General features: G+C 37.5%; 1 protein-coding gene across 1 annotated transcript; it reads left to right on the top strand.

Annotated features, from left to right (window-relative positions):
* Positions 1-45,190: 45,190 nt before the first annotated feature.
* FGF10 (fibroblast growth factor 10) lies at positions 45,191-143,464 on the top strand. The gene is made up of 3 exons (XM_005894857.3): positions 45,191-46,391; positions 135,512-135,615; positions 140,532-143,464. Exons 1-3 carry the CDS (start codon positions 46,052-46,054, stop codon positions 140,727-140,729), a joined length of 642 nt encoding a protein of 213 aa, XP_005894919.1. The 5' UTR covers positions 45,191-46,051; the 3' UTR covers positions 140,730-143,464.
* Positions 143,465-144,179: the final 715 nt, after the last annotated feature.

Below are 144,179 nucleotides of genomic sequence, written 5' to 3'. Positions count from 1 at the left end.
ATATTGAAATAAAAGCAAAAATAAACAAATGGGACCTAAAAACTTAAAAGCTTCTGCACATCAAAGGAAACTATTAAAGGTGAAAAGACAGCCTTCAGAATGGGAGAAAATAATAGCAAATGAATCTTTCTAAATATTAAGGAAACCCCTGATTTCCTAGGCTGGTAAAATTGCAAATCTTCCTAATAATATAAATTCTGGGAGTTTTAGGAACCGTATCTGAAATGTCTATCTTTTGTGTGACTGGATTCTAGCATAAATAGCTACTCAGTTATTCACTGAATGAATCAAATTTTAGGACAAAATGAAATGTAAATAGGAGTGTCACCATCTTTTCTTTTTTAGTTGAATTCTCATCAGAAAGTTTTTCTGTTCCTTCAAACATTCTTAATATTCATTGAACAAATAAAATATTGAAATAATGTCTCAGTTTCTTTCATGACAGATGAATGGATAAAGAAATGGTGGTATATATATACAATGGAATATTATTCAGCCATAAAAAGGAACACATTTGAGTCAGTTCTAGTGAAGTAGATGAACCTAGAGCCTGTTATAGAGCATGAAGTAAGTCAGAAAAACACATTTTACCTATTAATGCAGATATATGAAATCTATAAAAATGGTACTGAAGAACTTATTTGCAGGGCAGGAACAGAAACACAGGCAAAGAAAGCAGACTTTGGACATAGGGCACTGAGACAGTGGAATGAATTGAAAGAGTAGCATTGAAATATATATATACTACCATGTGTAAAATTTTACTAGATAGCAAGTGGGAAGCTGCTGCATGGGCAACAGGGAATTCAACCTGGTGCTCTGTGACAACCTAGAGGGCTGGGATGGGGTGGGGCATGGAGTAGAGGTTCAGGACAGAAGGCATGTATGTGTACTTATAGCTGATTCATGTTGTTGTATGGCAGAAGCTGATACTATATTGTAAAGCAATCATCCTCCTATTAAAAATAATGTAAATAAAACAAGAATAATAATATACCTGTGCCATAGCGCTGTTATGAAGACTGAATGAATTAATATAAGTAAAGAGCTTGGAATAGTGCCTGCTGCTGCTGCTGCTGGTAAGTTGCTTCAGTCATGTCCGACTCTGTGTGACCCCATAGACGGCAGCCCACTAGGCTCCTCTGTCTCTGGGATTCTCCAGGCAAGAACACTGGAGTGGGTTGCCATTTCCTTCTCCAATGCATGAAAGTGAAAAGTGAAAGTGAAAGCGCTCAGTTGTGCCTGACTCTTAGAGACCCCATGGACTGCAGCCTACCAGGCTCCTCTGTCCATGGGATTTTCCAGGCAAGAACACTGGAGTGGGTTGCCATTGCCTTCTCTGGGAATAGTGCCTAACACATAGTAAATGCACTCCATCACCATCATTATCATCATCACCGTCGTCATTAGCAGCAGCATTATTAATAGCTGGGTCATTTTCTAGTAAGGATTTCAGATTCTGAAGTTTTTGTCCTTCTAGTCACTCCTCTTGTTAGAAGCCTGGTCTTTTCCTGGATAGGCTACTTTGGTTCTAAAGAAACATAATTCCTTCTGGAAACCGCAGCCTAAGAAGTTTCCTTGAAAAGCAATGTCTTCTCTCTGTTTGATTGTTTTTCCCCCCCACTCAAACTGCTTCTTCAGAATCCTCTTCAGTATGTTGATTGTAATAGTTTAACTTTCCTTAACTGTGCTGCCTGACCCCTCCAAGTTTTCCATTTTATTTTTTTTTCTTTTTTTCGATTCCCTTTTATTTTAAAAGATTATTGTGATATCATAGTCTCAGCTGTTTTTAATCAGACTACATCAGTTGAAAATGGAGAATGGTCCTACAAATTGTCTTTTACAGTCCAGATCTGTTTAACACAGAGTAACATGTTTCATACTGCATTGGCTATTTAACAGTTGTAACAGAACTACCTATCATCTACCACTTGAACAGACCCAGATTAAATGTTTAGTATATGTTATGACTCAAAATATCTACTGTACTGAGCTAGTTAATGTTCTTTCTGTAAATACAATATTTCACAAGTTCTCTTAGAACAGAATTATATTAATAAACATAATTAAAACTCTGCTTAGCAACATTCATCTGTGGTTGTCATATAAAGTTGCTGAAATCTTTTTCCCAACATATTGCCAAAATCACCCTCCTGAATGATCTTGCATAATGCTTAAAGATGTAAGAGCTGGACCATAAAGAAGGCTAAGTGCTGAAGAATTGATGATTTTGAACTGTGGTGTTGGAGAAGACTCCTGAGAGTCCCTTGGACTGCAAGGAGATCAAACCTAAAGGAAATCAATCCTGCATATTCATTAGAACAACTGACGCTGAAGCTGAAGCTCCAAAACTTTGGCCAACTGATGTGAAAAGCTGACTCTTTAGAAAAGACCCTCATGCTGAGGAAGACTGAAGCCAGGAGGAGAAGGGGACGACAGAGGATGAGATGGTTGGATGGCATCACCAACTCAATCAACGGACATGAGTTTGAGCAAGCTCTGGGAGCTGGTGAATGACAGGGAAGCCTGGTTTGCTGCAGTCCATGGGGTTGCAAAAAATTGGATAAAACTGAGCGACTGAACAATAACAATATTTAAAGATATCAGACTATTTTATTGGGCTTTTTTGCTATATAAAAACACACATTTCACATCTCTAATGAGATTATGTTCCAAATCTGCCAGAAACCAATGTTCAATTCCCTCCTCCTTGCTGCCTCCTGAGATCTAGAGATGGTGAATAAACTTCAACTGGCCAATTTCACTCACTTCACTTACCCTTTAATTTGTTTCACATAGTATTATCTCTTGAATATGTAAACATATGTAATTAACTTTCAAAAATATTTTTCAGTGCTAATTAAATTTTCATCTTTTATGTAACAGGATCTCTTCCCTTTTTAAAATTCTCCATACTAGATAATCTAATTCAGTGGTCCTCAAACTTGTCTGTGTAGAATTTTAACAATACAGCTCTATCAGACTCCCAGAAAACTAAGTGTTGGATACAGGCATTAAGTTTTTTTATACAAGCTTTATAAAACATTTTGATGATCAGCCATGAGATTCTTCCCATTTCATCCTAATTTAGAAATAATTAAACAAATGACTGGTATTATTATTGTTTTATTACAGATGTAAACAATAGAACATAATAAAAAGATAATGAAAAATAGAGCCAAAATCTAGAAATGAGAAAGAGGCATACCTCAGTCTTATTCCTTTACATCTTAGCATATCACCTTATAATTGGGAACACCTTATTCTTAGAAAGTCTTGGTCTCTGGCAAAGAATGGAGACACCGGAAAATTGTCATACCTTTTAAATATCCTCTATATGAATGATGTCAGAGTTCTTTATTGTTCAAATGTCTTTTTTTTTTTTTTGGCTTAAGTACTCTGCTTGATGAAAAAGAATAACCAATGTATAGTCACATTATGCAAATAAAGTTCTTTGAGTTAATGATTAATAATAATTTGCAATGTGATGAAAATATGTATTCATTTGAATTTTAATGATCAGTTTTTATTTATATACTTTTAAAATAATCTGCAACTTAAAGGAAAGTAAGATATATAACTATACTTTAGAATCTTTTTCTTAATCCCAAGCATATTGCATACATTTTAAATAATGCTAGACAGAAGATACCATATCATGATGCTTCAATTATTCATTTGAATCTTAATAAAAATTCAGAGAATTTGTTAATCAATATGCATTTTGATTAAACAGATAAATCCCCAATTCGTTTTAGAGCCAAGCTCAGAAGAATCTTAGTAACGGGGAAATAGCCTTTCTTGGAAAGCTTGTACTTCTAAGTTTAAACAACTGTGTCTTGGTCTCTGAGTCATGTAATGTGCATTAAAATCTATATACCATAATGAGACTTTAAAATAGTCTGTTGATTCCTAATGTCTATTAACTCAATTATCCAGGGGCCTATTTTCTAGTTTATGAATTATTTATTTCCTTTGTTTTGAAAATATTTTTATAGCTATCAGGGCCAAGAAATATTAAAACTCCAGAACTTGATGATAATGCTCATGAGACATTTAAGCATGGAAGGGAGGCACTGATTACTAAAGCAAATAACTTTTAACTGAATGACGAGCCTAAGAAAAATACTTCAGAATTTCATTCTACATGGACAATTGAGCAACCACATAAAATGAACTGTCCAAGAATCCCCCACATGCTTTTAGTTTGAAATGAAATACAACAGATAGGATTTTGCCAACATTAAGTCTAGGAAAAGGACTGATATCAAGAACCATAGCCTCAATTTTTAGTTGGTATCATTAGAAAATCAAACCATAGTTCTTGTGATTGATTGGGCTTGGCTACACTGAGCCTACCAAATTCCAGGATGATTTAAGTTTTTCCAAACAAAGAACATTGTATTTGGCCATTGCCCATGAAATAAAATGTAGCATGACAGGATTTAACCCATTAAACAATAGATAATTTTGAACTTGGTATTAAAACAGATTTCTAAAATTTGAGAAACTCTTCTCATATTGTCACAAATAACTAACTATAGCCATAAATAACTATAATATACTACCATTATAATATAATTGGTTGCTTTATAGACATAAAGCAGTGCTATAGGTAAATGTTGTTAATGACAGTACCAACCTGATTTAGGGAAATGCTATACAATCAAAACTTCTGTGAACAATGTTCAGCTAAAAGCTATTATTAATTCAGCTTCTAATTTTGTAAGGTATTCGGATAGATTCTATTGGCAAAATGGCTGCAAATAGTCAAAAGAGAAAGCTATTTAAGATTTGTAACTGTGGTAGATTTTACACCTTTTTTTGTTAAGCCATTTTATCAACATCACCTTTGACTCTTTTTAAACATGAAAAGAGAGATTTATAGCCACATATTGCAACAAAATGTATGTTCTATTAGACAATAGAACTGACATACTTTTTATTACAACTCCATCAGTTATAACACATAACATATAGGGAGTAAATCAAATAGCATACAAACCTGTTTTAGAACATTCATTGCCTTCTCCTGCATCATTATCAGAAAACCAAGATCTTTAGGATATTCATGTAAATATGCTAAACAGTTAATTTATACTATCTTTAAATTATCTTGGAATCCCTTATATTTTAGAAAATTTCAATGAGACATTTATTTGTGAATGATATAATCCTATTCTGCCTCATACAAAGAATTATATAATGGCAATAGATTTCTCAAAAGATGGAAGGAAGAACTCAAAAATAAATGACTTGTTGGTAGCTTGATAGGGATTGCATTGAATCTATAAATTGCTTTGGGTAGTATACTCATTTTCACTATATTGATTCTTCCAATCTATGAACATGGTATATTTCTCCATCTATTAGTGTCCTCTTTGATTTCTTTCACCAGTGTTTTATAGTTTTCTACATACAGGTCTTTAGTTTCTTTAGGTAGATATATTCCTAAGTATTTTATTCTTTCCGTTGCAATGGTGAATGGAATTGTTTCCTTAATTTCTCTCTCTGTTTTCTCATTATTAGTGTATAGGAATGCAAGGGATTTCTGTGTGTTGATTTTATATCCTGCAACTTTACTATAATCATTGATTAGTTCTAGTAATTTTCTGGTGGAGTCTTTAGGGTTTTCTATGTAGAGGATCATGTCATCTGCAAATAGTGAGAGTTTTACTTCTTCTTTTCCAATTTGGATTCCTTTTATTTCTTTTTCTGCTCTGATTGCTGTGGCCAAAACTTCCAAGACTATGTTGAATAGTAATGGTGAAAGTGGGCACCCTTGTCTTGTTCCTGACTTTAGAGGAAATGCTTTCAATTTTTCACCATTGAGGATAATGTTTGCTGTGGGTTTGTCATATATAGCTTGTATTATGTTGAGGTATGTTCCTTCTATTCCTGCTTTCTGGAGAGTTTTATCATAAATGGGGGTTGAATTTTTGTCAAAGGCTTTCTCTGCATCTATTGAGATAATCATATGGTTTTTATTTTTCAATTTGTTAATGTGGTGTATTACATTGATTGATTTGTGGATATTGAAGAATCCTGGCATCCCTGGGATAAAGCCCACTTGGTCATGGTTTATGATCTCTTTAATGTGTTGTTGGATTCTGATTGCTAGAATTTTGTTAAGGATTTTTGCATCTATGTTCATCAGTGATATTGGCCTGTAGTTTTCTTTTTTTGTGGGATCTTTGTCAGGTTTTGGTATTAGGGTGATGAGCTAGAACAAATAATTTCACAATTTGTATGGAAATACAAAAAACCTCAAATAGCCAAAGCGATCTTGAGAAAGAAGAATGGAACTGGAGGAATCAACCTACCTGACTTCAGGCTCTACTACAAAGCCACAGTTATCAAGACGGTATGGTACTGGCACAAAGACAGAAATATAGATCAATGGAACAAAATAAAAAGCCCAGAGATAAATCCACGCACATATGGACACCTCATCTTTGACAAAGGAGGCAAGAATATACAATGGATTAAAGACAATCTCTTTAACAAGTGGTGCTGGGAAATCTGGTCAACCACTTGTAAAAGAATGAAACTAGAACACTTTCTAACACCATACACAAAAATAAACTCAAAATGGATTAAAGATCTCAACGTAAGACCAGAAACTATAAAACTCCTAGAGGGGAACATAGGCAAAACACTCTCCGACATACATCACAGCAGGATCCTCTATGACCCACCTCCCAGAATATTAGAAATAAAAGCAAAAATAAACAAATGGGACCTAATTAGCCTTAAAAGCTTCTGCACATCAAAGGAAACTATTAGCAAGGTGAAAAGACAGCCTTCAGAATGGGAGAAAATAATAGCAAATGAAGCAACTGACAAACAACTAACCTCAAAAATATACAAGCAACTCCTACAGCTCAACTCCAGAAAAATAAATGACCCAATCAAAAAATGGGCCAAAGAACTAAATAGACATTTCTCCAAAGAAGACATACAGAGGGCTAACAAACACATGAAAAGATGCTCAACATCACTCATTATCAGAGAAATGCAAATCAAAACCACTATGAGGTACCATTTCACACCAGTCAGAATGGCTGCAATCCAAAAGTCTACAAATAATAAATGCTGGAGAGGGTGTGGAGAAAAGGGAACCCTCTTACACTGTTGGTGGGAATGCAAACTAGTACAGCCACTATGGAGAACAGTGTGGAGATTCCTTAAAAAACTGGAAATAGAACTGCCTTATGATCCAGCAATCCCACTGCTGGGCATACACACTGAGGAAACCAGAAGGGAAAGAGACACGTGTACCCCAATGTTCATCGCAACACTGTTTATAATAGCCAGGACATGGAAGAAGCCTAGATGTCCATCAGCAGATGAATGGACAATAAAGCAGCGGTACATATACACAATGGAGTATTACTCAGCCATTAAAAAGAAAACATTTGAATCAGTTCTAATGAGGTGGATGAAACTGGAGCCTATTATACAGAGCGAAGTAAGCCAGAAGGAAAAACACCAATACAGTATAATGATGCATATATATGGAATTTAGAAAGATGGTAACAATAACCCTGTGTACGAGACAGCAAAAGAGACACTGATGTATAGAACAGTCTTATGGACTCTATGGGAGAGGGAGAGGGTGGGAAGATTTGGGAGAATGGCATTGAAACATGTAAAATATCATGTATGAAACGAGATGCCAGTCCAGGTTCGATGCACGATACTGGATGCTTGGGACTAGTGCACTGGGACGACCCAGAGGGATGGTATGGGGAGGGAGGAGGGAGGAGGGTTCAGGATGGGGAACATGTGTATACCTGTGGCGGATTCATTTTGATAATTGGCAAAACTAATACAATTATGTAAAGTTTAAAAATAAAATAAAATTTTAAAAAAATAAATGACTTGCCAGCCATTTATAATAAATTTTGTTGTTAAACCAACTTAAACCTATATGACAATTGTCCAATACAGTCTGGTTTACTAATAAAGTGCTTGCTTTTTCAAAATCCCTATTCAGGCAATACTTCTTCTAAAGTTCATGGATTGGAACTAGAGATAGATTTTACTCCTTCTATAGTTCTATTATCTCAACCAAAGTAGATACAAAGTGTCAAGAGGTAGCTATTATTTTTTTCTAATTTAGCAATAAGACAATAATGACATCATTGCCCACATGAATTAACAAACTTTGCTAAACACTGTTACTAGAGCATTTAAGTAAAATATACCATGACTATAAAGCTAAATGCATTTTCTCTCACAAATTTTAAAAACAATGAATGTAGACAATATTGAGGGGGGATTATAGATCCTTATAACTTAGGATCATATCCATATGATACAAGTTACCAATATGATAACTTGTATGATCAAATAAAAAATTAAGACACTCCCTAAACTAATTAATATATTTAAGCATTAAGAAGAATCTACTAGCTGGCTTCACTCATAGCTCAATTGGTAAAGAATCCCCCTGCAATGCAGGAGACCCTGGTTCGATTCCTGGGTAGGGAAGATCTGCTGGAGAAGGGATAGACTACCCACTCCAGTACTCTTGGGCTTCCCTTGTGATTCAGCTGATAAAGAATCTGTCAGCAATGCAGGAGACCTCAGTTCAATCCCTGGGTTGGGAAGATCCCCTGGAGAAAGGAAAGGCTATCCACTCCAGTATTCTGGCCTGGAGAATTCCATGGACTGTATAGTCCATGGGGTTGCAAAGAGTCAGATACAACTGAGCAACTTTCACTTTTGCTAGCATATATAAAGATTTTCTGAAGATGGAGATGCTCTACACAGCCAGTTAAAATAAGACCTGGAGCTGACTGTGACTCAAATCATGAACTCCTTATTGAAAAATTCAAGCTTAAACTGAAAAATAGAGAAAATCACTAGGCCATTCAGATATGCCCTAAATCAAATAACTTTATGATTATACAGTGGAGATAATGGATTAGATCTGGTAGACAGAATGCCTGAAGGAATATGGACAGAGGTTCGTCACACTGTACAGAAGACAGTGGCCAAAACCATTCCCAGGGAAAAGAAATGCAAAAAGGCAAAGTGATTGTCAAAGGAGGCTTTACAAATAGCTGAGGAAAAGAAATGAAAGGCAAGGGTTCAGTTCAGTTGTTCAGTCATGTCCAAGTCTTTGCGACCCCATGGATTGCAGAACGCCAGGCTTCACTGTCCATCACCAACTCTCAAAGCCTACTCAAACTCATGTCCATCGAGTCAGTGATGCCATCCAACCACCTCATTCTCTGTTGTCCCCTTCTCCTCCCACCTTCAATCTTTCCTAGCATCAAGGTCTTTTCCAGTGAGATGGTTCTTCATATCAGGTGGCCAAAGTATTAGAGTTTCAGCTTTAGCATCAGTCCTTGCAATGAATATTCAGGGCAGGTTTCCTTTAGGATGGACTGGTTGGATCTCCTTGCAGTCTAAGGGACTCCCAAGAGTCTTCTCCAACACCGCAGTTCAAAAGCATCAATTCTTTGGTGCTCAGCTTTCTTTATAATCCAACTCTCACATCCATACATGACTACTGGAAAAACCATAGCTTTGACTAGACAGACCTCTGTTGGTAAAGTAATGTCTCTGGTTTTTAATATGCTGCCTAGTTTGGTCATCACTTTTCTTCCAAGGAGCAAGAGTCTTAACTTCATGGCTGCAGTCACCATCTGGAGTGATTTTGGAGCCCCCAAAAATAAAGTCTCTCACTGTTTTCACTGTTTCACCATCTATTTGTCGTGAAGTGATGGGACCAGATGCCATATCTTAGTTTTCTGAATGTTGAGCTTTAGGTCAACTTTTTCCCTCTCTTCTTTCACCTTCATCAAGAGGCTCTTTAGTTTCTCTTGGCTTTCTGCCATAAGGGTGGTGTCATCTGCATATTTGAGGTTCTTGATATTTCTCCCAGAAAACTTGATTCCAGCTTGTGCTTCACCCAGTCTGGCATTTTGAATGATGTAATATGCATATAAGTTAAATAAGGAGGGTGACAATACACAGCCTTGAAGTATTCCTTTCCAGATTTGGAACTAGTCTGTTGTTTCATGTCCAGTTCTAACTGTTGCTTCTTGATCTGCATACAGATTTCTCAAGAGGCAAGTCAGGTGGTCTGGTAGTCCCATCTCTTTTAGAATTTTCCAGTTTGTTGTGATCCACACAGTCAAAGGATTTGACGTAGTCAATAAAGAAGTAGATGTTTTTCTGGAACTCTTGCTTTTTTGATGGTCCAGCAAATGTTGGCAATTTGATCTCTGGTTCCTCTGCCTTTTCTAAATCCTGCTTGACATCTGGAAGTTCACAGTTCATGTACTATTGAAGCCTGGCTTAGAAATTTTGAGCATTACTTTGCTAGCATGTGAGATGAGTGCAATGGTGTGGTAGTTTGAGCATTCTTTGGCATTGTCTTTCTTTGGGATTGGAATGAAAACGGACCTTTTCCAGTCCTGTGGCCACTGCTGAGTTTTCCAGATTTGCTGGCATATTGAGTGCAGCACTTTCACAGCATCCTTATTGCCAAATTCAGACTTAAATTAGAGAAAGTAGGGAAAACCATTAGACCATTCAGGTATGATCTAAATCAAATCCCTTGCTATTATACAGTGGAAGTGACAAACAGATTCAAGGGATTAGATGTGACAGACAGAGTGCCTGAAGAACTATGGATGAAGGTTCGTGACATTGTACAGGAGGCAGTGATCAAGATCATCCTCTTGAAAGATGAAAGAAAAAGAAATGTAAAAAGGCAAAATGGTTTTCTGATGAGGCCTTACAAATAGCTGAGAAAAGAAGAGAAGCTAAAGGCAAAGGAGAAAAGGAAAGATATACCCATTTGAATGCAGAGTTTCAAAGAATAGCAAGGAAAGATAAGAAAGCCTTCCTCAGAGATCAATGCAAAGAAATAGAGGAAAACAATAGAATGGGAAAGACTAAAGATCTCTCCAAGAAAATTAGAGATACCAAGGGAACATTTTATGCAAAGATGAGCACAAAAAAGGACAGAAACAGTATGGACCTAACGAAGCAGAAGATATTAAGAAGAGATGGCAAGAATACACAGAAGATCTACACACAAAAAATCTTCATGACCCAGATAGCCACGGTGGTGTGATCACTCACCTAGAGCTAGATATCCTGGAATGTGAATTCAAGTGGGCCTTAGGAAGCATCACTACAAACAAAGCTAGTGGGGGTGATGGAATTCCAGCTGAGCTACTTAAAAGGCTAAAAGTTGATGCTGTTAAAGTGCTGCACTCAATATGCCAACAAATTTGGAAAACTCAGGAATGGTCACAGGACTAGAAAAGGTCAGTCTTCATTCCAACCACAAAGAAAGGGAATGCCAAAGCATGTTCAAATTACCATACAATTGCACTCATTTCACATGTTAGCCAGGTAATGCTCGAAATCCTTCAAGCTAGCAGTATGAGAACCAAGAACTTCCAGATGTACAAGCTGGGCTTTGAAGAGGCAGAGAAACCAGACATCAAATTGCCAGCATTCACTGGTCATGGATAAAGCAGGGGAGAGCCAGACAAACATCTACTTCTGCTTCATATGCTAAATACTTTGACTGTGTGGATCACAACAAAACATGGGAAATTCTTAAAGAGATGGGAATACCAGACCACCTCCTTAACTGTCTCCTAAGAAACCTGTAGGCAGATTCAGAAGTAAAAGCTAGAACTGGACATGGAACAATGGACTAGTTCAAAATTGGGAAAAGAGTATTGTGAAGCCATATATTATCATCTGTCTCATTTAACTTCTGTAGAGATGAATCACAAGCTGGAATCAAGTTTGCCAGGAGAAATATCAACAACCTCAGATATGCAGACGATACCATTCTAATGACAGAAAGTGAAGAGAACTAAGAGCATCTTGATGAAGGTGAAAGAGGAGAGTGGAAAAGCTGACTTGAATCTCAACATTCAAAACATTTGCATCATGGCATCCAGTCCCATTACTTCATGGCAAATTGAAGGGGAAAAGTGGAAACAGAGACAGATTTTATTTTCTTGGGCTGCAAACTCACTGTGGGCAGTGAGTGCAGACATGAAATTAAAAGACTCCTTGGAGGAAGGAAATTACTCCTTGGAAGGAAAGCTATGACAAACCTAGTTGTTATTGTTCACTCATTCATGTCTGACTTTCTGAGAGGCCATGGACTGTAGCATACCAGGTTTCCTTGTCTTTCACTGTCTCCTGGAATTTGCTCAAACTCATGTCCATTTAGTCAATTATATCATCCAACTATCTCATCCTCTGTCATCCCCTTCTCCTTATGCCATCAATCTTTCCCAGCATCAGAGGTTTATCTAATGAGTGAGCTCTTCACAACAGGTAGCCAAGTAATAGAGCTTTAGCTTCAGCTTCAGCATCAGTCCTTCCAATGAATATTTAGGGTTGGTTTCCTTTAGGATTTGCTCTCCTTGCTTCCAAGGGGCTTTCAAGAGTCTTCTGCAGGACCACAGTTCAAAAGCATCAATTCTTCAGTGCCTAGTATTGTTTATGGTCCAACTCTCACATCCATACATGACTACTGGAAAAACCATAGCTTTGACTATATAGACTTTTGTTGACAAAGTGATGTCTTTGCTCTTTAATATGCTGTCTAGGTTTGTCATAGCTTTTCTTTGAAGCAGCAAGTTTCTTTTAATTTCAGGGCTCAGTCTCCATCCTCAGTGAATTTGGAGCCCAAGAAAATGAGGTCTGTCATTGTTTCTATTTTTCACTGGATCATAGCGAAAGCAAGGGAATTCCAGAGAAACATCTGCCTCTGTTTCTTTAGCAAAACTAAAGCCTTTGACTGTGTTTATCATAGCAAACTGTGGAAACCTCTTAAAGAGATGGGATACCAAACGATCTCACCTGTCTCCTGAGAAACCTGTCTGTGGGTCAAAAAGCAACAGTTAGAACCTTGTATGGAACAAATGATTGTTGTCCGATTGAGAACGGAGTAAAACAGGGCTCTCTGCTGTCATCCTGTTTGTTTAACCTATACACTGAGCACATCATGAGAAACACCAGACAGGATGAATTACAAGCTGGAATTAAGATAGGTGGGAGAAACAGCAACAACCTCAGATATGTGGATGATACCATTCTAATGGCAAAAAGTAAAGAGGAACTAAAGAGCCTCTTGATGAGGGTGAAGCAAGAGACCAAAAAAAGCCAACTTAAAACTAAGTATTCAAAAAAACTAAGATTGTGACATCTGGCCCCATTACTTCATGGCAAACAGAAGGGGAAAAGGTGAAAGTAGTGACAGATTTCCTCTTCTTGGGCCCTAAAATCACTGCGGATGCTGACTGCAGCCATGAAATCAGAAGACAATTGCTTCTTGGCAGGAAAGCTATGACAAATCTAGACAGTGTGTTGAAACCAGAGACATTACTCTGCCATCAAAGGTCCATATAGGCTAGGCTATGGTCTTACCAGTGGTCACATATGGTTGTGAATGCTGGACTGTAAAATTTTGGAGTGCCAAAGAATTGATGCCTTCCAACTGGGGTGCTGAAGAAGACCCCTGAGAGTCTCTTGGACAGCAAGGACATCAAAACAGTCAATCTTAAGGAAATCAGCCCTGAATACACAGAAAGACTGATGCTGAAGCTGAGCCTCCAGTATTTTGGTCTTCTGATGTGAACAGTCTACCTATTGGAAAAGTCCCTGATGCTGGGAAAGACTGATGGCAGGAGAAGAAGGTGTCAGAGGATGAGATGACTGGATGGCATCACTGATGCAATGGACATGAACTTGGGAAAACTTCATGAGATGGTGAGGGACAGGAAGGCCAGGTGTGCTGCAGTCCATGAGGCTGCAAAGAGTCGGACACAACTGTGCAACTGAACAACAAATTGCCATGAAGTGATGGGACTGGGCTCCATGATCTTAGTTTTTTGAATGTTGAGTTTTAAGCCAGATTTTTCACTCTCATCTTTTGCCTTCATCAAGAGGCTTTTTAGTCCCTCTTCACTTTTTGCCATTAGGGTGGTGCCATCTGCATAGCTGAGGTTATTGACATTTTTCCTGCAATCTTGATTAATCAAGATTGATTAATCAAGCCAGGCATTTTGCATGATGTCCTCTGAATATAAGTTAAATAAGCAGGGTGACAACATACAGCCTTGACATACTCCTTTTTCCAGTCCATTCTATTTTCAGTTCTAACTGTTGCTTCTTGACCTGCATACAGCTTTCTCAGGGGGCAGGTAAAATGGTTGGTATTCTCATCTCTGTAAGAATTTTCCACAGTTTGTTGTGATCCACACAGTCAAAGGCTTTAGCATAGTCAATGAAACAGAAGATTTTTCTGGAATTCTCTTGCTTTTTCTATGGTCCAATGGATGTTGGCAATTTGATCTCTGGTTCCTCTGCCTTTTCTAAAACCAGCTTGTACATCTGAAAGTTCTCAATACACATAACATTGAAGCCTAGTTTGAAGGATTTTGAGCATTACCTTGCTAGCTTGTGAAATGAGTGCAATTGAGTTGTAGTTTGAACATTTTTTGGCGTTGCCTTTCTTTGGAATTGGAATGAAAACTGACCTTTTCCTGTCCTGTGGCCACTGCTTAATTTTCCAAATTTGCTAGCATATTGATTTCAGCACTTTAACAGCCTTATCTTTCAAGATTTTAAGTAGCTCAGCTCAAATTCCATCACCTCCACTAGTTTTGTTCCTAGTAATTCTTCCTAAGGCCCACTTGACTTCATACTCCAGGATGTCTGGCTATAAGTGAGTGACCACACCATCATGGTTATCTGGGTCATTAAGATGTTTTTTGTATAGTTCTGTGTATTCTTGCCATCTCTTCTTAATCTCTTCTGCTTCTGCTAGGTCCTTGCTGTTTCTGTCCTCTATTGTCCCCATCTTTGCTTGAAATATTCCCATGGTATATCTAATTTTCTTGAAGAGGTCTTTAGTCTTTCACATTCTATTGTTGTCTTCTATTTCTTTGCATTGTTCACTTAAGAGGTCTTTCTTATCTGTCCTTGCTGTGCTTTAAAATTATGCATTCAGTTGGTATATCTTTTCCTTTTTCCCTTGCCTTTCACTTCTTTTCTTTTCTCAACTATTTGTAAGACCTCCTCAGACAACCATTTTGTCTTCTTGCATTTCTTCTTCTTTGGGATGATATTAGTCATCACCTCCTGTACAATGCTATGTACCTCCATCTATAGTTCTTTAGGCATTCTGTCTATCGGACCTAATCCCTTGAATCTATTTGTCGCTTCCACTGTATAGGCATAAGGGATTTGATTTAGGTCATATCTAAATGGCCTAGTGGTTTTCCCTATTTCTTCAATTTAAATCTGAATTTTGCAGTAAGGGGCTCATGATCTGAGCCTCAGTCAGCTTCTGGTCTTGTTTTTGCTGACTGTATAGTGCTTCTCCATCTTCTGCTGCAAATAATATAATTGATCTGGTTTTGGTATTGACTATCTGGTGATGTCCATATGTAGTCGTCTCTTGTGTTGTTAACAGAAGACAGTTGATACGTGACAAACTTAGACAACATATTAAAAAACAGAAACATCACTTTGCCACCAAAGGTCTGCATAATAGGAGGTATGTTTTTTCCACTAGTCATGTATAGAAGTGAGATTTTGACCATAAAGAAGGCTGAATGCCAAAGAATTAATGCTTTCAAATTGTGGTGCTAGAGTAGATGTTTAAAATCCCTTTAACTACAGAAAGATCAAACCATGAAATCAACTCTGAATATCCATTGGAAGGACTGATGCTGAAGCAGAAACTTCAATACTTAGGCCACCTGATATGAAGAGCCGACTCATTGAAGAAGCCTCTGATACTGGGAAAGATTGAAGGCATGAAGAGAAGGGGACAACGAAGGATGAGATGGTTGGATTATATAGTCGACTCAATGGACATGAGTTTGAGCAAACTCTGGGAGAGAGTGAAGGACAGTAAAGCCTGGCATGCTGCAGTCCATGGGGTCACAAACAGTCGGACATAACTGAGCAATTGAACAACATATGTATATTTCAAAACAGCTGAACTATGGCAGTATCATCTCTGATGTTCTAACTCTGAAAGAAAAAAATTATTTTCATCTTTCACATTCTTCTTGAAATTTTGCCTTTTGGAATGATCAGAATTAATGTTTTCCTAAGTGCCTCCCTGCCTGGATTTGAACATTTTCCTCATCAACTGTTGCTGCCAAGTATTTTCCCAGTCTCAACGTCCTGATTCATAGTCCTTCTATCTAGAGTCTTATATATTTAATGATAGTGCTTTTAGTGTTGAGTTTAGGGATTGTGAATTCAAAAGCTATCAGAGACCGAAATAATGTTAATTTGTAAAGCACCCAGGTGCAAGGTACAGAGAGGAGCAGAACCTATGGTGACCTGCAAAACAGATACATATTGCAAAGTAGTCAATTGATTGTTTTTTTTAAACACAGAGCTAGCTCAGCAAAACTGATTAACAGGCCTGCTTAAGCCTAATGACTCCCATGTCATAACTTCAATCTAAATCAGAGGTTCTAAAGACTGGCTGCACATTAGAGCCAATGCATGAGTAAAAGTGAAACAGATCTATATCTGCTTAGGCCCCTTCTCCAGAAAGTGAAAGTGAAAGTCTCTCAGTTATATCCAACTCTTTGTGACCTCATGGACTATACAGTCAGTGGAATTCTCCAGACCAGAATACTATAGTGGGTAGCCGTTCCCTTCTGCAGGGGATCTTCCCAATCCAGGGATGGAACCAGGTCTCCTGCATTGCAGGCAGATTCTTTACTAGCTGAGCCACCAGGGAAGCCCATTTTGAATCAGTTCCTTGGGGTGGGGCTCAGAATATGATGTCTTCTAAGAAGTTTGCTAGCTGATACTAATATCTGCAAAAGTTGAGGACTTTCAGTCTAAGTAATAGATCAGATCTAATATAGATTTTATTGTATCGCATGAAAAATATTTATGTTTTTCTCTTGAGATCTTAATTCCTACAGGAATGGGCTGGTAATTATAATACATATTTGCAATAAAGTCAGTTCACTGTGCTGCTTTACAAATGCCGGTGGGCATTTTCCCTGCATCATGTTCAGTTGCATATTCATTTGTTAGATAATTAGCTGATGCTGGAGTTACAGACAGCCACCTCACCTGTACTATGTATAGTAGTAAAGGTTCTCCAGGGAAACAGAATCAATAGTGTGTGTATGTGTGTGTGTGTGTGTGTGTGTGTGTGTGTGTGTGTGTGAGAGAGAGAGAGAGAGAGAGACATCTATCTTTTCTCTTCAGTTAAATGCATGAGCAAACTTAAATGGAGCTGTGTAACACTTACAGTACAGGTTGTCATAAGGCTAAACCTTCTCTGTAAAAGCCAGCACACACACAATGACAGCATCATTGTGGAAAACATATGTTGAAAACAATTTGGCTTTCTGTCCTACACCTGATCCATCCTCAATCATCCATCTACCCAGCTAAAATTCAAAGGAATTCACAGGAAATGCAAAGGAATCCTAGACTGCCCCTACACAGTAAATCCTACTAAGTCTACCTCTGAAACAGTCCTCAAGTTCATCCACTTCTCTGCATCTCTGCTGTTGCCACTTCAGGTTGCCATCTTTTCTTGTTTTGTTTATGGCAATCGACTCCTAACTGTTTTGTTTACTCCCAGATCATTTCACTGCTGTGCTTACATTTTTTATTTTCTTTAGAATAAAACTCAATATTGTCACCATGTCTTATAGGCTCGACTGACCTGGTCCCAGCAACATTTATGATTTCATATTGGCCAGCCCCACTGTTTGTATTTGGTGCTCCACCCACACCAGCTTTCTCCAAGGTCTTTGGACTTTGCAGACTTTCCCCTGTCACAGGGTTTTGTGCTTGCTATTGTCTTTAACATTCTTCTCATGTCTGGTTCTTTCTCCTTTTCACATTTCCCGACATTCTCTATTGAAGAGTCCTTTTTATTTCCCACATAATATCAATTTCAACATTTATCATCTCATTTATAAATTTTACAGTATTTTCCCTACTAGCAAATAAGCTCCAGGTAACGACAGAGATTTTGACGACCCCAGTCTTCCATGTATCACCAGTGCCTGGCACTATGTCATACACAGAGCAGATGTTCAATGAATATTTTTAAACACCTGAGTGAATGAATGAGTAGTTAGGTTCTGACATATTACTACCTTTACAAATTTAGAGTGATCTGAATTGCCTAGGTTTTGCTAAGAGCATACCAAATTGCAGAGTGCAGATCTACTTAGCAGATCTAATTAACCAGAAAACTCTAAATATATGTCTTCAGTTGTCATTAACACAGCTCTCATTCATCTTTTGATTCAAACACTTGTTGAATGCCTGATTTATGCCTGTTTATAGGATAGCATAATACAAAGCGTACATGCCTAACCAATCTATGACATATCCTAGGTCACATTAATATTAGCACTTGGATATTGCTGTTTCTAATTTCCCATCTGCTCATTCAGGAACTCAAATGCTTTGACCCTTAGAGCTCAAGAAAATAAAATCTGTCACTGCTTCCACAGGTCATAGTGTTTCAGAACATGGTGGAATAGCTGTTCCAGTCAACACAGGCAGCCTTTCACGTCCCCAGGCTCTGCACACGCTTCCAGGGTAATTAGATTGAGACTCGTTTTAGGGCTGAGCACCACGCCGTACTGAGACCTGCCACTCTATTCTACTCTTCAGTCCATGTTGCTGAATCTGAAAACTTCTGCAAGGGATCAAAGTTCTCCTTGTACCTTGGCTTTTGGAGACTTCTACTGAACCATTATTTGCACTTATGCATTTAACACTATGGATAAAGTACAGTATTCCACCCTCAAGGAAACTCATTAATCCTCAAAAACACGTATGTTCTGGTAATCGTGTTGCTAAAGACTACCTGTCAGTTGTACCTTATACGTTAACTCTGATTCTTCTGGAATCTTTGCTAGAGATTTGAGATGAAACTGAATATTAATTGGAATGTAGTAGGAATAGGTGCTAAAGAAAGAATCCTATGTGAGAGGTAAAATTTGAGCAAAGACTCAGAAAATTTTGTTTGTTTATCAAAAACGCATAGCTCTGAGGCTCAGAGAAAGAGAGTGACTTGTCACTTTATAAACCAGACACAATATTCTTTATATAGACTGCAAACTACCTTATGGTAGATGCTAACTGTTAGAATTTCACTGACATAGAAGTGAAGTCGTTCAGTCGTGTCCGACTCTTTGTGACCCCATGGACTGTAGTCTACCAGGCTTCTCCGTCTATGGGATTTTCTAAGCAAGAGTACTGGAGTGGGTTGTCATTTCCTTCTCGAGGGGATCCTCCCAACCCAGGGATCGGACCCAGGTCTCCCACATTGCAGGCAGACGTTTTACCCTCTGAGCCACCAGGAAAGCCCCTCACTGACATAGATCTTCTCTTAAAATCAAGTCAGAAGTTAAGATTAGAACAAATATAAATAGATTATATGTATTTTCAAGATTAGGGAAACAACTAAAAATAAGGTTGAAAAATAAGGATAATATATTTTAAAATAATAACCATAGGCAACAGTCCAAGATTCATGAAATATTACTCAGGCTTCAGAGCACTGGTTAAGCAATGATATTTGGGAAAGTCAATAAGCGGCAAGTGTCCAAGCCTCCTCTCTGAAGGAAAGCCTGAACGGACCTGGCCCAGCTGGCTGGAGTTTGAGGGGCCACCTCAGAAGGTAGAACGGTCTTTGCTTGTATCTGTGGTGCCTGGCGCCAGAATCAAAACACCACTTGTGTTCCAAGAAGAGATGCCAAGGTCAATTGGCAGAAATGTGTCCAAATGTGCTGTCAAACCCCAAAAACCTGATCATCAAAGTGAAGATAGCCAAGAATCCAGGCAAGGCCACACCAAGAAATAATGGGACAGAATTAAGAACTGGGAGGTAATGACCAAGATCTAAGACCTTTGGCTATTCTTGTTCTAGATGGGGTATAATATGGACAAACCAGTATATTTAAAGGACCTTGACAGAATAGACGGCAACAAATTGGCTTTAAAAATTATCTAGTATAGAAATTAATTTTACCCGAGAAGATGCCTAGGGATGTAAAATAAGTGCTAACAAATGTAACATCATTTGAAAAAAAGCTGATAGATTTTGGCTCTTCCTAAACATATTCTTTATTGCCTCAATTTTCAAATAGAGTTTTGAATTTTAAACACTGAAGTCATTGCTGGACAATGAGCAAGTATTAACAGCAAATCTATATAAAATCTAAGAATATTAACAAAACTCAAAGTCATCAAGCCCCTTTTGGAACAGTTTAATTTGTTGTTGGATATAAAGACAGAAGCCTAAAAAGTGAAGGTTTAATTATGACAGGTTGAGAATTTAAAAGCAGTATTTTTTGAGTATACCTTTTTTAGATCAGATTTCCTTGAAATAGATTCAGTGACAAGAATACATGTGCAAGTGATTTATGAAGAAAATACTCCCAGGAAAGACCAGTAAGGGAGTGGGAAAGCAGGATAGGGAGGGGAGAAGCCAAGCAAGAATCCAGTTTCAGCAAAGACTTTGCCCCTAGAGGACAGATGCAACTTGACTCCACAAGGGATCTCTGGAAGAGAGTCTATACGTCAGAGTTATCCTGTTCCAGGGCAAGAAACCTGCTTTTCATAACCCTTGCATTGTACCAGACTAAGAGAAAATGTTCATAACATGGATAATTACTGTCCTATGAATGATTAACATTAAAGATGTTTCTATAAATAATACTACATTAAAATCTTTTGTACCTGTATCCTTATATGAAAGTATTTTGTTTCTATTGGGCTTCCTTGGTGGTTCAGGGGCAAAGAATCTGCCTACAATGCAGAAGATACACCTGGGTCAGGGAGATCCCCTATAGAAGGAAATAACAACCCACTCCAGTGCTATTGTTGGGAAAATCCCATGGACAGAGGAGCTTGGTAGTCTACAGTACACAGGGTTGCAAAAGAGTCTGACACAACTGAGCAACTGAACAACAATGGCTATTTCTATAACACTGCATGCAAGCTGTTGCCTCTGCCTCTTTGCGATCCCATGGACTATAGCTCCTCTGTCCCCCAGGCTCCTCTGTTCATGGGATTTTCCAGGCAAGAATACTAGAGTGGGCTGCCATTTCCTCCTCAAAGGGATCTTCCTGACCCAGGTACCAAACCCATGTCTCCTGCATTGGCTGGCAGATTAGTACTGAGCCACCAGGGAATCCCACAGATACCTAAAAGTGGGATTCCTGGGTCAAAGAGTATGTTGACTTCTAGCATTCAAAGTTAAAAAGAAATTCAGTTGATAACCTTTCATCCCATTTTCCTGAGAAAATATTCACCAGAAGCACCTAGAGGTGAACCTTCACAAACTGCTTCAAAGAGATTTAAGATTTACAATTGTCCAGGATCTGTATCATATATCATATCCTCCTTCTCAATATAAATGATGTCTTCATTCTCTTTCTAAATCCACTGTATTCATGCACTGAATCTCACGTCTTACTCAAGGACATTTTTACCTCAACAACACTCCCCTCTTTCTCCCTGTCCTTAATTTTTCTATTTGCCCAACACAAAAAATTTAGTGCTGCCCTTGACTATGCTCTTTCTTTCATGCTACACATACAGCAAATCAGGATAATCATAGTTTAATATGTATCCAGGATATATTCACTTCTCACTCACTACTTTTAGTATTACAACTTTTAGTCCAAGCTATTATTTATTTTTCCAGACCATGCCAAAATGGTCTGTTTTACCTTTGTTACCTTACAATCTAGAGTAATTCTTTTTAAGACAGATCAGGAATTCAGAATGTACTTTATTACAATCTTATTTAAAATTGTTAATCATCCCTCACATCCTAATCCTTATATTCCTTCCTACTTTATTCTCTTATAGCATTTATTACATTTAAATAAAGTGTATAATTTACATATTCTAGATCATTTTGGATATCTTATAATTTAATGCAAATCATTTTTGTGTTAAATTCTTATCATTGCATTTTTGTCCTTACATTTTCCAAGATTTCATTATGAAAAATTTTAGCATACAACAAAGCAAAAAGAATTTTGCAGTAAAAACTGAGTACTCATCACCTACATTTGACCATTAATATTTTACTCTACTTGCTTTATCACATATGCTTCCATCTCTTTTCTCATCCCATCCAGCCATTCAGCTATCCTGTATTTGATATATTTCACAATTTCAGAAATCAGGTTTGAATTTTATCTCATTGATGCCTGATGATGTTGAACATCTTTTAATGTGCTTATTGTTCTTTCATATATTTTTAAATAAATTGTCTCAGAATATTTTGCTGACTTTAAATTGCATGTGTTTATCCAGCTGTACCAGCACCATTTGTTAAAAAAGACCATCTTTATTCCATTTGACTGACTTGGCTTATTTGTCAAAGATTAGTTGACTATATTTATCTTATTTCTGTCTATTTCTGGACTCTCTGTTCTGCTCCATTGATATATTGTCTTTTCTTTCACCAATATCACACTGATTGATTACCGTTAGCTTTATAAAAAGTCTTGAAGTCAGGTAGAGTCGGTCCTCCAACTTTGTTTTGTTCTTCAATATTGTGTTGCCTCTTCTGGATCTTTTGCCTCTTTATATAAACCTTACAACTCCTTCTTGGTATCTACAAAATAGTGTGCTCAGATTTTGATTGAAATTGCATGTAATCTATAGATCAAGCAGGGGAAACTGACATCTTGACAGTGCTGAGTCTTTCCATCCATGAACATGGAAGATGTCTCCATTTATTAAGTTCTTCTTTGATTTCATTCATGATCATTTTGTAGATTTCCTCTTATAGATGTTCCCTATATTTTGCTAGATTTATAGCTAAGTTATTTTATTTGGGAGATGCTCTATGTGCTTTTAATTCCAAATTTCACTTTTTCATTCCTGGTATATAGAAAGGCAATTGACTTTTGTATATTAATCTTTTATCCTGCAACTTTGTTTTAAATGCTTATAATCTCCATGAGCTGGTTTTTTTCTGTTGTTGATTTTTCAGATTTTCTACATAGCCAATCATGTTATCAACAAAGACAGTTTTATTTCTTTCTAATCTGTATCCATTTTATTTATTTATTTTTTTATTTATTTTTGTCTTATTACACTAGCTAGAACTGATGGTACAATGCTGAAAAGCAGTAGTAGGGGACATTGTTGCCTTGTTCCTGATCTTAATGGAAAAGCTTCAAGTTTCTCATCATTAAGAATGATGTTCACAAATAGCTGGGAAAATAAGAGAACCAAAAAGCAAAGGAGAAAAGGAAGGATATAAGCATCTGAATGCAGAGTTCCAAAGAATAGCAAGAAGAGATAAGAAAGCCTTCCTCAGTGATCAATGCAATGAAATAGAGGAAGACAACAGAATGGGAAAGAATAGAGATGTCTTCAAGAAAATTAGAGATAACAAGGGAACATTTCACGCAAAGATGGGCTCAATAAAGGACAAAAATTGTATGGACCTAACAGAAGCAGAAGATATTAAGAAGAGGTGGCAAGAATACACAGAAGAACTATACAAAAAAGATCTTCACGATCAAGATAATCACGATGGTATGATCAGTCACCTAAAGCCAGACATCCTGGTATGTGAAGTCAAGTGGGCCTTAGAAAGCATCACTATGAACAAAGCTAGTGGAGGTGATGGAATTCCAGTGGAGCTATTTCAAATCCTGAAAGATGATGCTGTGAAAGTGCTGCACTCAATATGCCAGCAAATTTGGAAAACTCAGCAGTGGCCACAGGATTGGAAAAGGTCAGTTTTCATTCCAATCCCAAACAAAGCCAATGCCAAAGAATGCTCAAACTACCGCACAATTGCACTCATCTCACACGCTAGTAAAGTAATGCTCAAAATTCTCCAAGCCAGGCTTCAGCAATACGTGAACCATGAACTTCCAGATGTTCAAGCTGGTTTTAGAAAAGGCAGAGGAACCAGAGATCAAATAGCCAACATCTTGTGGATCATGGAAAAAGCAAGAGAGTTCCAGAAAAACATCTATTTCTGCTTTATTGACTATGCCAAAGCCTTTGACTGTGTGGATCACAATCAACTGTGGAAAATTCTTCGAGAAATGGGAATACCAGACCACCTGACCTGCCTCTTGAGAAACCTATATGCAGGTCAGGAAGCAACAGTTAGAACTGGACATGGAACAACAGACTGGTTCCAAATAGGAAAAGGAGTACATCAAGGCTGTATATTGTCACCCTGCTTATTTAGCTTATATGCAGAGTACATCCTGAGAAATGCTGGGCTGGAAGAAGCACAAGCTGGAATCAAGATTGCCGGGAGAAATATCAATAACCTCAGATATGCAGATGACACCACCCTTATGGCAGAAAACGAAGAAAAACTAAAGAGCCTCTTGATGAAAGTGAAAGAGGAGAGTGAAAAAGTTCGCTTAAAGCTCAACATTCAGAAAACAAAGATCATGGCATCTGGTCCCATCACTTTATGGGAAATAGATGGGGAAATCGTGGAAACAGTGTCAGACTTTATCTTTTTGGGGCTCCAAAATCACTGCAGATGGTGACTGTAGCCATGAAATTAAAAGATGCTTACTCCTTGGAAAGAAAGTTATGACCAACTTAGATAGCATATTCAAAAGCAGAGACATTACTTTGCCAACAACGGTCCGTCTAGTCAAGGCTATGGTTTTTCCAGTGGTCATGTATGGATGTGAGAGTTGGACTGTGAAGAAAGCTGAGCGCCGAAGAATTGATGCTTTTGAACTGTGGTGTTGGAGAAGACTCTTGGGAGTCCCTTGGACTGCAAGGAGATCCAATCAGTCCATTCTAAAGGAGATCAGCCCTGGGTATTCTTTGGAAGGACTGATGCTAAAGCTGAAACTCCAGTACTTTGGCCACCTCATGCGAAGAGTTGACTCATTGGAAAAGACTCTGATGCTGGGAGGGATTGGGGGCAGGAGGAAAGGGGGACGACAGAGGATGAGATGGCTGGACGGCATCACAGACTCGATGGACATGAGTTTGAGTGAACTCTGGGAGTTGGTAATGGACAGGGAGGCCTGGCGTGCTGTGATTCCTGGAGTTGCAAAGAGTCGGACATGACTGAGTGACTGAACTGAACTGAATTGGAGAATGATGTTTGCTATAAGTTTTTGGTAGATGTTCTTTATCAACATTTGGGAGTTCCCTCTGTGTGTGGAGGCAAGAAGCATTCTATAGTTCTATGATTTCTTTTGGTGAGTCTACGCCACCACACTGTGAACTTTCTCATTACTTCTAACTTCCACAGACCCCTGCTCTTGGAATGGACAGAACAGATAGAGGAAAACTGATTTGGGTGTTTCCCTTCTACCTGGAAGGCTAGAGCTAGCTAGAGTTAGATATTTCCTTTTCCCTGGGTAGATTAGATTATGATAAAACCCAGAACATTGGGCTCTGATAAAATATTAATGATTTTCCTCAATGAGAAGTCCACATTAATAAGACCAGAATGCTCTGGCTTCTTTCAAAATGGTTCTTTTTTCTTCCATCTGCAGAAGCATATGGTTTCTCTCCAAAATTTACTCTGAGGACCTGGTAGAACTCCTGAAAGTAAAACCTCTTCCAGAAATGTGGGAGGACTCCTATAGCTGGGTCCCCATGGAGTTTTTAACTCTCATAGTTATCCACACGGAGCATCCAGCAATTTGTCAATTACAGTTTATATTTTTCTACCCAGGCACTTATTCCTGTAGAGATTTCTGATAATGGATTTCTGCTTCCATAAATTGTGACTGTGTATCTGCCTGTCTCTTCTTTATTTGGGGTAGTGGTTTGGACTGTGACCTCATAATCTCTAACAAATCTAAGAAAAATTGCTGATTTTTCAGTTTCTTCAGCTTTTTACTTGTTGTTAGGACTGAGTGGTGACTTCTAAATTGCTTACATGCTGGACTGAAAACTCTCAATCTCAACTAAGTTTCTTTTTATTTTTAATCTGGATACCTAGTTATTACATCATTTGTTGAAAATATTTTACTTTACCACTGGATTGCTTACATAACTTTGTTGAAAATCAAATTACCATACAAATATGGATCTATTTCTGAGATTTCTATTGTTTCACTTTTAATCTTTTTGTCTGTCCCACGCTGTCTTGATTATCCAAAATTATAGTAAGTCTTTAAATCATCCAATTTGTTCTTCTTGAAGAGTGTCTTAGATGTTTTAAATGTTTTTGCACTGCTATGTGTATTTCAGAATCATTTACAGATATTTACAAATAAATCTGCTAAGATTATGATTGTGATTGCATTGAATCTAAACATCAATTTTAGGAGAATTAGTACCTTAAAAATACTGAATCTTCCAATTCATAAACATGGTGTCTCTTTATATAGGTCTTCTTAATTTCTCTCAATAATGTTTTGTCATTTTAAGTGCAGATATCTCTTGTAGATATGTAGATAAACATTTACTGTTTAATTCATCCTCAAGTATTATGTGTATTGTGACATGATTGCAAATGCAATTTTTAAATACTTTATTTTTCAACTTTTTATAGCTAGTATGTAAAATACAATAGGTCTTTTCTCTTTTTAAATCGTTTGTATCTTGCATCACTGTCAAATGTAGTTATTGTTTCTCATATTTTTGTATATTCTTTAGATATCCTATATAATCATCACACCCATGAATTAAAGGCAATTTTATTTCTTCCTATCAGATCTTTATATCTTGAAATTTTTATTTATTGTTTTACTCCAATGACTAAGACTTTTAAACAACATTTAATTCAAATGGTGACTGTGGGTGTATTTGCCTTGTGTCTAATATTTGGGACAAAATATTAAATATTTTACCAATGTGTATAATATTAGTTGCATACTTTTATGTGTCCTTTATTAGATTAAGGAAATTCTTTTCTATTCCTAATCTGCTGGGAATGTTTATCATAAATGGGTGCTGAATTTTCTCTAATGTTTTCTCTGTATTTATTGAAATGGGTTTCTTTCTTTAATTTGTTAATATAGTTAATAAAATAGATTTTAAATGTTAAGATGGACATTTCTAAGATAAACTCTGCTTAGTCAAGACTTAATGCACGTTTCATGCTAATATTTTGTTAGTTATTTTTGTCTTTATATTCACAAGGAATATTTGTCTTTAGTTTCCTTCCCCCACCCACCCCCCGCCCACCTTGATCAGACTTTTTATTTGTCTCATCATAATTTTGGAGAAATTTGCCCTCTTTTTCATGAAGTGTTTAGTGTAATATTGGGTAATTTTTTATTAATATTTCTTAGAATTTATCAGTGAAACTCTCTGAATTTATGTAGTTTACCTTGTGATAAAAGTTTCTAAAATAACTCAATCTACTTAAGAAATCTAAGGCTATTGTTTATATAAGTCACTGTACTGCTGCACATCTATAAATTTGTGTCTTTTATAATTTCAGCCACTATTTCTCCCTCCTCTTCCTTGTTATCCTCTGCCTCCTCCTTCTTCCTGCCATATTTTCTCCTTCCTCTTCTTAGGGATAGCAATTACACATACATTAGCACTAATAATATTATTCTATGAGCACCAGAGTCTCTTTTATTTTTTAAAGTATTTTTCTCTATATTCTTTAGATAATTTCCCTTGACCTACTTCAGCCTCACTGATAATTTTCCTTGAAATCTCCATTTTAGTATTAAGTGACATTTTAATTAAAGATGTTATAGTTTTCAGCTCCAGAATTTCTATTTGGTTTTTTCTTTTTAATGTTTTTATCTCTATGCTTTTTTACCTTTTTTAGTCATTGTGAGCATATTTCTGTTTACCTTAATTTGCTTCATTAACTCCTGAAAGTCCTTCTGTGCTAATTTCAATATAGCATAGATAATTTTGGATTATCTGGGTATCTGCTAGTTGTTCTTTCTCTTGAGAAAGGGTCCTATTTTCCTAATTTTTCATAAGTTCAGTGGGGTTATATACTAGACATTAGAAATGATACACTGTGGATTCTATTATATTCCTCTGACTAATTAACTGATTGGATTAAAAGTAAAAGTTCTTCAATAGCTCAAATCTCAGCTGAGTTATTTTGTCTTTAGCTAGGGTCTGTTCCACACATGCATGTTTCAGTGGTTAGCCAGATAATTATGTAGTGCTTACACAGAAAACTCAGGACTATCATTCTCTGGCTCTTCATTTTCCAGAATTGCCCCTCACTTTCCAATTGTTAAGGTCATCATTCTGTATATTGGGGTTTCAGACTAGAAAGCCTGTGGTTTTCCATCAGATTTTCAGTCATTGCAGATGGTTCTTTACTGTGGTCTACTCCTCCCTTCATAGACACAAAATGCCATTGTTCCAGAGACCTCATCTGCATATGACACTGGCTGGCATAAGAAAAAAGGCATCTCTTTATTTATCAATACTATGGCACATGCTCACCCTAAAGTCAATCACCAGCAAAACCAATAGTATATTATGTTTGAGTCAGTGAGTTATATGGCCCTGAGGAGGAGGGTGGATTCACCGAATAAATTAGAACTATGTCACAAAGAGAAAAGCTGTCAATAGTTCTTAGATAGGCAGCCAGTAAATGTCTGCTACATAAATCCGAGCATTGCAAATGAATTGCAAAATATCAGGAGACAGTTTTCACATAGACTAACACAGGAATGATGGGACCCAGAATTGTGCAATGTGGTGCTAAATTAATTACTAGGTAATTTTATGAAAATGGGATTGGGAAATTCATAATGCAAAAACCAGTTTTGTTTCCAGCTAACTGAAGAACCACTTAAATGAGAGTGAGATTAGTGTTAAGAATTCAACATATGAGACCACTAAGCATGTATATAAAAGAAATAAGGAGACCATTTTAAGGGGGAGGTATAGAGAACAGTATATAATCATATTGAGAAAATCAATGGATAAAGAGAAATCATTAGACTAAGATTTTATAAAAAGTCTTAAGTTTTCTCAAAAATAAAAAAGCAAAACAAAAGCATCTTAAAAACCATAAAGTAATGATAAAAGCAAAGTTCTGTGTTTAAAGAAGTATTCTAGAGGTGACAAGACCCAAACACACAAGGTTGAAGTCTAGTTAGTTCAAGACAGAGAGAGAAATTAAAACTTAAGTCATTTTTCCACAGATGAAAATGAAGGCCAAGGATTATTTTTTGGAGGTAAATTCCTAGAAATCACCTGATAAAAGATTATATCATGTTTTTCTGCTCATTCATTCTTTCATTGATAATTTCTTGTCAATTAATTTCTGAGAACTGATTAATTTCATTAGTCATTAATTAATGTCATTAATTTCTGAGAATTAATGGCTAAGAACTTTCAACTGCAGATAATTTCAGTGTCATGGAGGACTCTAAAATATAAGAATTATAAATAAGGAACCAAACAGAGTTGTCTTATCACATCAAGGTAACCTACAGTTACTCTTGATTTTTTTATCTTTAATCAAGTATCACGGAGAAGGCAATGGCAACCCACTCCAGTACTCTTGCCTGGAAAATCCCATGGATGGAGGAGCCTGGTAGGCTGAAGTCCATGGGGTTGCGAAGAGTTGGACACAACTGGGCGACTTCACTTTCACTTTTCACTTTCATGCATTGAAGGAAGAAATGGCAACCCACTCCAGTGTTCTTGCCTGGAGAATCCCAGGGACGGTGGGGCCTGGTGGGCTGCCGTCTCTGGGGTCACACAGAGTCGGACACGACTGAAGCGACTTAGCAGCAGCAGCAGCAATCAAGTATCAAGGACTTGATTGCCAACTCCTTCTCATCCCACGTAGCTATATTTATGCCAAAGTCTTTTTATAGTAACTTGCATGAGATATTTTGAAAAATCTATTTGGTCAGAGTTTCCCTTTATCTACACTTACTCACTATATTCCTCACTCTATTACATACTATCTTTCTTAAAACAGCAATTTTACATTCCATTGCTTCAATAGATGGTTATAAAGAAAAGAATATTGGAACTTTGGGGCACACAGCTTCTATAGGTTCTGTCACTAATTAGCTGGATAATCTTGGGTAATTTTTCCTTTCTAGACCATAGTTGTCTCCTGTGCAACTATAGGGTGAAAAATTAAAACAGAGTTTGATATCAAATGGGCCTTGAGTTCTACCATTCCATGATTCCACAAATAATTCAAGTGACAAGGTCTGGCTTTCAATGTTAAATGCTAATCTTCTTCCTAGTGCCGTAATGCATTACTGGTTAAATACATGCTTCATTATTCCAGGTCCCACTGTAGGGAATTTTAAAGCTGAAGGGCATCTACTTTTTTGCTTAAATATTAGTCCTAGGCCTCAAAATTATTAATGTCAGAACTAGAAATATAATCTAGATTTCCTAACTTCCAGGTCTAGTGCCCTTCCCTCTTTTCTTATTCATCTGCAAATGTAATAATTATAATGATTACACTTATAAATATAATAATGTACAAAAGCCTGACAAATACTCTGAATTATTCTTTACCCTTACATGAATGTTGTAGAAGATACTATTAGTGGAGATAATTAAAACACGGGGCTTCCCAGGTGGCGCGGTGGTAAAGAATCTGCCTGCCAATGCAGAAGACACAAAAGACATAGGTTTGATCTCCGGGCTGGGGAGATCTCCTGGAGAAGGGAATGGCTACCCACTCCAGTATTCTTGCCCAGAAAATTCCATGAACACAGGAGCCTAGTGGGCTACTGTCCATGGGATTGCAAAGAGTTGGATAGGACTGAGCACGCTCACACACAATTAAAAGAGATTAAAAAGCAATTGCCATTCTGCATTTAGCTTCCATCTCGACAGACTTGGGCAGCCTCCAGCAACATGGAAGTCTCAAAGGCAAAGGCTGAGAAACTGTATATTTTCCTCCAAGAGACAGTTCCAGGAAATACACCTCTGTGAGAAAATAAACTCCAAATAACATTCAACAGCACATAGCATACACAACATCGGCTGAGACAAAGACTGATTTGAGTTTCCATACTTTGCCCAATTTAAATCACATTCTCTCATTCTCTATATTTTTAAGACTTTTCTAAATGAAAATTCATTCAGAATGGCCTGGTAAAAGATTCTCTCCCTTTTGAATAAAAGCATGTTACTTTTACTAACTCTAGTAATATCTATACAATAATGCTGAAAGTGAAACACTACAAGAGAATAATGATGGTTATGTAAGGGATGTTAAAGTGGTTCTCCTTGTGGAAAATGTGCACTAAAGGAGCAGCCACTGCCTGCTGTTGAGTTCCTACCTAAGCTCCCAGCCCCCATCCACTGGAACATCACACACCCTTAGACATCAGAACAGTGCATCCTCAATTTCTGGCTACCAAAGAGGAAAGTGCCAAGGTTCAGGCTCCTGGTCTTGTGGCTGCTTTGATGAAAGGCTGGCATCTGGATCACAGCCCCTTCCATTTGCATGCCAGACAGTCGAGTGGCTCAGCTCTCTCCATCTGCCATCACTGGGACCCAGTGGTTGGGCTCTCTACGCCCCATCACTGGGCCCTGGTAGGGAGCAGCCTGTGTGACAAAATACTTCACCTTCCCCTCATCCCTTCTTTACTTCCAGCTTCTGCTCTTTCCTGGTGGAAGGTGAAGTATATACAGCTCTCTTTTTCCCCATCAACCAACATAATGTCAGGCATAGATTTCCAACTTTCCCTAGTAGTCACTGGGCAGAATGGCTTTGGAAAATTTACTTGGTAATAAAGACGATCCAAACAGGGGAAAAAAGAAAAAAAAAAAAAAAGGATTCCTTCCAAATGACAGAAGCAAATATTTTTAAGACAAAAAAAATGATGCAAATGAAACTGGCTCCCCAAACTTTATACAACAATTAATTTCCCCCTAAAACATCTATCTGCTGTCATGTGGATATAGCCTTGTATATTTTCAGTAGGCCTTAAAGGGTAGTGTTTATCAATAAAATGTTCCTACGTACCAAAACTAATTATACTTTATATTGCTAAATCTGGAAGTTGCTTTATTTAAGAAAAAAATCTGAGGTTTCTATCTTTACCAAATATGTGGCTTCCTTGCTGTCTGTATTTCATTTCCCTTGCTTATTTACCAAAGGATAAACTAGTCACTTTTCCCCACTGGCTTTGCTTATGGGGAAAGTTATGATTTTTTAACATCATAGTCAACTTCCTTTTGGATTTTGATAATGGGAGATCCTGTCCTTAGGTTTTCCATGTTTGTTCTAATTTAAATTTCTACTTAATTTAAAAGTACATTAACAAAAGTTCAACTCAAACAACTCAAATCAAACTCAAAATATGAAAGTGAAGTTGAAAATGGCAGTGTTTGTTACCTAAATTCTAACTAAGAAGCAATGAGCAAATAGGGACTTTTTTTTCCTAGGTCCCCCTTTGTTCTCTGAAAACATGATTTAGTCTCATGCCGGAGAAGGCAATGGCAACCCACTCCAGTACTCTTGCCTGGAAAATCCCATGGATGGAGGAGCCTGGTAGGCTGCAGTCCATGGGGTCACTAAGAGTCGGGCACGACTGAGTGACTTCACTTTCACTTCACTCAGATCTTCAGTGGTCAGATTGGGGCCTTGTGTTAAGAATCCTCATCTTTGGAAGTTTCAGTTGCTCACTAGGAATGTCCTCAAGTAGCTTGAAAGTTTTATTTTCCACTAATTATGTAAAATCTTTGTGCTGTCACCCAGGCTTAAATTTCTAAGCAAAATAAGCAAATTATTTTTCATCTTGGCACAAAGCCAGCTCAGGAGTCAGATCTCTGCCCCCAAGAGAAAAAGGAGAAGGATGACTTGACACATAAAGCGCAGCCCAAAAGTTAGGGGGAAAACCTCTCTACATTTACCGCTACAATGTCAAGAACGAAGCTGAAGAGGCAGTTGTGCAGAACCAACATCCACATTGAGCAAAGGAACAAAGAGGGCTTTCCTGGTGGCTCTGTGGTAAAGAATCCATCTGCCAACACAGGAGACAAGGGTTCAATACCTGATGTGGGAAGGTCCCACATGCCACAGAGCAACTAAGCCCAGATGCCACAACTGTTGAGTCTGGGCTGCAACTACTGAAGCCTGCATGCCCTAGAGCCTGTGCTCGGCAGTGAGGAGCCACTGCAGTTGAGAAGTCCCCACACTGCAACAAAGAGTAGTCGTGTTCACCCCAACTAGAGAAACGTCTGCAAAGCAAGGAAGACCCAGCACAGTCAAAAATAAATACATAAATTCAAAAATTAAAAGGCCTAGAGAAGCAGAGGACATGCTTTCATTTGAGCCTACATTCAGAACCCCGAATTTCTGGAAGAAGTAATAAAAGCAGGTATCTAAAAGAGAAAAATACAAAAAGACATACTGCAGTGTACCAACATCCTCCTTACCTCTCAGATCTTCCTAACAGACACCCTCAAACTTTGCTAACTGGCATTTCTGAGGTTCAAAGCACTCAATCTGGGGACTCAGTGCTTTTTCCTATTCACAGGATTGTGTGGGAATCCTGTCATTTGGGCAGGTTTCTCCATCTTCCTAGACTTCAACATGTACTTCTAAGATTAATACTCCTTTCTATTTCCTCTGCTGTCTTATTCACTGATGACAAAGAATTCAGTTTGTCTACAGTTTCTATTGCTGAAATGTTTAACTTTCTATGATAAACCAAATATTCATAGTTTCTTTCCAATTACAACAGACTACTTTCTCTGCTCCACTAAGCAATTTTTAAACTAGTTTTATTTCTGTCAACCTAGAAATTGTTCTCTAATACACAGAATCTAGTACTAATTCATATAAATAATAATGTTATTGGTAAATACTAAACTAGTGCAAAAGTTGTTTATGTATTTGGAAGACGGTAGTCAAAAGGCATAAACTTCTAGTTACAAAATAAATGTTATGTGTAAACACACTATGATGACTATAGCTGCTGCTGCTGCTGCAAAGTCACTTCAGTCGTGTCCGACTCTGTGCGACCCCATAGATGGCAGCCCACCAGGCTCTCCCGTCCCTGGGATTCTCCAGGCAACAACACTGGAATGGGTTGCCATTTCCTTCTCCAATGCATGAAAGTGAAAAGTGAAAGTGAAGTCACTCAGTAAGTGTCCGCCTCTTTGTGACCCCATGGACTGCAGCCTACCAGGCTCCTCCATCCATAGCTAACATTGTATAATACACAGAAAAGTTAAATTTATACCAAGATTCATGTCAGTTATTTCTCAATAAAACTAAAAGAAAAGAGAAAATAATGAAAATGAGCCACTTTAATTCTTGGTCTTCTTCCTAACTCATGCTTGGAGGTTAAAAAATATTTTCTAATCTATTTTAAATGACCTGGCAGGTTTTACTTTCCAACAATTCAAAACAATACTAGATAGCTAATAACAAATACTTAAAGGGGTGTGTGTGTGTGTGTGTGTGTGTAAAATGACAGAAATGAGGGAATGACTAATATAATTTCCCAAAATCAAGCTTCTAATGGAAGAAAATATGGGATTAAAATATTTCTCATATATTTCCCCATTTTTGACCATGGCTGCTGCTGCTGCTGCTAAGTCGCTTCAGTCGTGTCTGACCATGGCAAATATAGGTAAAATAGTAAAAACAATACCAGATAAATACATAAAGCCAGAAAATGTTGCTACCTAATGCTATAAAGTAGGAAGAGCATAGCTAGCTTAATCCATGTCCAAATGAGCTTAATTTTCTCTCTGCCCATAAAACTTAAATAAATAAAGCCAAAATATCCAAACTTTCAATGATTCATTTCAGTTCAATTGCTCAGTCATGTCCGATTCTTTGCGACCCCATGAACTGCAGCACGCCAGGCCTCCCTGTCCATCACCAACTGCCAGAGTCTACCCAAACCATGTCCATTGAGTCGGTGATGCCATCCAAGCATCTCATCCTCTGTCGTCCCCTTCTCCTCCCGCCCTCAATCCTTCCCAGTGTCAGGGTCTTTTCAAATGAGTCAGCTCTTCGCATTAGGTGGCCAAAGTATCGAATTTCAGCTTCAACATCAGTCCTTCCAATGAACATCCAGGACTGAACTCCTTTAAGATGGACTGGTTAGATCTCCTTGCAGTCCAAGGGACTCTCAAGAGTCTTCTCCAACACCACAGCTCAAAAGCATCAATTCTTAAGGGCTCAGCTTTCTTTATAGTCCAATTCTCACATTCATACATGATTACTGGAAAAACCATAGCCTTGACTAGACAGACCTTTGTTGACAAAGGTAACGTCTCTGCTTTTTAATATGCTGTCTAGGTTGGTCATAACTTTCCTTCCAAGGAGTAAGCGTCTTTTAACTTCATGGCTGCAATCACCATCTGCAGTGATTTTGGAGCCCCCCAAAAATAAACTCAGTCACTTTTTCCATTCTTTCATCATCTATTTGCCATGACATGATGGGACCAGATGCCATGATCTTAGTTTTCTGAATGTTGAGCTTTAAGCCAACTTTTTCACTCTCCTCTTTCACTTTCATTGAGAGGCTCTATAGTTCTTCACTTTCTGCCATAAGAGTGGTGTCATCTGCATATCCGAGGTTATTGATATTTCTCCCCGCAATCTTGATTCCAGCTTGTGTTTCCTCCAGCCCAGCACTTCTCATGATGGACTCTGCATATAAGTTAAATAAGCAGGGTAACAATATACAGCCTTGACATTTCTTTTCCCGATTTGGAACCAGTCTGTTGTTCCATGTCCAGTTTTAACTGTTGCTTCCTGACCTGCATACAGATTTCTCAAGAGACAGGTCAGGTGGTCTGGTATTCCCATCTCTTTCAGAATTTTCCACAGTTGATTGTGATCCACACAGTCAAAGGCTTTTGCATAGTCAATAAAGCAGAAATAGATGTGTTCTGGAACTCTCTTGCTTTTTTGATGATCCAAGGGATGTTGGCAGTTTGATCTCTGGTTCCTCTGCCTTTTCTAAAACCAGCTTGAACATCTGGAATTCACCATTCACCTATTGCTGAAGCCTGGCTTGGAGAATTTTGAGCATTACTTTACTAGCATGTGAGATGAGTGCAATTGTGCGGTAGTTTGAGCATTCTTTGGCATTGCCTTTCTTTGGGATTGGAATGAAAACTGATCTTTTCCAGTCCTGTGGCCACTGCTGAGTTTTCCAAATTTGCTGGCATACTGAGTGCAGCACTTTCACAGCATCCTCTTTCAGGATTTGAAATAGCTCAACAGGAATTCCATCACCTCCACTAGCCTTGTTCGTAGTGATGCTTCCTAAGACCCACTTGACTTCACATTCCAGGATGTCTGGCTCTAGGTGAGTGTGAGTGATCACACCATCGTGATTATCTTGGTCGTGAAGATCTTTTTTGTACAGTTCTTCTGTGTATTCTTCTTAATATCGTCTGCTTCTGTTAAGTCCATACCATTTCTGACCTTTATTGAGCCCATCTTTGCATGAAATATTCCCTTGATATCTCTAATTTTCTTGAAGAGATCTCTAGTCTTTCCCATTTTATTGTTTTCCTCTATTTCTTAGCATTGTTCACTGAGGAAGGCTTTCTTATCTCCTTGCTATTCTTTGGAACTCTGCATTCAAATGTATGTATCCTTCCTTTTCTCCTTTGCTTTTTGCTTCTCTTCTTTTCAAAGCTATTTGTAAGGCCTCCTCAGACAGCCATTTTGCTTTTTTGCATTTCTTTTTTTGGAGGGTGATCTTGATCCCTGTCTCCTGTACAATGTCACAAGCTTCCGTCCACAGTTCATCAGGCACTCTATCAGATCTAGTCCCTTAAATCTATTTCTCACTTCCACTGTATAGTCATAAGGGATTTGATTTAGGTCATACCTGAATGGTCTAGTGGTTTTCCCTACTTTCTTCAATATCAGTCTGAATTTGGCAATAAGGAGTTCGTGATCTGAGCCACAGTCAGCTTCCGTCTTGTTTTGCTGACTGTATAGAGCTTCTCCATCTTTAGCTGCAAAGAATGTAATCAGTCTGATTTTAGTGTTGACCATCTGGTGATGTCCATTTGTAAAGTCTTCTCTTGTGTTGTTGGAAGAGGGTGTTTGCTATGACCAGTGTGTTTTCTTGGCAGAACTCTATTAGCCTTTGCCCTGTTTCATTCTGTACTCCAAGGCCAAATTTGCGTGTTACTCCAGGTGTTTCTTGACTTCGTACTTTTGCATTCCAGTGTCCTATAATAAAAAGGAAATCTTTTGGGGGTGTTAGTCTAGAAGGTCCTGTAAGTCTTCATATAACCATTCAATTTCAGCTTCTTCAGCATTACTGATTGGGGCATAGACTTGGATTACCGTGATACTAAATGGTTTGCCTTGGAAATAAACAGAGCTTATTCTGTCGTTTTTGAGATTGCAACCAAGTACTGCATTTCAGACTCTTTTGTTGACTATGATGGCTACTCCATTTCTTCTAAGAGGTTTCTCAGTGATTAACTGAATAGAAATATAAAAGCCAGAATGACATAGACAAGAATAAGCCCTTATAGATTCTTAGGCAGAAATTAATTTTAAAATGACACATTTTGAATTTCATCCAACTGTTTATCCCTTAGGTAGGATTTATGTAGAAGCTTTCTTAATTTAGAGATAACCTCATATGTTCTCAACCACAAGGGCATGCTTTTCTAAATGCACGCGTTGGAATAAAATCTGAGAATTCTCCAATAGACTTGCTAAATGCTCTGGAGATTGTGAAATGTTCCTTTTCTCCCTCGCCATTCCACAGCCTCAGCAGGGGCCCCTATTCTTCCTGCAAGGGCATTACACCCGTTAACGTTGTGAAAGCTGAAATTCTTGCAATTTGCTACCTTCAGTGTATAACTGTGTGTGTGTGTGTGTGCATGTGTGTGTGTGTGCACACACTCATGCGTGCACTCAACTGTGCCAGACACTTTGCAAGTGTAGCCCACCAGACTCCTCTGTCCATGGAATTCCCTGGACAAGAATACTGGAGCAAGTTACCATTTCCTTCTACAAGGATCTTCTTGGCCCAGGGAGTAAACATATGTACTAGCTTATTACTGTCATCTTGGACAGGTTGTTTCATCATCTCAGGCCTTCTTTTTTTCTTAATTTTTTTTAATCTGTAAGGCAAAGACCTAAAGAAGTTAAAGTCTTTTCCAGCTATAATGTTTCAAAGTTTTATCATTTTCAGGGTGATAAGGTGAGAGGATAAAAGAGAAATCCTTGAGCTAAGCTCCATAAATCTAGGCTATATTGATTTTTGTAAGAAGTTACACTCCTGTGAAATTTGTGGAATTGTCTAAACAGTGATCAACCCACAGAATTACCTGTATATGTATTTTATATTGGAAGTTTTGTTGCCATACCCAGCTTTTACGCCCAACTGTCTATTTCACGGTTGCCTATATCTCTATTCTTAAAGAATTATCCTTATATAAAAACAAAGTAGGCCAAAAAACAATAATACTAATTTCCCCTCTTTCCTTTCTGTAGTAAACCATAAGTAAAGGTCAGTCAGTACAACAAATTTACTCACAAAATTAATGATTTTAAAAGTTTAGTAAAAATCTGTATTAGAAAACATTCAAATTTTCATAGCAAAACTAAAAAGAAAGTTAATTTTAATATACATCTTTTAATACAGTTTTCCACAAATACATATCATTTACATAGTTTACACGTCACTGAATTCCTTTTCTAAAGTTATTTATGTGAAAGTTCCAATACTGAAGCTCTAACATTTTGGCCACCTGATGTGAAGAGCCAACTCATTGGAAAAGACCCTGGTGCTGGGAAAGATTGAAGGCAGGAAGAGAAGGGGACAATGAGGGAGAGATGGTTAGATGGCATCACCTACAATGGACATGAATTTGCACAAACTCCAAGAGATAGTAAAGGATAGGGAAGCCTGGAGTGCTACAGTCCATGGGGTCACAAAGAATCAGACACAACTAAGGGACTGAACAACAACAATTTTTTTGCACACTTGGTAACCAAAACATTCTACTCTTTAATTTTGAACTTCAAAATCATTTACCAAATCAAAAAACTTCTGCAGTAATCAACCAAAACTCAATACTAGATGCTACACTTCTTAAAGGCAGATGACATGTCTCATTACTTTTCGTACAGCTCAAGAAATATAGCACATCAAGCAAAAGCTTCTCAACATACTTTGTATTAAATTACAGTCCCCTATGGATGTTTGCAATGGCACCCCACTCCAGTACTCTTGCCTGGAAAATCCCATGGACAGAGGAGCCTGGTGGGCTGCAGTCCCTGGGGTCATGAAGAGTCGGACACTTACTGAGCGACTTCACTTTCACTTTTCACTTTCACTTTTCACCTTCATGCATTGGAGAAGGAAATGGCAGCCCATTCCGGTGTTCTTGCCTGGAGAATCCCAGGGACAGGGGAGCCTGGTGGGCTGCCATCTATGGGGTCGCATGGAGTCGGACACGACTGAAGAGACTTAGCAGCAGCAGCAGCATGGATGTTTGCATGTATATAAAACCCATAGTGTTCTGCACTGGTTACTTACTACAGAAGATTTATACCATAGTCAGTGTCCTGATTAAGACACAAAATTTACCCTGACTGATCCATATGAACAAAATAACTAGTTGCAGAGGTATATGTGGGCTTTCCCAGGTGATTCAATAATAAAGAATCCACCTGCCAACACAGGAAACACAGGAGATGCGTGTTTGATCCCTGAGTTGGGAAGATCCCCTGAAAGAGGAAATGGTAACCCACTTCAGTATTCCTGCCTGAATACCCATGGGATTCCCTAAAATCCCATGGCAGAGGACCTGGCCGGCTACAGTCCATGGGGTCATAAAGAGTCAGACACGACTAACACTTTCACACATTCACTCTTTTTTTTTTCATATTTTAATGTGAGGACACAAGGTAGCAGATAGAATAGGGAACTCTTATTGGGAAGTAACTAAAATGATGCACTAGAAAGCACAAAATATACATCCAGGAGTTTGAGGACAGAAGGTAAGGAAATTGAGTTGGGTTTAGCTAGTGGAAAGGACCCAGCCAAAACCTCCAGAGAGCAGGAGACACTGTAAGGGATTGTGCCAGGGCCATAAAACAGCCAAAGATGGAGTCTGGCTCTCTCATTAAGTCAGAGAATAGAGGTTAGGGTTTCCTTTGGCTCTTCTTTTAAGGAGTAAAACAACCAGAAAGCAATTTCAGGGGCTCTTCTTTCTCTTTTCATTCTCTTCATTTGCTGTCTGAGTCCTAAAATAACCCTGTTTTGTCCATCAGTAAAAAAGTGCCTAAAGTCATTCATTCATCCAATCATTCATTCATGCTCTTCACAAGGTAAGCTGCTCTGTCTAATTTATTGGCAAAATCCTGCAACATGTAGGATGTGTGCCATCTAGCCGGCAAACAATAGGTATCAATAAACATTAGTTGAATAAAAACCAATTCATGAAAGAATGAAGAAATGAAGATACTATAAATGTCTGTTGTTACAAAACACTGCAACTTTAAAGAAAACACTATGACCTGCCAACTGATTCACAAACATAGATGACTGCAATCAGAATGGTTAAGATTTTGGTCTAGGATACAGGACTAAGAAACCTAGAGAGCTTGAAGTGGAAAGAGGCATGGTTCGACAAAGGGACAGCTGAGAACACAGAAAACAAACAGAACTTTGCAGAGACTTCACAGCTTTGTCAAAGGAAGGTTCTGTTTACCATCAGCTGGGAGGAGACAGACAGCAGCTTGGTGGAAATACGTTGTTGTATTTGCTGCCAAGCTGCAGAGTTCAATTTCCAGGAATTTTTGGAGGTTTAGTATATGACTTAAACATCCTTATACAGAATATTTTTTCCTTCTAAAGATCCTTTTTACCATCTTGGCCATTTTTTTCTTCTCAATAAGAGATCAATAAGTCTATTTGAAAGCTGCTGCTGCTGCTAAATTGCTTCAATCGCTTCTGACTCTGTGCGACCCCATAGACGGCAGCTCAAGCTAGGGAATAGAATATCTACCTTAGTTTCAAACTTTGAAAAAAATTGTTTAAGCCAATACCTATGCTTTAAAATATCATACTACTTTCTGGAAATTTAATATTAGAATACAGAAAGCAAAATCAAATTATAAATCTACTTTTCTAGAAGATGCCAAAATATTTTGGAAGATAACTTATAAATTTAGATTTTATATTTTAAAATATCCTTGAATATTCTAGAAATACATATCTACATTGCTTCCCAATTGTGTTCATTTCACAGACTTAGATAAAGTAGCCCCCTTTGCCTATATTTATATATATATATATATATATATAGCTATATATATATATCAATATTTATTTGACTAAACAACAGGTATTCTTTAATTTAATACTAAACTATTTTATTATTTTTCTCTGGCTAATCTATTATAACACAGAAATACTGGCTTTTCATAAGTAAAGCCTCCTAGTCCTTCTTATCACTTCCTTGCTGGCATCTCAGAAATTAGAGTGATGAGTGGTCAATGATAAGCAGAAGAACAGAGAGGAGGAAAGAGAAATAGACAAAACAGGTGTTACCAAAAAAATTAGGACAACAGCCCGTAACCTAGCACCTGAGTTCTAAACTCTGTTCTACCACTAAGTGACTTGGGCATCAATGTTCATTCACCTATAAAACGAGTATCAGAGTCAAACATTGCTAAGAGTCCCACTGGCTCTGCAGTACTATATGACTTTTCATGAGGTAAGACCTCTTTTCCTTTCACCTGAAACTCCTAGTTAAAAACAAATAACATATCACTATTTTATCTGTCCCCAATATCATGACTATTAACATCATCTCTAGCTGCAACCTAGGAGATCACAAGCCCCATAATACCTTAAAACTGGCATCTTCTGTATCCAAAAGAAAAAATGGGCTGGAGCACATACTCATAAGGGCTGCACGGCAGACTTTAGAAATGAGGCCTGCACATGTCTACTCTGTAAAACAGCCTTTCTGACTTTTGACCTGCCTTAGTATTATTTGAAGCAGCTTACTGACATTGCCAATAACATCACACATAATAGAACACACATCTTGTAAGTGAACCACAGATAGTGCCAGGCAACATAAAGAATTCAGGAAATACACACTTAAAATGTAAACTGTGTCAACAGAATAGCTACTGAAGGATCTGGAAGCAAATACACAAGCTGCTTCTCTGAGGTTAAGTAACCACATTTTAGGATTCCTCAATGGCTGCTGCCATAGTCTTGCTTTTAAAAGCCTCCATAATTTCTCAAGACATCATGTTTAACAAAAGGACACATCTATTTCCCCCAATAAAGATTTAGTTTAACATTACTGGATATTTTTAGGGCACAGAAATAAAGCATGCCTTCCAGAGGTTGGAAAAAAGAGAAAAACAGCCTTTTAGAATTAGTTGGTACCACTATTCTGAAGCTTGTACTGTCCTTTTCAATCCTTGCAGAGAAACAATTAATAAAGGAATCCATTAAGACCTGATTATTGCTGCTAAAAAAGGAAGGTAGAATTTCAGTCCTTTGAAGTAACTGAGAATGATTCAGGCCTCATTACAGAGATATAATCTACATTCATACATTTATGTTAGTGATTCAAATCTGTTGGGAGAGATTGAATTCCGTTAAATAGTGCATCTTTCCTGTGGAACTTTTCTCAGGCTTTCTCCAGCTAACCTAAGAGGTGACCTAACAATGCAAAGCAGTGGAGTATTTAGGGATTCGACTGTGCTATAAAAGAAAGGCTGTACAGAAAAGAGAAAGAAGAATGAGATATAATCTAAAAAGCTATGTCAGCTTTTCCTTTGGGCTGTTTCCTAAATGCTCTTCCTGTCATCACGATGTACAGAAGAGCTGTGAAAGGGCTTCTAGAACTTTTAAACACTGCACCTGCTGCAACCAGATTTTAATATGGAGTTTTCAAGATGTGTTTTTCCCATTTAAGACAGAATAAAAACACAAAGTTCTAGCTTAAAGGTTTGAACAGCTTCTTCTCCTGGATAAGAAAGTTGATAGATGTCTGTATGTGTGCTGCCTGTGTGAAAGAGACAGAGAGAGAGAGAGATAGAGACTATTTTGAGATTGGAGGTGGGAGGAGGGGGAAGATGTCTATTGTCAGTTTTAAAAAAAAAATTAAAGGCTCTTAAGCTGGCACCAATATTGTTGATGTCCAGTGTAGAGAAACCTCAAAATAATAACTTCCTGTGTTTTGTAACTTTTCATGGCAGGATCTTTATTGTATGGTTTCATCAAACATGACTTTTAAAAAAGTGTAGTTTTAATTAGTTGTGCATTCAAACATTTGGATTCTGGTGAATAACTGGACTGAAACTCTAGTTCCTTAGCAACTCTAGGCTTTTTTTTTTCAGGCATTTTTTTCAGCTCAGGTATAAAACTGTGAACTAGAAAATTGAAATTAGTACCATGAGCTTATTTTTTAAATATCCAGGCTTTAATGAAAGAAACAGACCTGTTTGACACAGGCTCTTTATTTGCTTAACTCCCTAATTAAGAGCTATAGAAATCAGAGCTAATTATATTAAATATGAAAATCTACTGTGTCTACCACATTGTTAAAGTCTTCTAAATAAGCATTGTAGTGTTTTTTTTAATAATGCAATTAAAATCCTGATTCTAGTATTAAAATGTTCTGTTTCAAAGACCCTGAATGCACAGGAAAATAGACGAGCATGTGTGTAAAGTCATTTATCAGTCACCAAACAATGATTTGCAATATTCCTAAATCCCATTTCCAAAGCTAGATTTTTTTTCTTTGCATTTTCTCCTGTTCAATGTAGACTGAGACCAAATACACGTTGTAGGGGCTGTGGTTTGTAGTATATACACAAGCTCGCCTGATTAATCCTCTCCAAATTATAGTTACAGAAGTCAAACTCCCAAGTTCATCTTGAAGTGATTCTCCCTCTTAAAATAACTGCCTAAAAATTAGGTTGAACCGTATGAAATTGCCACTTTTGAAGGTCAAAAACCATAAAATATTGGCAATTTCATGTGTCCAACTGCCTCACATAAATACTTTATATGATTTATCTTCAGTGGCTCCTCCCAGTCAAGCTTTCCCTAGTTTAGAGTCGTTCTTGAAGAGAATCTCCAGGAATTCTCACTCAGATTTGAAAGGATTATCACAGTATCTCCTTCTTTGTGCCTCTTAATCCTTGGCAAAGGCTTCCTAGTCTGGGACTTGATTCCGTCTGTACCTGAGACATGAGCAAGTCTGTCAGCGATGAAGGAGTTGCGGTGGTGAGTGTGAAAAAAAAGAGGGTGACTGGCGGTGCAGTTATATTGTAAAATAGAGCCTTTTAAACATTAAAATTGAAGCCAGAAAAAAAAAAAATACCCCTTCATGGCAAAGTGCAAAGGAAATTGCCTACCAAAACAGAATATTCTGCCAAATCGTAAGGTTAAATCTTCGCAATCTCAATAAAGGCGAATTCGCTTTGAAGTGCACGCGTTATTCTGTAAATGACCCTTGTGAGCAATTAGAAATCGGTCATTTCGGTTCCTGATTTCATTTGCGCTGAGAGGGGAGACTTTTAAGGGTGGTGATAAATCTCCCTGAGCTTAAAAGGCAGAGAGGGCCAAAGTGTGAACTTTTTACTTCAGCAACGGAAGCGAGAAATCAGAGTTTCATTAAAGCAAGAGACCTCCTTGGAAGCTGGCAGAAGAGGAGGAAAGGAAGCTAATTATGTCTTCCTTTTCTCTGCTTGTCCCACCAGTTTATAATCTGCTGCTTTAAAAGGTTTATCCTCAGCATCTTCTGCTTTCTCCCTCAACCCTCCCCTCCTGGGAGCGAGGGGAAAAAAAAAAAAGTCAGCCAAGCACCAGGCTCCAGGTGGCTCTCAAGTACTTCACTGCCAAAAGAAAAAAAAAAAAAAAAAATCGTACGCTGGAAAACAAGTGAGAAAGGGGCTCCCCAGAGGGGACTGGTTCAGACTGGAAGGCAGCAACATTCGGAAAGCGCGAGGATACAGCTCGCACCGGTCTCCCGCGCGCCGAGCACAGGGACGCTTTCGCTGCAATTAGCCCGAGCTGGAGGCGCTGGCGGAGGCTGCAGGCTGCAGCGGCCCCGGGGGCCGGGCAGGGTCCCGCAGCCCCCGAGCTCCGGGCAAAGGCATCACGCTCCCTTCTCCCGGCTCCCCTGCTCTCCCCCGCTCTCCCAGCCCCTTCCCCCTCCCTCTTCTTGGCGTTCCCAGCAGCCGAGGGTTTCAGATGTCCCACCGCCGTTTGACCCCCTCCCTCCTACCCCCCCGCCACCCCCCCACCTCCGCTTCTCCACCCCTGCAAATGAGGTTTGACCAGCGGAGGCAGAGCCCACCTCTGGCTTAGAATCACTGACATTTAGACTCCAGGCTTCAACCTGTTTACAAGCGGGCTTTCCAAAGGAAGGGGGGTGCGGGGGGGAGGGAAAGAGGGCCAAACAAAACACCAACCGCCATCCCCCGCCACCCCAAACAAGAAGTGACTTTCTGGAGGCTTCAAATCAACAGGCACCACCAAAAAGAGAAAGCAACACGGGGAAGAAAACAACGGCTACCCGGGCAGCCGCCTCCGGTTCTGACAACTCCGAGGGAAGCACTTTCAGAGCTGGCTAGAGAACGAGGGCTGGTGCGGAGAGGGACTAGACGCTGCCAACCGCACCGGGGCGCAGATAGCTCCCCCAGCCTCCCACCCCAACCCTTTTGGGTTTTGTTCACCGTGCTGTCATCTGTTTTTCAGACTTTTTTTTTTTCCCCTGAATTTAACATGGTGAAGAAAGGAGTGAAGAAGAGAACAAAGTAAACTCTTGGGGGAGTGAGGAGCGAGGGGGAGCGAGGGTGACCCACACCACCACCGCCACCACCAGCTCCTGCTACTGCGGCCACCCACGTCCACATTCACCAGGAGACCCAGGGGCGCGCGCGGCAGCGGATCCGAGAAAGGAGCGAGGAGAGGCAGCCGGCCCTTCCGCGGAGTTATGGATGTTGGTGCTTTCACTTCTGGCCAGATCCGAGCCCAGAGGGAGCTAACCAGTGGCCGCCACCTCCAGCTGTCTCCTTGCCTCGCACCAGGTCTTACCCTTCCAGTATGTTCCTTCTGATGAGACAATTTCCAGTGCCGAGAGTTTCAGTACAATGTGGAAATGGATTCTGACACATTGTGCCTCAGCCTTTCCCCACCTGTCCGGCTGCTGCTGCTGCTTCTTGTTGCTGTTCTTGGTGTCTTCCGTCCCTGTCACCTGCCAAGCCCTCGATCAGGACATGGTGTCACCAGGGGCCACCAACTCCTCTTCTTCTTCCTCGTCCTCGTCCTCCTCGTCCGTCTCCTTGCCTTCCAGTGCGGGGAGGCATGTGCGGAGCTACAATCACCTCCAAGGAGATGTCCGCTGGAGAAAGCTATTCTCTTTCACCAAGTACTTTCTCAAGATTGAGAACGGGAAGGTCAGCGGTACCAAGAAGGAGAACTGCCCGTACAGTAAGTAACAAATGCGCGTTCCCCTCCTTCCAGTTATCCACCCCCACCCCACAAGGGGGGTAAAATCTGTTCCAGATGTGGCCAGCTAAATATTTACGTCCCCAACTCCTGTAAAATGATTAAGTGGAATACTTTCACACTAAATCACCCCCCCCGCCCGCCCCGTGTATACATTGTGCTGCCGCACCCCCTCCCCGCGGCGCGCTCCCTCAACACCCCCCACTCCGTTTGCCACCCCATCTGCCCTGTCTCCTTGGCTTGCCCCTCGCGGGACCACGCAGGGCGCCCAAGAGTTCCCCTCAGTGCATAGATGCCCCTCTCTGTCTCCATCGTCCTTCCCCACCTCACCCCAAGGTCTCCTTTCCCTCCCTTCTGGAAATGGCTCAAGTAAACACATTTTGTTCTTTTCGCTGGCAATCTTATTAAGAGTTTCAGGACAGTTTCCTCAAGCTGAAAATAATTATCCGCTGTCAATTGTAGGGACTTTATGGGAACTTTAAGAGAGAAAAGTCAAATTCACTGTCTCCCCACCCCATCTCTTTACCCCACCACCACTGTAGATAGGAGGAAAACATTTTTCTGGTTTTGATTTTTTGTTGTTGTCGTTGGTCCCTCTTGTTGGTTTGAGTGATTGCAGTCCATGAAGTTAGCTTTTCAGGCACCACCGCTGCTATTTGTCTTCTGCCTGCCTTCTCTCTTGGTAACATGATGCTCATGTCTGCATTGTCAATAGCATATGCGCTGCTTTGTGGTGTCCTGTTGTACTCGTTTCTTCTGAAACCTCTCATATTGCAGAGGCATAGTACTACAGTGCTATAAACATCTGGGACTGGAGTCACACAGACCTCACACAAATTTCATTGTCATTCTTTTATTTTCAAAGTAAAAGTCATAAGTCTGTTTCCATGGTTATAGTTTATCCCACAGGATGAGGTTTCCTCCTCAGTACGAAGTATGCCCCCATCCTTTGATTTCTTGCCTTTTTCCTTTCTCCTTCCCTCTTTCTTTCCTTCCTTAGCTGTTTCTCCTCTTTCTTTCTTGCAGGGATGTGGGCTGGGTAGGGGGAGAGAGAACTAGAAGAGGAGGGGTGGACATTGTGTCTCTTCTTGAATCAGTCCAGCAAAGCCAGATTACACTGTTGGCTTCCTTTCCTGCTTACTTTCAAGTGGTGAGACTTATTCATCCTCTATTGATTGCAATTTGAAAGGATCGGGAGGCTGTGTAATGGCACACTGAAGACAGTAGACAATGACTTTAAACATCTTTAATGACCATTTAGCATTATCTCCATGGTGCTTCCAAGTCACCTTTTCAAGGGACTTTTTTTGTGTCAATTGTTTGGGAATTCCAAGCATATATTAATATTTGCTAGCTAACTTAAAAAGAGAGTCATAGATTTCAGATTCCTTAGCCCAGAAAGTATCTGGTATTAATGGGAAAGACAGTTAACCAGAACTTAGCATTATCTTTTTAAAATAAAGATTTATAAGAATTAAGATTTATTTTTCTTATTTGGGGACTCACATTCAAAACTAACTTGTGTTCCTCCTCAGCTGCTACTTCCATGTACTAAAATTAGCAATATGTTTACAAGTAATAAAAATATTTGTATAGGTGTTTTAAAGTATTCCATCTTATGTTTATCACCAGAGATGAACCTGTATTCCTCTACCTATCTATATTTTTCCTGCTCTTATTAATTAGAAATAACTGAAATTAAGTCAGTTATGATGACTGTTTTTGCTATAATTTAGTATATGAATTTATTAGATATGATATATAGTTGTTAGGTTATTGATTTAAATTTTTAATATTTTTATTCACTTCTAAAACAAAATAGTTATGGTACCATCCAGGTAGTATGATGGGGAAGAAGTGGTCCAACACTTACTGACGAGTGAGCTGGGACAGGGACTGAAATTTTTCTTTATATTTTTACTTCATGGAAATAACTCAAAAGAAATATAATATAATTTCAAAGTGTTATCCTTGAGCAAATTTTTTTTACAAATCACAATGTTATTGCTGTATTTTAAGTGTATTTATAATGTCATGTAAAGACCAATTATAGTAGTTTATTTATGTGTCTTAAATTACTATTTTCTAAAATAATGTACACTGTGTAATTAACCGTTTAGTAAGATGGTTTCCAGGGTACACATTAAAATATATTTTTACAGTAAGAATTATCTGCAAAGAGAAAAGTATATGATTTTTATCACATAAAAACAAGTGGAAATTTTTCACCCTGTCTAAAGTACACTAATACGTCTTCCATATGACAAATTATAACTGATAGTCCTTTTTAAAATTCTAATATCTTATATAGTAAGGCAATCCTAATCAATGGTTGAAATGAAGGGAGGTGGAGCCTGCTCTGTTAATAGCAAGCCATAAATAATTTAGGCTTTCCAAAAACATCTGTATCAAGACATAACAAGTGAATAGTAAAGGTTGAAAAAGCTTTAATTTCACATGTGGCTGGGTAATCAGAATGCTGCTACAATTTCCAGCTGGACTGATTCAGCTGAACTACATGGTATCATTAAGATATTGTCTAAATGTTGCATAATTACATGAGAACAAACTTTGCCATGCCTACAGGGTAATCAGCCAGCCAGCCCACCAAATGGTAGCCTGTTAAATATTAGGGTATCTAACCTCTGATGTTCCTTGTCCAAAACCGCATTTCAGTAACATTTTCCTAAACAAGTTATTAATTATTCTCAATGTACAAAGCTGTTCTTTTAAGGTTTGCTTATTTGAAGCTTATTATTATTTGAAGCTTAATTTTCTTTGTTACTTTTGACCCTAGTATTATTGCTGCTAAAATACAGTAACAGCTTATCTCAGAGGCTACATGTTTGTGATGTCCTGAGTAATTAAATGACTGTTTCACTGGCTTTCTGCCAGCAAAATGCTAACAAAAGAGAAGTAAGGAAATCACCCATTAGCACTGCAAAATCATTTTTAGCTTCTACTTCCAAAGTTGGCTCCCAGAAATTGGATGGTTCTAAAAATATTACGTATGCTAGAGAAACTCTTCTCCGTTTCAAGTGACTATTATAATTTTTTAGTGGTGGGGTAATTTTTGTTTGCTCCTTTGCCATTATGTGAGAGTAGAATAAAGGGAGCAGTGATGAATTATGTTTCTCCTGCTAGAAGTCTGAGAAAGCCTGAATAATTTAGAATAGCTGTGGTGTATCTGTCACTAGATATGCTCAGGCTCATTTAGGTTTGTTTTATCATTCTTTACATCTAGAGCTTTGCCCTTGAAACATTACCACTCAGCTCCAGTTCTGGCCTACTAGAAAGGCTGGATACAGCTGTTAAGTGCCCTTGCAACTGGGACTGGCGGTCTTATTTCTGAATGTCAGTAAAACAGCTGTGGGCTACTCCCATGATTGTCACTTATAGACAAGGGGATTCTAGTGAAAAGAAAATGCATCCCTAAACTTGAGAGAGTCGAAGATAGATATTTTCAAAATGGAAAGCCGTACCGCTAATTAGTATTTTCAGGAAAGGAGTATGGGAAATATTAGAGAAATCAGTGTGCACTGAGTATGCAGACTGTGCCCTGTTTCTTAAATATATACATCATTTGACACTCATAATCATTCTATGATTTAGATAAATCCACATCTTTCAAATATGAAAACTAACCCTCAAGAAAAGTAAATTGCCCAAGGCCATTCAACTGGAAATTGACAGAGCCAGATTCAAGCCAAAGTTGATTTGGTTTTATCATGACATTCCTTCTACCTCTCTACTACTGGCAACTTTGATGTCAATATTTCAGACGCCATAGGAAACTCTAAAAAACGAATTATCCAAATCCTTCATTGCTTCTTACTGTGTACACCAGTTTTTCATCAGAAGGAAATGGAAAGAGAAGTAAATGACAGTGGAGCAGAATGAATTATGTTAAAGTTATCATTGCAGGTGGCAACATGGTATCAGACAATGTTAGTGCACTCTCTGTGTGAAATACCGCTTTTGATATTGTGTTTGAGAATATAATTGCTTAGGGCACACAGTATACACATACATCCATCTCACAGAAGGCATTAGAAATACTTGACTAAGAAAAATCCATGAATATCATTAAATACAGCTGAGGACCAAATGTTTCATGGTTTCCACATGTAATAAAACAATTTGATTGTAAATACAAGTGTGAAATTGGGCTGTTGAAGAAACTTCTGATGTATGACTCTAAAAGGAGCAAATCTTAGAGACCTAAAGTTTTAAAATGACTCTGCAAATCAAAAGGTACTTAATTGCATAGGAATGATAGATTATTGCCCTGTACTCAGTCAAGGTTTATGTTATGACTTTTTAACCAGGATTAGAGCTTATTTTGTAGGCTTCCCTGGTGGCTCAAACAGTTAAGAATCCACCTGCAATGCGGGAGACCTGGGTTCGATCTCTGGCTTGGAAAGATCCCCTGGAGAAGGGCATGGCAACCCACTCCAGTGTTCTTGCTTATTTTAGGAAGAAGTTAAATAAGCTAAGGATATCATTTTTGAGGAAAATAAGGACTTGACTATTATCTCCTAATAAATATGTAGCAGTTTTCTGGGAAGAAAATGTACACAGTTTATGATTTCCACTGATAACTTGTTTAAGTTGTAGTTTTTTTCTAGAATTTGGTTGCGTAATTTACAACTGGCGGCATTTAATCATGAGGATTGAGGATTTATGAAGGTGGAAGGCACTATTTAATGTTTACATGACACTGTCCTGTTACCTTTACTGCATTCCTACCATATGGACCCTCCACTTTGATGGATTTATCATAAGCCCATTAAAAATGCACAATTACAGAGAGTTTCCCCTTTATAAACCTGATTTATAACCATCTACTAGAAGAAACTCAAGAGAACAGTTGGCAGAAATCACATGCTAATCATGGAGTATGAGAATTTAGAGACCTCAATCTCTAGGTTTTTGGGTAGTTTAGTAATCTAGTACCAAAAAGTATGTATCATTCTTTAAAAATAAGTCTTTTCAATGTATTGTTTAAGCACAGAACTTAAAAGAAGAATTGTGTTTTATACAATGAAGGAAACCCCACTGCATGCATTTTTCTTCTACATTTTTTACTACTCAATTTAGAGAGAAAAGCCTCAATCCAGGTAATTTCTTCATTTTTTAATAAATTTATGGTAGAACCTGAATGGGCATTTTAAATTCCTATACAATTACCTTAATGTTCCGAGGCAAACCCCATTTATTATTCAAATGTCTGACTTTCCGCAAGCCAAAATGTTGGAAAAAAGTTGACGGCTCATTTGAAATGGAGCGAATATTCCTCACGTTTATGAGCTGTGTATGAATATCTCCATCTCTCCTAAGCCTTAAATGTCTGTATGCTTATCCAAAATTGAGTACAAATGATATTTCTTTATTATGCTTCAGAAGGAAGAGTCATACATGTGTATTAGTTCAAAGTGATTTTAATCTATCTTAACATTAATTCTGTGAACTTTGCAATGAAGAGTAATTCAGATGACATTTTTAGTATTACTGTTCCAACATTTGTCAGGATTAATACTTGATGTTTGCTTAATGTAAGTAAAATATTAGCATTTCCCTCACAGAAATTAAAGTTCTCTTTTAATTTTCCAGTAAAATTGGGCATACAATTTATGTTACTGTAATTTTAACACAGTTTTATTACAATCTAGAAAAGTAATGAACCTCATTTTGTCTTAAGTTGTTTTATGCAGAAGTATCTTAATTTTTCATGTATATTGCAAAGTATTAAGATCATTTACATTTGCCATTTTAAAACTGGTATTTGTTGCTTGGTTTTGCATACCAAAAGCACTTGCTTTTCTTAATCCGCACTCTTTTTTTTGTCAGTGCTTATTACTTCTACCTGTGCTAGTCAGTCAGTTGGTAACCTAGAAATGTGCCTTTAAAATCAGTGTAAGAATATATCAGCATCTTGGGAAGCCACCAGTGACACTCTGATACCCAATTAATAAACAAAAAGTGTCGATGTTTTACAGAATTAGTTTAAAACCAAGTACTGATTTAGTCAGATTTTGCACAAATAGAATGTTCCAGGATATCTAAAAGGGAGCCAAGTCACCCACAAAATAATGGCTTTAAAGGTCCCCTTCCTTTTAAATCAGGTCAGTGGTGTTCTTTTCTTTGAACGCTAAGTTCTAATTGGAACAATAAATCAAAGACGACACTCAGAGTAGATTCCCATGTAAGGTGGACAACTGGACAGTGACTTTTTACTGCTGCCAACACGTGCATCCAATTACCATTTGATAGATTCATGGTGCTGGCAGTAAAGCATTGCCTCATTTTATAATTCACCTAATAATTCTTCAACCTAGACCTGTCTACCTTTACCTATATCTAATCTGTCACTATGTGTGTTATCATTAATGAGGAATTTTCAAATGTTTAGCATGCTTCCTACAATGAAGGATGACATTAAGATATTAATGAATTATTTAACTAACCATAATAGATGAGGTAAAGTATTGATTAAGTCAGTATATCTCCAACTTCAAGTAACTGTCAACTAAATATAACCTAATAATTTCGCTACATCTTAATTGTGAATAGTGTGGGCTAACTGGAACTTAATTCTAAATAGCAAAATTTAAGAACTTTAAAAAGAAATTCTAATTAAATAATTATAATGGCAAACTTAAGAATTTTTTAACAGGTATTTTTCTATATTCATTATTATTTTCTTTCAATAACCTTATGTTAACATGTTTTCTAATCAACATATATTAATATGTTAATAAATGTATGTTAGTTCATCCTTAACTTTTTTTTCAGGCAACTGCCCTTATTTGAGGATAACTTGACATTTTCATAGAGTCTACAATTCAAGGCCCATCAACTGCTTTCTAATGTTTCTATATTGAGGCAGTTATATATCTGAAATGTCAGTATTGTGAATCCTTGATACATTATCACCCTTTTACTACTTCACTATTTTCTCCTCCTTCTTTTGCTTTCTTTTTTTTCCCCCTTTCCCTGGTTTCTAAACCTGTTATATTTCACTGAAGCAAGGGAAAGTCATCCATCGTCATTCCTTAGCATCCTGGTTATGTTTAGAGCCAGTAGCCTAGTCATTTTGGGATGTATAGCATCCAAAACATGTAGTTTCTATTCTATGCATAAAAGTCTTCAGCAATGCAGATTCCACATACTCTAGCAGGTGCCTCTCCTCACTGAATCTCCAGTAAATTCTCCATTATCCCAGCACTCAGGCCAGTTTCTTATAGCTTTGCCATTAGTGAAGTGAGCAAACCACTTCTGAGAATGGATGGTAATTGTCTGGTTACTAAGTCATCAATCTGCATTTTCCCTTCAGGTTAAATATTCTGTTCCAGTAACTCTCCCTACATGTTCATTTTACCTGTCTTCTAAAAATTGTTTTAGTATATGCAGGCAACCCACTCCAGTGTTCTTGCCTGGAGAATCCCAGGGACGGGGGAACCTGGTGGGCTGCCATCTACGGGGTCGCACAGAGTCAGACACGACTGAAGCGACTTAGCAGCAGCAGCAGCAGCAATAACATTTACTAAATACTTTGTCAATTTTGTGAACTTTTTCCTTTTGTCTGGACTCCTATAAGAGAGAGTAAAGATGATTTAGGAAATCAAATATTACTTATATTTTAATCATCATTTACTTCAAAAAGTTGAATGCTATTTTGGAGGTCTTTGTGCGTATGCATGTGTGCTAAATCGCTTCAGTAGTGTCTGACTCTGTGACCCTATTAACCATAGCCTGCCAGGCTCCTCTTTTCTACAGATTCTCCAGGCAAGAATACTGTAATGGGTTGCCATGCTCTCCCTCCAGGAGATCTTTGCGACCCAGGGATTGAACCTGCATCTCTTACACCTCCTGCATTGACAAATCAGTTCGTTATCATTAGCATCATCTGGAAAGCCCCTTGGGGATGTCTTTAATATTTCCAAATTCCAGAATTTTACTTAAATTATAAGCTCCTCTGTATAACCCTGCCAATTGTAGCTCTCTAAAATGAAACCCATGTTCTCATTTTAATACTGGTTATCAAAGAAGAAAAATGTAAAATGTATGTGCATTTGTATTTCAGGTTGACCAAATATAGAAATGCACATAGCTTTATTAGAAAGATACTGAGAAACTGATAGGAGCTAAAATTTAAATTCATAGCATATGTGTATTCACATACTTCTCTCAAGAAAGAACTTTTGGCACTGATTTCTGAATTAGATTTATTTTTATTATATGCAGAATCTGACTGTTTACATATGTTAGATTGATTTGTTACTATAATAATTAAAAGCCAAGCTTCTTTCTACAATTAGTTTCAAATCATATAGATAGGCAGATATTGATAGATGGATTCCCAAAGCCTAAATAGCTTTGATTTACTGATAGAATTATTAAAAGACAAATTAATATTCTGCAACATGAAGAAACATGACACTAATTTATATACTATTTATGTTTTGAAGTGAAGTATATTTCAGTTCAGTTCAGTTTAGTCACTCAGTCATGTCCGACTCTCTGTGACCCCATGAATCGCAGCACGCCAGGCCTCCCTGTCCATCACCAACTCCCGGAGTTCACTCAGACTCACGTCCATTGAGTCAGTGATGCCATCCAGCCATCTTATCCTCTGTCATCCCCTTCTCCTCCTGCCCCCAATCCCTCCCAGCATCAGTCTTTTCCAATGAGTCAACTCTTCGCATGAGGTGGCCAAAGTACTGGAGTTTCAGCTTTAGCATCATTCCCTCCAAAGAAATCCCAGGGCTGATCTCCTTCAGAATGGACTTTTATTTACAGTGTGATTAATAACAGTAATTAACAAGGTGGTGGTTCAGTCGCTAAGTCGTGTCCAACTCTTTGGGTCCCCATCAACTGCAGCATGCCAAATTACCAGATTTCTAGGGCACTTTTTGGAACATCTCTGTAGAAGGATGTGTTTCCTCAAATATGAAATATGAAAAGAAAAAGTGCTAGGGATATTAATCCCTAAGATTAAGAAGTTGACGAATGAAATTACATAAGAAGTTGGCAAATGAAACTACATAAATGCTTTAAAGCTGAATCAAGAGGGATGGTAAAGAACAGAATTAGAATGTTAGAACCAGAGGAAAAGCAGAGAGTCCATAGAGCATTTAGACACAGACTGTGAAAGGAAGAGGAGATGGTTTGCTGGAGTGATGAAGACAAGGGTTTTGAACTCTCAGGAAGGAGATCAAGCTAATGAGTAGCACTGCAAAAGGGCTGACATGACAAGAAAGGTGTGAGGGAAATATAACCCAATCCCCGGCATTTGACTGGATGTTAAATGAACTGAAATGAGAACCTGCGATCTAAAAGGAATCCCACAGAAGTAATCGCAGCCATGGTATCAGAGTAAGGAAGGCTAAATCTGAGTTCCTGTTAAAGAGGCAAAAGGACAGAGGGGTTAAAAGTGTGGGCTTTGATTAAAAATGATTACAGCTATGGGCCTGGATCAAAAGTAAGCTGTGTAGACACAGAAGTGGGTGCATTTGAGGCTCCAAACTGCCGGACAATAGTGTATCGCTTGGGCAAGTTGTTATCAGTAGAACAAGGGTAGTAACAATACCTACCTCTTTTCTCCATGGTAAAGATGAAATGAGATCACTCATTCATTCAACAGAAATGTCTTAAGTGCCTGCATTGTGTCAGATACTATCGGACACTTAAATACATGCTGAACAAAGATAGTTTTGCTCTTGCAGAGCTTCACTTTACAGACAGTATCAAAAAAAAAAAAAAACAGACATATGATGAAAATTGGGGTAATTGTATGGAAAGCATGCTACCCTAACAGAAAACAGTTGGTAACTGTTTCAGGCTAGAGAAGCCAAAGCCTGTTGAAGGTGAGAGGTAGGAAGATGGGTAAAGCATGGAGAGAGTTTGGTGCCTCCTCCAAGAAGTACAGAAAATGCACACTGAGCCCAGGGTTTAGTGAGAAGATTGGAGAAGCTGGTATTCGTAAGAGCTTAATGGCGCCCTCATCAAATGAGTACTATACAAAGAAAAAGTATGATGCATCCTCTTATTGCAAGGGTAAGTATCAGGAAAGCAACAAGCAGATTATTTGATGAAATGAGAGATAAATAATAGAATAGAAGAAAGAAGAAGGAATGAGGGATGCACTTGGAATTTTTTAAAGGCAGCAATGTTAGAACATCTGAAGTAATGTAAGATTTGGAATTGCAGTATCCATAATGTTCTGAAGGTTGGGGAAAAGCCTAGAAGTCTGGTTCATTAAGAGACTAGGCACTTTGAGAGACCAGCAGACATTTGAAAATTGAAGAGGACTCTAGCGGTTGAGTGATTAAGAATCCACCTGCCAGTGCAAGAACATGGGTTCTGTCCCTGGCCCAGGGAGATTCCACATGCCCCAGCGCTACTAAGTCTGTGAGTCCAAGTTCTAGAGCCTGTGAGCCGCAACTACTGAGCCCACTCTCTGCAACTTGAGAAATAAGACCCAGTGCAGACAAAAATAAAATAAATAAATAACATTTAAAAATAAAATTGAAGATAACTTGAGAAGAGAGTGAAGAGCTAACAATAAAGAGTAAAGAAGGTAACAATTGTGTTCAAGGATACAGCAATAAAAGAGAACAAACAGAAGGAAATCAACAGCAAAGAAAGTAGGGACAAAACAGGTAACCATAAAGATTAGAAGAAGACAGATGACTGTATTAAATGGAAAAGTAAGTGACTCAGTTCTTAAATATTTCACAATAAATCTTATATTTTAAATTATGATGTGGTTTTGAATCAGGATAATCCGAGATGCTCAGCTCTCAGGAAATTCTGTAGTTAAGCTTCTATCTCTTATCCCATGCCTGTGACCTTTTTGACCTATACCCTCAAAGGGTTTACAATCTAGAGGGGGAAACAGGAGATCTTCCCAGACAGTTGGAAGGTAATGCAAGGCAGCTTACACTAAATTCCAAAGAAGCAGGGTGGAACTTAAGTAAACAGTAGCCTGTGACTCGGGAGGGATGAATGACAAGGGGAGTGTCACACTGAGGAAAAGGAACTCCAGATAGATAAGAAAATCGGAGTAAGAAATGTCCTAAAAGAGGCCCAGAACCACGTGGTCACAGAACCTGACATGAGACTTTTAGAAAATAACAGGCAGGTCAATGGGGTAGAGCAGAATTTGCAAATCAGTGGGTATCTTATGATATACAAGCAAAATATGCCAGAATGTACCATCATGGGAGAGGAGAATATGTAAATATCCTTAGATTTGAGGACTAGGTTTTCTGCTAAAATATTACATTTACATAGTTTGCATTTAAAATTGGCCTTCTCTATTTTATATTTGTTTTATTTTTTGAGGTAAAGAAAAAAACAGAGAAAGCAGAGATATTTGAAAAGAGTATGAATTATAGTACAATTGACACAACCTAAAAATATTAAAACAGTAAGTTAATCTGCCAAAAAAAAAAGAAAGCTCTGAACTACTTTTGTACTAGGTACAGGAAAAAGTCCCTGGAGGAGGGCATGGCAACCCACTCCAGTAATCTTGCCTGGAGAATCCCATGGACAGAAGAGCCAGGTGGGCTGCAGTCCATGGGTTCGCAAAGAGTTGGACACTGAAGCGACTTAGCATGCACTCAAGCACAGGAAGAAGCAGTTCTGATCTACACCAAATGGCATCATGTTTAGCATTCCTGATTTGCTAAATGATCGCTACTTAAAAATTTAAAATAGCTTCTCCTGCAGAACTTCTTGACTTATACCCACCCATGGGAAGAGATGTTTGCACTTTCACAGCAGATTCCCAAAGGGAACTACTAAACCCTCAATTTTACTTGCTCTAAGGTAAGGTAAGGTGAAGTCGCACAGTTGTGTCCAACTCTTTGCGACCCCATGGACTCTTTGCGAGCCTACCAGGCTCCTCCGTCCATGGGATTTTCCAGGCAAGAGTACTGGAGTGGGTTGCCATTTCCTTCTCTAGAGGATCTTCCTGACCCAGGGTTTGAACCCAGGTCTCCTGCATTGTAGGCAGACGCTTTACTGTCTGAGCCACCAGGGAAGTCCTTAATCCTTAGTCCAAAGGGAACTACTGAACCCTCAATGTTACTTGCTCTACCTGTGTATTTTTTCTCATTGCTATTCTAAATTGTCTTAGAGTTACTTGGTTTGGGCGATTAGGAAGAAAAATAAAATTGACTACAGCTCTTTTTCTTGCAAAAGAGTAAACAAGTGTGTCTAAGGGAGTGGGATGCTGACAGCATATATGCAACTGCACCCAGTATTAAGATGACGAGCTTTGCAGACAAACTTATTGATGCAGAATCTGGGTTCTGAAACTGTGAAGCTTCACCCATGGCCTTGACAAAGGACTCCAAGGAGGGACTTGATCTGTGCAACTGTTAAGTGAGAATAATCATATCACCTACCTCATCATTGTTGGAAGGATAAGTCTGTAAATTTACATGTGAGACTATAAATGTAAACTCGACATAGGATCAGTATATTTTAAGAGCTCAAAAATGTTAGCTCCTATTACTATTTTATGCTATGACTACTGTGTTGCTTTTAATTATCCCATTTTCTGGAAAGATCTCTAAGTCATAGGATAATAAAAAATTAAACAGAAAAGCTGTATCATACCACCTTACTTCCCTGGTGGCTCAGACAGTAAAGCATCTGCCTGCAATGAGGGAGACCTGGGTTCTATCCCTGGGTCAGGAAGATCCCCTGGAGAAGGAAATGGCAACCCACTCCAGTATTCTTGCCTGGAGAATTCTATGGACAGAAGGGCCTAGCAGGCTATAATCCACAGGGTTGAAAAGAGTTGGACATGATTGAGTGACTTCAGTTTCACATTCACTTTTCACCACTTTACTTCGCTTTATAGTTTATACAGAATTTTAATGTTTTCATTAATTGATTCTCAGAAAAATTCTGTGTAATGGGTCACTGTTACCCTCTACTATCCTTTTTGTTATTGTTTAGTTGCTGAGTTGTGTCTGACTCTTTCATGAACCCATGGATTAAATAGCCCACCAGGATCCTCTGTCCATGGGATTTCCTAGGCAAGAATACTGGAGTGGGTTGCCATTTCCTTCTCCAGGGGATCTTCTGACCCAGGGATCGACCCTGTGTCTCCTGTATTGGCAGGAGGATTCTTTACCACTGAACCACCTGGGAAGCTCATCTTTTTTTTTTCAAATACAGGACTTTAGTTGTTTATTAATAAAGTATATCATCATTATGATTTGGGGGAAAAAACTGTAAAATCTTCAACCTTCACGTTAATGTAGGTTAGGCCACCCAAAAGACAAAGCAAAGATAACATAAAAGTCATAGTCCAATAGATAAATAAATATTTATTTATTTTTAGTGTTAGTCACTCAGCCGTGTCTGAATCTTTGGGACCCCATGGACTGTAGCCCACCAGGCTCCTCTGTCCATGGAATTCTCCAGTATTCTTATACTGGAGCGGGTTGCCATTTTCTTCTCCAGGGGATCTTCCCACCCCAGAGATCAAACCTGGGTCTTCCTCATTGCGGGCAGACTCTTAACCAACCGAGCCACCTTACTGTCTTTAAATGACAGACTTGAGTCTAAAAGTTATGGTGCCAGACCGAAGTTATATTGTTAGAAGTGAGTCAGGGTTTAAACTTAGGACAGTCTTGGAAGTGACCTTCTATCCTCCTGATTGGCCTGGACCAGTCTCAGTATGTGCTTCTTATCTGGCATGTTATTAACACCACTCTTGTTCACTCTCAAAGTACTTCATTACAAAGTCACCCTAGTCTTAGCCATTCTGGTTTGTGTAAAGCACAAATCTACACGAGCCGTTTCCCTCTCAAATACTTCCATTTGTTCGCAGTGTTCTCAGAGTCATATCTTAATTTCTTTGCATGGCATTTTAGGCCCTCAAGATTGTTGCCTATGGACCCCCCCAGCCCCACCTCATTTCTTAATACATGCCCCATTATAGACATACTGAGTTGATTTTAGCTCCAGAACATGCCTTGTTCCTCACATGAAGCCTTTGCACACTTCTAGGTCTGATTGGAGTGGTGTTCTTGCCCTAGTCCCCTTTCTTTCAGGTCCCAGTTAGATGTCAGCGCTAGGAAACCTTTCTGACCACTCTATTGTTTCCACAAAACCTGCACTCCCACACACCCTGTATTTAGTATTTTAACACAATCTCATACTTGATTAATTTACCCATCTAGTTTCCTTATACACAGAAAACTTGTTGAGGATGAGCACTATATGCCTCACACTGACCTTTGTATACAAACCCTTAATATACTGTCTAGAATATAATGGGTCTTCTCGTTAATATTTATTAGATCAAATTCTTTTTTTAACTGCATGTCCTTGAGTCAATATACTTAAGCCTTTCTTTGGTTTCATCACCTGGCCTGGAAAGTGTGATTAACATATTACCTACTTGAAAAACATAGTTGAAGTAAATTATCTTCTAAATTCCATAGGGTTTTAAGTTCTGCAATTCTGAGAACTTAGACACTAAATGAGGCATCATTACTTAACTAAGTGTTAAGTACGTACATTCATACAAACTTCTGAATGCAAGTTTGTGTAATCCTTGAAATAGGTTGTTTCCCATATTTTTCCAATTTGCCTAAGTTTACTATTGACTATGTTCAGTGGATATATATGATAAATTTTCTCTTTTAAAACTGATGCTGACTGTGGGATAGTTATTAATGGCTTCAGAGTTGTATTTGTGTTCTGGGGTAATTTGGTGACAAGAAATGAGCAATTCTTGGTAATTCATTTAGAGAAGAAGAATGTACTGCAAAAGAATGGGAGTAAAGGGATATGGTTCATAGTCTTGGTTATGTCAAAACATTTGCTATGCAATCTTAGGCACATCATTTACTTTATCTTGGCCTCAGAAACTTAATCTGTGAAATGAGGGTATTAAACTAACTACAATTATTAAAATATTTTTGTCTGACCATTTCCTAGATTAAGGACCAGATGCTAAAAGCATATTTATTTTAGGAGAGATAATAAATACAGTATGCTGAAGAACAGCCACCCAAAGATATCAGGTCCTAATCCATGGAGTATGTGAATGTTACATTTATATGATAAAATTTTGCGGATGTAATAAAGTTAAGGATCTTGAGACGAGGAAATTATTCTGCATTATCAAAGTTGGTCCTAAATGCTATCACTTGTTATTATAAAAGAGAGACAGGGAGATTAGACACACATAGACAGCAGAAGGCACTTTGATGATGGAAACACAGAAAAAGAGATTTAAAGATACAGTGCTCTGGCTGTGAAGACAGATGAAGGAGCCAAGAGCCAAGGGATGTGGCTATAGAAGCTGGAAGAGGAGAAAAACAAACTTCTCTAAAGCGCATGGAAGGAGCTTGACCCCACTAATACTTTGACTTAGCTCCAGTGAAACTAATATTTAGCCTCCAGAACTATGAAAGATTAAATTTCTATTAAGACGCCAAATTTACAGCAGCTGCTTGTTACAGCAGCTACAAGAAACCAACACAAATTTTGATATTGCAGAGTGGGGTGCTGCTGTAACAAAAACCTAAAGTTGTGCAAAAGACTTTGAAATTGGGTAATGAGTATGGACTGGAAGAATTTTGAGTCGTGTGATAGAAAAAGCCTTGATTGCCTTAAATGTAGCATTGGTAGAACTATAAATATTAAAAGCCCTTTGGTGAGACTCCAAAGCAAGTGAAGAGCACAGTAGAGAAAGCCTGTATCATCTTAGAGAATATATGCATCTTCACAGAATGTTGGTAGAAATATAAATATTAAAACTGCTTCTGGTGAGAGATAGAGGAAATAGGGAGCATGTTATTGGGAACCAGAGGAAAGGCAGTTCATGCCATATAGTGGCAGATACTTAACGGAAGCTGTGTCTTATAGTTGTGTGGAAAGCAGTAAGTGGTCAACTTGGAAATATAAATGAGAACGTTTCTAACAGAAGTGTTGAAGGTGCCATCTGGTTTCTTCTTGTGGCTTACAGTAAAATGTGAGAGGACAGAGATAAAGTGAAGGAAGAACTATTAAGTGAAATGGAACCAGTACTTGATTTGGAACTTCTCAGTCTATCCAGATGGCAAAAGATGCTAAATTAAAGGATTCAGTATTTGAAAAGTAGTTTCTAAAGAAAAGGCTAACGGTGTGACTGAACAGCCTTATGCTAATGCATGTGACGTGAGTTCCCTTAGCCATTATAACAGAAGCCAGGAATAGAGGATTTCAAAGATCTGGGGAGGACCCTTTTGTTTATTTATATGAATACCTGTGACAAATACACAGGAGACCCACAAAGTTTTTGAGAATATTATGTCAGCAGAAACACTGCCTGCTTGGACTGAAAGAAACTGAAATAAGACCAAATGAATGGAAGCTGTCAGACTCCTCAGATTCTACAAGCAGGCTGATAAAACCATTCAGCTACAAAAACATATTAGCTTTCAAGAAAGGAGGGATCATGGTGAGGGCAGAGCCTTGGGCGTAGAAGGCAGAATCACAAGTACAAAAGCAGACCCTTCAAGCCAGAAAGGACTAATCTCAAGTCTTGAAACCTAATGGAATTTGCCCTGCTGAATTTTGAAATTAGGTGGGACTCTTGACCCTTTTCTTCCTTCCATTTTTATCTTTCCCTTTTTTCGTAATCAGAATGGCTATAACTAGTGCTATGCCTGTCCCACTATTGGATTTTGGGCATAGATATTTTATGTTCTAGGTTTCAGGATCATACCTAGAGTCTCACAGATACTTAATTTAGATTAGTGATGACACGTGGGATTTTTAAGCTCATCATATTTAACTGAGATTTTGGCCTGAAATTCATGCTGTGATACGTGGAAGTTGGGGAGGTATTGGGGTAGAGTGAGTATACTTCACATGTGAAATGGATATAAATTTGGGCTGTCTAAAAGGTATTATAGTATTCTGAATAATGACCAACACAAATATCAGGACCTAATCACTGAAACCTGTGAATGTTATAAATTTTTAAAAATGTGATTAGATGAAAAATCTTGAGATGAGGAGACTGAAATTATCCTAGATTATCCATGTAGGTCCTAAATACCATCACAAATGTCTTTATAAGATAGACTTATAGGGAGATTACATACACACAGAATGTAGAGGGTGATTTGATGATGGAAGCAGAGAGATATCTGAAGATACTATACTGTTGTCTTTAAGATAGAGGAAAAGCCATGAGCCAAGAAATATGCCTCAAGAAGCTTGAACAGGTAACGATCGTTTCTGTCTGGAGAGCCTTCGGAGGGAATATGATTCCACTAACATCTTGATTTCAGTCTAGTGAAACTGATAATGGACTTCTGGCTCCCAGAACTGTGAGAGAATAATTTTTGTTGTTTTAAGTCACCAACTTTGTGCTAACTTATTCCAGGAGCCCTGGGAAAATCATATAGTAAACTCTGACGGATTTATGTGGCCCAAATTAATGGTGATTTGACAAAAAGAGTATCTTATAATAGAAAGCACTAAACATTGACTCAAATAGATGTAAAGTACAACACTTCATCCACCACTTACTAGTTGTGTGACTGAAATACGTCTCCGAGATTCTCCTGATTCAACTGATTCAATGAAGATTAAAATAATTTATGTAAAAGTATCAAGCAAAGTATTAGGTTTATAATGGAACGCCAAATTTTACTTGAATCTAAATTGATGACAAGTTTAAATGAGTGTATATTTATAAAACATTGTTTTAAAAATATAGTTTATTTGCATCTAGTACTTTGACTGCTGGGTACTACCAAAGGCAAAGAAGAGCTTTGAATGTTTGATGCAGACCTAGGCGATAATGGTGGCCTGTTTTTCCATTGGGTTATAAATTCAATCTGGATTAAAGAATGTTTGTTTTCCTCCTCCTCACTGGTCCAAGAGCCAGTGTCCTGAAGATGCTTGCTAAACCCATGAGAACCTTGCCATGTTATAGTTAAGGATAATAGAAGATCTATTTTATAAATGAATCAGTTCAGTTCAGTAGCTCAGTTGTGTCCGACTCTTTGCGACCCCATGGACTGCAGCACGCCAGGCCTCCCTGTCCATCACCAACTCGAGGAGTTTACTCAAACTCCTGTCCATTGAGTCAGTGATGCCATCCAACCATCTCTGTAATTAACATGTAATCAAGTGGTACTTTATGAAATATTTCAATGTCTCAATATGTTGAATGTACTAAACTGTGTTCCCCTTGAAACTATACCCTGCCTCATCTATCCTCTTTCACTGTGGATAGAATTCAGATAACAGCCCACGTGTAAGCCTCTCACATCTCAAAATGTTTCCATAATAGTATAACTCTAAATTTATTATCATGATTGTTTCTGTATCTTGAAATTTTAAGGCCTGGGAACATATGATGCTAAAACTGGCATTTCCTCTTCCAGAAAATTAATTTCTGTCACAATAATAGAAGCTATGAAATGATATTTAGTCACTCAGTTTTGTCCAGCTCTTTGGACCCCATGATTATACAGTCCAAGGAATTCTGCAGGCCAGAATACTGGAGTGGGTAGCCTTTCCCTTTCCAGGGGATCTTCCCAACCCAGGGATCAAACCCAGATCTCCTGCATTGTGGGTGGATTCTTTACCAGCTGAGCCACAAGGGAAGCCCTATGAAGCCGTAGACAATAGATACATGTTTTATTGTCAACATTCAAAACACGAAGATCATGGCATCCAGTCTCATCACTTCATGGCAAATAGATGGGGAAACAAATGGAAACAGTGACAAGACTTTATTTTCTTGGGCTCCGAAATCACTGCAAATGGCATCTGTAGCCGTGAAATTTAAAGATGCTTGCTCCTTGGAAGAAAAGTTATGACCAACCTAGACAGCATATTAAAAAGCAGAGACATTACTTTGCCAACAAATGTCTGTCTAGTCAAAGCTATGGTTTTTCCAGTAGTCATGTATGGATGTGAGAGATGGACTATAAAGAAAGCTGAGCACTGAAGAATTGATGCTTTTGAGCTGTGGTGTTGGAGAAGACTCTTGAAAGTCCCTTGGACTGCAAGAAGATGAAACCAGTCAGTCATAAAGGAAATCAGTCCTGAATGTTCATTGCAAGGACTGATGCTGAAGCTCCAATACTTTGGCCACCTGACGCGAATAACTGACTCATTTGAAAACACTCTGATGCCGGGAAAGATTGAAGGCAGGAGGAGAAGGGGATGACAGGGGATGAGATGGTTTGAGGGTAATTCTGACTTGATAGACTGAGTTTGAGCAAGCTGTGGGATTTGGTAATGGACAAGGAAACCTGTTGTGCTGCAGTCCATGGGGTCACAAAGAGTCAGACATGACTGAGCAACTGAATCAAATTGATTGATTAGGATAATGGGACTTTTTCCAAGTGGAAGCTGACAGTGGCATCTCCTAATTTAGAGGTTATGGAGCTTACTCCTTTTTATCCTTAATACGCATTGCTAACTGAATACATGAATAAGTGTTGGTCGCTCAGTTGTGTCTGAGTCTTTGTGACTCCATGGACTGTAGTCAGCCAAGCTCCTCTGTCTACAGGATTTCCCAGGCAAGAATATTGGAGTGAGTAGCTATTCTCTGCTCCAGAGGATCTTCCTGATCCAGGGAGTGAATGTGAGTCTCCTGCATTGCAGGCAGATTCTTTACCATCTGAGCCACCAGGGAAGCATTGTTAACTGGGCTTACGGTAATTTGAGAAGAAGGGTAATAATGGTGAAATGGAAATGGTGCGTACAATTAGGAATAGGGTACTAGTGCATGAAAACTGGGGATAAGATCTGACCCAGGATTTTCTTGAGCACAGTGAGTACCCTAAAGGGAAGGATCAATCCCATTAGCCTTGGCAGCAAAGATTTTTACTTGTAGTCTCTGAGACCAGGCAAATAATACAGATCCGTATAAATCAACAACAGTCTTCTTAAACTTTGGTAGCAATAAAATGTCCACAGAGACAGTTGAGAGTTATGATTTGAAATCCAGCCTCTACCCAATTCTCTTAATGAAAATAAGATACCTTTTAATAAATCCTTAGAAAAGAAGTTTGAAGCAAAAGGTGAGGCCCAGTTTCAAACAGCTAATAACAATAGACAATGCTAGGTATTTTTCAAAGCTGGGCCTATGGACCGCATGATGAGAATGAACCAGATGTTTGCTCAAAAGGCAAATTATGAGTCTTATTCCAGAAATACTGCACAGGGAAGAGGGGATGGATAAGAGAAGATACCCAGGAATTTGAACTTTATTAAACATCCCCAAGCAATTCTTAATGTCAGTGAATCTCTAAGAAACAAAAAAATTAAGTGTGACGTTATGCCTAGTGTAGAGGTGAGGAATGAAAGGTCAAGGTGTTTTGAGTTTTAGATAATCTGAAAATTTTGCCAGAATGAATTTCATGGGCATATTCTATGTCTGCATGTTTCCCACTTTTGCACATCTTGTCAGAAAGAAGAAAGCGATAATGTATTCTGTAAAGAGAAAGTATTTTCAAAGTTAAGACGTATGCTAATGTTAAATCCCCCTTGGTTGGTAGAAGATTTTCTGAAAGATCTGAAATTAGTCAGTTTTCAGTTCACTACAGGAAGTGTATGAGCTATGTGTATGCTACATATTGGGTGAGGGAAGAGAAGACACCATACCCATGTAACGCTGTCTGTGTTCTCACCATGCAGAATGCTCTGCTGGGAGAGGGTACACCAAATGACAATTGAGTAAACAAACTTTTAGAGATTCAGGGCTCCTTCTCACTTGTTTTTTGTTTTTTTTAAAGCCACAGGAATTTGTTCACAAGCACCTTTAATCCTAAGAGTCTTGGCAGAAAACTAGCCCTCAAAATAATCATTTGAGTTTGTAGCACAACTTCCAAAGCTGAAACGTTAAAAGGGAATATTGATGAGATTCTGTAGTCTCCTCAGGAATGATCATTCAAATGTACATAGCTCCTTAAAGTCTTCTCTGTTACTGAATTTTTCTCATATTGAGAGGAAATTTTTCTTTCAGCTGTGCAAAGTACATTTATATCAGTTCCTGTATATGACCCTCTCTTCATATATCTAGGACTGGCACTACAGTAAAAGAGACTATGCCCACTTGGGATGTTCCAGAGTATGCAAACTTTAGGTTTCCTCCAGGCGTTCATGACACTTCTTTATATCATAAAAGACACCTTGGACCAAATTTCCAGTCCATATGAAATGTAAATTGAGTGTCTTCCACTAAGTCACAGAGAATATGAATCTGGAATGGTCAATAAAGAGTGAGAATACCTGGCACACCCATCAACACATCTTTTTTTTCCTCCATAATTTTTTGTATTTTTAATTTGTACTGAAGGCTTCAATGTCATTTAATAAGATTAATCAGAATATGTTCAGCCGAGCTTAGCAGTGTTTAACTACTGATACTGACCATAATTTATTGGTTTGAGACGGCTATTGTCCTGAGCAGCCTAAACTAGTGTGGTTGGGCTTTTCACAATCCAAAAAGACTTCCTGGGGTTTGAAATTATTTGTTATATCCTGTTGTGCTATACGAAGCAATTGGCCCAAGACATTTTTGCCCTGATGTTTTGTGCTCAAAAGAAGGCATCAAATTATTTAAACTATTAAAGAATCTGAAATTGAGCACTGTTGATTTTACTCACCATCAATTGTCTTATTATTTTCTTTTATGGTGACAGTGATTATAGAATAAAGGCACATTATTCTAGAGCTCCTTAGCATTTCATGTCTTTATTCAGTGACTAACATTTTAATTGAACTAACAATGTTTTTAACTAGTAACAGTGAATTTTTTTGATGGAGCAGAGTTGAATACTAGAAAGAGAAAAATTAGAACTTAAATTTCATTAATTTCATTATTTTTCATTAAAATAAAGCATTCAGTAATATTCTAAAAATCTGACTACATAAAAATCTATATTTTTCTATTTGACCATGGAAAATGTTGTGAGGCAGTTCAGTTTTGACTAACGTATGGATTCTTCATATGACATCATCGTGCTTTTTTACAAATCATATTGGACATCAGCAGAATCCATTGAATAAACAGGTAAAGGTTTTTTTTTTTTAATGTAAAAGGAATTTTATTAGGTTGAATGACTGATGCAAACTGGGTGAATATCCTCAACTATTGATATCAAGCTTCATGGTTTTAGATATCATTTCAGCTTTGTTATTAGAATGAGATAAAATCATAATAGCAGGTAATGATACTGAATACCTAGTCTTAAGAACGCCACATGTGTTCTCATTTAACCTTCAAACAATCGTAAGGTGTGGATACTAGTGTTATCCCAATTTACAGGTGAAAAAATCTGAAGCCAAGAAGAGACTGAGTAACATCACTGAAGTATTATGGTTAATAAGTGGTGGAACTAGGCTTTGAACCCTAGCAGAGTGGCTGTCATGCACATATATTCAATCATTATAACATTGTACTCTTAAATAAGATATAAACTATAACTAGTCCCGTTTGAAATCCTTTAATCAAGCAGAGGTGAACAACATTGTGTGACATCAGCAAATTAAATTTTATAGCTGGAAAAGCCTTATATAGTATTTTATGCTCCTTGACAACTTTGTCTGCATTAAGACCAAAAAAATATCTCTTCTGGCCAAATTTGTACCTGCAGCTGCAAAAATCTGGCCTGTGATCACTTTTGTCTTTACAATGACTAAAATAAGAAACAAGTCAAAAAATATATGAACTTTTCTAGGAGTAACATTTTTAAAGAATGATAAACTGGAAATGTTTCAAAAATAAAGTTTTGTACTATGAGTTCATATTTTTTTCTATCAATTCTCTCAGCTTAAAATTCTTTATATCATTCATTTAATATCAAAGATGATACTTTTGATCCATCACATATGAAAATAAAATATTTATTCTGTTTTTTTGCAGTTTCAGAAATATTTGTCTCAATGCCAAACTGCCTGAAGACATTCTCTTTCACTGAGAAATCAAAATATTAAGAGAGGTTTATTTAGAATTGCTGATCTTGTCCCTTTTACTTAATGTCTCAACAGTTCCCAAGTTCAAGACTTGAAGTATTCTCTTTATTAAAGAAACAAGACTTCATGTATTCTCTTTGTTAAAGAAAGTCATCCATATTAAACTCCTCCATCTACATGTAGCTATTTTAAAGCTCAAAGGAGAACTTTAAAATGATCCAAATATTGAATCAAATAAAATATTTATTTTCTCATCTTATAAAATGTCTTTCTTAATGAATTTCAACCAAACCAACCTAGAGTCAGCTTTTGACATACTTCATGCTAATGGTAGATTTGCTTGCTGCTTTTGAAGACGAATTGATACTCACAAATCAAGCCACTAAAAGTGTCAGAATCCCACAGCAAGCCCTTGGTGGCTTGTTAATCTCTCCTGTTTAAAGGAAACAGACTAATTCACTTAAATATAATGAAAGCCACGCCTTCTCTAGGCCAGTCCCTCAAAGAGTGTCAGCTCATGCAAGTCCTGCCTTCTTTCTTCACCTCCTTCTTTCCTGGCTCTGATAATTAAACGTGAAACTAAGAAGCAGTGATTTCCTTAATGTTGCCATGTCTGAGTCATTTCAGATGTCGCATATATACAAAATGTAGAATCCTTTTTTTTGACATTGAAAATATGTGCAAGGAGGTATTTCTGCCCACTTCTGTCCATTGTTCTCAACAAAGCATAAAAGATAAACCAAGATGTTAATTGAGGGGGCACAGATGTATATATAACCTTTTGCCCTCATTGTCCTAATTGGTTTCCATTATGGGAGGAAGGAAAAACTAAAGCAGGACAAAATTGGAAATAATTGTTACAGAGGTGTGAGAGTGAACTTTTACAGTTAGCAAAAATCTGGAAATATTAGGGTCAGAGTGATAGAAGAGCAGTTTTCAAAAGGATCAAATCAAAGATGATTGCTATAATAGTAATAGGAGGAAGGGGAAGACTCTATATTGATTCTGTGCTTCCAGAAATTGTCCAACTGTGGGCAGTTATGCCCAAGCTATATTACTTTTAACATTTCTCATTTATTTCTGTAATTTTGAGGGAGAGTCAAAATGTTATCTCTTATTGTGCAGATATATTCAGCCCACACAATTTTGGCTAATTATATCTGTAGTTAGTTTCCCCCTTCTCATCTTGTGTATTTTCCCCTTTTAATAGCATTATCTTTTTGTGGTTCTCCATGCTGAAACTATCTGCAATATTTAGTAAAGTTAGATATTCCTATCAAGTGCCTTAATGACAAAGGAAGGAACCTAGGAATGGGATGAAAACTTCCTAGGATGAAATGGATTTTTACTTTTAGCATATGTCTTAATCAAGGCTTAGAGTCATAAAATAAAAATCCAGAGTTAGGACATTTGGGGGGAAAAAACAGTTTTCATTGCAAGCATACTGTACATGTTAGTCATGGCTCAGTGCAGTAGGAATTTTATGGAGCAAGAAGGGGGAGGTGCAAGAAGAAGGTTTTGAGTTTCCTCCCAAATGTATTTTTAACAGAGCATTACTGAATCAGGATTTATGAAGAAAGGAAGAAAGTAACAGAAAGCTTTTTATTTTGGCCAATTATTTGAGAATTAGATTGACCACCAGGAAAGGAGCACAAGAGGCAAAAGGGAGTCAGTTGATTGAAGAGCTTCCTAATGTGGCAGTGTCTGGAATCCTACAGAACAATCAGCCAGAGCCTGTTGACAGCTTATCTTGGGTTATAAAGTCTGAGTGGAGGCTGGAGGTATGGAAGAAGCTTTCTGAGGTCATTTATGTCACCTCCAGTCTCGCTCTACAAAACACATTCTATGTCATTTTAGACACCTCACACCCACACTGGTATTTAACAATAATCACCATAATTAGAGAATCTACAATACTTATTAATAGCCAATTCTAGTGTTTGGACATAATATCTGAATGTATATTAACGTTTTATCTTAAAGTTCTGGTTCTTTAACTTTAGCTCACTTTGTCTTGGTTTCTCATTGATCATGAGAGATAACTGAGTAACCTACTTAATATCCTTACAATGACCTACTTAAAATCCTTACATTTGCCATTTATTTGTGTCTTCAACTCTTTCATTAATGTTCTATCATTTTCAGTCCTCTCCTTGGTTAAATTTATTCTTAAATGTTTTATTGTTTCTGGTACTATTTTTATTAGAAGCATTTTATTTTTCAGATAGTCAGTTGATAGTATATAGAAATTCATCTAATTTTTAAAAATTTATTTATTTTTAATTGAAGGAAAATTGCTTTGCAGTGTTGTTTTGGTTTCTGCCAAGCATCAACATGAATCAGCCATAGGTATACATTTGTCCCCTCCCGCAACTGATTTTTGTATGTTGGTTTTGTATCCTGCAACTTTACATTTTCAATTTGAAAGCCTTTCATGAAGATTATTTTGCCAGATTTCTATCTTGATTTCCTTGAATCAAAAGGACTCACTCATATTGTGGCTGAATTCATTCAAATACTTTATTTATTTATAGGATATATTATGTGTGTGTGTGTGTGTATATATATATATATATATATATATGATCTTATTTGGTTTTCAGAAGAGTTTTTGGAATTAGGCAGGGTAGGTGATAATCTTTGTTATATATGTGAAAAAACTAACCATATTGTACTTAAGCTAGAATTCTCTTCCTGTGGTTATTAATTAATAATCTTTCCACTGCATTATTATATTCTGCTGGAATAGAGTTTCCTAGCCACAGCACTACTGACATTTTGGGTTGGGTTAAATCTTTGCTGTGGGAGGCAGCCCAATGAGATGTAGGATGCTCAGCAGCATTCGTGAGCTCTTCCTACTAGATTCCAGTAATACTCCTCTCCCAGTTGTGACAATCAAAAATTGTCATTGTCATAGTCCATGGGCTAGGAGATTGACAGCCTGATCCTATCTTGAGAATAACTGCATTTAATTACTGTTGCTGCTGCTGCTGCTGCTAAGTCACTTCAGTCGTGTCCAACTCTATGCGACCCCAGAGATGGCAGCCCACCAGGCTCCCTGTCCCTGGGATTCTCCAGGCAAGAACACTGGAGTGGGTTGCCATTTCCTTCTCCAGTGCATGAAAGTGAAAAAAATAAAGTGAAGTCGCTCAGTTGTGTCCGACTCCTAGCGACCCCATGGACTGCAGCCCACCAGGCTCCTCCGTCCATGGGATTTTCCAGGCAAGAGTACTGTTAGGTATCATGAAATTCCTTAAATGTGAGATGCGTATCTTTCTATTACTATTGATAGGATTGTTGAGTTGTCATCTTTTGATGATGAGTACCTATCCACTCACAGAGGATATAATCCTGTAAGTTCCCTTACTATTTCTAAAGGCTTTAGCTTCCCATCTGAAAGTATTTTTCCATCTTTTACTTTAGAAAGAGTCACAGTAAACTTTTTTTTTTCTTCAAACGGTTTTTCTTAAAAGTTTAAACAACAAAAAAAGAAGATGTAACTCAGATGAACTTAGAAAGTCTCCAAAGCCAAGATTTGAGCCAAGATCTGAGCCCTGAAGTGTTCTTTCCATTTTGCAGTACTTTCTGAAACTATTGGCTTCCCCGCTGGCACTAGTCGTAAAGAACCTATCAGCCAATACAGGAGACACAAGAGACATGGGTTTGATCCCTGGTTCAGGAAGATCCCTGGAGAAAGGCATGGCAACCCATTCCAGTGGGTTGAAGAAGAGAATCCCATGGACAGAGGAGACTGGTGAGCTACAGTCCAAAGGGTCGCAAAGAGTAAGACATGGCTGAAGTGACTTAGCACGCATAAAGGCACTGAGGCTATCAGTTGTTGACATATTAATATGCTGCTGCTAAGTCGCTTCAGTCATGTCGGACTCTGTGCGACCCCATAGACGGCAGCCCACGAGGCTCCCCCATCCCTGGGATTCCCCAGGCAAGAACACTGGAGTGGGTTGCCATTTCCTTCTCCAATGCATGAAAGTGAAAAGTGAAAGTGAAGTCGCTCAGTCCTGTCCGACTCTTAGCGAACCCGTGGACTGCGGCCCAGCAGGCTCCTCCATCCATGGGATTTTCCAGGCAAGAGTGCTGGAGTGGGGTGCCATTGCCTTCTCCATATTAATATACAGTGAATTCTAATTAATATACAGTGAATTCTACAATTCAATTCAAACAAAATAAGTTGTGTTTATTACCAGTTGCTAATTTTCGCCTCATTTCTGTGTGATCCAGGGCTATCTTACTTGTGTAAGTAGGGGTATATGAAAGAGCTGAAGAGACAAACTGTGAAGGAAAAATTTATCTAGGGTGACCTAGAAAATAACTCGGAGAAGGCAATGGCATCCCACTCCAGTACTCTTGCCTGGAAAATCCTATGGATGGATGAGCCTGGAAGGCTGCAGTCCATGGGGTCGCTGAGGGTCAGACACGACTGAGCGACTTCACTTTCACGCATTGGAGAAGGAAATGGCAACCCACTCCAGTATTCTTGCCTGGAGAATCCCAGGGACAGAGGAGCCTGGTGGGCTGCCATCTATGGGATCCCACAGAGTCGGACACGACTGAAGCGACTTAGCAGCAGCAGAAAATAACTAACAAAAGCGCAAAGAATAAAGATTTCCTATAGACTGCAAGTGTAGATACATTTGAGTGATTTCAAGTAAATATGTAGTCAGTGACGCTCTATCTTCTAAGTTAATAATAAATTTTCTAATAACATAGACAAATATTAGATTGCCAAAAATTACTTCCTTCACATTGTAAAGAGGTCTGATGAATTAGTGAAGAAATAGAGTGTCAATGACCTCATTGGAAAATCACATTTAAAGTGGACAAACCTTTTACATTCATTTTTCACTTTTCAACACACATCTTTTTTGGTGCTGCTTGAGTGTATAAGATAATTGGTGTGAAATTCCAAACTCTGTGAAACTTGCTTTGCCCCAAGTCCTCACACAAAATTTAGAGCAGTCAAGCTTTATTTGAGATGTCTTTAAAAGCTTCCAATCTATATTTTAAATTTTGCTATTGATTTAGAGAATGGCTACTGGCTAAATCTTGCTGGCTCACTGAAAGTACTAATTTTATATCATTGAGCTAGTAAAAGACAGGGAAGCCTGGCAGGCTGCAGTCCATAGAGTCTCAAAGAGTCGGACATGACTGAGTGACTGAACAACGAGACAGGCTGAATACCCATTTCATTACTTCTACTTATCTAAGTGTCCTGGAATCAAGATTGCCAGGAGAAATATCAATAACCTCAGATATGCAGATGACACCACGCTTATGGCAGAAAGTGAAGAGGAACTAAAAAGCCTCTTGATGAAGGTGAAAGAGGAGAGTGAAAAAGTTGGCTTAAAGCTCAGCATTCAGAAAACGAAGATCATGGCATCCAGTCCCATCACTTCGTGAGAAATAGATGGGGAAACAGTGGAAATAGTGTTTTCACTTGAAGAGCCAGCATCTTCTGTATTACAAGTTGAAAACTGTATTAATAGTGCATTAAATAATGGGAATTTAGAGATCTGAGGCAAGTGAAACAAAAATTTTTACAACATGTAATTTTTAGGCACATTATATTTATCTATTGATTTTCCCCAAAATGAAGTCCAGAAAAATTGATATTGTCATGGAAAATTGGAAGAGTCACAGAGCACACTTATTCGGGAGTACATTCATTATTCAACAAACATTTAGTGAGTACCTATTATTCCAAACCCTGTGAAATATTTTGGGGACAAAAAAGTTAGGCATTATTCTCTCTCCCTCATGGAACTCACAGTCTAGAACCAGAAACAGACACATAAACACATAATCATATAATACAGTCAGTGAAAAGAACAGTGCAGTGGAGGCGAAAAAAAAAAAAAAAAGAGGCAATAGTTAATACAGCCTGAGAGCATTTTGGGTGGGAACATTTGAAAATGAGTAATGTTAATTCCATTTTCTTGAGGGGGTATCTCTTTAGCAGAGGATGATAGCATTAGTGGTAAAGTACCTACCTGCCAATGCAGGAGACATAAGAGATGCAGGTTCGATCCCTGGGTCAGGAAGATTCCCTGAAGGAGGAAATGGCAACCCACTCCAGTATTCTTGCCTGGAGAATCCCATGGACAGAGGAGCATGGTGGGCTACAGTCCATAAGATCGCAAAGAGGCAAACACGATTGAAGCGACTGAGCACACAAGCACAAAGCTTATGTAGAATATCTCCAACATTTTAGAGGCATTATAAATAAAGGGAGAATAGCTCACATAAGGGAAGACAGCATTGAAACAATTTGTCATATCTAGGAAAATTAAAAATGCCTTAGTATTTATCCTCTAGCACATAGTATTCGTTGATATGCTGATATCTCTACCTACAATAGAGAATATGACAAAACGTTTCCAAGATTGGCTGCTAAATAGTATCAGTATTATCAAATGTGAGGCAATATAAGAATAGCTACTATGCTGTATTCTGGGTTTACAGGACCTTTACGTGTATCTAGGTTAATTCTATCAAAAATACATTGAAGAGTTGATATTTTCCCATTTTTCAGAAGAATTAAAGGATCACTGGTGAGATGAGGGCAGTGAGTAGCAGAGCCATGATGTTAAACTTGATCTGCACAAATCTAGCCATTATGGAAAATTATCCTTTCTCTATGTGTATTACCTGAGTTACTAAGGTATTTTAGAGATTGTAGTCTTCTCAAGGGACCTGAAGGGAATGGAAGCAGAAGGCATAAAAGCCTGGGATTTGTTTGAACAAAATAAATACAGATCGCCTTCCTAGTAAAGGGAGCAATTGAGAGAGTGATCTTGAAAATTCAGATGAAGGGAATGAGAAATAGTATCTAGGTGCTTAGGAAATGGAAATTACAAAAATGCTGAGCAGACAAACCAAAATTAGTGAAATTTCAAGTAAACTTACAGAAAATATCAAATGAAGATTTATTAAGTGCAACATAATAATGAGTTTGTAAGGCACAAAGAATCTGTAGAAGCCCAACATTTCTAAGGCTTGCCAGACTATGTAAGACAGACTTCTCTCTCCTCCCTGGCTCAGCTCCTAAACAGAGCTATTATCTGGAGAGATAATTCCAGATGCTTTGACCCTTTCCAAATTCTTATTTGATGAACAGTCATCTGAAGTGGAACTCTTACTCTCCATCGGGTTTTCAGGGTGATGCACCAAGCTTTACTCTCCTAATTAACACTATGGGTCATCTCCATGCACCCAGTAGTTCTTGGAGACTGTCAGATTCTCAGATCTATGACACTCCCCCTGGGGAGGAGAGGGATGGGTGGACCCTTTGAGTGGCCTTCAAATGCCTCAGTATTAAAATAGAAGTCTCTCGTGAGTGTCTGAAAAATCTCAGCTGTTATTTCTCCAACTTAAAAAAAAAAAATTGAACTCAGAAAGCAATAAACTACAAGCTAAAAAGGCCCATAGAGCTTCTGTGGGACAGCAGAAGCCGTTTTTAGCTGAACTAGCAAACTCTGATTGTCATCATTCCAGTCAAGATTTCAACACTGAAGAATAATCTTGACACAGAGTTGCCTCTGCAAGGCAGTCCTTTCCATTTAAAATTTTTATTATTGCTTGTAAGTCCATGAAGCACCTTTTAATATAGACATTTCAGGGCATTCTGTATTGGACCAATGAAATAACTAAGAGGTCATTTATTCAGAAAAAGTTGGAAGAAGAATTAGGAATGCACCTATCTTTTCATCAGCAGCAGATCTCTAGAAGATCTAAATCATTAAGACAGAATATTTTCTAAAGAAAGTCATAGCTTTAATATTCTTTGACAATCTGTCAATTGGTAGTGGAGTTGCTAGAGGTGTCTTGCTACTTTTAGGGGCAGTGATAAAAATGATTGCAGGTGTAATGTAAAGAGGCATAATATTCCAGCCCCCACGCTAAAGAGTCTTCCATCTAGTTTAGAAGACAAAGTTTGTAATGCAGTAAGTACCTATAAAAATTCCTAATTACTAAGTGCAAATGGAATGGTATATAAAATCAACAGAGAGGCAGGCATGAAGGAGCCATAGAGGCAGACACTCAAAAGGTGCTCTTTCTTTGAAGGAAATATCCAATCTAGACAAGTGTCTGAGATGGCAAGGGCCTTAAGGTATTGGCTGTGGCCTCAAGAAGAAATGTGGCCAGGACAATTAGGGATCAAGGATGGATGTTTATTGGAGAATGAGCAGTTGGCATGGGGAAAGGAGTGTGGGAGGTTGGCAGGAAAAGCTAGATGAGCATATCAACAGGCATCAGGAAAACTCAAATATAAAGCTATGTAGGAAAGTTCAATCAACACACTAAATGTCTTACCCTTCAAAACCACTTTTCTTGATGGAGTATTTTAAACAATTAAATGGAATCTGTTTTCATTAAAGATGATCTTCATAGGATGAAGATAATGTCATTTTATATAGTGGCAGAAAATTAAGAACTAAAGAACCTGTTGATGAAAGTGAAAGAGGAGAGTGAAAAAGTTGGCTTAAAACTCAACATTCAGAAAACTAAGATCATAGCATCTGGTCCCATCACTTCATGGGGATGAAATAGATGGGAAACAGTGGAAACAGTGACAGACTTTATTTTCTTGAGATCCACAATCACTGCAGATGGTGACTACAGCCATGAAATTAAAAGACACTTGCTCCTTGGAAGAAAAGTTATGACCAAACTAGACAGCATATTAAAAAGCTTTGACCAACCTAGACAGCATTACAAAGGTCTCTCTAGTCAAAGCTTTGGTTTTTTCAGTAGTCAGGTATGGATGTGAGAGTTGGACTATAAAGAAAGCTGAGCACCAAAGAATTGATGCTTTTGAACCCTGGTGTTGGAGAAGACTCTTGAGAGTCCCTTGGACTGCGAGGTCATCCAACCAGTGAATCCTAAAGGAAATCAGTCCTGAATATTCGTTGGAAGGACTGATGCTGAAGCTGAAATTCCAATACTTTGGCCACCTGCTGCGAAGAACTGACTCATTGGAAAAGACCCCGATGCTGGGAAAGATTGAAGACAGGAGGAGAAGGGGATGACAGAGGATGAGACTGGCATCACTGACTCAATGGACATGAGTTTGAGTAAACTCCGAGAGTTGACAATGGACAGGGAGGCCTGGCATGCTGCAGTCCATGGCATCACAAAGAATGGGACACAACTGAGTGACTGAACTGAACTGATAGTGAAACAATGAGTTATAACATTAGGATTTCAAAATTCTCCACATGTGTCTTGAGAAACAACGTCCCATGAAGTCACAATATGTCACTATAATCCAAAGCACCAAATGAATGCTGGTCATCGTAAGCCTTTTTATTGTTTTCAGGATTGTGAGGATGGGGATAATTTGAAGAGGGAAACTCCTAGGGTTCATAAAAGCATCCAGGTATTCCAAGAAGGGGATTCAGTCCAGGAAGGTGGCACTCTCTAAACAATCACAGGCTTAAATATAGATCACAAATTTTCAAGATGGAATTAGATTTTCCAGTCCAATCAAATTAGACCACCATTGCTTATAGAACACAAGGTACCTTGGGAAATAAGGGGTAAAGTAACCAACCATTAAGGAGTATCTGTGTCCATATGCAAATGATTATGTGTGCCATTGGATAGGTCTCTACTTAAAAGTCCAGTGAACAACACCCTCCCTCTGATTCAGTGTGTAGGACTGGCCCAAAAGGGCCTTATCTAATATAGACTTCCCCTCTCCCAGGTAATGTGGAAGATTTTGTGATTTCCTTGGGAAGCTATACAATGGCACATAGAATAATTAAGGATTATTTTCCTTAGGAGAGCCAGAATATCATGTCAGTGTCTTTGAATATGCATCTAATCTTTGCAATACTATCTTACCAGTGTGTTTCAATATAATTTTTCATCACAAGATCCTTTATGTAAAAATGTGCATGTTCAGAGCATACTTGGACTTTGCAGGTGGCAAGTATTAAAGAATCTACCTGTCAATGCAGGAGACACAAGAGACACAGGTTTGATCCCTGGATCAGGAAGATCCCCTAGAGAAAGAAATGGCAACCCACTCCAGTATTCTTGCCTGAAAAATTCCAAGGACAGAGGAGTCTGGCGGGCTACAGTCCATGGAGTCTCAAACAGTTGGACATGACTGAGAGACTGAGCAGGAGCAATAGCAGGAAGAAGATCTTAAGATTCTACTAGCACATAAAATATACATAAACACTTTGCAAGTTACTGCGGATGGTTCAAAAGCAGTGTAAGATAGTACCCTGACCTTTACAAGATTTCAAATCTTAGTAGGAGGCTCTCATTGGGGTATAATAAAATTGCACATAATCAACCAGTGGAAACCTTGAGCCTTTGTGCATACTGAGGTTTGGAGGTTTGGGCTGTGTGCATTGCATCACATGGAAAACAAATGTATGCAAAAGCAGTCTTTCTTGAAGAACATCAGCCTGAAATTTTGTATTTTTGAGAGCTACTCCTATTAATTATATAACTTCCATTTTTCATGGCTTTAAAAATAGATATATCAATTTAAGATAAAATGTACTAACTTTTAGTGTTGTCATGGGGAGAGCATGCACCATTAAAATTGATGTGTGGAGATAATATACACCACATGGTTTCTTACTGTCTATATGTCTGGCTTTAATCACAAAGTCTTCATGAAATGTTGCAATCCTGGGGTGAGTTAACTGTGAGATTCTTCTGGGGGTACAGACTGGGCTGTGGATTATAGGTGAAACTGCCTTATGAGGCTACTGAGGTTAATTACATCTGAAAGTTTCCAGGACAATTTACATCAGTTGACACTCCGTGCTCACTAAATAAACAATCTGGAGGGATCCTTTATTAGCAGAGCAAGAAGGCAGCTAGCTGTCTGTGTTCAATAATGTCCTTTTGTTTTTTAGAGCTTCTGACTCAAATAGCCTTCCTGTTTGCTTAATGTGTGCTTTATTGAGCCAAATAATGAAGAGCCAAGGGGATCAAAATCTTGAATAGAAAGTCTCCATCTCAAGGAACAGTTCTTAATTTAAGATTATGTGCCCCAGGACACTGCACACAGGGAAAGCATCCCAGTGATTACCAAAACTTGAAAGTTTATAGTATAGTGCTTAGAGCCTTTCTAAATCGCAGAAGTTTTATAAAGAAATTAGCCAACAAGCATAGGTTAAAGATTGTCTCCCTTGAGTATGTTCTGCCTTATCTATTGGAACGTCTGCCATATAAAAGCCTCCTAATTCTCTGTGAGTCACAATCCGCTTATCTGTAACACTCTTTGAGGTCTTAAACAAAGGAAGGGTAAGAAAAAAAAAAAACCCATCAGTGAGGGCCCAGTAGTCTAAGCTGACCTGGAAATACCTTTGTCTTCCACCAAGCCTCCTATTTTTGAAGTCATTCAGCCTCTGGCATACACCAGTTCCATTTTTCCTCACATGGTCTCCATTTCATTATCTTATAATTTGGTGGGTATGATAAGTTCTGAAGTCAATGGAGGGAAATATATAATTACTACAGGTCTTCCTAGGAACTTCCATGGCAGAAAAAATTTGGGAGGCTTTAGGGTCCTGATAACTTTATAAGGAAAAGGGTGCTGCACTTAGCTATAAAGAGAAACCTATATCCACCAAGATGCTGAGAAAGCAGGAAAATTTTGCCCTCAGTTGACATCTTTGTCATTGAGCTACTTAAGAACCTTATAAGAGAGGTGAAATACCATATGATTAAGAGCAAGGACACTGGCTTTGATGATGAGCTTGACTCCTGGATTCACCTTAATGAGATATGTGACCTCGGGCATATCACTGAACCTCAGTGCAGTGCAGTGCAGTGCTCTGTTGCTCTGTCCTGTCTGACTCTTTGTGACGCCATGGACTGTAGCCTGCCAGCTCCTCTGTCCATGGGATTACCAGATAGGAATACTCAAATAGGTTGCCATTTCCTACTCCAGGAAATCTTCCCAACCCAGGAATCAAACCCACATCTCTTGCATTTCCTGCATTAGCAGGTGGATTCTTTACCACTGCGCTGTTATTGAACCTCAGGTGCCTGTTAACTCAGTAAAGTAGGATACTAAGTGGGCTGTTAGATGGTTAAATGACTTGATTATGCTTAATAAAACTATGTTATATAGTTTTAAGCATAATTGCAACTGGAAATTTTCAATTTCACCCACTTCTTTGCTATCACGTTCCCTGTTTCAGTTCACATATATATCAATACTTTATGTCTGTAAACTAGTAAGAAAAGAAACAGACACAGATGACAAGATATTACAGTTTCTGCCCTATCCCAGTACTTGTGAGCTGTGTGAAGATGCAATTACTTGATCTTTGGGGATTCAGGTTTCCTCAGCTGTAAAATGAGGAGGTTGAAATAGATTGTGTCTATGGCCCCTTTCAGGTCTAATGTCCAGTTACTCCAACTTGAGAGATTTGTTGTTGTCCAGCCAAAATAACTCATTTCCAAGTTACATTAGAATGTTTGTTTTTTTTCATAAAATCTTAGGAAATTACAGGTAAGTGTTAGTGATCTAAATGGCACCCCTCACCTACCCACACATAATGTTTTATTTTGCTTTGTGACAATCTTTTTTTTTCAGGTTTTTGGCAGTTGAAGCAGGAAGAAGTGAAACATTAGATTTGTGAAAGCAAAGTATATTGCAGGGAAAGGGTTATAAGGTCACCCGGTTAGTCTGAAGTGTGTAATTCTTTTCTCTCTCACCTCATTCTTGCTTCTTCAGAGTAGCAGTTGAGTAATATTGCATGAGTTTGATAAGGCTCACTTGCCCTTCCTAACAACTAAAACCATCCTGGACACCTTTTCATGGACACTCCCTCCATTAAAGTATCAGAGAACTTTAGAACTGCTTTTAAAAATAGCAGATAAATTAATGATTTTCTTGAGAAACTCTTTTCACTAGAAAAGTCTGACTGAGAAACAGTTGATAATGCCATATAAGATCTCCTTAGTGAATAAAGACATGGAACGTTTCTATCTCCAGAAACATGCGCAGAAAATATCTCTGAGACATTGATATTAGAAAAGGAACAGACACAAACTCCACTGAACTTGGCTGCTGGTAAAGAGCTCATTTTGTTTACATTATTACTCTCCAAGGAAGACAAGTTGAGATTGTCATTATCCAAATGTTGTCCAGTGTTTTCCAACTCAGTTCTTGAGCTAAAGTAAGAGATTGCCAAAAATCGTGTTTACAACATTGAATGTATTGTGTAATAAAGTGTTAGGTAGATCAGCTAATAAAATTACTTTAGACTTAAATCTAAGTTGAATTTAGGTCTAATTCTCTCCCCGAAAGGGGCCAAAGAGAGTTGATTTTTCGATAAGCTGAAACATACCCAACTTTTCTTGATAATAGAGGGTGAGATCTCTTATCTGGATGTTGCCCATGAGAAAAACTCCTTTTCAGTGGGAGTAGTTGGCCAAGCTCAACTGAATTGCTGATGGTCATCTATCTAATTGATTTTGATTCTCAAATTTGTTAAAATGAAGTTGGCAAAGAATATTCTTTATTGTTCCTGTTGGCTGACCTCTGGACTCTGAGCCACAATGGAGTTGGTGAAAGTTTAGGAATGGAGATGAAATTAAATCTTTGGATTCCAATCATTGATTTCCTGGGGGAGATTGTAGTGGTTTTACCTCCAACCCTTTTGTGACACTGAGAGTTGTATGATTAGCATTCCCTTGTTAAAGCATTAGTGGTGCAAGCCTCTTGGGAAAAGCGGTGATGTGCATTGAATATTTGGCTCAAAGTACCACATAAGATAATTATCTCAATTTATCCTACTATAAAATTCAGATTAGGAGAATGGAATCATGATGTTTTAAGTATAAACACACTCTAATCTCAAAATAGGCATGTTGATTCATATATGAGATTTCTCTTATGCTATGTTGTACTTACTGTTTCCATGTTCGTGTTGTTAACAAATTACAGAAAAATATGGGCCATTGGGCTCTCCTTGCTTTTCTGCTACCTTTGTGCACTAATACCTGATAAGTCATTCTTCGTTTTTGAATCCAGGAATCTGAGATGCTTGTTAATTCTCTACTTTCTTGGTAAATGGTACCATTTTAATGTATCACTAGATTGTAACTATATACCAGAATATCCCACATTTTTGAGTCCTGAGCAAATTTTCTATTCTACTTGGTTCTGTTTGTATCAGATCCTTGTAAGTTGTTTTCTGTTTCTGTTCAATCTTTTATTATGTCTACAACAAAGACATTTTTATCCCATGTAGAAAAGGAATATACTTTGATTTTCCTATAAATATATCCCTTTTAGATCATTTGTGATGTTAGATTGGGGCCACATTTGGTAGGATGAGGCTTTGCACATCCTGAGGAGTCTAACAGGCAATAGCTATGCTTCTTGAATCAATTGTCTCCTACCTGCCATGGTTCTAACTCTAAATACAAGTGAAGTAAATGTTCTTATAAGTCCTGTCTTCCTGTTCATGCCATTGATACAATAGTTCTGCACTATATGGACACATAATTTGGAGACTGGGTACATGCAAAGAGGATGAAGTCATTGCTTTTTAAGCGTTGAGTTTACATCAACACTGCCTAGCCAGATAGAAAGCCTAATGAATGGAAAAGGGAACTAGTCTTACAACAGTAGTGAATCATGAAAGCCAATAAAACCAAGATCTGACCAAAGCTGCATCTGGGAGTGAGGTTTTAAGGAGCAGTCAGGAATGTGCACTAATTATCGGATTGTTAATGTCTTACATGTGTTTTGGAGAGGAGATAGTGTGACTCAGGGCAGGCAGTAGCCGAACCAGTAGCCCTGGGTTTTATCCATCACAAATTTAGTATTACAATGCCAGCTGCATTGCAACTTTTCTACAAATTCCTATACAGAATCTGGTGCTACAACCAAACATACTACCACTATTAGAGATTTTAATATGATATGAAGACCAGAGTCTGTTTGGACACCTTCTGAACTGGATGAAGAGTTTAGATGCGTCCATTAGGTGACGTTTACAGCTCTGCAATGACAATGAACAAAATTTGAGAGCTCCTAAGGTCTTCAGATACAATTAAGACTTAAGAACAAATTAATTGTAACTTCCTTTAGTATGAGGTAGTTGGAGTCAGGGAAGATATTTTAAGCATAATAGAGTAGAGATTATATTTAATTTATATTTAATAAGCACTTCTAATTAAGAATGTACCTTCCTCAGCCATTCTGAGAAATGCCATTCATTACAATATTTAGGTAATATGTGTGCTAAACAAAAATATACACCACCTGAGAATATAGACATTTAACACGTCACCTACTAAGAGTTTTACTTGAAAAGATTTAAATGTTACTGGAGATGCAGTTTAAGAATCTTGTATGTTTTTTGTTAAGCAGTCTGTTTTTCTTTTCTTTTTTTTTTTTTTATTCTTCTAAGAAAAAGGAAACTCTAACATTAAATAATAAAGGAAATTCAACATACTCTAATCCATCTAAACTAAGAAAAGAATCCCAGAGAGCTATAGCTTGTTATTCACCATTTTATCCTGTTCTTTATTTTATTACTTGATCTTATTGCTCCAGTATGAGAGACAAAGATAGAGGGGGAAATTCTCAAATTATTTATGGAATAAGTGCATTTGTTACAATTTCATTTTATTTCATAAATGGAAACATATGAGCTAGCTGGGCAAACTAGAAGTACCCCTTTCAAATTCACCTGCATTCTAACAAGGAAAATAAGAGCCTTTTTCTTCATGATAAATTACTGTTTTCTCCCCCAGTGATGGGTTAGTAGACAGTTCACTTAATCCTAAAGCTGATATAGGAAGAGATTGTAGAGCCTCCACAAAGTCCCCACTCCCCAACTTCTTCTGCTAGAGAAAAAATTTCCAGATACATCCAATTTTATGAACAGAATCTTCCAATTTAGAAGGCATCTGAGAAGCTCTCATTATGATATTTGGAAAGTACCCTCAGGATTTTTTTTTCTACCTAATTACCAAAGGATTTGAGGTAATTTAAAATAAAATACAAATGCAAAACAAAACCACTAAAATAAGGAAATAAAAATATATAGGAATTATATAATAAGGGCTTAGTTGCTATTGTTTTATTAGAAACTATCCTTGGGCTTGCTATTGAATGTAATGTTTCACTCTAAGCCTATTAAAATATAAAGAAAAAAGAAAAAAAAACAGTATAAAGCATATAGCTCTCAATAAAAAAACAAAGTGAAACAAGCAGAACAAAAACTAACCACCACCACCAAACATCAATAACAGAGAGGTCATCTGGACAGTAAGTATACATCTTGGTTTTGGATTCTTTTGTGAATACTGAAGAGAGAGGATAGATTACAGGTATGGAAACTGTTGATAAGTGATAAGAGAGCATTAACTAGACCTAGATACTTTAGCTGAATAATCTAATTTATAATCATCACAAGATCTCTATGAGGTGAGTAGTATTGCTGCTGCTGCTAAGTCACTTCAGTCGTGTCCGATTCTGTGTGACCCATAGACGGCAGCCCACCAGGCTCCCTTGTCCCTGGGACTCTCCAGGCAAAAACACTGGAGTGGGTTGCCATTTCCTTCAATGAAATCACTAAGGTTATGTGGTTTCATCCTACCTACACATGGCACTATGTCATATTAGAAATTTTTTTCTTAAATCCAAAACATTTTTTTCTAAGAAAGTCTCTATTATCCAGTTTTGTGAAAAGCCTAAATAAGAAGTCTGAAAGTTTTATTTTTAATAGTAAGAAAATAACTTGCATTTCTTGAGCACATACTATATATGTTAACTCAATTAAACCTTAGAAAAATCTTTACATTTAATGTAAATTTTTAATTAAAAAATTTAATCCCTAAAAGGAGTCACAGAGAGATCACCTGGCCTGGGTTCCCATAATTGCAGAACCTAAAAATTTCCTGGGCTATGTCCAAATTGTATACTCCTGTTGATCTGGATTATTGCAGTAGTGGGTCTTTGGGACTTTAGACTACTGATTTCAAAAATCAGTTATCTCACTTGAAGTTCAGTTAGGAGCTCAGTAAGAGGCTGGTAGAGTTCCTGAAATGCACAGTTGATATTTTGTTTCCAAAACTGAAAAACCTAGCTTGTACCTCAGCCCAGGAAAGAGTTATGCCACCTTCCTGTGGGTGTTGAATGGAGGCATGGAGTGTCAGTCATGAGTTTCCTCTGTGACAACTTTTACATTGTAAACAAGTAGTTCTTTTGTTGAACCTGTGAGTTCTGACAATAGAATCCAGCACACCCAGAACTTCTGCATCAGAAACTTCAGAAAATCTACTTAAAGCCAAAGCCGTCATCCTGCTAAATGGGTCACTAGCATGGTGTCCTCTTTGTTATCAAGCCCAATGTTGTAACCACTGTGGAATAACACCTATGTACCACACGTCAGTGCATCACAGTGCACTCTTCTTACGTGGACCATAAAAATTTTGGCCCTGCTTAGACTGAGAATTGATTCTACAAACACTCACTAGCTTCTAAATTTTTACTACAGAATTAGTACTAAAGCATGGTTTGGAAAATTCACATTTAAAGTAAAAAGAAAAGATTAAATCATACACCCTAGAGTTAAAAAAAAAAGACAAATCAGTAAATATTTAGCTCTAGATTATGTATCTACATGAATGATGTGTGCTGAAGGAAGGAATATACCCGTTGTGCATCTTTTGGTACACATTATTAGGTTAAATCTTCTTGGCAAACAGATGGGGAAACAATGGAAACAGTGACAGACTTTATTTGCTTGGGCTCCAAAATCACTGCAGATGGTGACTGCAATCATGAAACTAAAAGATGCTTGCTCTTTGGAAAAAAAGCTATGACCAACCTAGACAGCATATTAAAAACCAGAGACATTACTTTGCTGACAAAGGTCTGTCTAGTCAAAGCTATGGTTTTTCCAGTAGTCATGCGTGGATGTGAGAGTTGAGCCATAAAGAAAGCTGAGCGCTGAAGAATTGATGCTTTTGAGCTGTGGTGTTATAGAAGACTCTTGAGAGTCCCTTGGACTGCAAGAAAATCAAACCAGTCAATCCTAAAGGAAATCTGTCCTGAATATTCATTGGAAGGACTGACGCTAAAGTTGAAGCTTCAATATTTTGGCCACCTGATGTGAAGAAAAGATCCTAATGATGGGAAAGATTGAAGACAGGGGGAGAAGGATATGACAGAGGATGAGATGGTTGGAAGCCATCACTGACTCAAGGACTTGAGTTTGAGAAAGCTCTGGTAGTTGGTGATGGACAGGGAAACCTGGTGTGCTGCAGTTCATGGGATCACAAAGAGTTGGACGTGACTGAGTGACTGAACTGAACTGATTTGGTTGAATAATAGATTACTGACTTTATCTCCCGAAATCTTATGCACAAAAATGGAAATTTACATTATTCAGTCTGAGTGTTAGTTGCTAAGCCATGTCTGACTCTTGGCAATCTCGTGGACTGTAGCCCGCCAGTCTCTTCTCTCCATGGAATTCTCTAGGCAAGAATACTGGAGTGAGTAGCTGTTCCCTTCTCCAGGGGATCTTCCCAGCCCAGGGATTGAACCTGGCTTTCCTGCATTGCAGGCAAAGTCTTTACTGTCTGAGCCACCAGGGAAGCCCTTATTTAGCCTCAGTTCAGTTCAGTTCAGTCGCTCAGTCGTGTCCAACTCTTTGCGACCCCATGAATCGCAGCACACCAGGCCTCCCTGTCCATCACCAACTCCCGGAGTTCACTCAGAATCACGTCCATCGAGTCAGTGATGCCATCCAGCCATCTCATCCTCTGTCGTCCCCTTCTCCTCCTGCCCCCAATCCCTCCCAGCATCAGAGTCTTTTCCAATGGGTCAACTCTTTGCATGAGGTGCCCAAAGTACTGGAGTTTCAGCTTTAGCATCATTCCTTTCAAAGAAATCCCAGGGCTGATCTCCTTCAGAATGGACTGTTTGGATCTCCTTGCAGTCCAAGGAACTCTCAAGAGTCTTCTCCAACACCACAGCTCAAAAGCATCAATTCTTAAGCACTCAGCTTTCTTCACAGTCCAACTCTCACATCCATACATGACCACAGGAAAAACCATAGCCTGGACTTGACGGACCTTTGTTGGCAAAGTAATGTCTCTGATTTTCAATGTGCTATCTATTGTTTGTCATAGCTTTTCTTCCAAGGAGCAAGCATCTTTTAATTTCATGGCTGCACTAACCATCTGCAGTGATTTTGGAGCCCAAAAAAGTAAAGTCTGACAATGTTTCCACTGTTGTACCTCCAAAATACCAAACTATTAGTAATAGCAAAATATAAATAGAAATGGCATAGAAATTTAACCGTTGGTAACCTGGAAGGCTTCCTTCTTAGAGAAGATAAGATTCCAACGATAACCTAGCCTAGACTTTACATATTTGTTTTCAGAGGGAAAGCACTCATTTCAGCATGTAACTCTGTTTAATTAAGTGCATACAGTATTTGTGATTCTCTAATTCAAGTTTTAATTATAGTTCTCAATTCTTCAAATATTTTTGTTTTTAAATACTTCAGAAACCATCTAGCTTTAAAAACAAGTTTAGATCATATCAATTGAAATAAATCAGAGACTGTATCTCATTGGACATAGTTTCTAAGCATTCAAATATAAGAACAAACTTACTCATCTGTTATCCATCTCTGTATCACACTCTAATCTATTATTGGATGATAAACTAAGCCACTCTTTTATGTAAGAATATTGTTAGAAATTGTCACATCTTTAAAGCATGCCTTGTTCAGCTATCTTTTTGCCTTTTCATACTGTTTATGGGGTTAAAAGATAGGACACTGAATGATAAATTCCCCAGGCCAGTAGGTGCCCAGTATACTACTGGAGAAGTAGTGTAGAAATATGCTACTGGAGAAATAACTCCAGAAAAAAATAAAGAATGAAGAGATGGAGCCAAAGGAAAAACAACACCCAGTTGTGGATGTGACTGGTGATAGAAGCAAAGTCCGATGCCATAAAGAGCAATATTGCATAGAAACCTGGAATGTTAGGTCCATGAATCAAGACAAATCGGAAATGGTCAAACAGGAGATTGCAAGAATGAACGTCAACATTTTAGGAATCAGTGAACTAAAATGGACTGGAATAAGTGAATTTAACTCAGATGACCATTATATCTACTACTGTAGGCAAGGAACCCTTAGAAGAAATGGAGTAGCCATCACAATCAACAAAAGATTCTGAAAGCAGTACTTGGATGCAGTCTCAAAAACGACAGAATGATCTTCGTTCATTTCTAAGGCAAACCATTCAGTATCACAGTAATCCAAGTCTGTTCCCGATCAGTAATGCTGAAGAAGCTGAAGTTGAATGGTTCTATGAAGACCTACAAAACCTAGAACTAACACCCCAAAAAGATGTCCTTTTCATTATAGGGAATTGGAATGCAAAAGTAGGAAGTCAAGAAACACCTGGAGTAACAGGCAAATTTGGCTTTGGAGTACAAAGTGAAGCAGGGCAAAGGCTAACAGTTTTGCCAAGAGAATGCACTGGTCATAGCAAACACCCTCTTCCAACAACACAAGAGAAGACTCTACACATGGACATCACCAGATGGTCAACACTGATATCAGATTGATTATATTCTTTGCAGTCAAAGATGGAAAAGCTCTATACAGTCAGGAAAACAAGACCAGGAGCTGACTGTGGCTCAGATCATGAACTCCTTATTGCGAAATTAAGACTGAAATGGAAGAAAGTAGGGAAAACTACAGTTATGAACTAAATCAAACCCTTTATGATTATATAATGGAAGTGAGAAGTAGATTCAAGAGATTAGATCTGATAGACAGAGTGCCTGATGAACTATGGATGGAGGTTTGTGACATTGTACAGGAGTCAGGGATCATTGTACAGGATCATCAGTGCCTGATGAACTATGGATGGAGGTTCGTGACATTGTATGGGAGTAAGGGATCATTGTACAGGTGTCAGACATTGTACAGTCCCCAATAAAAAAGAAATGCAAAAAAGAAAATGGCTGTCTGAGGAGGCCTTACAAATAGCTGTGAAAAAAAGAGAAGCAAAAACCAAAGGAGAAAAGGAAAGATATACTCATTTGAATGCAGAGTTCCAAAGTATAGCAAGGAGAGATAAGAAAGCCTTCCTCAGTGATCAGTGCAAAGAGATAGAGGGAGAAAAAGGAATGGGAAAGACTAGAGATCACTTCAAGAAAATTAGAGATACCAAAGAAACATTTCATGCAAAGGTGGGCTCAATAAAGGACCGAAATATTAGGGACCTAACAGAAGCAGAAAATATTAAAAAGAGGTGGCAAGAATACATAGAAGAACTATGCAAAAAAGATCTTCACAACCCAGATCATCATGATGGTATGATCACTCACCTAGAGTCAGACATCCTGGAAGGCCAAGTCAAGTGGGCCTTAGGAAGCATCACTATGAACAAAGCTAGTAGAGGTGATGGAATTCCAGTTGAGCTATTTCAAATCCTGAAACATGATGCTATGAAAGTGCTGTACTCAATATGTCAGCAAATTTGGAAAACTCAGCAGTGGCCACAGGACTGGAAAAGGTCAGTTTTCATTCCAATCCCAAAGAAAGGCAACGCCAAAGAATGCTCAAACTACCGAACAATTGCGTTCATCTCACACGCTAGTAAAATGATGCTTAAAATTCTCCAAGCCAGGCTTCAGCAATACATGAACCATGAACTTCCAGATGTTCAAGCTGGTTTTAGAAAAGGCAGAGGAACCAGAGATCAAATTGTCAACATCCGCTGGATCATCAAAAAAGCAACAGAGTTCCAGGAAAACATCTATTTCTGCTTTATTGACTATGCCAAAGTCTTTGACCATGTGGATCACAATCAACTGTGGAAAATTCTGAAAGAGTTGGGAATACCAGACCACCTGACCTGCCTCTTGAGAAACCTGTATGCAGGTCAGGAAGCAACAGTTAGAACTGGACATAGAATAACAGACTGGTTGCAAATAGGAAAAGGAGTACATCAAGGCTGTATATTGTCACCCTGCTTATTTAACTTATATGCAGAGTACATCATGAGAAACGCTGGGCTGGATGAAACACAAGCTGGAATCAAGATTGCCGGGAGAAATATCAATAAAGATATGCAGAGGACACCACCCTTATAGTAGAAAGTGAAGAACTAAAGGGCTTCTTGATGAAAGTGAAAGAGGAGAGTGAAAAAGTTGGCTTAAAGATCAACATTCCGAAAACTAAGATCGTGGTATCCAGTCCTATCATTTCATGGCAAATAGATGGAGAAACAGTGGAAATAGTGGCTGACTTTATTTTTCTGGGCTCCAAAATCACTGCAGATGGTGATTGCAGCCATGAAACTAAAAGACGCTTACTCCCTGGAAGGATAGTTATGACCAACCTAGACAGGATATTCAAAACCAGAGACATTACTTTGCCAACAAAGGTCCGTCTAGTCAAGGCTATGTTTTTTCCAGTGGTCATGTATGAATGTGAGAGTTGGACTATAAAGATAGCTGAGCACTGAAGAATTTATGCTTTTGAACTGTGGTGTTGAAGAAGAGAGTCCCTTGGACTGCAAGGAGTCCACCCAGTTCATTCTAAAGGAGATCAGTCCTGGGTGTTCATTGGAAGGACTGATGTTGAAGCTGAAACTCGGATACGTTGGCCACCTGATGCGAAACGCTGACTCATTTGAAAAGACCCTGAGGCTGGGAAAGATTGAGGGCAGGAGGAGAAGGGGATGACAGAGGATGAGATGGTTGAATGGCATCACCGACTCAATGGACATGGGTTTGGGTGAAGTCCAGGAGTTGTTGATGGACAGGGAGGCCTGGCGTGCTGTGGTTCATGGGGTCACAAAGAGTCAGACACGACTGGGTGACTGAACTGAACTGAATGATAGGTTATTATCTTAAGATAAAGAGAAAAAGATATTTAAAATCAAAGAGAATTCAAGTTTCAGCATGGGCTAAATTGAAGTAGCTTATATTTTTTTATTAATGTAACAACAGGAATAAGCAATTTGACCTGAGAAGATTAATTTCAACAAATGGATATGTACTTAAATACTTTTAAATTCTTGGAGTTATATAGTACATACAACAGTTTTCATTCAGTATTATTTTCTAAGCTACCTAATGGTACAAATGTAAACAAGTTTTCTTAGCATATAAGTTATTAAAAACATTCTTGAAAAAAAAAAAGACAAAAAACTTCACTCCCATCTAAAACATGAATCAAACTCAGAAATCACTATGGTTATTTAATAAGCTCTTACTGTATCTAAACAAATATATGACTTTTTTCATGTAATGAACCATGGAAAAATTAAAAATAATCTTCTTTCAAAAATCTCTATTAATGATTTTAAACTGAATGTATTTCTTATATATAATTTAAGAGCATGTATATATTATGTATCCTCACCTTTGAATTACATATATGTATGTTCATATGTTTATATATACACATATATGATTTTCTTATTGCTAATGTTATTTCATGTACATTTTTAGAAATATTGAAGAAGGTATTAAAATAGTAATCACTTATAATTTCACCATCCAGAAGTGACTGCTGTTTGGTTTTGGTTAGCTTCTTTTCGTTCCTTTCTCTGTATCTGTGATTACATAATTCTATATTATGTGATTTCCTTAATGGATATCATACTGTACATAGTATATTTTATCCTGGTTATAACTTTGTCTTTTTATGGATACTTTTTCATATCATTACAAATATTCATGAATATTAATTTAAGACTCCTAGAAGATTCTGACTTATACCATAGCCACAAAAAAGTAATCTGTAAAGTGATTGTGGAAAAGATAAGATGGTGAAGTCACATTGCATGTGAACTTAATAGAAATCACTACTGGGCTGAGTAGCAAGACAGGAGAGAAGGTTTAAGAAATTAAAGAGGAGGGGAAACAAAAGAGGAAACAAAAGACTGGAGAGACAAGTGGTTAGTGAGCAGCCAGTCATAGTGGAACGTAGGAGACCGATAGAGAGTGTGATTAAAATATTCTGAAGAATAAATACATATTTTATTTAATCTTCAAGTATTTAAGATCTGTATCCTCTCCCTAGCTGCAAATGCAAATGTATATTGCGAAGCCTGCAATATACACAAATGCCTTGAATGAGTTTAGAGGAACATTATAGAAATGAAGTTCTGTTTCACAGTGTGAAACAGCTTACACAAGTGATGTGAGCATAAAGAAGAGAAGACTCATGGAAGGTGTGGTTAAACTTTTAGTGGGCACGTACGATTGAGAGTTGAGTGCAAACAAGAATTTAGAGCCATCGGTCATGAAGAATACAAGTCACCAGCACCCAGCCTCCTCCCCAGGCAAGGCTGTCAGATAAAATAAGAGCTCCCAGTTAAATATGGATTTTAGACAGACAGTGAGTGATTTTTTTCAGTATAAATGTGCCTTAAATATTGCACAGGATGTGTATACACTAAAAAAATGTCATTCATTGTTTATCTGAAATTCAGATTTAATTGAGTATTCCATGTTTTTATTAACTAAATCCACAACCTACTGCTAATAACCTCCAGAGATAAAAGCAAGGATAACAGGTTCCACCTTATCTGGGACAGGAGTGATAGAAATTTGTGCTGAATTTTCTCTACAATTCAGAAGATAGGTCAAACACAAATATGCATAGTTAGTGTCAAAACTATTGTGAAGTACAGATCCCATGTTAAGTGCTTGCTTTGATCTGAATGTATCCCCTCAAAATTCATATATTGAAACCCTAAGCCCCTAAGGTGATGGCATTAGTAGGCAGGGCCTTTGGGAGGTGATTGGGTCATCAGGGTGGTAGCCTCATAAATGTGATTAGTGCTCTTATAAAAGGATCATAAGAAATTCCCTAGCTTATGTTAGGACATGAGAAGTTTGTAACCTGGAAAGACGGTCCTCATCCAACCACACTAGCATCACCCTGATCTCAGATTTCCAGCTGCTAATACTGGGAGCAACAAATCTCTTGTTTATATGCCATCCAGGCTGTAATGTTTTGTTAGCAGCCTGACCAGAGTAAGACAGTGTCCTTTTTTCTGTCTTTAAATCTGCTTTCACTGTGGCAGGATTATTCCAATGGTACATTTTATTAGCATTAGTTTTGTTTAATACAGAATATTTCATCCTACTATCACCAGTGATTGCATGTAAGAAAATTACATTTTTAATAGCTAACTGCTGACCCACCTTTGGAATAGTTCACACATTTTCTTAAAGAAATGTTGCAAGACTATCCATGCCTTACTAACCACTTCATCCAAGGTACAGCTACAAGGCAGGTAGAATTCTTGAGATCTTCTGTTAACTATCCTCATATTTGTAAAATATTTTCACTTTGACAGGTTCTATATGCATTTTATACCAGAATCTGACAGTCTTGAGAAAAAATGACATACTGCAGTGTGGTTATATGGAAGACTCCTATATTTACCTTCTACATTCAATAAAAATATAATACAGCCCTAACATACATAAAATTATGTTACTCAGACAGTAAAAATAATTGGTCTATAAAATAAAAATGGAAGGAAAGAAATTACTTTTCTGTGGGAAAAACAAAATCCTAGAGTCAGAGCCACTGGGTCCCACCCATCTTGTACAATGGAATCCTACTATAAAGACATCAGCTGAATTTAATTAACAACCATCAGTGGAGCACTTACTAAGTGCTACGGCTAGAATTTTGCTCTGTGCTAAGGCTATAAAAGTAAACCACAGTCTCTAACAAAGTACCATATATTCATGTAGGCATAAAAGCATGAGTGAAGTCGCTCAGTCGTGTCCAACTCTTTGAGACCCCATGGACTGTAGCCTACCAGGATCCTCCATCCATAGGATTTTCCAGGCAAGAATACTGGAGTGCATTGTCATTTCCTTCTCCAGGGGATCTTCCCAACCCAGGGATTGAACCCAGGTCTCCTGCATTGTAGGCAGACGCTTTTACAGCTTGAGCCACCAATAAGGTATTAAATATAGATACACACACGGACACACACACACACACACACACACACACACACAAAAGAGCTGTTCTCAGCAAGAGAAGGAAGATTTGCCATGGGTAAATCAACATGTGCCGTGGGCAAATCATCACCCAAATCGAAACATTTCTTTGGGTTTTTGAAGGATACATAAGGATTTGCCAAACATGAAAAGGAATGGTTGTTTATAGCAGCCTAAGATGTGTGAAAACTGCTAGTTTCGGTATTTCTTGAGTGTTAGATGAGAGGCAGGGAGAGCCATGTGTGTAGAAGTCACCATATCATTCAGGGATGCTCATGATAGTGACCCGCACCAGAAAGTACTTCCAGGAGTGCATCACTTGATCACAGAAGTAGTTCAAAATGATCACTCAGTGACGTGAAGGAGAGATTCAAATTGGGGCAGAAGTAGAATGAGGGTTCCAGGGAGGACACTATTACCAGTAGTCTGAACTAAAGATACTATACCACAGGCCTAACTTCAGCCAGAAACAGAGGGGATGGGTTCATCCATTCATTCATTTATGTTTTCTACAAATACTTATTGAGTACTTAACTATGTGCTAGGCCCTCTTCTGGGCTTTGAGTACAGAAAAGCAAACAGACTCAATTGTTCCTGTTCTGTGAAGCTTACACTGCATAGAAGAAAAATTTTTTTTCAAAAGTATATCAATAAATTTAAAAATAATACTACGATATGAAATTGTATTTTAAAAAATAGAGTGAAGTTCTGTGCTAGAACTGCACTATTCAATACAATAGCTGCTAGCCACAAGTAGCTATCTTAATTTAGATTAATTAATGAAAATTGTATTATTCAGTTTCTGAATATCACTAGCCTCATGTCAAGTACTCACTTATATTAATATGTTGGACAATATAGATTATCAAACGTTTCTGTCACTGCAGAAAGTTCAGGATGGAGCTACCTTAAGGCAGTTTCTTTATATAAAAGTATTTATCTATGATTTGTACAGAAACATGAATGATGGGATCAAGTCAGCCATGTCAAAATCAGGGGAAATAAAGCTCAGGCAGAGGATGCAAGTGCAACAGTCCTGAAGATTTAAGTCAATATTTTCAAGAAAGAGCCAGTAGGACTGGAGGATGGTGTGTGGAGGAGAGAGTGGTGGGAGAAGTTTAAAAAGTAGACTGTGGTTCCCAAGGACCATATAGGAAGTCTGACAATTATTCTAACTTAGGAGGAAGCCCATGAAAGAATTAATATACATTATGACATCATGGGATTTATGGTTATTTTAATCACTTTATTTTGGGGACAAGAAATAGTTGGAGGGAATATGGAAGCATTATGTTGATGGAAAAAAATGTTAGTGCCTTGGATCGCACTAACAACCGAGCTGTGGAGAAGTAGTAGGATCCAGACACAATTTGGAAGAAGAACAAACAATTCTTTGTGCTTGACAGTAAATGGGGGTGGAAGGTGAAGAGATGAGAGAGAGTGATTGGTATTGCTTTGTACTGAGATGAAGAAATCTGTGGGGGCAAGGAACAGCTTTGGGTGGAAAACTTGTTTGTTTAATTTTGGAGATATTAAGATCACTATTAAAATTTAAGAGCAGCTGGCAAGTAGTTAGAGGTTTATGAGCTTAGGAAAGAAGTCAGCACTGGAGAAGTATGTTTGGGCATCATCATCACATGTATGGAACTTAAAGTCATGAAGCTGAGAGATCCCCAAGGAGATGGCATAGGATACCTGGCTGGGTCTGAGTCCAAAGTCAACCCAGTTATCTCCATATTCAGTAAAGCAAGGGGAGAAGCTACAAGAATGACTTAGAAAGAGTGCCAAAAAGATAGAAGAAAAATCCAGGAGTGAATTCTTGGAAGACAAGTGTGAAAGTGTGGAAGAACAGTTATTTCAAATGCAAATGAGGAGTGAGCCTAGAAGAAACCACTGGGATTTAGCATCATGGACTCTAGGGCTTCCCTGGTGGCTCAGAGGTGACCCGCATTTGATCCCTGGGTTGGGAAGATCCCCTGAAGAAGGAAATGGCAACCCACTCCAGTATTCTTGCCTGGAGAATCCCATGGAGGGAGGAGCCTGGTAGGATACAGTCCACGGGGTCACAAAGAGTCCAACACGACTGAGCGACTTCACTTTCACTTTCACTTTCAATCTGTTGGTACCTGATGAAAGCATGTCAAGTAGAAACCCAGTTTTACTGAGCTGAGAAAGAGAATGAAAAGTGGAAAAATGGATATATAGAGACAGATTATGTTTTGCTGAGAAAGAAAAAAAATGGAAAGAAATTGGAGAAGAGCTTAAAGTCAAAGGACTATTTGAAGATTAGAAATTCCCAAACACACTATAGACAGTGATCCTGTACTGAGGCAGAAATTGATGATGGTAATGGTTATTCACTTTAGTTATCATGAATAGAAGTTCAGTGATATGGCAAAATTTTAATGTATTAATATTCTTTTAAACAGAAGGCTTCCCTGGTGGCTAAGCAGTAAAGAATCCGCCAGCAATGCAGGAGACGTGGGTTCCATCGCTGGGTCAGGAAGATCCCCTGGAGAAGGAAATGGCAACCCACTCCAGTATTCTTGCCTGGAGAATCCATGGACAGAGAAGCTTGGCAGGCTACATACAGTCCATGGGGTTGCAAACAGTTGGGCGTGACTTAGTGACTAAACAACAGCAAACAAACAAACAAAAAAAGCTGGTTGAAGTCTAATGTTCTCAGACAATATAATCTTAGTTCATTTTAACTTTGCTTATTTTCTCCAAAATATCTTCAAATCAAATTTTCTCATTTTATCATTAATTATTTTTCAATAATCAAATAGTATATTGTAATTCACAACCTTTTATCATTTGCAGACTATGTTTAAGGGTAATATATTTTTAGACTCCCACATAAAATCTTATAACTACCTTATGATGGAAAGCTAGTAGGTATGCTTTAAAATAAATTTTTACCAGTGCAAAATACCCACAAGTATTTGAAAAGTAGTGCATATCCATTAGATATGAGGCTTTTTCAAGTTATAGACAATGTGTAATGTGATCATTGACCATAAAAACTGAAATCCTTCAGGCACACAGATTGGAGGGAAGTCAGGACTTCCCAGGTGGCTTAGTGGTAAAGAATCTGCCTGCCACACAGGAGATGTGGGTTCTATCCCTGGGTGAAGATCCCCTGGAGAAGGAAACAACTCACTCCAGTATTCTTGCTTGGAAAATCCCATGTTCAGAGGAACCTGGTGGGCTACAGTCCATGGGGTCGCAAAAGATTTGGACATGACTTAGCAACTAAACAGACAAAACCATATACAGTATGAAAAGAGGTCAATAAATGATTATATATACTGCTTTAGCCTGAATCAGGGAAATTGCTAGGAATATGTGAGTGCTTTTATCCAAATTCAAAAAATTATTTTTCAAATGAAATCCTTTGAAAGTCCAAAAACTTCCTTTCCTTTACTGACCCCTAGAAACCACTGACCCAGCACATACCATAAAATCAGAACAATGCTGAAACTTACTGTTATTATTAGCAAATGTTTCAAAGAAAAGCTTAGAGGAAAACTTGTAATCTCTCAATCCTAAGTATTGAAAATACAAAATATTTGTCCCTAGAAGCAGAAGTCAATCAGGGATGGGAGTCACTTTAAAAAAAAAGAAAAGAAAACCTGTAAAACTCTAATTTTGTTAAAAAGAAATGAACTTTTACCCAAATTATCACTCAACTTAAACCTGTCATTTTTACTGTATTTTATTAAGAAACAAAAACCATTCATGTAGTATTTTTAAATTTTTCCAATCATACATCCTGTAGTTTTATAGCAAATCTAGTGTGAAGTACAATTGTTTCAAATGCTGTTCTGTTAATGGTTTGTCTTAAATTGGACATGTTGTCTTTTCTGTCTGAATTTATCACCATGCAGGGGTGAAGTTTGGTTAAGGCTCAAAGCTGGACTATGACAATGGAATGTATTGACGTACTTAGGCTGAGAAAGCCACTTGCCTGAGCCTCAGAACTTTCCTGTGTTTTGATGCTCACCTCTCTCATTGTTTTCTTTGGCTGTCCCTTTGCTCTCTGTCCAGATTTCTGACCACCCAGCTTAGCTCATCCTGTTTGTCCCTATGTCTGGATTTGTATCTTTCCACCTCTGGTTCCTTGATCATAGTCTTGCCTTGATTTATCTGCACACAGCAGCAATTATACTCTTAGAAAATAAAAAGTGATGTCATTAAGTTTGCAGACATCATTAAACTCCTCTAAGAAGAAACATTCCCTAACCTAAAATCCTTGAAATATCTCAAAGTATATCATTGATATTTGAAAAAAATGTAGATGAACTTTAACCTGTGTGAAGTGGTAAAGAATTTCATAATATTTCATTTCCTTTACCATAGGGGTCCCTTGCCTCCCTTCTTCTGCCTGTGTTTTGCAAGAATGTTTGACCTAAAGCTGGCAGTCAGTAAATACTCTGAATAATGGATTCTGTTTTCCCCATAAAACATTCCATAAGCTTCTGCAATCCAAAATCCTCTTTCTCTTGAACTGTTAGTGAAGTTTTTGCTTATGCAATTTACTTGGCATCCTATATATTACTTCCTGATAACTCAGCTGGTAAAGACTCTGCCTGCAATGTGGGAAACCTGGGTTGATCTCTGGGTTGGGAAGATCCCCTGGAGAAGGGAAAGGCTACCCACTCCAGTATTCTGGCCTGGAGAATTCCATGGGCTCTATAGTCCATGAGGTCACAAAAAGTTGGACATGACTGCATGACTTTCACTGTACATAACAGATGGACATCTATATCTAATATTTATGAACTTCTCACAAATTCTTTTGCCCTTTGCCAGAATGTGCCCAATACAGTGTTCAGTGAATTAGAGTGGTGAATTAAAAGATCTATATGCTAGAATATGACTTCCATTTCTTTGTATCCTGTAGCAAATAATACCTATGTGTTACTTCACAGGTGGTCACTGATTTGTCTGTGATGCTTATGAATATAAATTTTAAGTCTAAAATAATATAACTTTATAGAGGAGACAATTAAAGAATAACAAAAGGTAGTATCAACTGAAGGTATAAGTTCACTAACTTTGAAATAGAATGCAATTCACAAATATAAAGGTATAATAGGATTATTAAGGAATACATCAATTCAGTCACACAATCATTCTGAGTCTTTGCTCCCCAGTGGACTTGCAGCACTTCAGGCTTCCCTGTCCATCACCAACTTCTGCAGCTTGCTGAAACTCATGTCCATCGAGTCAGTAATGCTATCCAACCATCTCATCCTTTGTTATCCCCTTCTCCTGCTGCCTTCAATCTTCCCCAGCATCAGGGTCTTTTCTAATGAGTCAGCACTTGCCATCAGGTGGCAAAAGTATTGGAGCTTCGGCTTCAGTATCAGTCCTTCCAACGGATATTCAGGACTGGTTTCCTTTAGAATGGACTAGTTTGATCTTCCTATAGTCCAAGGGACTCTCAAGAGTCTTCTCCAACACCACAGTTCAAAAGCATCAATTCGTCAGCACTCAGCTTTCTTTCTTTTTTTTTTTAAATTTTATTTTATTTTTAAACTTTACATAATTGTATTAGTTTTGCCAAATATCAAAATGAATCCACCACAGGTATACATGTGTTCCCCATCCTGAACCCACCTCCCTCCTCCCTCCCCATACCATCCCTCTGGGTCGTCCCAGTGCTCTAGCCCCAAGCATCCAGTATCGTGCATTGAACCTGGACTGGCATCTCGTTTCATACATGATATTTTACATGTTTCAATGCCATTCTCCCAAATCTTCCCACCCTCTCCCTCTCCCACAGAGTCCATAAGACTGTTCTATACATCAGTGTCTCTTTTGCTGTCTCGTACACAAGGTTATTGTTACCATCTTTCTAAATTCCATATATATGAGTTAGTATATTGTATTGGTGTTTTTCCTTCTGGCTTACTTCACTCTGTATAATAGGCTCCAGTTTCATCCACCTCATTAGAACTGATTCAAATGTATTATTTTTAATGGCTGAGTAATACTCCATTGTGTATATGTACCACTGCTTTCTTATCCATTCATCTGCTGATGGACATCTAGGTTGCTTCCATGTCCTGGCTATTATAAACAGTGCTGCGATGAACATTGGGGTACACGTGTCTTTCCCTTCTGGTTTCCTCAGTGTGTATGCCCAGCAGTAGGATTGCTGGATCATAAGGCAGTTCTATTTCCAGTTTTTTAAGGAATCTCCACACTGTTCTGCATAGTGGCTGTACTCAGCTTTCTTCATGGTCCAACTCTCACATCCATACACGACTACTAGAAAAACCATTATTTTTGACTATGTGGACCTTTGTCAGAAAAGTAATGTCTCTGCTTTTGAATGTGCTGTCTAGGTTGGTCATAGTTTTTCTTCATAGAGCAAGCGTCTTTTAATTTCATGGCTGCAGTCACCATCTGCAGTGATTTTGGAACCCAAGAAAATAAAATCTGTCACTGTTTCCATTGGTTCCCCATCTGTTTGCCATGAAGTGATGGGACTGGATGCCACAATCTTCGTTTTTTGAATGTTGAGTTTTTTAAGCCAACTTTTTCACTATCCTCTTTTACTTTCATCAAGAGACTCTTTAGTTCCTCTTTGTTTTCTGCCATAAGGATGGTGTCATCTGCATATCTGAGGTTATTGATATTTCTCCCATCAGTCTTGATTCCAGCTTGTGCTTCATCCAGCCTGGCATTTCACGTGATATACTCTGCATATAAGCTAAATAACGAGAGTGACAATATACAGCCTTGAAGTACTCCTTTCCCAATTTGGAACCAGTCCTTGTTCCATGTCTGGTTCTAACTGTTGCTTCTTGACCTGCCTACAGTTTTCTCAGGAGGCAGGTAAGGTGGTCTAATATTTCCATCTCTTTCAGAAGTTTCCACAGTGTGTTGTGATCCACACAGTCAAAGGCTTTAGCGTAGTCAGTGAAGCAGAAGCAAATGTTTATCTGGAATTCTCTTGCTTTTTCGATAATCTGATGGATGTTGACAATTTGATTTCTGGTTCCTCTGTCTTTTCTAAATCCAGCTTGAACATCTGGAAGTTCTTGGTTCAGGTACTGTTGAAGCCTAGCTTGGAGAATTTGGGGCATTACTTTGCTAGCATGTGAGATGAGTGCAACTGTGTGGTAGTTTGAACATTCTTTGGTATTGCCTTTCTTTGGGACTGGAATGAAAACTGACCTTTTCCAGTCCTGTAGCCACTGCTGAGTTTTCCAGATTTGCTGACATGTTGGGTGTAGCACTTTCACAGCATCATCTGGAATTCTATCACCTCCACTAGCTTTGTTCATAAAGAATCCACCTACAGTGTAGGAGACCTGTGTTCATTTCTTGGGTTGGGAAGATCCCCTGGAGAAGAGAACAGCTGCCCACTCCAGTATTCTGGTCTGGTCTATACAGTCCATGGGATCACAAAGAGTCAGACATGACTGAGCAACTTTCACTTTCAGGAAATACATACCTAGCTTTTAAAGTCTGTGTTAGACCATGCTGCCTTCCCAGATCTGCCTTTGTCATCAACAAATGGTAGTTTTGCAAAACCTACTGAATCAGTTTCCCTGGTGGCTCAGATGGTAAATAATCTGCCTGCAATTCAGGAGACCTGGATCCGATCCCTAGGTTGGGAAGATCCCCTGGAGAAGAGAATGTCTACCCACTCCAGTATTCCTGCCTGAAGAATCCCATGGACAGAGGAACCTGGTGGGCTACAGTCCATGGGGTTGCAAAGAGTGGGACACAACTGAGCGACTAACACTTTCACTTTCACCTTCACCAGATCAGTTAGAATATTGAAATAAGAATATCCATTATTTGTTGAACACTTTGAATACATTAAATAATTTATTCTCTTCTGTACGCCCTGTGAAGTAGGGTTGTTTCAGTTCAGTTCAGTTCAGTTCAGTCACTCAGTCGTGTCCCACTCTTTGCGACCCTGTGAATCGCAGCACGCCAGGCCTCCCTGTCCATCACCAACTCCCGGAGTTCACTCAGACTCATGTCCATCAAGTCAGTGATGCCATCCATCCATCTCATCCTCTGTTGTCCCCTTTTCCTCCTGCTCCCAATCCGTCCCAGCATCAGAGTCTTTTCCAATGAGTCAGCTCTTTGCATGAGGTGGCCAAAGTACTGGAGTTTCAACTGTAGCATCATTCCCTCCAAAGAACACCCAGGGCTGATCTCCTTCAGAATGGACTGGTTGGATCTCCCTGCAGTCCAGGGGTTGTTTAATATCACCCAAAATAATAAAAAGCAGAGAGGTCTGTCTGATTTTAATTTCTGTGTTCAATCCCCTATCCCATGATTTCCCCCCAGTCACTACACACTTGTTTCTGTTCTTCTTTTGGGGTCCTATAATGGAGAAGGCAATGGCACCCCACTCCAGTACTCTTGCCTGGAAAATCTCATGGATGGAGGAGCCTGGTGGGCTGTGGTCCATGGGGTCACGAAGAGTCGGACACAACTAAGCAACTTCACTTTCACTTTTCACTTTCATGCCTCGGAGAAGGAAATGGCAACCCACTCCAGTGTTCTTGCCTGGAGAATCCCAGGGACGGGGGAGCCTGGTGGGCTGCCATCTATGGGGTCGCACAGAGTCAGACACGACTGAAGTGACTTAGCAGCAGCAGCAATGGCGGGACAATCAGCTCCAATTGTCAGGGCCAACTATGGGACTTCAGCATCTGCAGATTTCAACATCCACAATGGTTCCTATAACTAGTCCTCCATAATACAGACTGTACTGAGCAATACTAACAGTTCCCTCATCGATTTAGGTCTCCTAATAATGGTAGGAAATCTCTTCCAAGATTATTCTCCTATAGTAGGGTTGGTCTGTAATGTGGACATCATAGAGCTTTCATTGTTTTGTCCAAAATCTTGAGTTTTAAAATAATTCACTTAGTTATAAACTCTGCTAAATGTTGTGTTATTAATTCATATACCTGCCTGGATATGTAAAATAATGAACTATGTTGTTGATCTTTCATTTATTTGGTAAATCAGATCCATAACTTAATGAAGTAGAATTGAGTGACATAGTTTTTTTTTTTTAAATTCTTGCTTCTTTCTAAGAATTCCTTAAAAGCTAAATCCAATCAATTTTAATCTATCCTAATATTACATATATTAAATTTCTAAGAACACATGTTCAATGAATCTGTATAATATAAATAGAAAAAAGTATTGATACCTTCCATTATAAAACATTACATAACAGTTATGATGTTAATAAGGGCTTCCCGGTAGCTCAGTGGTAAACAGTCCACCTGCCAATGCAGAAGAAACAGGTTTGATCCCTGGGTCAGGAAGATCCCTGGAGTAGGAAATGGCAACCCACTCCAGTATTCTTGCCTAGGAAATCCCATGGACCTAGGAGCCTGGCAGTCCATGGGGTTGCAAAAGAGTCAAACACAACTTAGCAACTAAACAACAAAAACAATCGTATTAATAAACATTTATTGCCATTAATTTCACCTAGAACTTAGGTACAAACTTTTGCTCGGGAACCTTAGAGATCATACAGAATCCAGAGACGCTGAAAAATAAGAGCAAAGGAAGAATTGTTTAGAATAAATTTTTCCATGTTAGATGGACAATATATTTCAGATCATCGTATAAACCCATTTGGATGATTCTCGTATTAACTTCTAGAATTTATATACAGAAGTACATTTTCTTCTTCCTGGGCTGATTCTGCCTTTGACTTCCAAATCTTGTTTACCCTTTTCAGTAAGGGAGAATACTAAATTTGTTTAGTATTCTAGTTCCGTTTTCTTTTCTGTACTTTTGAATTTACTCAAGATGGTAGATCCTAAATCCTAGAAATTGGAGCCTAAATGAATTTCATGTTTATGATACTCTCCAGTCAGAAAGTAAATTCTATAGGCTAGCAGTCAATATGTTAGTATTGTTAGAATAATGAAAAGAAAAACTATCACATTGACAAAAGTTAATACCTATAGCCAGTGTGATAGAGACAGTGTCCTGGGGTTAACACTCCTTGTCTTAATGCCTGTATATGATATATTCTTAAACTTTCAAAATTTTATTGTTTCATAATATTTTGATATTAGGTGAATGAGGCATGTTTTTTTTTAAAGAGTTAAAGGAGATTACCACCTAAAAGATGAGCACTGTATGAATAGAGAGTACACCTCAAAGATTAATAACTCTTACTCAAGTTTATAACCCTCAGGTGATCCTTGATGAAATTGGAAAAGAAAAAAATCTAAGGAATGTCTTTCCTGTTCTTTGGATCACTCTCATGTCACCTTCCAATTCTGTGTTCATGCATACTCTGCTTTTTCCTGCCACCTACTACTTTGGTCTCAAACTGCTACTGTCGTTTGTAAGATATCCTTCTCATTTTTATTGCCACTCTTCCTTAATTGTATGAAGTGGTGAAAGTGAAAGTTGCTCAGTCGTGTCCAACTGTTTGTGACACCATAGACTATATAGTCCGTGGAATTCTCCAGGCCAGAATACTGGAGTGGGTAGCCTTTCCCTTCTCCAGGGGATCTTCCCAACCCAGGGGCTGAACCTAAGTCTCCTGGATTGCAGGTGAATTCTTCACCAGCTGAGCCACAAGGAATGTGTGTGAAGTGGAAAATTTTATGGTTACTTTGACAAGACCAGCAATTGGTGAACTGGGGCAAAGGCCTGACTACAGTCTAAAACTTCTTACTCCCAGTTTCCCATGAATTCTGATTTCTTGACCATTTTCTGTCCTATCAACCAAACAGTGGAGAAAGACATGCAAAATTAAGGGCAATGAAAAAGTTTTACCTTATTTCAAAGAGTGTGTAAGAATGGAGACCTGAGTCTTCACAGGCAAAGATAGGTGTTGATAGGAGAGTGAAAAGAATAGGAGCAGCAGATGGCTTGAAGTGGAGTCTTTTGTTCAAAATAATAAGTATAGTATGTAAGAGGGGGAGAATGTGGTCAAAGTGAGAAAGTGGGATGCTGAAGAGCAAAGAGCAGAAAAAAAGGTGTTAAAGATAGGGGTCAATGATCAGAGAAGATCTTTCAGATAAGAGAGGCCACCTTTCAATGAATTTCAAAGTGTAAAAGGAAGATATAAGTGGAATTTCTCAGCATGGGCCTAATAAGTTACAGTTTCACATATAGAGTGTTGATAGTAGGTTATCACTGCATTTTAGATCATTTGCAAATACACAACATGGAAAATCCTCTTGCTAGAGCATAACACGAGCCATTCATATAAAAAAGAGATACTTTTCCCAATAGAATGCCTTATACTAAACTTTTATTTTGTGTTTTTTTTTTCTATTTTCCCCAACCTCACATTTAATATATTTTAAGGACAGAATGATTTGTACATTTAAGTTAAACACTACTCAAATTATGTGTGATATATTTGAAGGGCGGGCCAATCTACATTTACTTGTATTACTAAATTCTAAAATGATTTATCTATTCTGATCATCACTTTGCAACATGTAGACTCTTAGATGTACAGGCTTCAAATAAAAATAATTAATTTTTTTAAATGTTCTATGTGCTTGTATTTTAATCTCAGTTTTGTGACTTTAGATACTTTGGAAATTTTCAAAAATACCCTATATAAATCATATTTATTGTTTTCTTTGGTCACTTTTTGAAAGAAAAATAGTAAACAGAAAGAGGCTTTTTAAAGTTAAATATACTTGGTCCTAAAAAACAGGAAATTAGATTCATTAATTTGGCTTTACATGAGCATCTATCCAAATTCTAATTGACGTTTTTAACATGCTTTATTATTAAGTAGCTGGTTAGATAATCTCAACCTAAATATAGCTTTCATTTCTACATTAATTCTCTATGTTATCTTCTTGCATTCCTCACTGAAGAACAATAAAATGTCTCTATTATTTGTCTTTGATACTTGAAACAGAACACATAAATTACAAGTGGCTAATGAAAATTAATAAAGTGCTCTAACTCAGCTGTTGGGGCATTTCTGATAAATAAAGTTATAGATAAACTTTACATTGTAATTCAGAGCTAGAGAGAGGTTTTGCTGCAATTTAGCTTCTTCATAACAAATGTTTCTTTGAACTTGTGCTGTAGTGAGGGAAAGCGAAGGGGAAGCTCTGCTGATCTTTTAAACATGTCAAAGCCTTAGGGAGCTAAGCATACTGGACCGAAGCTTTTGCCAGCCTGTACAGTATCTGTGCCTTGTCTTCCTATGAAGATCCGTATCTCCTCTAAAGGCAGACAGGAGCTCCCGTCACTGTAGGAACTCTACAAGGTCTACATGGAACTTCATGATTTCTGTTTCTTTTAGTATCCCTCTACTTTATTAAGTCATCTTTTCTGAAAATTGATTTTATGCTTGGGGAAAAAAGTTTTAAATACTGGTTGTAGAAAATACAGATTATAAAGAAAAATAAAAATCACCAATAAGGCCATCACTCTGAAGTAATCAGTTATTTTAGATTATCTTCCTCCTTTCTGATGTATAACTATATGTTATGTCAAATTACCATTTTTATAGAACTGGGATCATACAGTACCATATTTAAAGAGTGTGTTATTAGCAATTCCTCAAATCAATAAGTAATGGTATCTCTAACATTTCTCTGACATTTTCTATGATTGCCAGTGGAAATAAAACACATCCTTTTAAATTAGAAGAATGACTTAATGAACACTTTTAGTTGGACATTTAGATTGTTTTCAGTTTGTCAGTGTTATATAATAATTTCAATGTATATTTAACATATAAATCTGATTTTGGCAACTGTAACGATTACTTCAGCATAGATTTCTAAAACTAAAATTATTTTATTAAAGGCAAAGGTTGAAGGTTATTCTAGTAAGCTGCTTGTTTTAAAAATGTTCCAGTTTACAGGCATGGCAACCACTCCAGTATTCTTGCCTGGAGAATCCCCATGGACAGAGGAGCCTGGCACGCTACAGTCCGTGGGGTCTCAGAGTTGGACACGACTGAACCACTGAGCGCACACACACACACACACACACACACACACACACACAGGCCTATCAGCAATACTTTGTTCATCTTAGCCCATTTGATAAGCAAAGTATTTTATCTTGTTTTAATTTGGATTTATTTCACTAACTGGTGTTGTTGTTTAGTCTTTAAGTTGTGTCTGACTCTTTTGCGACCCCATAGACTGTAGCCAACCAGGCTCCTGTGTCCATGGGATTTTCCAGGCAAGAATACTGGACTGGGTTGCCATTTCCTTTTCCAGGGGATCTTTCCAACCCAGGGATTGAACTCACATTTCCTGCTTTGCAGGTGGCTTCTTTACCAGCAAACCTCCTGGGAAGCCCACTGCCTAAAACCTGTATTTTTCTTCAAGTTGTATTTTTATGTCTTTTGCTCAGTTTTCTGTTGTTTTAGTTTATTATTTTTTCACCAATTTTTGTGAGTGCTTAAAAGACTTAGGTTAGTTCCCTTGTCAAATCTGTGGTAGAAAATGTTCTATTTTAAAAAATCTTTTATTTTTATTATGTATTTTGATGTAGAGTATCATTAATTTTTAATATTCAAATTCAGAATTTTCAATTTGAGAGTTTGTCCGTGTGTTTTATGTTTCTCATAACCTGAGATTAGACTATTTTCCTGTAATTTTACTTCTGATTATATTATGATATTGTTTTTCATAGGTAATATTTCATTAACTTGGAGTTTATTATTGATTTAAGATAAAGAGATCCAATTACTCTGCTTTTTGCCCAAATCAGTAATTACCAAATTGGCAATTATCTAATTATCCATTAGAAATGTAATGAGTCCATTTCTAATTTATATACTATCTTAATTGCAAACTATATTTGATATACTGTTATTTTTCTTTATACTGTGTCCTTTCAAATTATTTACGAAGAAATATAAAGGATTAAAAAAATGTCAAAAAGAATAAGTAAAATGAAGCAAAGGAAAAAAAATGAAATCATAGATAGAGTCAAGAATCAGTTCAGTTCAGTGCTCAGTCGTGTCCAACTCTTTGAGACCCCATGGACTGCAGCATACCAGGCCTCCCTGTCCATCACCAACTCCCAGAGTTTACTCAAACTCATCTCCATTGAGTTGGTGATACCATCCAACCATCTCATCCTCTGTGGTCCCCTTCTCCTCCCATCTTCAATCTTTCCCAGCAGCAGGGTCTTTTCAAATGAGTCATCTCTTCGCATCAGGTGGCTAACTTAATGAAGTTTCAGCTTCAACATCAGTCCTTCCAATGAACACTCAGGACTGATCTCCTTTAGGATTCAAGAATGAGTTAACACAAATTTTCTGCCTTCAGATGTTTTACCTATGCAAAGAGTAGACCATAAATAGTGCCCCTTAGATTTTCAAGTTAGTGAGACAAGCTTAGTGTATTACGGAATTCAGAATTCACAGATATTAAAAAAACTAATTACCTTAAACATCACAAATTTTAAAAAAATAACAAATTATCTGCCCAATGAAACAAATAAGAAGAATATTGTGTACTATGCTGAAATACATTTTTACTATATCTTTATAACAAACAGAACAATACTCAAAAAGAAATTTGGTGTATTAACTTGCTATTTTCAAGCTAATGGCTTTTGTTTAATTCAAGTATAGTTTTTAAAATGTTTCTAAGAATGTATTCCATATCCCTCATAATCATTGATACTCTTATACAAGCTTTTGACAGATATTGAGTTGCCATAATTCAAGAGTATTCAGCCTCGGAGTTGGGGGGTGGGCATTAGTGAATCCAGCTAGTTGAGGGAAGAACTAGAATTAACAATTTGAAGAGTTAAGAAAACTGACATCTTCTTGGGGAAATAGAAGAGTGTTAAAGGGTCTTGCCAAGTTTCTGAATGGAAGTCCATGTCTCCTCTTCTCAGAGGAAATTTTAATACATACAGTAGTTAGTGTCTGAGCCATTTATTCCATCCATCAATTTCATTTACTACTTACATTTTGAAAATTATTATATCTATAAAATATATTTTATTTGAAAATAAAATTTTCTCCTCAAAATTTTATAAAGGTAAAATTTTACTATTTTTAATTATTTATTTTTCCTAATGAAGTATAAGACCACTTTGCTAAATTAAAACATTGAAATTGTGGTTAAATTGTATAAAATTTAAAAACATAATAAATGAAAAACTGAAATGTTTACAATATTTCTATCTTTAATACTCATCTTTCTTTTATACCTCTCAAAATTTTGTTTTTTTCTTATAGCTTCTGTATATGTCTCTTATGATTATTTCTTGTTTTTTATTTCTTATGATTTTACAAAGGGATTATTTTCATTTTCTTTTTGAATAGTGGCTGGAATATTTAAAAACTATTAATTTTAAATATTTTATAATGATCTAAATTAAAGAACTATGAAGATTTTCAGTAGGTTTTATTAAGTTAGCTAATCCTATCATTCAAAGGTAGCGATGATGTTGCTTACTCTTTTCAGTACATATCCTTCTAATCTTTGTTTAATTTTTCTGTGTTGCATTGCCCTGAACTTCTCAGTTAATGGTAAATACTAGTTCTGTCAACAGGTTTAGTTTCAGTTCAGTTCAGTCACTCAGTCATGTCCAACTCTTTGCAACCCCATGAACCACAGCACGCCAGGCCTCCCTGTCCATCATCAGCTCCTGGAGTTTACCCAAATTCATGTCCATTGAGTCGGTGATGCCATCCAAGCATCTCATCCTCTGTTGTCCCCTTCTCCTCCTGCCCTCAGTCTTTCCTAGCATCAGGGTCTCTTCAAATGAGTCAGCGTTTCGCATCAGGTGGCCAACGTATCCGAGTTTCAGCTTCAACATCAGTCCTTCCAAAGAACACCCAGGACTGATCTTCTTTAGGATGGACTGGTTGGATCTCCTTGCAGTCCTAGGGACTCTCAAGAGTCTTCTCCAACACCACAGTTCAAAAGCATCAATTCTTCAGCACTCACCTTTCTTTACAGTCCAACTCTCACATCCATACTTGACTACTGGAAAAAACATAGCCTTGACTAGATGGACCTTTGTTGGCAAAGTAATGTCTCTGCTTTTTAATATCCTGTCTAGGTCGGTCATAACTTTTCTTCCAAGGAGCAAGTGTCTTTTAATTTCATGGCTTCAGGCACCATCTCCAGTGATTTTGGAGCCCCCAAAAATAAATCCAGCCACTATTTCCACTGTTTCCCCATCTATTTACCACGAAGTGATGGAACCAGATGCCATGATCTAAGTTTTCTGAATGTTGATCTTTAAGCCAACTTTTTCACTCTCCTCTTTTACTTTCATCAAGAGGCTCTTTAGTTCTTCTTCACTTTCTGCATAAGGGTATCATCTGCATACCTGAGGTTATTGATATTTCTCCAATATAAGTCTGAATTTGGCAATAAGCAGTTCATGATCTGAGCCACAGTCAGCTTCCGGTCTTGTTTTTGCTGACTGTACAGAGCTTCTCCATCTTTGGCTGCAAAGAATATAATCAGTCTGATTTCGGTGTTGGCCATCTGGTGATGTCCATGTGTAGAGTCTTCTTGTGTTGTTGGAAGAGGGTGTTTGATATGACCAATGTGTTCTCTTGGCAAAACTATTAACCTTTGCCCTGCTTCATTCTGTACTCCAAGGCCAAATGTGCCTGTTACTCCAGGCAGGTTTAGTTTACCAGTATCAAACTGTGTTTGAATTGCTAAATAACTCTCACTTGATCATAATGGCATCTTCTTGTACTATACTATTGAAATCAGCTAATTAGTAGTTTATTTACGATTCAGTTGTAGTTTTATGTTTCTTCATCATATTTCAGCATCAGAGATATGTTTTTTTTGCAAAATAAATTTGAATTATTAATACAAAATTGGTTAACATATTTTAGAATATTTAATAACTTTCACAAGTATAACGGTCAGAAATTAAAGCCGTTTTTAGGATTGGAGAAATTGTTTTACAGTAGTAGTGGTAATAGTGGTAATATTTTATTAAAAATAGACCCTTTCCTCAGTTTGAATCAGGTGATGAATGATATAGGTCCTAAGGACTGCAGTCCATGGGGTCGCTAGGAGTCGGACACGACTGAGCGACTTCACTTTCACTTTTCACTTTCATGAATTGGAGAAGGAAATGACAACCCACTCCAGTGTTCTTGCCTGGAGAATCCCAGGGACGGGGGAGGCTGGTAGGCTACCGTCTCTGGGGTCGCACAGATTCGGACACAACTGAAGCGACTTAGCAGCAGCAGCAGCAGCAAGGACGTTTGAGGGTCATTTTTAGTGTTGAAGTCATTCATCACTATTTACATTCATTATATTCTGACAGTATTCAAGAGTATGAACAGTTATATGAGTTCTTAAGTTGGTATGCATAAGTAATATAGAATATTCTATAGTGTTTATTTATAGAATTTTTTGCATTTTCATAATATGTGCTCTTCCAATATGCAAATAGGGAAGAAAACAGTAAATTAAAGCTAAACATACAGGCAAAATATAAACATATAACTTAACTGCAACGTAAATTTGTATAAAGGATTTGTTTTGCATGCTTAGCTTGTGTTATGCAATGAAGTAAAATAGTGATCTAAATAGAACTTCATTGATTTCTATTAATGATGTTCAAGATGTAGATCACTGAATAAATTTAGTATGCCAAAAGTTATATTTAGCCTGTAGCTCTGGGATCATAAAATCTGAATGTTTCTTCACAGTAAAATTTCCAAGAACTTTGTTTAAATTTTATTTTGATAAAGTATCCTTAATATAAAAAGAGGGTTTTTATTATGTGCTAAGACTGCAGGGAAATCCAGCCAGTCCATTCTGAAAATCAGTCCTGGGATTTCTTTGGAAGGAATGATGCTAAAGCTGAAACTCCAGTACTTTGGCCACCTCATGTGAAGAGTTGACTCATTGGAAAAGACTCTGATGCTGGGAGGGATTGGGGGCAGGAGGAGAAGGGGACGACAGAGGATGAGATGGCTGGATGGCATCACTGACTCGATGGACGTGAGTCTTAGTGAACTCCGGGAGTTGGTGATGGACAGGGAGGCCTGGCGTGCTGCGATTCATGGGGTCGCAAAGAGTCGGACATGACCGAGCGACTGAACTGAACTGAACTGAAGATATATACTAAGGAGAACACTAGCTATGAATAGGACTGGAGATGCAGCCAAATGGAGGCTTTACAATTATTAACATTTTTAACACTTCTTGATCCAAAAAGAAATCTGGAAACTCTTTGAGTGCGATAGCACTTACTTAAAGAGAAAATAGAGTAGGTCATTTCCTTACATCATTAAGATGCATAAGTATCTCTGGTGAGTGACCATTGTTGTGAATAATTCTTATCATGCTGTGATCTACATAGTCCCACCTATAGGTATATTCTTATAATTTATGGTAAGAAAAATACAAGCTATTTCGATCTTTAACTTATCCCTTTGCTATTCATTATTCTTTATGTTGAAGTTAAATTCTGAGTCTGGAACTCTGTGGAAGAGATTAAATTAAACCCAATACAATATATGATTAAAAATCTACTGTTAACAGGGAGGAATGTTGAAGTGAGAATGATTCAAGTGAGGAAAGGTCCTCTTTGCTATAGTGATTTTTCTCACAGACAGTTATTTACCCACAGTATTTATGATCAATTTCCACTGAGCTTTCTCTGGTGTGTTTATGACCGTATCTTTATTTTCTAATCAACTAAGCAATACCAGGCATTAGCACTTCTGTTTGCCTGGCATTGCACTTCAGATGGTAGCTACCCTGCAGAGCACCTTTGTTTTCTAAAGCTGATGGAAAGAATTTTAGCTGGGATTGAAAAAAAAAATCTGCATTGGAATTTCAGTTGTGCTAACCATCAGTTGTGTAAAGTCAGATAATTCCTTTAACTATTATGTCATTCTGTGTAATCCAAATTATTAACATTCTTTAATATGACCTCTAATAACATGTCTATTGATAAGCACATTACTGAATTCAGTTCATTTTGTATGAAATGACCACATTCCCCTTTGTAGTTGGGGTGAGGCAGTGACAAGCATTCCTTTTTAATGAATTGGGAGAAAACTTCTCTTCTTGCTGAGTTTCAAGAAATGTTTATAGAGGTGGCCTAGGAATATTCCAAACACACTTGAAGAAAGGCCAGTGGAAGCTGTATCTTTCAAATGGAGTCTCACTCTAGAATGCAAGGATAACAAGTTAAAATGGGCGAAGATGGAAAGACTGAAGTTGTAGACATAACAATAAGGCATTTATGTCTTCATTCAGAAAAATGATTTAGAGCATCACAAAGTTTCGAGCAGCTGAAGTTTACTGAAAGCAAATACTGGTAAAAAAAAAAAAAAAAAACTTGAAGTAACATTTACTATTATTGAAAGGAAATAGTGCCCTTTTGGTATTTAGCTTTAATGGAGTTTACCATCTGCTTTGGGCTGCATTCCCTAGTTGAAAGAGCAAGAGAGATGAGAATCACCTTTTGTACCAGCTGACCATTAGTTTCTGAAAAAAAGCGAGACCCAGAAGAATTAGTGTAAGAGAAGGAAAGCTCTGATGGAGTGGGAAACCAGAGCTGAAACACAGATGAGAGTGTCAGGCTGTGCCTTCCCTCCTCCTGCCAGCTCCTCCCTCTTCCAACCATAACACGCCCCACACATAGAACACAAACATAGAGATAGTGGAATCCAACACACATCTTTTATTATTCAAACTGGCAGCCTCAGTATTATCTTCTTCCATTGCTAAAAGAGGAAGGAGGCAGCTGTTGACAATATGGAAATCAAATCACACAGAGGGAGTCTGCTAGTTAACATTTTGAAAGCCAATGAAACGCAACATCACTTAGTGCTTAAGAGCCTGCATATTTGATGTCATATAAGAGTTTGCACCTTAATGCTAAGCTATTTCAATGTTAGCTTCCTCTTGTGTATAACAGGATATATAATGGAGCCATAAATGTTTATGACCGCAGTGTTCTAAACGTAGGGTCCGGTACAAGGGGATACCCTATAAGTTGGAGCTGTGAGTTTTAACTTTATCATAGTTACATATTCATTTTCTTTCTTCCTCTCTATGAAATGAACTTTTGGACGAAACACCACTGTTGTCTCTCTTATTCAGGTCTGTACTCTTAGAACCTAGCACTGTGGTTTGAACATAAGTAGTTTTTTGCTGCTAAACTTAGACCACTCTGCTTTCTGGAAAGAAATCCCACTATGCAAGAGTTTAGTTCATCTGACCATATGTATTCATTGTTCCATTAGTACAGCTTACTTCTGTAATAAATTACATAAATATGGTGACTATTTTCTGTCTAGACTGACTTTAATGTGTGTTTTCACATAATTATAGAATTGAAAATTCTGACTTAAGTTCCACTAGTTCTAGTTTTTTTAATAGGCCTATCTGCTGACTTCACTTTCTGCTAATTAACCTAAATACAATAAAATATTAGGAGGGAGACTATGTAAACCCAAATGCATATAATATCATATTAAGACTTAGAAACTTTCTAGAGATGGCCAGATCAAGAGCAGTGTGGCTTTGCCACATGAGACCTTTCAGTCTGGTGGACTGATTTCATCCTTTTTTCTTATCCTCCTGCCCTTCTCTTTCTTCCTCCTTTTCCTCGTCCTTCTTTCTCTTCTAACTAGAAACATACTTCCTTCCTTACTTCAGCCAAGTATGTGTCAAAGAACACTAATCACTTAAACTCTTGCTACTCAGAGTGTAGTTCTAGGACTGGCAGCATTGAAATCACTTGGGAGTTTGTAATGCAGAAGTTGGTACCCAGCCTCAGGTGATTTACATAAAGCTTGAACTGCTCTTTTCTTTAGCCTATCTTGTGGGTAGCCTAGGGAAGATATGGTTTCACCCACTAGAGGGCAGTAAGACATGCACACCACTAGGCACTGCATGTATCTCCCCAAGTATGATTAACAGTTTAACTACCTGCAGTTGCCAAAGGGGTAGTATGCCTAGTTCCTTTAAAGGAAAAACAACCAAGTCAAACCAGGTTACATAGAGAAGTTCAACATGTGAGATCAATGAAATAAGCAGTTCCATGACACTAGCATAGTATAAAATCAGGTGCCAAATCCGAAATTGTAATGTTGGCTCTCTTTCATAGATTATAGGACTGTAAAGCTGGAAAAGGCTTTGATAATCACCTCTGGGGCAACCTCTTTACTTTACAGATGAGGAAGGATACTCCAAGAGGTTAACTGCTTCTTTCAAATTCATACAGCTCGCAATTTGCCAAGCCAAATCTGGAACTACTACCAACAGACTCCCCTACCAAGAGTAAAACAAGATTTTAACGAGATGCAAAACATATCTCTGTAGTATTCCATGGCAAAATGAAGTTCATACTTGTACTTTACACAGATGATGGGTTTAATATTGCTGTTGTTTTCTTTAGAGGGAGGGGATAGCAGTGGAGGTACTTGTCTTTTTTTCTTCTTCAGGTATTTATATTCAGTTGTACTACCATCAAAACACAGCATAGGTGTCTCCAGCTCCAATTCCATAAGTGTCCACATGTAAATATCAACCACTCACTACATACTGAGTAACTATAATATTCATGGCACAGTTTCACATTCTTTTTAGTGTGATGCTAGCATGATTTCTACTCTTGGTGGTCTTTAGTTATGTATGTTATTATAGCTTAGCTGGTAACTGTTTTTAATTCTCAATCCCATATGTTTTTTTGCATGCAAAATAGTGTCAACAACATTATGTCAGACCCAAAGATACAGAAGGTGATGAAAACTGAGCTGGTGGATCCTCATTCATCTAATAAGCTGGAAAGGCTTTATAGAAAGAGGAACCCTAATTGCACATACAACACCCTCAGTCTCACATGTCTTCAAAATGACCTTTAAAAGAATGCTTTAAATGTCATAGCTTTTTTAGAAAACATTGAGCCAAACATGGAAATTGCATGAGAAGAATTTCTGAATCTCCAATTAAAGGCACAAAAAGCCACATTTTCAATTTCCTCTTCTTTTTTTCTTTCTCTAACTTGTCAATGCAATTATTTAATAAAAACCAACATCACATTAAAATAATTAGGCATAAGCAGTTGAATGTTGATGGATATAATACAAGCAGTTTCTTAGACAGAGGTTAAGTTTTTGAGCAAAGTTCCAGGATAGAAAACGTGGTGAAGCAAAGTTTCAGTGGAGTGACCTTAGCAATAAAAGTGCTCCAAAAATAACAGCATACATTTTTTAAGGAATGTCCAATCTTATTCAATTTCAACCTTGTCAAAGAAATTTAATTCTAGCTCCCAAATAAATGTTTAAGAATCCTGACTTACTCATCTCTTCTCTTACTTTTAGCAACTGTATATAAATGATGTCATAATCAACTGTTATAATTTTGTCATAATTGTTTATAATGAGAGTTACCCACAACCTTACTTAAATTATCCAGAATATGACTCCAAAATATAGCTGCTAAGATTGGAGCAGATTCTGAAGTAAATGGCCTAAGTAGGTTTTGTTCTTCCTATTTTAAACTCAAAAGGAAATAATCTTAGCAAAAGAATGATGATGTCTGATCAAGTGAGCTAGTATCCATAATCTGTAATTTAAACAACTTAAATTGTAATATTGATTCCCCTAAGGGATAAACAAATTATATACTATTTGTATAGGATATGTATTTTCTCTACCATTAATAGTACAAAAACCATAAATAAAATCAGTAGCATTTAATAGACTATATTTTAGTATTCATATTAAAATATATATGCAGTTATTTTAGGAGGTTAATATTACCGTTTGCACTTACTTTACCTGTTTTATCTGAGAATATCCTTTTTCACATTATAATAAAATAATAGCCTTCAATTATTGCCAGTAATATTAATGGCATAGTCATGTTTATATCTCAAATATGCTTTTAATTTTCTGAAGCAGAGGCAAATTGCTGGTGATATCTTAATGTTTTGAGGTACTTAATGCCAAAAGGCTTGGACCTGATCTTTAACTGAATATTTCCCAGATGTGTGGTAGGGTGAAAGGTGGAACAACTAACAGAAACCAACTTCCTATCCACGTTAGACTTACTTAGGTGAGTTTTAAGTAAGTATTAATTAGACAGTGAGACCTTATAAGCAGTCAACTTCACAGCTCCCAGAGATAAAAGCTGGGAACATGCTCAGTTGTAACATAAGCCATATGTTGAGAAAGAGAAGTATCAACTACCAGTGTCTGCTTTCACCTTGTTTATAATGCTTTTTTAGCCAACTTTCTTTTAAAAATCTAATATTCTGGGAAATGTTGAAAAGTTGTTTACTAAAGGGTGAAGCACCTTACATTTTTGAATAAGTATCAGATAAATATTGAAGGAGCAAAAAAATGTGAAACATTTAACTCCTATGGATGAGCTCATAAATATAAAAAAACAACTTAAGAATGACAAGAGGAAACTGCTATTAATGTGGCTTATCCTGGACTGGCTTTGTACTGACAGTTACCCTGGGGACACTAATGCTCTGAAACTCTATGTCTCCGTGGGAAGCCAGGCTGCCCAGTTTAGGAAGAGGAATTTGGCGCAAATTTACAGTTGTTTGTCCAGATTCAGTGGAAACTAACGATGAATTGGAACGAGATCTTGCCAGTTATTCATTCTTAGGGGTTGGGTGCTTTAACTTGACAAGATTTTGCCACCTAAAACAGCTGTTTTGTGTTGGAGACTACTAGATGGTAAGTTTGCCAGAACTACTTAGAAGGTCTGAGCCATAAATGTCAAAGCAAATGTTTCTGATATTGGGTACATGCTCATTTTGTGATATTTTTCATTTGAATTATCATTAGTTATGGGTATTGGTTTAGATTGGTAGTGTCAAAGTAGAAGACAGTGATATCAAGCTAAAAGCCAATGATCAAAATGTGTCAGTCATGAGAAGAGACCTGCTTCAACAAACAATGAAAATTAGATATGGTCCAAATCATATAAGAAATCAATCCGGTGTACTTATTTGCCAACAAGAACAAAATCTTCATCAATAATATCAGTTCCTCAAATATGTCAAGTTATTCTGGATAAAAATCTACTGGAAATAATTTTCCTTATGTGTTTTTTTTTTCCTTTTTAGACTTTAAAAAATTATTTATTAGCATAGGTGAAATTTTCAGGTTGTAGTAAGAAATAAATGAAATGTAAAGAATCTGTCTGATAAAATACCTTGCAAAGCAAGTAACTGATATATATATATATATATATATATTATATTTTTTTGCCTGTAATAAATTTGCCAGAAAATCTTGTCTACCAAAAAAGTTAGTGTGTTGATATTTTGCTTCAATGTAAAGGTCAAAAATATTTCTGACTCTTCATGTGATTACCTTACATAATAGTTAGCTAGCAAGGGCAATTGAAAAAAAGAAAACTATCAGATTCCAAAGAATAGTACACTGCTCACTCTACAGGGTTGCCAGTATTTTTGGAGGGGTTGAATGAAGGTGAAAGAAAAAAACCATGAAAATAATTTTCGAGCATAGCCATTTAACATCACAGTGTGTATATTGCTTGAAGTTTGTGAGTGGGAAGACAGCTAAGCAAATGTCTCTGAAACTCTCATTTTGAAAATCAAGTTTGTGTAACAGGAAAAGACATGTGGCACAAGTCTATGAAATTAGATCACATAGCCTAGTACCACAAACATAATTATTAGCGGCTGTTTTTGTCAACTGGCAGGTTACAGAAACAATAAAAAGAAGAGTTGATGATGATGAAAGAGGAAGGGCATGAAATGGTTGTACTCTTCTCAGTAGCTTTTAACTCTCAACATAAAGATTTTGTCAAACTCTCCAGACTTCAAGTGTTGACTGAGAAGCAAAGAGGGATGAGACAGCTTTTTGTTGGCTGGAAGAATAAAGATAGGATCTCCTATCACGCCAGCCAGAAGGCTGTTAAGCACTCAAGATGAAAACACTCAGGGTTTTAGAGTCAGCAAGCAATTGTTTACCTTGGACATTTGCAGCAGACCTCATTACCTTAACATCCTTGACCAAGTTTTTGAGGTAAAAAAACATCCAGGTTATGGACTGAGATATTGGACTTTGTGGTAAAGCGACTTCTTTTTTTTTTTTTTTAACTTTTAAATAGGTTCCCATAATTGTACACCTATGAAGGGAAAGAAAACAGAGAAATCTTTGGCTTTGCTGTGATTGAAGCAAATAAAATTTAGTAAGAGAAGATTGAGCAGAACAGTTTAGGCTTCGGATTCCACTTTACTCTTGACAGTGGTTCTGTATGTTCAGTAGATGGCTTTCATACACAGAAAACATCAAATACTTGTCGATGTGATTTTCATAGGATTACAATTGGTAATTAGTCCCTCAAGGTACCTGTGCCTTACTTTGTTGATTGTACATCCAAAAATAATGTGAGGAATCAGTCTCCAGGATAGAGACCATGCTGAGGTTAGAAGACAAATTGGGGCAGGATGTCGGGGTGCAGAGGATGGTATGTTCCTCTATATACCTGCCATGGGAGGTGAAGATGAACTGGCTTGTGATTTTACCCCACTGTGTAACCTATGGAGAGTTGGCATGCTCAAAGAGAGAATACCTGCCAACGGAGAAGAGCTTTCTTTTCCTCTTTCCAGAGAAAAATAAGTTTGCCAAAGTTGAAATTGGTACTTTGCACGTGAGTTCCTTCAGATAAATTCCTAATTTGTTCTATGATTATATGTTGGATCCTTGTTATGGGATAGGTGCTGGCAGTACAGATGTGGCCCATTTGGAGAAATAGAAGAGTCATGCTTTCAAAAAATCCAGCCAAAGGCACTCTTCTCTTTCTTCACCATAGTTCTCATCTGCATACTGAACTTCTTGACATGCCCAGTCCTTGTATCAAAATGCATAAAGAAATAAGTTCAGTTCCATGGTGACTGTAACCTATCCATACGTGAAAATTTCCCCAGAGAGTTCTAATCCTGAGTTCCATTTCCATGTTCTGTCATAGTTTAATCAAAATTTTCAAGATTTAAGGGCATGGCTAGCTTTTAGCTTTTTGAAATTTAAAAAATTGTTTTTCTAACTGGTTTATTTATATAAGATAGATATACATTTCTATTCATTTATCTGCTAAATAACAGTTACTATGAAATATATATCATCTCATGGCACTTGAATTTCTGAGTCTGTTTTGGTAAAATACAGAAGCATCAAATATATGCCCTCATAAATCATGACTCTAAATTTGACATCTATTTGGACATGATTTATAAAAATTCTTATATGAAAACAAATAAACAAGGTTTACTTTGAATTTTTCCCAAGAATAATATGCAGTGAAATATTTCAGTGTTTGTACTAAATCAAATTATATTACAATTATGTTATTTTTCTGACCTTCTTAAATTAGTGGGAGAAGAAACATTTACAATAGAATTTAAATGGTATGAAAATGTTGAATGTTGATCATTCTTTATAGATGTTTCCAGTAATTTATTATCCTGTCTTGCTTAAATAAGTCAACCACTTTATCTAAATGTGTTTTGCCAATCTGATGACAATTTGACTCATTATTTTAAAATATGTATTGTCTTTTTGAGCTTCTGTTTCTCTCTACCTATATCCATGCACTAAAATTTTACTCACCACAAATTTTATAAATTATTTTATTTCTGTTGAATTTAATAATTATTTGACAAAACAAGTTAGTCAGAATTGAGCAAATCCATTCAAATGCTTCTTTGCAATTGAGTATATGAATTAAATAACATCATGAGTCTTTATTTTGGGGGAAATGCTTTCAGATTTCAACAAATAAACATCAAGTAGAAACAGTTCTTCAAACTACAATATATTGAATTTTATCTAGCTGAACTGAAGGATACTACAAAGAAGGTTTTTTTTTTTTTTTTAAATGTACCCCTAATTTATTTTTTTCAAGTTTTGGCCACACCTTGCAGCATGTGGAATCTTAGTTCCCTGACCAAAGATAGAACGCATCCCCCCTGCATTGGCAATGCAGAGTCTTAACCATTGGACCACCAGGGAAGTCCCTACAAAGAAATTTAAGTTAACTTTTATTTGAATATTTTTTCCAATTTTTTAAAGATTTTAACAATTTGGGATAAAATTTAATTGAATAAAATGAGCTACTTGCAATTAGCATGGTTTGGATATGTATTTTAATGCAAGATATACAAAATCAAGTCAGTACAATAATTTTAATTCAGTGGTTTTTCTCTATTAACTTTTGGTTTTGATTTTCTCTCTTTTTTTGTCTCCTGTAATCTGGATACAAGAAAGCATATCTTATATGCATGAAAACTTAAGTACTTATAAGCTATCATCTGCGCTTAAATACTAAACATTCAGTGTGCTTCATTCAGAACAGTTTATGTGCATCAAGATGATTATGAAAGAACACTTGTCTGAAATGCATATATATTATACATACACACATTATATATTAGTTCACTTATTTGCCTCTCGACATTTTTTAAAACTCTCTTACAAGGTCCTGCTGATTATTTGGGACCAGCACCTACATTTAATGTTCTCTTATCTGACAATTTTCACTTTCAAACTTGGATCAGATAGTGTTTTCATTTAAAGGGTGTGTGTTCCTTCTCAAAAGTATACTATTTTAAACCAATTTAAGCGTTGGTTTTAAAATAAGATGGATATTAAGATAATCCCTGGTCTTTGTCAACCATGGGGAAACATAAATCATGTGTCAGGTAAAATTTATCCTGTCTAGTGATACCTGTATAGATAGTCTGTTCACTTAAGACAGTGAAACAATAAAAGTAGAGCTTAAAAAACCCTACATAATATTTCATTTTCCATGTATAAATACAAAGAACAAGAAAGGATATATGTTGGGTTCTAATATCAATTATCAAATGCATCTCACTAAAGGAGTAATAATCTACTCCTCAACATGGTTAAGGTATATCTGTTCTTAAAACATCTCTTCCTAGTCCAATGTTGCTTTTCCCATGTTCTGTCTGACTTTTATGCTCATTTTTATTTTTATACTGTCTCCAAATACTCTTTTTAAGTACCAAGGAAATCCCTTATATTGATTTCTATGAAAGTATTCCTTCCAATGCAGTCTGCAAAATACTGGCTGTGTGCATTACTAGTGACTGGAAATGAATGTGTGACGCTGTCTTCCTCTATTTCCAACCTGAGAGAAACCTGTTTTCATTGCCAGTTGTGTGGAAAATAACCGGGCATTTTCATGAACTTTGGAGATAAAATCACTTCTACCTTAGTACATGGAGAAGGAATTAGCAACCCACTCCAGTATTCTTGCCTGGAGAACCCCATGGACAGAGGAGCCTGGCAGGCTACAGTCCATGGGGTCGCAAGAGTCACACACGACTTGACGACTAAACCACCACCGCCACCACCTTAGTGTATGACCAAAATAAATCAGTCCTTTTGGTTAAAGTCCAGAGAACCATGACCTTTCCTGAGTATCTTGATTAAACTTTCCCTTTTAAGCAGAAGCCAGAATTCTTTATTGCAATATGATGAGTTACAGATATGCATAATTTTATATATGACAAATGAATCAATGTTTTAATTTGATAAGTATATATAAATAGCTAAAATGTTTTTTGCATACTCAAATAAAAATGTACATACTAAATAGTCATGTTTGTATTTCTTAGTATTATAACTATCCACTATCTAAGTAACTATGGGAGGAATCTTTGAAAGAATAAAGAAACATTATATGCTATTCCATATCATGCAAAAGCTTTATTAGTTTACAAAATACATGTTCAAAGTGAGCCATGAGCTTGAACTCTAAAACTTGTTGTACAGTAAGTAGCTTAAGCTACTCAGGGCTATTTATTCTTAGCTAATTTGTGAACACTTCAATGCATCAAGTAAGACTATTTCTTACTAGAAATCCAACATTAAGATGTGCTCTACTAACCATTTTATTCTTTTTGTTAAATTGACGAAAAAAGATATTTAGATATTACATTTAGTTGTATTAAAGAAAAGTATTAAGTTTAGTAAATGTGATAGACATTTTATAGGAATAACTTTAGAGTAATTATCTATATTGACATGGTGATCATTTAGCAAAATACATCATGGAACAATTCCTCTAATCATTTATATTAGCTTTAAAATTTTTTCTTACTTTATAAATAAAATGCAGTGGTCAAGCTCAACTAGAATGAATTGTTTCTGTGTAATGACCAAGATAAATTAGTCTATAAAACATTAAGTAGATAGAAAACTTTTGCCTGGCTGCCAACAGTTTTTAAATGTTTATAGGAGCCTCATGTTGTAGTAGAAAGAACATGTACTAACTATTTATTTCAGGCTCTAAGTAATCTTTTAGAGATGCTTGGATAAGTCCTTGGATATCCCTAGGTCCCCCGGTGTCATCTATTACAGAAGGGAAAGAGATAAACCAGACAATCTCTAGATTTCATCAAACTCTTCTCTGACTCTACAATTTACTAAGACCTAGCTTTTTCTTAAGCCTTAAATGACCTGAACTTTCCTCACAAAAATAAATGACATGAAGCTTTCTTATTTAGTAATTTTAGCCAATTTTGAGGCTTTAAAATCTTTAATCAGAAGTTTTGTTTGAACCAAAAATATTTCTCAAAATAATCTATGATGATTCATCTGGGAGGTAGGAGAAGGGAATATCACATTTGATATGTTTACCAAAGCCTCCTTATTGTAATAGATCTGATTTAGGGAGTTGGATGGCCTTTTCTAGTACATAACATGTTTCTAGTATTATTTTGCATTGTCTGTAGATTTATCCAGCAGCAGTAAGATTGCAGTGATTGTCCTTTATTTTCATATGGTTGGTATTTAGGCCAACATTTATGCACAGAATGAAAGACTTTCCTTCCCTCTATGCTCAGTGAAGAGACATAAACCACATGAGGTTTCCCTCAGGCTTTTCCCCAAAATGTGAAATGTAGGAGACATGATAGAGTAGGGCCAAAGTAGGATGTGATTGGATGCCCAAGCAAGAAATCAGGAATTCTGACACTTTAGAGTTTTTTTTTTGAAGAATTAGTTTACGAAAGGAAATGGGGAAAAAAGAAAAAAATAAATATATAGCTTTATAAAACTTTATATATATTTTCTGACAGAGAAATAAAGTTTACCTTTCAAAAAGAAATATTTTCCATATTTACTCTTTGCCTTATTATGGCCTTATTACCTACCAATCAAATGAATTGTGCTAGATTTTCCTGAGAGTATCTTCAGCCTCCCTTTCTAAACTCTTTCTGTTTTATGCCATTTCCCACCGTTTATTCCATTGTAAAATGGGATCCAATGTCAATTATCTTGGGTCACAGCAAATGATTCAAACATGTATCTCCAGTGTTCTTTTTCCAGGATTACCGGCAGTTGGAAGTAGAGCAAGGGGCACACAAAGTTTTCTAGGTCTTTATTTCATGTAAAATTAGGCTTACTATTTTTTCTCATATTGCAAATTAGTTTAATTTATATCAGTACTTACTATGGACAACACTCAGGAATTTCAAATAAATTCTTATCCTTAGAAACATGTAATTTATCTCGTTATAGATCTGCCCTAAGAACACAGAAGGTAATATCTGAAAACACAAAATATTAATAATTATCTATGTCCTGATACAATTCAATAAAGTTAAAAGAACAGCCAAAAACACTCTGCTAGTGAGGCAAAAACGTAAAAAATTTTAAGTTTACTAAGTCTATTGATCTAGCACAGTGTCACGAAGAGCCACATTAGATGGTCATCTGCAAATATTTATTGACTTATGATCAATATGGAAAACTTCAGAGTCATGTTTCATTTGTAATACAAATACCATAATGAAATGAATCTTTAACACACTTTAACATTTATTTATAACTAGGGAATAAAGTCTCTAGATTGTATTATTTCTGATACTTTTAATGTTAGGTCAGTGACAGTGGTTAAATTACAGCATATGTCAATTAAAATATAGCTTTAAATTGACAGATGTTTTAGAATTTGCCACCATACTCATCAATCAGACCAAGCTATTCACTGAGTTTAGCCTCTGACTTGAAGTACCAGGTGAGAATGTAAAAGGTCATTGTGTGTTGCAGTAAATTGGCAAAGGTATATCTCATTGTATTATATAGGGATGGTAAGGATTTTCTGCTAATGTAGGTCCTGTTTCTGTCTGCAATTCTAAAAGAATGTCAAGGGTATCTGAAAGAACTGTGGCTGATAGAGAAACTAAATATCTTTATTGCATTATGCTGACAAGGCAGCCACAGTCTATAATAGTACAAGGTGGACCAGCTTTAGATCAATGAGCAGCCCACTCTGGTATCATCCCTTTAAAGGTAGTGAGATTATTCTAGAGGGTGGGAGATCAAGGGGATCCCTGCAGATCTGTAACAATTTCATGGCCATCAGCATAATTTTAAGGGAACAATACAATCATTTAATTCTTAAAGTGTCCAATGTCAACACAATTACCCTATGAAAATGCCTATAAAATACTTCTTTAGGAATAGTTGAAGGCACTTAAGTTTCCACCAGCATTCCATACCCTTATTGAGAAGAAGAAAACAAAGATTCTGCTAATAACGTTATTATAAGTAAAAAAACTGACCACAGACAACAGTATACTATATTTGTTTGTAAACTCTGAATCCACATTATCTCACTTATGCAGACGTTGAATCCCACACCGATAAAAACAAGCAAAAGAAAAACTCAGTACTTCTTTCCACATTCTTTAACAATTTGCTTTGATGTTGTTACCATTATTTTACAGTTTTGTTTCTCTGCATGTGTTTCTATCAATGCTTTTTTTTTTTTTAATACCAGAGTCCTGCTCTGTCTCTGAATGTAGTATATAGAACACGGTGTGGTCCTGGGACCAGCAAAATCAACACTGCCTGAGAAATTGCTAGAAATTTAAATTTTCTGGTCCTACCCCAGATCTACCAAATCAAAAATCCAAAACATCTGTGTTTAAACAAGACTTGCAAATGATTCTGGTGCATATCCTCAAGTTTTAGAACTACAGGTATAGAAAACTAGTTGCCTTGGCACCATTCTGACTCAGCAGACAGTAAATATCTATCCAGTGTTCACTGCCTGGCGTGCCACTAGTGGTAAAGAACCTGCCTGCCAATGCAGGAGACATAAGAGACACGGGTTCAATCCCTGGGTCAGAAAGATCGCCTGGAGAAGGGCATGGCAACCCACTCCAATATTCTTGCGTGGAGAATCCCATGGAAGAGGAGGCTGGCAGGCTACAGTCCACAGGGTCTCAAAGAATCAGACAGGACTGAGCACGCATGCATACGCACATACACACAATCTCCATATATGAAGGAAATGAAAGAACATGAAGATACAGGGGCCAAGTTTTTTTTCTAATAAAGTTATCAAGAAAATTATTCTATATGGAAGTGAATCCCTTTGTGCAGACTAAATGGTATGCTTGTCTAAAATACTTTTGAAATCTAATAATCAAGTGTTTGCTAGAATATGGAGAAAAGTATCTAAATAGATAAAACAACCTTTATTGTTGACTTTGTTATAATTTGCTTAAAAGTAATATTAAACATTTATATTTTATAATTTGCCAACTTTTCCTTTGAAGCATACATTTTGGCACATCCTCTAACTTTTATTTTCATTTTATTTGGATATGGAATTACTAATTCATCTCAAGATTTTACAAAGATTACTGTCAAAGAAAAAAATATATTTAATAAATACCCAGTTTTTCTCTACTCAGCCAGTACTGGACTAACCACTTATGATTTATTTGTTCATTCAATAAATACATATTGAACATATATTATGAACTATATACTTTTCTAATAATTTTTTTAAAAAGATCACTATGACTGCTATAATTCTTTGAGTAAGATACACAATTAAGGAGATAGACCCAGAGTGATCCCTAAACTGAATACCATATTTTTAGCCAGTTAGGCCCATGCTATTGGGTATGGCCCATAATCTCAGATATATACAGTATAAATGTGATACCAAGCCAAAGAGGTCTGTAAGTCTTTCTGTAGTAGGATATAATAGATCTGTCTGGGCCACTGAACAATTCATGGGAAAGAAAGAGACAGTTTAGAGAGGATGGGATTTGTGTAACATACTAATCATGACATGTTTCAGCACACTGACTAAAGCTGTCAAAGTACATATACAGCATTATGATCTATTTTGTGTTAAAATGTTTAGAAAAAAATTATACATGACTAATTCTGAATTCATAAGTCTCTGACATTTATTGAGCTGCTTCCACGTTTCACAAATCATTTTTTGAAAAGTCCTTCCTCATCTAGGAGAGCATCACTTCTACTCAAGCAGAACCCTTACATGTACTGAGTGTCCCCCACAAAGTGCAATCAGTGGGGAGAGCCCACAGAGGCTCCGGCACACACTGAGCTCTTTCCGTTCGTCCATGCCTTTCATCACTCATTCACTTTTCTCCCCCTAAAATGTTCCCCTCAACTTCTCAGTTCCCACCTATTAAAATCCTACCCACTGAAAGGTTCATCTCAAATACCAACCATCTTCTTCAGGATGACTTCTTTATTAAAAACCATGGCAGCGTATTTTATCTCTAATAGATCACTTAACATATTTACTTTGTGTTGTAATTACTTAAATTTTTCCTGTCTTTGTCCTAACCAGTTTTTAAACTCCTTGCAGGTAAAGATTGTGTCTCATCTGTCTTTTCATCCTCCATAGTGACAGCTATCACAAGCCCTGAACATGGATGGTTACTTAGTACATGCTAGCAGAGGATAAGATGGTTGGATGGCATCACCAACTCAATGGACATGAGTTTGAGCAAGCTCCAGGAGTTAGTGATGGACTCAGAAGCCTGGCATATTACAGTCCATGGGGTTGCAAAGACTCGGACAGGACTAAGAGACTGAACAGAACTGAACATTCTGTCGGAATTAATTTACTCAAATAATCTCCAGGAGTGATTTAAATATGCAAGTTCTGTCTATCCAGGAGAGGATAATCAGATTTTGCATCCATTTTTTGCATTTCACTGCCCCCTTGTATATATCCATTCTGTTATTAATAAATCACTTTTACATTCCTTTTCCTGTTATATCCATGAAAAATTATTTAAAGAGAAAGTTACCATCTACGCCAATAGCTTGTTTATTATCATGGACCAAAAAGAGTAGTCTTGGTCCAGTGTAATTGCTGGAGGAAAAAACAGGTTAGATGCTTCATTTCTGGAGATGGATGAGAGACAGAAACTGGGAATAATGTTTCTGAATGGCTGCATCCTGAGATTGACAACTCAGTGACTCATCAAAGCATAATTCTTGCCCTACGAAGATGACACCATCCTTATGGCAGAAAGTGAAGAGGAACTAAAAAGCCTCTTGATGAAAGTGAAAGTGGAGAGTGAAAAAGTTGGCTTAAAGCTCAACATTCAGAAAACAAAGATCATGCTATCCGGCCCCATCACTTCATGGGAAATAGGTGAACAAACAGTGGAAACAGTGTCAGACTTTATTTTCTTGGGCTCCAAAATCACTGCAGATGGTGACTGCAGCCATGAAATTAAAAGACGCTTACTCCTTGGAAGGAAAGTTATGACCAACCTAGATAGCATATTCAAAAGCAGAGACATTACTTTGCCAACAAAGGTTCATCTAGTCAAGGCTATGGTTTTTCCAGTGGTCATGTATGGATGTGAGAGTTGGACTGTGAAGAAGGCTGAGCACCGAAGAATTGATGCTTTTGAACTGTGGTGTTGGAGAAGACGCTTGAGAGTCCCTTGGACTGCAAGGAGATCCAACCAGTCCATTCTGAAGGAGATCAGCCTTGGGAGTTCTTTAGAAGGAATGATGCTAAAGCTGAAACTCCAGTACTTTGGCCACCTCATGCAAAGAGTTGACTCATTGGAAAAGACTCTGATGCTGGGAGGGATTGGGGGCAGGAGGAAAAGGGGATGACAGAGGATGAGATGGCTGGATGGCATCACTGACTCAATGGACGTGAGTCTGGGTGAACTGCGGGAGTTGGTGATGGACAGGGAGGCCTGGCGTGCTGCGATTCAGGGGGTCTCAAAGAGTCAGACACAACTGAGCAACTGAACTGAACTGAACTGAACAGTTAAAAAAAACACTGATTTACATGAAAATTATGATTCCAGATTATTTCCATTTGGAGTTCATCAGTTTTCAAAATCCTCCCCATTACTACAGTGATGCTGCTTCATTAGGTAGAATTTACCAATTAATAGGAGTGAATTTTTTTGTCACAATAACTCTTATTAGATTATCAAACTTTATTAAGATTTCACATATCACTCAAAATAAATCATATGTTGCTGTTATTAAAGGAATTTGCTTTAAAATTAGCTTTTTCTAATATATTCTTTAAACTGTTACATATTTTAGATAAAATATTTCCTATTTGCCAGAATCCTTAGTGTCAGTAGAAGATGGTTGATACCTTGACTCTGACAACTCCCCACCCTTACTTCTTACAACTTCCTGCCTTGTTTCTCACTTTCCCCTAGGAGGCTGTCCAATTGGCATTCAATTTTGCATTAAAGCATACACCTGTAGAACTATAAGTTATTAATGCAACAACTCTGAAACATACTTTCCAAAAGTATTTTGTAGGCAAACTTGATCATCCTTAACAAAGAACAGAGAACATGGGAGAGATTCTCTCTTAAAAAATAGACAAGTCCTTTAGACTTGAAAGTTTAGAAAGTCACTCGCACATACAAAGAAATTCGTAACAAGTCATTGTCCTTTAAGCACAAACTGGAATCAAGATTTCCAGGAGAAATATCAATAACCTCAGATATGCAGATGACACCACCCTGATGGCAGAAAGTGAAGAAGAACTAAAGAGCCTCTTGATGAAAGTGAAAGAGAGTGAAAAAATTGACTTAAAGCTCAACATTCAGAAAACTAAGATCATGGTATCTGGTCCCATCACTTCACGGCAAATAGATGGGGAAGCAATGATAACAGTGACAGAATTTATTTTCGAGGACTCCAAAATCACTACAGATGGTGATTGCAGCCATGAAATTAAGACGCTTACTCCTTGGAAGGAAAGTTATGACCAACCTAGATAGCATATTGAAAAGCAGAGACATTACTTTGCCAACAAAGGTCCGCTAGTCAAGACTATGGTTTTTCCAGTAGTCATGTATGGATGTGAGAGTTGGACTATAAAAGGAAGCTGAGCACCGAAGAATTGAAGCTTTTGAACTGTGGTGTTGGAGAAGACTCTTGAGAGTCCCTTGGCCTTCAAGAAGATCCAACCAGTCCATCCTAAAGGAGATCAGTCCTGAATATTCATTGGAAGGACAGATGCTGAAGCTGAAGCTCCAATACTTTGGCCACCTGATGCGAAGAACTGGCACATTTGAAAAGACCCTGATGCTGGGAAAGATTGAAGGTGGGAGTAGAAGGGGATGACAGAGGATGAGATGGTTGGATGGCATCACCAACTCAATGGACATGAGTTTGAGTAAACTCCAGGAATTGGTGATAGACAGGGAAGCTTGGCATGCTGCAGTCCATGGGGTCACAAAGAGTTGAACATGACTGAGCAGTGAACTGAACTGAACTGTCCTTTACCCACAAAATTATTGAATTCTGACTTACTGATATATGATGTATATAAAAGTTTATTTTCAGAACTCAAAAGAACTTAAATCATCCAGGTCTTCCTCTTTGTATTTTGAAGCATACTGAAGCTTTTCAAGCTTGCCCTAACTGATTATAGAGTAAGAAAAATGGTTAACTGATTGATGAATTCTTTGAATATTGTGTTCCTATTTTGTGCAAAACAGAAAGAAACCCAAGAGTTTCTGAGCATAAATACAATCTACCATGTGCAGTGCACTCTCAGAAATAATCAATCGAGGATTTGCCAATATTTATTTCACCAAAACATTTTTGCTTCTGCCAACTCAGTCCATTCAGTCAGTTCAGTTCAGTTCAGTCACTCAGTTGTGTCCGACTCTTTGCAACCCCATGAGTCGCAGCACACCAGGCCTCCCTGTCCATCACCAATTCCCAGAGTTCACCCAGACCCAGTCCATCAAGTGAGTGATGCCATCCAGCCATCTCATCCTCTGTCATCCCCTTCTCCTCCTGCCCCCAATCCCTCCCAGCATCAGAGTCTTTTCCAATCAGTCAACTCTTCGCGTGAGGTGGCCAAAGTACTGGAGTTTCAGCTTTAGCATCATTCCTTCCAAAGAACTCCCAAGGCTGATCTCCTTCAGAATGGACTGGTTGGATCTCCTTGCAGTCCAAGGGACTCTCAAGCGTCTTGGTCCAACACCACAGTTCAAAAGCATCAATTCTTCGGCGCTCAGCCTTCTTCACAGTCTAACTCTCACATCTATACATGACCACTGGAAAAACCATAGCCTTGACTAGACGGACCTTTGTTGTCAAAGTAATGTCTCTGCTTTTGAATATGCTATCTAGGTTGGTCATAACTTTTCTTCCAAGGAGTAAGCGTCTTTTGATTTCATGGCTGGAGTCACCATCTGCAGTAATTCTACTTGTTCTCATTTAAAAATCTGTAATTCTTTGCTGAAATCAACCTTTTTCATTCTAACAATTTCCAGTTAAAAAGCATACATAGGGCTTATCATATAATTTACTGATAGTATTTACTTGCCTTTTTTGGCAGGTAAAACAAATATCAGCCTAAATATTTGCCCCAGATTCCTATCATTGCCTTGTTTTATACCCTCTGCTTATGACATAAATAAAGCACATTAGATTTCCTTCCCTGAGACTCAGACATCATCGTCCATGGCATGCCAAATCCTTGGGAGGAAAAGCACATTATTAAGTTGTTAAAGACTATTATCTTGATGAGTCATTTTTTCAGTTGGTTTTCCAGCAGAATTCCCTTGTGGAAACAGGAAAGAAGCAAGAAATATGATGGAGAGGCAACACAGTCAGAGACAGAGACGAAAACAATCTGAAAGTGAGAGGAGATAGGTACTGGGTCCCTCATAATTGACCTATGTCACTTACTCACCTTGTATGTAAGTTATAAAACCTCAGTATCATCATCCAGTTTTTCATCTGTAATTGAGAATAATCCAACCTCCTTAAATGACCATTGTGAAAATTAAAGAAATAAAGTAAAAAAAAAAAAAAAGTACTTTTTAACATGTGCAAATAAATGTGTTTGTCCCTTGAAGACAACTACTAGCATAAGGAATAGGATATCAAAAATACAGATACTGATTTAATATCTTGTAATAACCTCTAATGGAAAAGAAACTGAAAGACACACATGTACATGTGTAGTTATTTTCTTCTCCAGGGGATCTTCCCAAACCTGGGTTTGCTGCATTGCAGGCAGATTCTTTACTGTCTGAGCTACCAGGGAAGCCCAAAATAACCTATGATGGAAAAGAATCTGAAACACATACACACACATATATGCATATATGTTGTTGTTGTTCAGTTGCTAAGTTGGATCTGACTCTTTGCAACACCGTATGTATATGAATTGCTTTGCTGAATACTTGAACATAACATGACATTGTAAATCAACTACACTTCAATAAGGCAAAACAGAACAAAAGTACAGATACTGTCTCCCTCACTCTTCACACTCTTTCCTTGTTTGAGCTTGCCAAAAGAGATCTGTCTTACTCTATTAATGAGGAGATGTGCTGTGTTAGGTCACAGGCTTCCTATAGGATATAAGAACAGAATGGTCTACGGCATGTAGTCTGGCCCAAGTCTCTCTAGTGATGTCAGCTTTGCTCTGGGGCATGAAAGCCCTTCTACTGGCCATAACATGGCTTGTCAGCATGTGAAGAAAGAAAAAAAGGTGTCTGTGTCTAAAGGACACTCTCTCTTTTTGGGAAAAGTATAAGCACAAAATATGCTGACCACATTTAGGATGGTGTTTCTAATGATAGGAAGTACAGGATAAATGCTAACTTATATCAGCTTTCTGATTTTATAGGCTAAGCCAGTGGGAATTTGTGTGTCTTATTCAGAATTTACATAGCCTGTTGAAGAAGAAGTTTCAAACTCTGTGACTGTTAGAGGAAAACTTTCCTCTCATAATAATTAAGAAAGCACTGAGCTCTAGGCAATTTCTAATTGTTTTATATGTACTCTCATTTAATCCTCATAAAACTAGAAAGGAGGTACTAATATGCTGCTCATTTTACAAATGAAATTGAGACATAGGCAGTTGAGTGACTTCTCCTGTGGCCATTCACTGATGAGTGCAAAGCCAGGGTTCAAATGCAGTCTGGACTCAGAGGCCTTTGCTAATCACAGTGTACTTCTCTTCCCTGAGACAGCTTTCCCAAGAGTTCAAAAAGAAGAAGCAGGTATAGTACCTGGGGTCTCTTTACCTAAGCTAGGGTGGCATTTTAAGTAGATAGTTTACCTACCAACTTTTCAGAGGAAATTATCTTTAGATGCACTAACCAAAATTTGTGTATTAGGAGAAAAGATCTCTTATCTGTCAGTTCCCAGTTCCTTTAGTTTTTCATTCTTTCTAAGAAAAAAAGAAACTAAAGCTTTCAAAAGTATTGATGGATTCTCTCCCTAGCAATTCTGTTATTTTAAAGACAATGTGGACATTGGGATTAGTCTCTCTGTATTTTAGAATGTCAGTACATTTGCCAAAAATAAATTTATCAGTTAAATGCAGCCAAGAGATTTAGTTTATCTGAGTCCTACAAAGAAGAAATAGCTTACCAGTGTTTTTACAGATTGAAGTAAATCTGACATATTATTGACATATGCTATAGATTTAGTTTAATACCATAGTACAGATGTGTGCTCTGATAATTTTTTTTGTAAAATCTAGGCTAAGATGAGTAGAGTTGTTTCAATATTTATAGGGTTGAAAATGCAGAGTTAGCAAAGGAAGTATTTTAATTAAAACAGTATTTCCCCTCTATGCTCAGAGTAAAATGCAGGGGAATTCATTTAAAGACTATTTTTTTCCTCATATAGTGACTGTGTTTTAGGCACAGTGAAAAAGGTGTGTTTCCCACCCCACCCCACCCCCATCTTTTTGATTTTGCAAACCATTAAAAATGAACAATAGCTTCTTCTGACCTTTATTTCTTTCAATTAAGTATATGTGACTCTTTAAGTTCAGCCTTTTTAAATTGTATGTTTTAGGTATCCTGGAGATAACTTCAGTGGAAATCGGAGTTGTTGCTGTGAAAGCCATTAACAGCAACTATTATTTAGCCATGAACAAGAAGGGGAAACTCTATGGCTCGGTAAGTATTCTGCTTTTAATTGAAAAATCCAGTTCAGTAAATTATTACCATAGTTTTGCAATGTTTCCCCAGCCATTAAATAGCTTTGTTATCATTCTGTTGCTAGTAAATAGAAGCACAAAGGGCTAGTCAGCAAGAGTTTCAAGGGCGGGCAAGGCAGCTCTTTCAACTCTATAATCTCCTCTGTGGTTCACTCATTAGTCTACCACACAGGCTGGCACTCATATCAGTCAAAGATTTGAATGCTAATATTCTGAATGTTCTGAGCTAACCAGTCAGACTCTCACGGAAGCATTTGGCCAAATTGCCGTGGTTGCTGCGGACAACTTGAAGAATCATTGAAAATAAAGATCTTGGATTGAGCAGAAACCCACATGCTATGTATGTTTGTGTATTATAGCAAGAGATAAAATAGCAGCATAAGTGTTTTGTATTCTGTTAAAATCTGAAATGGAAAGACACATCAAGAAATTCATAATTTTCTGTGCTGTTAATCAACTTCAGAATTTTATTTATCTGAACAATAATTATTAATTCACTGATGGAGCTATTACCCAGCCAGTGCTTTGGGTACATACACCCTCTGTGGTCCATAGCAAGTATCAGGGAATATCACTTTAAAATGTGTAAATAAACTTATTTTGTTGATTAGTATTAGGATTACTGCAGTGCCTGCCTAGGGCCAGCAGCTCTCAAACTTGAGTGTCAGAATCACCTGGTGGATTTGTTAAAACACTTTCCCAGATTTTCTGATTCAGTTAAGTCTGTAAGACTTTGCATTTCTAACGAGTTTCCATGTTTTACCAATTGGTACCCCCAATTTGAGAATCATTGGAAATTGGTCCTGTCATTGGTCTGGATATACAATAGCTTTGTATTTCATTCCTGTAAAACCCATTTATAATTGGAGAATCAGGCATACTTTGGGTCAATTTCTTTGATAGAGTAAATGCTTTTTGGGTGAATGGGTCAGAAAAATTTTAGTTATTTTTTTCCATTGTATGTAGCTCTACTACTGAACCTAGAAGTCTAATGGACCATTTAGTCCATTAGTCTTAAGGCTATAAGGCTTAAGTCCATAAGGCTCCATTTGGGGGTTCATAGCATAACCACTTTGGAGATATTCTTGTTTTTCTTTTCATTAAACATGCAGAGGTCCCTTCCCTCCTTAATCTACTATATCAGAATTACTGAGCAAGAGGTCCAGGTATATATTCTTTGAAGACATACTAATACACAGTCAAAACCAATGCTTTAAAGTAAAACCTAATAAAAATTTAGATTGAGAGAGACATGTAAAATTTTTAATTGCAATAAAAGATTGAAATGATTTTTAATTGATAAAGTATACTTTTAAACGGAGAAGGCAATGGCACCCCACTCCAGTACTCTTGCCTGGAAAATCTCATGGACGGAGGAGCCTGGTAGGCTGCAATCCATGGGGTCGCTAAGAGTCGGACACAACTGAGCGACTTCCCTTTCACTTTTCACTTTCATGCATTGGAGAAGGAAATGGCAACCCACTCCAGTGTTCTTGCCTGGAGAATCCCAGGGACGGGGGAGCCTGGTGGGCTGCCGTCTATGGGGTCGCACAGAGTCGGACATGACTGAAGTGACTTAGCAGCAGCAGCATACTTTTAAAAAGTGACATCAAGGAAAAATGGATAACTCTCAAATGTCATAAAAATATTTAATATTTTTATTAATTTATTTTATTAATTTATTAATTTATTTTTATTAAAAATAATAATATTTTCCTTCCATTCCCCCACTTTTTCTTCTGTTCCAACACAGTTCATGCCCTGAGTCTATGCCTCTTCTTGAGCTCTAAGGCCTGTGACTTGTTTCATTCTCTATTTCTAACATAGATGCCCAGTTGCTTTCTATCACATCATACCATTTTAATGATCTCCAATGGCATTTATCAGATATTTCTCTCAATAATGTGCTTGTTGTTGACTGTCTTCTCAGAGTAGATTGTGAAATTTGAGAGGACAAGGTTTGCCTTGTCCCACATGATTTCTTTAGCACTTGGAACCGTACAATAAACAGATAGTACAATGCATAAACCTAACTACCTCTCCAAGTAGTTCAACTCATCACAGCTGACACACTCCACTTCTAGCCTGTCTCAGAAATGAGCTCTTTCTCTAACCATTGTGCACTGTTTTTTCTATTTTGCATTACCACCAGGAAGAGTAAAAAAAGTATGGCTTGTTCAAAACTAAATTAAAAATCTACTAAAATTCAATGTCTTATTCAGGGCAGAATAGGACTAGGAGCTACCAGAATTATTCATGAGTACACGTTCTATATAATTCTGTATGGACAGAAGAGCCTGGCAGGCGACAGTCCCTAAGGTTGCAAAGAGTCAGACATGACTGAGCAACTAACTTTCATTTTCACTTTTCATCAGGTAACAACTCTTGTAATCCCTCTATATTTTTCCAGATAATTTCCACTGATTCCATCGCCTTCTTGAAAATAGCAATTAGGTAAAAGCCCAAAGTGACTGATTAAACCAACTCTATAAATTCTATTCTCTTAAATACTTTCCTTGATTCCCTTTTGGGAAACATATATCTCCCTTATATTTTCATTATTTGCCTTCTGATCCATGTGTCAATTGTATTATATTGTATATCAAGTTTTCTCCTGACTGATGGACTTAAATAAATACTGATAGTTTATAAAACTGAATTATATAGAATAAGTGCTTATAGGGCATGGTTTAAAAACTGAAGAAATTTCCCAGGTAATCCCGAGAAAATCTAAAAATCTTTTTTAAACTGTCAAAACTCTACTTTTGAGATCTTGCTCTAGCCTAGATTTTTTAAAAACCTTTAATATTTATTATTCACCTAAATGCTGTAAACAACTATAGATTCCTAGGTCTCCTCCAGAGATTCTGATAGAAAAATTTGACCAATAGTCTATTCAACAATCTAAACACCAGAGATGAGGAGTCTGATACAAGTGTAATTCACTTTCAGAAACATTTCTCAATAAATTAATTTTAAGGAAAAATAAATTTAGCATCCATTCATACTTTTTTATATATAGCTCCATTTCAAATATAAATTCTTCCATAGTCTCTAAACTATACCTTCTTTATTGAAAAAATATAATTGCTCATGTAAAAAAATCCTCTTTGCTTTTAAATCCATATAGTTTCAGACAGACTAGGATCAATTAAGAGAAAAAATAAATTAAGAATTCAGATCATCTCTAATGCATAAATTTTTGTGATGTTAAAATCATTACCTTTAATAATTTACCTTTTCTTCTTACTTTCAGCCAAATAAGTCATCACTTGAACATTACATTTAAATATTCTTTATAGAGGAGAAGCATAGAGGATAGATTCCAGAAAACAAAGCTTAAACTGATAACATTAAACTATACCTGCTCATTATGGTTCTGATAATGTTCAAAATTAGGATCTACTCTGCAGAAAACTTGAATTATTTAAATATACACATAGTCAAAATTTCTAAAAGTCCTGAAGTGAGAAATACTGAACTGCACAGTAGAGGTTTCAACTGAAAGATGCCTGTAGTCTCCATATGTATATAGATATAGATGCCCTTGGTTTCCATAGAGAAGATAGATACAGAAGGAAGAAAGCCCCAGTTCCTTTTTAACTGCTTTAGTTTGGGTATAAAGGAAAAGGAATATTTCTAAAGTCAGAGTTTTGAAATTAGTAAGGTATCTCCTTTTTGCTATTCCCTCCTGAGAGAAAATCTGGATTTCTACAATCTAGATTTCTAAAATGAATGAGATATCAATCTTTGTCACTAAAGATCCCCTTAAAAAAACTGTGCCATTTGAAATGAAGCCAAAGGACTATGGCTATAAAGTGGAATTTCTCAGGGTTCAAGTCTTCAGATTTATACTATATAAGCTGTGCTGTTGTTGTTGTTGTTAAGTCGCTTCAGTCATGTCCGACTCTGTGCAACCCCATAGACAGCAGCCCACCAGGCTCCCCCGTCCCTGGGATTCTCCAGGCAAGAACACTGGAGTGGGTTGCCATTTCCTTCTCCAATGCATGAAAGTGAAAAATGAAAGTGAAGTCGCTCAGTCGTGTCTGACTCTTCGTGATCCCATGGACTGCAGCCTACCAGGCTCCTCCATCCATGGGATTTTCCAGGCAAGAGTACTGGAGTGGGGTGCCATCCCCTTCTCCGATAAGCTGTGCTAGTCACAGATTTATAGTTTCTCTGACACAGGAATTCACAAAGCAAGGTTGTCTCATGTCCTACTGTTCAACTATTCCTAAACCTCAGAGTAAAATTGGTCAAAATTCCAAGTTATGGAAAATTGTCAATAATTTACAAAATTGAGAAATCTGGTATTTGGAAAAGAGAAGGATATCCCTCACTCCCAGGGTCTCTTGTTTATCTAGAGCTATTATGGTTTTAAGATCTGCTTTCTTAACAATGTATGTATATTTATTGTGGATTTATAGGTAAATAAAATTTGCAAACTTGATAAGCCCACCTTTTCCCTGTAATTCTGTTTTTCCTATGGAACCTCAATTATTACTCTGAAAAAAAAAAGGATGATAATAACATTCTTTATTATTCGTTCATCATAAACATTGTTACTAGAATGCTTGTTTCTTAATAATCATTCTAGGCACTTAAACATGTCATACTCAAAGCACATCAGCTCCTTAAAAGGGCCCCAAATGTGGTTATGATGATCGATAAAAGTAAATCATGTGCCTTCTAATGTAGAATGTTTTGTCCTTTTGGTTCACTCTTCTGTTGGTGATGATTTGTATAAGCACACGACTTATGTCCAGATGACAAAAGCAAATAAAACCCAGCAAGTGGAGTTCTCTGGATGGTTTGTGTAAAATGGAACCAAGTGTCATCACCACAGGAATAAAGGATTTTCTTCTTCCCTTGCAGAAAGAATTTAATAATGACTGTAAGCTGAAGGAGAGGATAGAGGAAAACGGATACAATACCTATGCATCTTTTAACTGGCAGCACAATGGGAGGCAGATGTATGTGGCATTGAATGGAAAAGGAGCTCCTAGAAGAGGACAGAAAACACGAAGGAAAAACACCTCAGCTCATTTTCTTCCGATGGTGGTACACTCATAGAAGAAGACAATGATTGCAGATGCAGTATAACCAAAGGCTCTTTATGAGGCACAGTTGGTATTCTTTATGAAGACAGTACTTCACAAGGCAAAGACACATTGCAAATGTCTGCTTGCTTGAAAGAAAGGAAGCCTTTGAAGGTTTTTGTACTCTCTGCTGACATATGATGTTCTCTTAGTTAGTTCTGTGTCCTGCCTTGTGATCACAATATAAGCAGATCAAATGGATGGAATTTATTCCCAAGTGAACAATATTGTGGCTGAGTTTTGGGGTCAAGTTTTTGTTTATGTTTTTGTTTTTATCCTCTGAGATAGAACTTAAAGGACAAGGAACAATCTGTTGAATGAATTTCGGGAAAGTTATTTATGGAATACGAACTCATATCAAAGACATTCATTGCTCATTCAAGCCTAATGATTCAATGAGCAGTAAGACATGCAAGCATTTACTGGAAAGCACTTGGGTCATATCATATGCACAACCAAAGGAGCTTTGCGTGTGATGTCATGGAAGAATCGGATAGGATTAACAAATATAAACATGGTAGTGTAAAACTGTTCTAACCAAACAAATAGTAATGGTATGCTTGTGCATTCTGCCTTCATCCTTTTCTATTTCCTTCTAAGTTATTTATTTAATAGGATGTTAAATATCTTTTGGGGTTTTAAAGAGTATCCTCAGCAGCTGCTCTCTGTTTTACCTTTTCTTTTTCTTTAGCACACCACATGCATATTCATGACAAAGTGTTTTTAAAACTTGGCAAACACTTCAAGAATAGGAGATAAAATTGGGGAAAGAGTGTGAGTGCCCCACGTGCTGTCTGTTGACTTCACCTGCACTTCTGCCATAAGAACCATCAACAAGAAACATGACAATACTACGACATGGCCTGAGTGAGAGATATCCGCCATCATTTACAAACATACATCACTCCTAAGGCTTCCTTTCCTAAGCAATAGACCCAAAAATTCTTCTCTTAATCAATCAGTGAGCCTCCAAAAGTACAGTAAAAGAAAGAAAATTAATTGTCAAATGCATTTTAGTAGCATAGGCTCATTATTTACTAATGATTTCTGCCGTGTGTCACAGTGGTAAATGATGAAGAGGCTGTCTGCCTATGTAAGAACACTTTACAAGTCTCACATAGTGTATCTCCCCACAGGAACTGTCAAGGAATTTGGTATGAAGTGCAACCCTCCTCCCCCACAGGGGCTTAAACTGAGCAAATATATCCTGGTATATGTGTAACTATATGCTGAAATTTGTTCAAATGGTATGATCTAGTCTTTGCAAAACCAAATAAAACTTATTTTCTGTAAATTTTAAGAGCTTTGGAAGGTTCCATAATGTAACCTTATTGAAATTCATTTTGTTAGAGCAGGTATAGAAAACAGTACAGAAAAGCATACCAGTCATCATCACATTGTATTCCACTAAATAAATACTTAAACCTTATTTGCAGTGTCTGTAGTGATTTTTAAAAGTGTAGAAAAATACTATTTGTTCTAAATACTTTAAGTGATAACTATAAGATTATACTGATACTGCAGTTTTATCTTAATATTTCTTGTTTTGAAAAGGTCTGTTTATTTTTATTATTTGACACAGTATTTTGGTACAAAGGAAAGACTTACTAAATGTGTCTTTTTACTAAAGTTTAAGCTCTAGAAAGTCTGGTGTTTTATCATCTTCTCTAATAACTTAATCGTGTCGATGCTTAACCAGCACTTCCAGTTAATCTGTTATTGAAAAATTAGCTTTATTGAGAAATTTTCCCATAAAGTAATTCCATTAAAGATCATATTTTTCTCATTCCTTAAAAAAGTTGGGATTTCAAAGGAAATGCATTTGAGGCAGAATGTTTTGGCTTATGATAAACTTGCATTTTATGGTACTTGGCTTCCAAGTTGCTTTTTGACAAATGGGATTCTAAAAATGTTTAATTTTGTGGTTGGAATCTGTATGTTGAAATTTCATTGGTAACTGAGTCTGAACACTATACTGTAATGCATTCCTATGAGAACTAGATTATCTTTGTTGTTTTATTTTAAAATAATAATTGCACCTGACACATGAACATGGACCACCCGCAACCAAAATTAAATGTTTGGTGAGACAAATACAGTATTAGATGACCATGGTAACAGCACATAGGGTGCACACTGGATTCGTATTTCACATAGCCATTCAGATTACCAAGAGACTGTGTGTAAACAGTCATCATCCTAGTACTCAAAACACTGAAACAGCTTCTAGCAAAATGTATCAAAGCTTGCAGAAGCCAAAAATAGAAAACATCTCCTTTACCTCTCCCCTGTCTCACCCCCAGAATAAACACATGGACAGAAAAAAAGATAGAAACAGTTTAGTAAAGAGTAATTAGATTCTCCTGCATTTAAAATGGCATCTTTGCTTGATATTGAGATAGAAATCTGGTCCCCCTCTTGCAGCTGGATTGTGCTACTGAAGGAAAAGCAGCTCCGGTCCTGAATGGTTTTTTGTTTTTTGTTTTTTTTTTTAAATCATGATTTTGGTAGCTCTGCCTCTGTAGGAAGTGTGAGCCCTGGCTACAATGTCAGGGTGCATCAGCCACAAATGTGTATCCATCTGAATGTTGATTTCAAGGAGACTCCTCATAAAGATATAGATTCCCTCCCTCCTCCTACCTCCCAAAAGGCTGAACAGTGTATAGTATGTTACATTTAAATAAATCAATAAAAATACTGGGTAAAGAAAATAAAAATATTGTCCTTGTTTGTTTTATTAGCCTAAGACTATACCTGGTAATTAAGAGAGACGCTCACGTGTTGTGTGCTAGGCAGGATGTGGTTAAATGCCCCACAGCCCCAAACAACAACAGAAAAAAAGTCACTTAAACATTTGTAAGGTTTCTTTAATGCTTTACACGTGTGAGTCAGCTATCCTTACTCTAATAACAACCAAATGCTTTTTGATTTTTTCTAAGTATTCAGGTCCACCTAGTTTACACAGTGGATAAAGAAGGATGAATTGAAAACAAGGATGGCTTGTGAAACAATGAAAGACTTTTGGAGAAAAGCCAGGAGCCTGCAAAATCTGATTTCAAGGGGATGGAATAAGCCAATGAGTTTGATTTGAAAACTAGAGAGAGAAAAATACATAATATTGCAAGTTGGGGCCAGGATCCAAGCAAGGGTGTGTGTGTGTGTGTGTGTGTGCGCGCGCACACGCGTGTTAGTCTCTCAATTGTGTCTGACTTTTTGTGACTCCATGGACTGTAGCTCACCAGGCTCCTCTGTCCATGGAATTCTCCAGGCAAGTGGAGTGGATTGCCATTCCCTTTTTCAGGATATCCTTCTGATCCAGGAATGGAACCCTGATCTCCCACATTGCCCACAGATTCTTTACCATTTGAGCCACCAGGGAAGCTCGAAGCAAGGTTATGGACACCATTTAAATATATCATCACTA

The sequence above is a fragment of the Bos mutus genome, chromosome 20, assembly GCF_027580195.1.
Source record: "Bos mutus isolate GX-2022 chromosome 20, NWIPB_WYAK_1.1, whole genome shotgun sequence".
NCBI classification, from domain to species: Eukaryota; Metazoa; Chordata; class Mammalia; order Artiodactyla; family Bovidae; genus Bos; species Bos mutus.
Note: the sequence above shows the minus strand (reverse complement) of the source record. Positions and strands in the feature narration are given on the sequence as shown.

What these genes read in the sequence shown, in the direction of transcription:
- FGF10 (XM_005894857.3), top strand. Translation starts at nt 46,052, where the DNA reads ATGTGGAAATGGATTCTGACACATTGTGCCTCAGCCTTTCCCCACCTG. An exon ending in GAAGGAGAACTGCCCGTACA is followed by an intron (nt 46,392 to 135,511) that starts GTAAGTAACAAA and finishes TGTATGTTTTAG; the next exon opens with GTATCCTGGAGATAACTTCA. An exon ending in AGGGGAAACTCTATGGCTCG is followed by an intron (nt 135,616 to 140,531) that starts GTAAGTATTCTG and finishes CTTCCCTTGCAG; the next exon opens with AAAGAATTTAATAATGACTG.